Here is a 144,179-nt window from a genome sequence, read left to right as displayed (position 1 = left end):
GTTTATCCACAAGATTATCTGCATTAAGCATCAGTCTTTTGGGTTACCCATGGTCTGTTTGGAAACAGATAGTTTTCTTAACCCCAGTGTAAATCTCTGTTCATCCAGCCAGTTCCAATTCTGAAAAACCATCATCGTTTTGACACAATGCTGAACTGCTGTCCTGTGGCCCAGTATACATCTGTAAACATTGGCTAAATGAAGCCGGTAGGGTTCTCACAATGAAACACCCCCCAAAAAGCACTTCCATCCATTTCGGAAGGACTTCAGCCATCAAATGGATGTGCTAAAATCCCTGCTGTGTCTGGTCTTTTAGCAGCAGACCTGTCACAAAGCCTCACACCTCATGGCCGACTCAGCGGCCTCGTCTCTGGCTGCCATCTTTGACATCTGCTCAGGGCTGGGGTTTCATTCAAAAGGGGGGCAGAGAGAGTCAATCTGGTCTTTTAAAAGAGCCTCACAGTGCCCTGGGTGCTGATGGGGAGGAATGAGGAATCCGCATAATTTCTCTTGCTGGCACCACTGGTGTGCTATTCTCCATCCCTTCCCCATCAACGCCACCACAACTCGAAGCCGTCTTTCAAATCCTCCCACGGCTCCAGATTGACAGGCATCAGACAGTTCAGGTGATGAGGAGGAGAGGGTGTGAATGGAGACAGAGAGGTGCCATGTTTGAACACTTCCTAAAGAAGCATGCCTGATACTCTGCGAAAAAGGGCCCCGTGCTTCAAGCACTTTTTTGGCAAGTCAACCACGATGACTATTTGAGGACTTGACAGATTGTGCTGATGTGTTTATTTAGTTGAGCAAATGTGGACTGGAACTGTTTTCAAGCTTTATTTATGTTGCGTATTAACTCGGTCGCCAACAGAAATTAGGCGACATCAGTCATCCACTTGACTATATAGGAAGAGCACTGAAAAACGTATTTTGTCATCAGGTACATATCAATATCCATATGTTTTTCCTAAGCTAAAGGGATAGTTCACCCAAAAATTTAAATTTCTGTCATTTACTCTCTCAACTTGTTCAAAACCTATATGACATAATTTTCTTCTGTGGAACCAAAAAAAAGGGAGATATATTAATGTATGTCCCAATCACAGAATTTTCATTAAAAAAAAATATTTAATGTTAGAATTGCCAGATTTAATTTAGGCTCTGTATAAATGAGTTGATCAAAGATTTTAATGTTACTACTTAACATTGTCTTGGTATGTTTATCATTCAAAGTGATTGTATACTTTCAGAAGACTTGACGTATGATGCACAAATCGTATAATGAACTACATTTATGACACTTTTGCGTACTTTTTAAGATTTAAAGTGAGTCACTGCTCAGCGATCACTACATTCTTTATAATATATCCTTTTGTGTTCTGCTGACAAAAGAAAGGCATATAGATTCTGAACAACATCAGGGTGAGTAAATGATGACAGAATTTCAAGGTTTTAGGTGAACGACACCTTTAACCACTTCTTTATATTTATTTTATTTCCCACCCTTTCCAAGTGTGAAGGTTGAATAAAATCTTTTCTAATAATATGTTTGCTATATCTTTTTTAAATTCATACACACACACATTTCTACAAATGTAGGTGCAACTTGTACAAACATGTTCACAGAAATAGTATATGTTTGACTTATTGTGTAATAGCAATGATGTGTGATATTAAGGCATTCCTCAAACATTTGAATATATTTAAAAATATATATATAAAGGGCTACAGTCTTAGGCTTTTCTACAGTGCCACGGTGAGTGGAGAATCATAGACACAGAACTGGTGATTGTTTCTCCCTGTAATTCCAGTCTCTGTAACTACTTTAGCAGCTGAACACAAGTGGCATTCTTCTCCTAGATAAAAATCACCTCAGCGCATTTGTAGGACATGTGCACTTACAGCTCGTAAAGATTAAGCCTTGAAGCATGACTTTAAAAAGGTGGTGGCTATTATCACCCTGTGTATCCGACTGGGAAAGAGATGGGTTGCAAATTAATATGGTCCAGGAGATCTTAACGTTAATGAAAGTGTGTTTGTAATCTAAGTGCATGTGTATTCATTTGTTAGACTAACAGTGTAGGCTAGGTAATACTGCAGCCTGCCCAGAGCAGGTTTGAATGGACAAGCTGTGATTTAGAGCAAGTTCCAGGGCTAAAGCATTGGAGGGTTCGGGGTACATGCAAACGTATGAAGAACCCATGTAAAAAGAAAAAAATCCATTAAAGCTGTTTAATATCCTGATTATTTTCTCGATTCAATTGTTTAAGTAATAATTGAGCAAGAGCTAATAACCACATCCATTTTTGTCCTGGTTTTACTGGTTAGAACAAAAGGGCATATTGAATTAAGGCATGAATTCACACAGATTAGTTGAGAGAATATGGCAGTGGGTAATTATTAGGACCTTCTATTACAGTTCTAAAATATGAGATTGAATAAATGGTTATTAAGCAATCAATTTTCGATTGATTGGAGGTTATTAGAAAACATGGAGCTTCAACAAAGGGCTGTTATATTATTTTTTCTTTTTTGTCAGTCATTGAACTGATCATGCTGGGATTTCCAATTGATCTGCCAATTCAGCTAGACTGGTACCACCAGATTTACCACTCTGGAAGTAGTACGTTGTTCACGTAATCAAAATATACATTAATTGCTATGTGATTTTGCTAAAATGTGATTGATATTCCTCCTCTACAAAACTGACAATGAATGATTAGTGCTAGGATGTTAAATTTCCGGTGGTCGCAAGATTTATACACTCACAACAGGAACCCATTTTTCAACTGCGGTGACATTGTTGCTTTTAAATACAAATGCTATATAGCTGTGTGCCCATCACTATATAGCTATCAAATACATAACTACACCTAAAAATTTAGATTAAAGTAATAATTGAGAAAAAGAGTTAAATGTACAAATGTACATGAAACTTGAAGTGAATTTAATGTTCCATGTTTCCAAAAATGTTTTTTTTTTTTTTTTTTTTTTTTTTTTGGGACAAAAGTACAAAACAACGCACTTTAATCTTGAATCTGAAAGATCATGAGGCTCTTTCAAAGTAATTTATTCAAATTCAAAACGTATTTTCCAGAACGTATAGCTTAATTATATCTTAAGATAATATTTTTTTCTGTATGTAAGATTTTTCAATTAAAATGATATGCCAGCAGTATTTTAATGTGTGTTATGCTCTGTCTTACTCTGTTCTTACTCTGTCTTACGGCAAAATATTTTCATTTTTATTGGCTGATAACATCACAATTTTGGCTGAAAAGCTTTTGTTTTGAATTAAGAAATTCTCACAGTCACAGCAACAGCACTGCATTGAGACATTGAATGCTCCTCAGATTGTGTCCAAACTCGTGTTAGATCTCAGAACACAGAGCTGATTATAAACAAAGCCTAGCAGCATGCGTGATGGCAGAAGTATTGCAACCGAGAATGTTTTGGCTTTGGTCTCCAGTTTTGTCAAGTACATTTTTTTTTTTAAATAGTTTACAGAGACAGTTGGAAATGTTATCTATTTATGAATGTAAAAAAAAAAACAAATACTTTGTTTATCATTTAGAGTTGTTTAACGTTATTATCCACATTTGAATGATATCGAATGATAACATCATTCTTGATGCTCTCTTCTGAAAAAAAGTTAGTTTTATTTTTTCTTAAATGTTTTTCCCATATTAGCAGTTTTGTATATCATTCTGCAACACCATCAACTGTTAAGGTGTGAGACAAATAACAATACCACCCTCTGGACTGTGATTTTTGAAGACAGAGGCGATATAACGAATCACTTCCCGTTAGCAAGATTTCACACACATCAAGATTATTATAAGGGCTCACAGTTTTTCAATGAAAAAGAGAATGATTTATTTGCTCCAAATATCTATATGCTAATGTAGATCTATATATACATTGTTAATTTGGTACTAGAAAATCACTTGCCATTTTACCAAACACAGTTGAAAGGTATTTTGTTAATTAAATGAAGCTTAACATTGTCTTTGTGTTTGTTTTTGTACAGTATGTAATAGACTAGCATGTCTTAAGGTCAATATTAGGTCAAAAATGGCAAAAAAGAAACAGCTTTCTCTAGAAACTCATCAGTCAATCATTGTTTTGAGGAATGAAGGCTATGCAATGCTTGAAATTGCCAAAAAAACTGAAGATTTCATACAAAGGTGTACACTACAGTCTTCAAAGACAAAGTACTACTGGCTCTAACAAGGACAGAAAGAGATGTGGAAGACCAGGTGTACAACTAAACAAGAGGATAAGTACATCTGAGTCTCTGGTTTGAGAAATAGATGCATCGCATGTCCTCAGCTGACAGCTTCATTGAATTCTACCCGCTCAACACCAGATTCATGTACAACAGTAAAGAGAAGACTCAGGGGTGCCTTATGTGAAAAATTGTAAAGAAAAAGCCACTTTTGAAACAGAAAACAAAAAGAAAGGGTTTGAGTGGGCAAAGAAACACAGACATTGTACAACAGATAATTGGAAAAGAGTGTTATGGATCTTTACCCCATTGAGCTTTTGTGGGATCAGTTAGACTGTAAGGTGTGTGAGAAGTGCCCGACAAGACAGTCACATCTATGGCAAGTGCTACAGCAAGTGTGGGGTGAAATGGCACCTGAGTATCTGTCAAACTGAATGCTGGAATGCCAAAGATCTGCAAAGCTGTCATTGCTGCAAGTAGAGGATTTTTGATGAGAAATCTTAAATAGTTCTGAAAAAATTGAATAGCCATTTTTCACGTTATTAAAGTCCTGACTATACATTGTGATCAGTTGAATGCCACTTTGATGAATAAAAGTACCAATTTCTTTCCATAAGAGCAAAATCATCTGTACAAACTTCTGGCCGCCAGTGTATGTATGTATGTATGTATGTATGTATATATATATATATATATATATATATATATATATATATATATATATATATATATATATATATATATATATATATATATATATATATATATAATATAATATAAACTAATTTCTCTGTGGTGGTTAACACACCTTTCAATATTTAGACAGGATTTTTAAGGGTAAGTCCAATTATAGATGCCAGATAGCATGATTTACAAATTTAGCCCTTGTCACATTAGGGGCAAATAAATGTGTTGCCTGGTGTTGGTTGACTGAGTGGGCTATGGAACCATTGCCCTCTAGAGGCCAATTGCCACCTAATAACCCAGTCTCATTAATGATGGATCATACACCCACACCTGTTTCACAAGGTCCTGGCTTGTCCAAAATAAAAGTATATTGTTTCAGTTTTCCAGATCAGTGATTGTGGTAATGAAAATTTTTTAATTTATAGTGCTAAAACGTTATGGGCTGATCTATCAAAAGTGAATGTAATATTAAGCAGCACTAACTTGCTGCTATGCAGCTGAATTTTAAAATCATCATGCTTTAGTGACACAGAGTGCCAGTAGAATAACTTATTATAGCCATGATTAGTATTATGTGTACTACACTTTGTCGAAACGTTTCTTTCTTTATCAGAATTACATATGTGTATACTCACATTTCCATGATATTTTAAATGTGTTTGCAGGAATTTATTTTCTGTTAGTTCTATCAAATCACAAATAAAAGGTTATGATTTGTGCCATGACATATCATTTGAACCTGCCTCGTAGATAATAGATAATAGGCAGCAGGACAGGAAGGGGATGAACAAAATGGGGTCTGTGTTTAATTATCTGTGTCTCCATCCTTCACGATTGACCAACAAGAATTTGCCTTGTTTTATGAAGAGAGATTCTGTTTTTCTAATTCTTCTCCTTTGTTTCTTAGACAGGGAACAGATCTGGCTCGTTGGGACATTAAATAGAGAGCTAATTCAAGTGGAGGGGCTCTTTCTCTGGTGCTCTGCTCACATAGCTGGGCTGGGCTCACTGGGCCCTTTTGTGTGCTGCCCATCACCGCATGTGTCCTCGCTCTCCGGGCTGGTCAGATTTTTTGTCTCTGCTGGATAATCAGCTTGGAACGTTCAAGTCAGATGTGGTGGGAACTGGGCCTGTTGAGGCTCCTCTCTGAAGGTGTTTGTTGTTAAATAGAACAATTCGTCTGTCTCTTTAGAAAGCCTGACAAAAGCAAATACTCCCTGCTGAAAATTTTCTTAGCCCGTCACACAAAGGCTCAAGTTTGTTTAAGAAATTGCTGCTAAAGAAAGCATCAACCCATTAAGGTAATTATATGGAACCTGTGTCCTATAAAGGCTTAATTGATGTTAATGTTTGTCTAATTGGGGATTCAGGGAGAGCAAAGGACTAAAGGTCTTCATAGCACTTTCAGTCGAGCCTCTGAAAAGGGTCCTTCTGGTTTTCACACTTCCCACAATGGCTGCCCGTCTTTCTCACATTACTGCCTGTTTTCAGCTTCTTCCAGCATTCTGCAGCACTACTTAGAGCACAAAATAAGGGTGAAGAGCCATTGTCTGGTGCAAGCACTTCTCAAAGAGTGTTCCTGACAGGGATTGTTAGAGGACTCATGTTGAAGACAAGGGGGTGTGAGGGTGAAAGCCACTGTCATGCACTCTTGTCATGTCTCCGGTGTACGGCAATGGGGCTCCTAATTGCTGCATCTGTTTTTTCATAGCACTGATTCATTTAAACAAATACTTCAGTCAGCACCTCCTGTTCCTTCACCGAGCCTTAGTTATCAATTGTGAGCGTCAATGCATTTGCATGTGTTTGTGTGTGCAATCGAGGGGAAGTATTTGTTTAAATAGTACATTTTCCTTGTACTACATCTAATACCAGACTCAGTCACAGGCTCCCACACAATCCCGCACAACACAGTTTCATTATCTTGAAGACACCCCCAGTTGCATCATTTTACTTTTGGTGAGACTTCATCATCAAATTTGAAAACAATGCAGAGCCTCCATATGATTGCACAGACAGGACTAACGATGGCTGAACACAAATACAGTGTTTGCCAGTCTTTAATACTTAACTGATCCGTCTTTAAAACACTCACAAGGGTCTATATGAAACTCTTTGGCGATTTCAAATATTTCTCTTTGCACTGATTGCCAAGGTCGGAGTTAACAATCAATGCCATTTTCACACATACAAGTTAAAATAGGGGCAGTGGTGAATGACAAACTGATTGCAGCTCTGTCAGCCTCCTGCATTGGCTTTCTGCAGATGGGGAGTGAGAGGGATGGAGGGGAATCGTCAGAGGCACTTCATTTAACTTACACCAAGCTGATTGGAGTGAAGGCAATTCAAAACTTGAGTGTAGTTCCAATTGCAATGCCTTTCCCCAAACCTAAGCCCATTTCCGCAGGCCTCTTGTCAGTCAAATAACACACAAGGCGACCTTGACAGATCTCTCGACGGTGCCCTCCATCTCCACACAAAAGGACAGTAAAAAACATGGCCTCCTCAGCAAAACACAGAGTATTAAGTCTATAGGAAGTCTGCGCAATTAATGCCAAGATCGCACGCTGTGTTGACGCCACTCGCAATATAGTAGGCTACCGGTAGGCAACGAGGATAAACGGAGCTCCGAAGAAAAGTTCGAGAGGAGCATGTAAAATACAGCCAATAAAGTTTAATGGCTGCTTATCACATTCTTTTAACCCTCTATTGCATAGTGTTGCTTCAGGGTAACATACCCATTTTCCCTCATATTCTCAGGCTTACCAAATCATACACCAAAAAAAAAAAAAGCTTATTTTAATCTGGAGGAAGTATGAAAAGCCAATAGAATGCTTGTATTTGATCAAATGACTTGTCCAACCCCCTTTTCAATGTCTTTTTCTCACCTGCACTCACATGCGGCAGCCATGTTTTTTCAGCTCCACAAAACTTTGAAAAAGTGACATTTTCCTTAGGATTTCCATGAAAAAAAAATATTTTCACAATTTTGGGTAAGTTCTGATTTAATTTCACTCTGTTGATTATGTTTTCATTGAATATTTCTTTTGTAAATGGGTAAAATAGCTATGTTGCCTCAAAGCAACAATATGCAACAGTGGAATGAGAATTCCCTGTTTTCATGCTAGTTAGCAATACAATATTATCAGCAATATAACATTTCACACAGATGGAAGGATACCAAGACTTATTAAAGTATTTGTCAGTATGTGCCTTGTTTTTTTTTTTTTTTAAATACTTAATAACAATAACAATATTTATGATGACAGTTTAGCTATAAGTATGCATAGGCATAGAATTTGTAACACTCCTGACAAAAACTGTTTCTTCGCCTTTCACACACAGTAACCTAAGATGAAGAAGTGGCTCATCCATGATTTGTGTAAATACTGAATGATCCACCAGTGTTGTTTGTTCTTTAGTCTGTTTTAAACAACACAAATTGGTTTTCTATCCAGTTTTTGAAAATTTAATGAGAATGAATGCATAAAAATAATACTCCTTTGTTGCGCATTGTTACTTCTAGGTAACAAACCCCACTAAGATGGTAACTGGATTTAACTGTATTAGATTTAAGCACAAATGTTTTTTTTAAAATGAAGTTGATGTTGAAGATCTTTCATAAAATGTGTTTTGTTATTAAATAAAGAGATATATATTAAATAGACTGCACTTTTTGTTTTTATTCCCATTATTGCATGTTGTTGCGCCAAAGTAACATACCTAGATCTACCCCCTATTATTATAATTTTTGTAAATTATGTGTTGAATTGTTCAATGTGCTCTATGACTGGTAATAAAATGTGTGGAAATATTTTTTTCTCTATTATTTCATATATCATGCAATATGGACACCTTTTCTGGCACTCAATTATCTTGTCCAAGAGTGGTAACTCGTAGGCCGTTTACACCGAACGCATTTTTGCGTTATAAAAATATGTTTCTATGTCAACGCGGTGAACGACAGTTTCTATGGAGTAATATTTGTGGCACAATTCTGTGTGCACAAAAAAAATAAAAATAATAATAATAATAATTTGGTGTACTCCAGATGATATTTTGAGCATGCAAAATTGTATTTTGCTCGCAGAGAAAGTTGGAGAAAGCAAAATTTAAGGATTCTGAGCAAATTCACACATTTACATACGTATATAAACTTTATTCAAGCACAACATTTATTTTCGTTTGCTCAAAATAAATGTATCTTCGCAAGAAGATGCTTTAAAAAAACTGAGTTCAAGCGTGTGCAAAATAGCTTTTTGTGCGCTCAAAATATAATTATGCGCGTGCAGAATTGTGGCACATATGTAACTCCATACTTTTCGACTGTTGCGATGGAATCGCTGTTATTAGTGTCTGGCGCAGGAGGAGCGTCGCGTTTTAAAGACAGCGTGGCAAATTAAAATGAGCTTTTAAAAACAAGATAACTTGCTGTTTGTTGCACTTTGTCTAGCTGTTTTTTTAGCGTTCAATCTGAACGGCCTCTTAGTCCCATGTGGACTTTATTGAGCATGGCCATATTTAATTTGTGATCAGAATGAAAACGTGACTGTGAGGGATAGATATAAAGTCTATAGATTTAAACAGTTGTATTCTTGTTCTAATTGTTTTTCATGTTTTGCTGACAATATATTCCAGGAGACAGAAACTTAATACCTTTATACAGCTACAGAAGCTACTGTACATGTCATTTAAGAAACTTTTCATTGAAGAAAAAAAAAAAGATGTGTTAGATTTACTTAAAATATTCAGTATATATAGCATTTTAGCATTACACTTCTTATGTAAATTCAATTCATGGTCATTTTAGGTCATTACATTCAACTTTTGTTATATAGGCCTATAGCCTACACAAATGTATCAGTTCGTTCAAATTTATTTACTTAAAAAGTATATCACAAATACGATTCATAATATTAGATTATATTGTAATGCTCAAATTAGCATTTGTATTTTTTTATTATTATTATTTAATCAAATTAGCGCATAAGAGCTAATAAGCTATGCACATTCACATGCACATGATAAAAATTATATGGATTGAACAGAATCCCATTTCACCAAAGGGAACACCATAATGGTGACTTTAAATAAAATTAATTACAATAATATTAAGTTCCCCCAATAAGTTCCTTTTGACCAAACAGACATGCTTAAATTATTTAAGTGCAATGGCTTCTGGGTATTCCCCACAACCTCAGTTCTGTGCTTGATCGTTAGTAGTACTGAAAATCTTAATTTTATGGATTATTTAGCCAAAGATCTTCAAGGAGCACACAATTAATCATATACTTTATGTATCACTCTAAGTTCAGCTTATAACTGATATTTTGTGTTGTACACATTTTAATGCACATAAAGTAAAGCTGCAAATGTTAGTTTCTGAGTAGAAGCGATTTGTTTTTATACATCGTGGCTGTTGAGCCAACAAATTAATTTGTTCCAGCATATCTCTCGCAGCCTCACTTTCATTCCCATCAAGAATTGAATAAGGTGTTCAGGAGGCTAGTTAAACCCAATTGCCATTATCACGCTTTAAAGTTGCCCATAAACAGGCCTACATTACAATGTGGAAATGGACATATGTATAATGATCATAGTGATTAAAATCCAGACAGTTCATTAAAAGTATTTGTCTTAAATACATGTCTCTATCAAAATGCTGTGCTGTCCGGGAGTAACTTAATCACAGTATTTTGTTGAGACAATTATCTAAAAACCTTGTCGACAAAGTGTCACATTACTCATCAAAGTACTTTATGGGTGAATAATGACCACAGGTTGTGACCTCTAACCCCACTAGACGACCTCTAGAGATATACGCGAGTCAATTTCACAAAGGTTTGCTGCTACACTGCTCCCAAGCCCTGCTGCTTTGGAACAGAAATTTGACTCCACAGCCATAATCACTTTAGTACTGTTTTTGCTCTTGGTAAGTGGACAAAATATTTGGATGATCTTAAGCAAGCACAATAATTGAATATGTGATTTGGTGGTAGCAGGTGTTTGGAATCTTGAGCTTGTCCTTACATAATGAAGCATTCTGTAAACAAAAGCAAGTTGTTATGTTGCTTCAGCATGCTGGGGATATACTCAAATGAAACAACTAATTTTCTTGATAGCATACTGTAATCATGCTGTTCCTCTACCACGCACTGTGCTGAGTAGTGTGATGCCTATTAATTCATTCTTCCTCTCTCCAGTGGGAGAGAGAGAGCCCTCCCCTCCTCTGGTAAACTGCTATTATTCATTACACCTCTATAAGTACAAATAATCGCTGGGGTTGGAAAGAGAGAAATAATTGTTGTTATTTGCTTTGATATGGTTGAAGTGTGGCTCACACATCTTAAATGGCTTGAACATGACTGTTTTAACATGCAGTCGTTCGTTTGTCTCATTGAAGGGAAACGGAGGCTTTGAAATCACCATTTGAGCAGGTAGGCAACACCTTGATTGAGCTGTGACAAATCATGTGCAAAAGCAATTTTTTCAAAGCCACCCACTACAACCCACCTACCAATCTAGAGAAATTTGTCTGACAATCAGTGTAAATAAGTTCATCTGTCTCTTTAGAAAGCCAGAAAAAAGCAAATACTCCTTGTTAAAAATGTTCTTAGCCCGTCACACAAAGGCTCAAGTTTATTTAAGAAATTGCTGCTAAAGAACAATCTTCCAATGTGACATTTTCCAGTTTGCAAGTGTTACCAGCCGAAAGACACAAAGAAATACCCTAAACCCAAGAATTAGTTACTGACTTGTCAGAACAAGGAACTGCACTATTACTAAGCTATCGACCTTGGAGCTGCCAAGTTACCTATATCACTTGCATCAACATGAGTAAAGAAGAAATGTTGCGGATATGAAACAAAAGTCTACCTTCTAGTGGTGACTGCGCAGTGTATGTTACATTCTTTATCATCTGTCTGTATCTTTCCATGGTCCACCATGGGGAGGGACTTTACGAATGAATAAACATAGCCTATTTGTGCGTGAGTTGGAAGTGAATGACTGGAATGCAAGTGTCACATGGAGGGCGAAAGCGGTTGCATTTTTTTTTCCTCTGTAAACACACGTTGCAGTCTTAAGACCTATGAATATACAGATAATTTATAATCCATGTATTAGTAATCAAATTGGTAGTTTAGAAACAAGAGAACTCTAAGTCTAAGCATCTTGACTCAACTGTGTGAATACATGCTCGCTTGAGTGAATGTGTAAGTGGGTGTGTGAGAGTAGGTGAATATGGTCTACGATGAAAAAAAAAAGAGTTAAGAACTGCAGAGACAAGATCCATTGATAATGGTGGAGAATAATGAGTACAGTAAAAAACAAAAGCAAACACATTAACTAAGAAGCTAACAATTGAAATTAAATCATCCCACACAATATAAAGTAAATGGGCAGTAATTATTTCCAATACAGAATTGCTGTAGAACAGTGTTTGTTTATTTCGCTTTGCTTTAGTGCGAGGGTAGTTTGCTTGGGTGTTTGCTTGGGTTTGAAATATGCGGTTTCCTCTTTGTAGTCATTCAATCTCATCGTCCTTGTTGCTCTCATGTGACATGGAACAGGGACAAAGCCCATGGGTCAGATCCCTGTTGCTCTCTGCTTGTTTGGGAGGGGCATCAATTGGTGGTCACTTGCTACTGACCTATTGGTCCTGCACCTGTGGAGAATCCCCTCTGTGAGCTAAGAAAACGGAACAAGAGTCAGGTTGGAGGTCAAGGGGTCGTGAAGAGGAAGTTGTTTTTTCAAAATGCCAAAACGGCTAGGCACTTATCACTCTCATCTGATTTGACAGCCATCTGTCAGACAAGGAATTAAGATACTTGTTTTGCCTGGATACATGTTTATCGCTGCCAACGTGATGCTATTTGAAAGAATTATCACTTGGCACTCTGCATTACTTTGTAAATGGATGAAGAGCGAAAACAGCTTGTCTTACTCTTCACTGCAATTTATCAGCATATTCAGGATTTCAGAAAGGAATTTATGATACTGAAATATGGCAATATAGATGACAGATGTACATAGACTAAGGTATGGATAAACATATTTCATGCACCTTGGTTTAATGTGCTTTTTTTAAGTTAAAGTTTACATTAATACAGTACATTTCAGGGTCAGTGTCATTTTATACCTGCTGAATAACTCTACAACATTAAGATGTCTTGTTATTTATGAGCGTAAGAAACCATGAAATTCACATAATGTAAGCAGTTGGCTCATTCACATCAATATACCACTCTATGGTGGACAGGTCTCCTGAGACCTCTAGACCCTGAGAAGTGAGTGTTTAACAGTAGCATGAGTTCATCAGACAGCTTATCCACTCAAATTAATGGCATAGTAACCTGATGAGAGATTGTCATGGGTAAACTCGTAGATATCCTGTTAGATGTGGTTGATGTGAGCTGTATTCTTAATCTCATTTGTTGAGAATAACCAAACGCGTTGGCTAGCCACTTGGTCAGACTTTATGGGGATGATCTGAAAAGTAATCACTTGTAATTTTATGGATTTTTTTGCACATTGGATGGCTGATGATGCTTTGGCTCTGCAGTTCACTCAATCATGTTTCTGAAATTCAAATCAGAACTTTCTCAGATCTTGTAAAATTAATATTTTATATTTAATGTTGGCTTAGTGTTTTACAGAAGAGCTTTAGTGAACTTTTATAAACAGCACTCAAGGGAGTGTTGGATTGGAGAAGTGAGGACCTGGGAAATACAAGCATGCCTCCCTGTCAGGTGGTGACAAAGTATGTATAGAGGCTGTTGTAAACAATGAGTGGTGACCGTGCAGGTAAACTCAGCTTTGGAACAGAAGACATTGGATTAGTGGCAGCTGCAAAACCCACGCATTTACTCAGCTGGCACATCGGTATTAAGTTTCACCTGAACAATGCCATGTGTTTGGAAACAAACATAACTCCCAAGCATCTCAAATGCATCTCTGCTATATTCTGTGAGGAACACATAGTGTAGAATCAGTTCTACTGATTTGTATAAATTAGAGGAATAGTTCACCAAAAATGAAAATCCTGAATCCCCAAAATGTAATTTTTTAAAACAATTTGACTTTCATTTTTTAAGGCCTAAAGAAAGCAATTTCTCACATGACTACGCATGCCACTGTGAACATGCTTCTCTCGTAGTGCTCATGTACACGCAGCTGATGTCAAAGTTTTCAGTGAAAAAAATGACTTACATTTCCGTGTACAGTATATTGTATATTTTCAGAATACTGAGCATATGATACATGAGTCTCATTACCTGCTTTTATGATACTTTAGGATCCTTTTTAAAGTTTTAAAATGAGTCAATATCAATATTGTTTTTAAAAGACAAACCAGGATATTATTATTTTTCTTTTCGTGTTCAGTTTGGAACGTCGTGAGGTTGAGTAAATTATGACAGAATTTTCATTTTCACTATTCCTTAAATGTTGTGCTTTTGACTGTGCATTGTGCTAACCACCTATTCTTATAGTTGATAATCAGAACTTTCAATATTTATAATGCCAACATACTGTTGATCACTAGAAGCATGTTTATTTATGTGCAATGATTATTTACAAGCACACATATCATCATTACTGGCAGTTTTCAATTGTTTTGAAATCATGTTTATGAATGAATGAATCAATCAATCAATCAATCAATGCATGTACATTTATATAGCCCTTTTCTATCACCACACTCAAAGCACTTTACATAAACTACATTTACAGTTTTTAAAAATGTTTTATGATAAAAAGACATCTGTACAAATGTGCTTTTACCCAGTAATAAGTGGGTGTGTATGTTCTGAATAAAGCAAATAATAATAATAATAAAAAAGCATGTCCGGCACCCCTCTGCCATTTATTCTAACAAAATTACCCACTCAACCAAAAAAAAACAAACAAACATGTTTAGTTTATGCTTCTTAATTACAGATTTAGCACTTAATTTGAATACAATAACAACAACAATAATAATAGTAATAATAATAATTTTAGAACATGGTCTCTTATTATACAGGAAAAGGCTTCATAATTGTATTTTAAAAGATCTTAAATTTGGTTATACCATGAAAGTCATCCCTGCCTTGGGAAACATCCTTGGGAAAAAAGCCTAATTGGTAGAGTGCCATTTAGCCCAATCTCTCCCACCAATATCAGTATCTCGAAATTGTGGGAATATAAATTCTCATGAGGGAATATGTGCGAGCAAGGCAAACACTTACCACACCATTATTCCAGTCTCTCCCAGCTCTCTCCCATCCGCTTCTGGGTTGCCTGACAGCAAATGTAAAGGGAGGGGCTTTGCTGGTGGATTCTGGGATGTGACACCTGCAGCGTCTTTGAAAGGCATGCTGTTTCTGTTCACTCTTGAGCCTGTGGATGTTGTATGGAGGTGGAGAAAGGAACCAGGCCCCTTACCTGTGCAAGACCAGGGACTCTGGCCGAGCTGGGCCTCGGATGGCAGATTGATAATGAGTGGCTGTATGTGGTGAGGCTCAGGCACAGTACTGGCTCCCTGGGGGAAATGTGGTGCTGGATAATGAGAGGGCTGAGGCTCTTAATGTGGCGGTGATTCATGGAGACCATCCGTCCGGATTACCTTTCTCACTGTGTGCACAATGTGGACAAGGATTCCCAGGGTTAGGAACAACACCACCAGATTGGCCCAGCAAGCCCTCGGGGAGATGAGCCTTTCCCAGGGTAAAAACAATGTGGTGCATGTCGGGTTAATATGAACCGTAAATACCTGTTCCAAAATGCACTTGCAGATAGGTGTGGAACACATATACAAATAAGTCTTCTGTGGGCCACTGCAAATGCCACATATCAGCCCCTCAAACATATACAAAAGTGAAATAGTAATGCATTGAGTGCCATTTTGACACCTTAGTGCTGTTTACTTATTCAGATTTATATTCTTTCAATTGGTTATTAATAAGTAATACTATGAAATTGATAACCATGGAAGGTGTGTGAGCAAAAAAAAGAAGTTTAAATTACAAATATGACAAGAGCAAAATGGCTAATGCCTGCAATAATGGCTAATATCTACTTATAGGTTTTAGTAATTTGTTTAGCAAAACATTTTACTGATTTCTGCTTAGATGCGGCTTTTGAATTTGGAATCAATCCTGCCTTTCTATCAACCTACTAGTATACTAGGACAATATGGGATAATGGAGTCTAAAAGGAATGTTGAGGCCTCGTCTTCAAAATAAACTTTTCTGACATGTCACCCTCGCTTGTGCACGCCTAAAGTTGCGCTTCAGTTACTGAGGATCTCTTTCAGCTATTTGCCCGGGATTGTTTATTTTTGTTAAGGTGCTAAAAGGACAGGATTGATTTTATACTTGTTTTGTGTTTGCATTGTGGGTTTGCTTAAAAATTCAAACCTTTCTCAAAAGGAATTTTACGACTACAGCACATAATTTAGTTAAATGTGATGAATTTCTTAGTCTTCATCTAGAGTATTATGGTAACAAGAGCCATAAATGTTATAATTATTTATAATAAAAAAATGCATTATTATGAGAGTGGTTGTAATAATTTGGCAAAAATTGTTGCAAATTTGATTTGATCTAAGTAAGACAGGAAAATTCTTCTCTCAATAAAAGGATAGTACATTTGAAAAAGACATAAGCTGTGGATTTTAAGAGAAATACATTTCACGGTTCTCTGTAAAAGGGGCAAAGATGTTAATAGTGAAGAGCAGCTGATGGGTTGATAGTGGATATGCATGTTGAGCATGGAAATGTCTCCATTTAAAACCCTAGTAATTGGTTTACATTTTTTCATAGGAGGTAAGTTGAGGTCAGCTGAGGTGCAGTTGGTGATTGTGTCCTTTTAGCATATAGAATTATGCTAAAAGATCGAATCTGTTAATTGTGAAAGTAAATGTCAAATAATTATATAGGAATGGGGGGTTGAAGAAGGCCAGCCACACTACTTTGTGGTAGTCATGGTGTATATGTTGTAGATCAGAAGTCCTTAATAGATATGTGGCTATTGTCTTTCATTCTGTATTTGAAGTTATTATGTCTTCTTTTTCTTCAAACAGAACAGTTATCAGAACAAATTATTTGTTATACAAATTTATGCCTGGACTAAAATATTTGGCAAAAAGAAAAAAGAAGAAAACAAAATCACTCCTATAGAACAGTTAGTTCCCCGTCTGTCGCTCACTTCGAAGTTGTGTCGAAGAAGTGACACAAGGTCTCTCTTGAGCGCCGAATATGCCTCTGATCTTTGAAAAAGGCCAATGAGAATTAGGCAGACAGTATTTGCATACCCTGCCCCGGACATACGGGTATAAAAGCGGGGAAATACATTGAGTTCATTCAGAAATTTTCTTCGGAGCCAATGGTCGTGTATGCAGTCAGCTGCGAGTTACACACCTGTTCCTGTTCCTCTGATGCTTGCCTGCTGTTGGATCTATGGCGCACTTCAGTGGCTTTATCCTTCTCTGCACGGCAGTGCAGTTTGCCCCTGGGCGCTTCAACAGCGCAAAACTAAAAGAGTTATTTAAAAGAGTGATTTTCTCTAAAAGAGTATTTTCCTCTAGAAGAGCAAATACACAGCTGGCGTTGAATGTCATTTTCAGGACGCGTCTTTATAAAGATGCCTCTCTGCCCCTGTGTAGTTCCTGGATGCGGTAGAGTGCTCTCCGCTTCAGATGGCCACAGGCGTTGTCTCGTGTGTCTGGGTTGCGATCACACCGAGGCAGCGTTTGTGGATGGTTCATGATCTCACTGCGAGAGCATGACCATGGCAACGTTGCGGTCGCGGCTCGCTTTCAATAGAAAGCATGCCACTCCAGCTGCCCCCCGCATTGCTCCTTCTTCCCACGGGATTGAGGACAATGCACCTGGCGATGGAGGCGATCTGGGGATGGCAGCGGGTGCAGCTCCGCCGGGTACGCCCCCCGGCACGCTCGTTGACTCCCGTCCGTGCTCGAGGCAATAGCGGCTCGCCTTACAGCCAAGCCTGCCTATCCTCTAAGAGTTCGAAGTGGATGAGCTCGTCGCTGCATCGGAGAGCGCGGCGTCTGATGCTGATGACTCCCTTGGGCTGCCACCTTCAGGCCAGCATGCCCAGGCTGAGGCTGACGCGCAGATGTCCAATATGCTTGCCCGGGCTGCCGCCAGCGTGGGGCTGGACTGGAACCCTCCGTCCTCCCCACAGCCATCGCGGTTGGATGACTGGTTCCTGGGGGCTCAAGAGAGACCCCTAGTGTCGCTTCTTCGACACAACGTCTCGTTCCCTCCATCAGGGAATGGAGGTTACATATGTAACCTATACGTTTTTAGAACAAATTTGTTTCAGTAAAAACCAGTGACTCAACTTCCCCCCGACGGTTCCGTTAATTTTGCACAATAGTGAAATTTTGGGGGGGAAAAACACAAAGATTGGAACTTCAGGGCTTGTATTGCGCTAATCAAATCATGGGGATTTATACACTAAAATCTCTTCCCAGACAGATAGAAATTATGGATACGTCCTGCTTAGGTTGTCACATGATACAAAACAAAAACAAAAAAAACAGGGAGTGGGTCAACTTACCCAGTGGCTCATCTTATCGCACTCTTCCCTATTTATAAAAATTCACAGAATGTTGAAAATACACGAGAAATACCAGTTCAGGGAATTAAAATGCTTTATAGTGTAGGCTATAAAGGCAATAACAAAGAAAGCATACAAAGTTCAATCATGTCTTCGAATTGCAGTTCAGTAAATTCCTCTTCCTTTCATTCCAATTCAAATTAAATTGAACATCATGTGGGACGTGGCCAGTTCTGTTCAAATTCTAATGAATTGATATGGAGCTAATTTTAGCATTCTGAAATCTAATGTTATTTCTATTATTTACATATCAGGACATATTTATTTGGAACACAGAGCTGAAATATTTACTTATTTATTTATTTAATCGCATTTTCATATTGAAATGGATGGATGAAAATAATTTTAAAAGATAGTTGAGCCCCCAGTATCCAACCACACATAGACACAGAAGCATTCCTTATTATGTACAGACACTAACACGCACATGCACTTGTCTCGGAAGAGTTTAATTCACTGGTCAGTCTATCTTAAGCACCACATTGATGAGCTATGATTGGATAAAACTTCAAGGACAAAGAGACAGTGAAATATTGAAAAGGGCAGTTATCCAGCTGCAATCATTCCAAATGTCTACATAGTTTATGAGAGTCTTGAAATTCCTTGCTGTTTGTTTCTTTTGTGCACTTAAAATTGAAAAAAGAACAACTTAAGCCCTTACTTTACCAAAAGTAGACAATTTCACAAATTTGATAATGTATCACGCTGTATTTCTGGCGATCCTTTTGAGTTAAACTGATTGATAATATTGTAGAGGGGTGTGAAAAAAACAGTTAAGCAGAATAATTTTAGAATGCGAAATACCCCTATACTTGCAAAGTGACCTGCGATCCCAGCGTCTTTTTATAAAGTTTCCCAAGTCTCTCTTCATTATAATGTAGTACAATGCAGTATGTTAGGAGAGACCTATATATTCACATTTTACTTAAGTGAATATTACTTAGGATTTCTATGTACTTACCTTAAAGAATTGTCAAAATATTTTTATTTTTTATTTATTTATTTTATTATTGCACTGGATAAAAGATACAGTTCATTGAAAACACATTGATCTATAGTGGTGTATATTGTTACTATATATGGGTTAAGTTGTCACAATGGAACCTGCTATTAAACACCCTGTAACAGGCTTTTTTTAATAAGTGTTTTTTTTTTTATAATAAAGTGTAAAAAATTTATACCACTCATGTGACAACTGAACCTGATTTTTTATTTAATTTTTTTCTCTCTTTTGGATACAAAGAAAAACCTTTGTTATGAAGTTTACGCTTGAATTAATGTTTACCAGTGTGTTTTTATTTTGTTTGCATGTAATGATATTGAATTTTATGGTGAAGCGAATTCACATACACACAAAAAAATCTAAATTCAGAACATACTCAGAACTGACTTTTGACCCACATATTACTTCCCTGTGAGTCAACTAGCCCAGGCCTCCCTAAAACACGGACGGGTTAAGTCATTGTGCACCGTCTCAAAGACACAAGTGGGGTCCGATTTTGGGTGGTAAGTGAGGTGGCAAAGCTCCTTTTTAAGGTGGCAGCTGCCATCCTGCGCCACCCTTCTGGTCCCGCCCCTGATCTGACAAAAGCATGAGGACATTGTATGTTTACATTTTTTATTCCCCCATACAAGCTGTCTGTTAAGATTCCTTTTAGTTACCGGAGATGAATACTGTTGGATCTCTGGTGTAAACATTGCTGAGCAAAGCAATATTAGCCATTGATATTTGTAAACAGGCAGTAACTGCATGACAGGTCACATTATGTTTGATGCCAGATATTATACAAATTGTCAGGTAAGATTTGTTTCAGGCTCAAGGATGATACAGACACATGTATAAACATTTTGAGATGCTTGTGAGTTTGCAAGCTATTAATACTATTCAGTTAAGTACACTAAAGTGTGTGTACATGTTCACCATTCATGTATTTAACCACTGAAAGCTTAAAACTGAAAGTAAATTCTAATACTGATATTCCAAAAAACAACAACAAAAACTATTTTGAGTATGTATTAAGCCTTCTAACATCTGATTCTTAGTCAAAAATATATGTGCTGTGAGACAGATATTTACTAACCAAAGAATCCCATTTATACACAGCTACTGCCATGGGCACTTCTTAGGGTTAACAGATGTCCATTTTCTGGTCACACTAAAAGAAGCCCCTTCTCACATATTTACTCAAGTGTTGTTTTAACATATACCCAAAACAAATTTCAAAGAAGTAAATGACATTAATAACATGGAAAAATAAAAATGTATAATAAAATATCTACAATGTACAGTAAGTTCAAACATTAGAGCATTAATTACATTGCTCCTTGCAAGAAAATAAGTGAGTGAAAATGAGCACCAGAATACACAAGACTTGGTCAAAATAAAGGTAGTAAATGTAACGGTTGACTGTAGAGATGAGAGTGGAGACACAGGATTGAACAACTAATTTTTAAGAAGACGCTGTAGTGGACAAATATATTATACAAGGATACAAAAAGGAGATAACTCTAGCAAATCTACAAAGGTAACAATCACAATACAATCACCTGGCACCCCAAAGACAGATGAGGAGGGTAGGGTGACACAGAATGTGTGGAAGGATCCAAGGGAGACGATCAGGAGGCCTGGAGAGGTGGCTTCAGGGCTGGGAATGGATCCACGGGCCTGGGAAGTGGCCACAGGGCTGGGAATGGATCCGGAGGCCTGGAAGGCGGCCACAGGGCAGGGATTGGGTCACAGGGTGGAGCCGTGGAAGACAGAGCAGTGAGAGGCTCGAGGGGCGGAGCTATGGAAGAAGGAGCCCGGAGAGTAGCTGAAGGCTTGAAGGGCCAGGGTGGAGCTGAAGGTTCATAGGACCAAGGTAGTGCCGGGGGCTTGGAAGACCAAGTTGGAGCTGGGGGATCTGAGGACAGAAATGGAGCCGGTGGGACTGAGGTGGAGCCGTAGGTAAGGAGGTCCCTGGTGAAGCCGAAGGCTTGGAGTGATAAAGCGAAGCTGGAGGATTGGAGAGCCAAGGTGGAGCCAGGTGACGACTGACCAAGGTGGAGCTGGATTGACAAGGGATCCAAGGCGCTTTCACTGTTCTTTTCTGCATATCGCAGCACCGTTTTGTGGTCAGTTCTGCATAACGCAGCGGCTCATTGTTGCTTATTGCGGCCCATTCGACATGTTTCACGGCCAAACCACCGGCCCGCTCGGTTCTCCCGAAGGCCATTCCACACCTGATCGGCCCAAAAGTGCGTTGGCCCACTTGAAAAATACCCGGTATGCCAGATTGCCTGTCCAGCCCTGGATGGCACAGAGGTAGGGGTCCGAGATAGCGGAGGAAGTGAGGAGTTGAAAGAAATTGGCGTATTCCGGGAGAGGAAGGTCTTGTTTGAATGAATCCATGAATAAACCCGTAAACTCCATGACTCTGGTGAAATTGGTGGGTGCTAAATCCGTTTGGAGGTCAGTTCTTCTGTAATGGCTTACTGTAAATATGAGAGTGGAGACACAGGATCAAACAACTAACTTTTAATAAGACGACGCTGGAGTGGATGAATATATTATACAAGGAAACAAAAAGGATACTCTAGCAAATCTACAAGGTAACAAATCACAATACAAGAACTGATATGAACAAAATATAAAATTAACAAAACAGGAGGCTATTTATACAAACAATGGCAGATGATGGAATGGAGGACAGGTGAGAATGATAGGGAACAGATGGAAGTGATGAGGGCAGAGAATGCTGGGAGATGAAGTCCAGGGAAACATTTCAAAATAAGAGTCCTAGGAAAACATGAGGGAGACAGAACATGACAGTAATTAAGAAAAAAAAAAAAGGTCCATGTGAGATATGCAAACAGTTAGGTAAAATAGTATTCTAATTATTAGACCACTACAATTATCAACTTTGCCTCAGTGTTTGAATTTCATTGAGACAGGCTACATTATTTAAGAGCATGATACACCACACCGTAAAAATATCCATAATTTGTTAACTTAATATTTTTTGCCAAATCAACTTGGATTCACCAATGTGTTCAGATAGCATAAGAATTTGTGTTTTTATTGAGTAAACTAATGCCACAATGGTAATGCACTGATATAATTTATATATCTTTTTGAACAGTTTTTCCTCAATCGATTTGGCACATTTACTGATTTTTTTACAATTGTCAAAACTCTATGTACAGTCCTCACATGGTACATTCCGCACACCACTCTGTGACCTGCAAAAGGAGATTACTCAAAAGAATTAACTTATGTTTCAAATGTAAATAAATCCACTGAATAAATCATTGTCATCAAAACAAAAGGTTCCTTTATCATTGCTTAGACAAAGACAGTCAAAATGCAGAGACATCTTGTCAAATGACGGTGTACTCTGAAAGTGTGATAGTTACCCACCATTTAATACTGTTCAATTGCCAACATTGTATATGTAGGCAGCTGAATAGTATCGATGTCAAAAAGTCATGGCACACACATTATACGTTCAACAAAACATTTATTCAAACATTTCTCGTCATTGTATGTACACACTTTACAGCGAAATGAAAATATAAAGAAAGATTGTACAGAAGTAAATACACACACACACACACACACACACACACACACACAGTTTGGTTTCCATGTTTTATGGGGACTTTCCATAGACATAATGGTTTTATACTGTACAAACTTTATATTCTATCTCCTAAACCTAACCCTACCCCTAAACCTAACCCACACAGAAAACTTTCTGCATTTTTACATTTTCAAAAAACATAATTTAGTATGATTTATAAGCTGTTTTCCTCATGGGGACCGACAAAATGTCCCCACAAGGTCAAAAATTTCGGGTTTTACTATCCTTATGGGGACATTTGGTCCCCACAAAGTGATAAATATACACACACACACACTTACCTGTACATACTAGTACCTCAGCTCCTTCACGCTCTCACCATTCCTCTCAAAAGTTGCTTTGTAGAGTTGCTTCGTTGCAATCGGAATTCTCTTCAGCACTCCATCTACTGTGGAGAGTCTGATGGTGTTGACGTTTTGAAAGATGCCGTCATTTTGTATGACTGCACTTTGAATGTATTTTTAGTCTAATAGCATTGTTTGCTACAACCATATTATGAATTGCAAATTCTTGTTGAGCAGTGCAGACTGACCTGCCACCACCATGGGGCAGACGCTCAATCCTAGACAGAAAATTCAGCACAGTAAATTCAGTGTATTCTACATAAATACTGAGACATGCATTGGCCAAGTTTACTGGAATACCAGTGTGAAGCAATATTGCAGTACAATATTTGATTACACACCTGTTTTCTCTCCTGAATGTCTGGACTATTGACCACACCGTGGATTAGGCTGCATTCTCCGACCAGCTTCTGTCATACTTAGGCCATGGTTGATGACATGTTCTACACTCACCTAAAGGATTATTAGGAACACCTGTTCAATTTCTCATTAATGCAGTTATCTAATCAACCAATCACATGGCAGTTGCTTCAATGCATTTAGGGGTGTGGTCCTGGTCAAGACAATCTCCTGAACTCCAAACTGAATGTCAGAATGGGAAAGAAAGGTGATTTAAGCAATTTTGAGCGTGGCATGGTTGTTGGTGCCAGACGGGCCGGTCTGAGTATTCACAATCTGCTCAGTTACTGGGATTTTCACGCACAACCATTTCTAGGGTTTACAAAGAATGGTGTGAAAAGGGAAAAACATCCAGTATGCGGCAGTCCTGTGGGCGAAAATGCCTTGTTGATGCTAGAGGTCAGAGGAGAATGGGCCGACTGATTCAAGCTGATAGAAGAGCAACTTTGCCTGAAATAACCACTCGTTACAACCGAGGTATGCAGCAAAGCATTTGTGAAGCCACAACACGCACAACCTTGAGGTGGATGGGCTACAACAGCAGAAGACCCCACCGGGTACCACTCATCTCCACTACAAATAGGAAAAAGAGGCTACAATTTGCAAGAGCTCACCAAAATTGGACAGTTGAAGACTAGAAAAATGTTGCCTGGTCGATTTCTGTTGAGACATTCAGATGGTAGAGTCAGAATTTGGCATAAACAAAATGAGAACATGGATCCATCATGCCTTGTTACCACTGTGCAGGCTGGTGGTGGTGGTGTAATGGTGTGGGGGATGTTTTCTTGGCACACTTTAGGCCCCTTAGTGCCAATTGGGCATCGTTTAAATGCCACGGCCTACCTGAGCATTGTTTCTGACCATGTCCATCCCTTTATGGCCACCATGTACCCATCTTCTGGTGGCTACTTCCAGCAGGATAATGCACCATGTCACAAAGCTCGAATCATTTCAAATTGGTTTCTTGAACATGACAATGAGTTCACAGTACTAAAATGGCCCCCACAGTCACCATCTCAACCCAATAGAGCATCTTTGGGATGTGGTGGAACGGGAGCTTTGTGCCCTGGATGTGCATCCCACAAATCTCCATCAACTGCAAGATGCTATCCTATCAATATGGGCCAACATTTCTAAAGAATGCTTTCAGCACCGTGTTGAATCAATGCCACGTAGAATTAAGGCAGTTCTGAAGGCGAAAGGGGGTCAAACACAGTATTAGTATAGTGTTCCTAATAATCCTTTAGGTGAGTGTATAATTGTTGCCTGTATCTCATTTGAGATTTCTAAGAAATCAGAGGAAGATTCTCTGGCTCTTCCTCATTCTCTGTGCCCTTCTCCCCGTCTCTCTCCTGCCTGCTCCATTTTCCACAGCTGTGAAATTCAGTCTTACCCTTGCAGTATAAATGTGTTTGAGAACTGATAGGTTATGAGTTTCACCTGTCATCTAAATTGGACAGCATTTGCGTTTGGTTGCTCTAAATTGTGTGGAAATTGAATTGTTCTGCATCTAGCCTTAGTCTATCCATCTGACAGCTATTACAACAATATCACAACTATTATGTACCTAATATATGTGTGACAGGTTGTTGTGATTGTTGGTTGTACTATTTAGCATTTAGGGTTTTACACAATTAACATGTGTATAATTGCATTTGAGAGTAATATAATTCAATAGCAAATGAATGCAAACTATTTTGATCTGCAAGGCTTACTCAATGCATTTTGTGCCAAAGCAATTATAAATGACTATAGTCATGTGAACAAATTACCTAATGTTCATATAGTTAGTCATATAGTCAGGGTTGGGGAGTAATGGAATACATGTAATGGGAATATGTATTTACATGTAAAATACAAAATATAAGTAATTGTATTCCACTAGAGTTACAATTTAAATAATTGGTAATTTACAAAGTTACATTCAAAAAGTATTTTGATTACTGAAGAGATTACTTTGCATTTTATTGTCAATTGTTTCATTTAATATTTAGTCCTTTCAGATGGAAAACATTTATACATATATATGATGCGATCCAAAGTGCATCTGAACAGCGGTGAAACACTTTCTTATGATGTGTAACATTCATACTAGCAGACAGAAAAGTAAGTTTGAAATAAGTTTGGAGCAGAAGAAATAGAAAGCTAAGCTAAAATGCTATTTCTAGCCATTTTACATGCATGCTACCAGGCACGATAATATTTTTTATCAAGAAAATTCATTTTTTTTCTAATAAGACCTTTGATATTAGGGTAAAAATTTTATTCTTGATAATAATTTTTGTATTGTTTTCCAGTGAAAATATATATAAATCCTTAAAACTAGATCAATTTGATTCATCTTGTTTTAGAAACAACACTGTATAAGATATTCAGGTTTTTCAGAGAATGTATTTTTAATGTGTGTATTTTGTCTTACTGTACTGGCAGAGTTTTTATAGTCAAAACAAGTGAAAAAATCTACCAATGCTGAAGAAGAAATCCAAAGTATTTAGAATACGTGACTAACCTTGAGTAATCTATCAGAATATGTTACAAATTACATTTTACAGCATGTATTCTGTAATCTGTAGTGGAATACATTTAAAAAGTTTGACGAAGTTTTATAGTCATTCGACGTTTGTGCCAAAGCAATTGAGAAAAACTGTAAGTAAAATGAAATTTCAATGGCCAATTGACCACTGAATGTCTCCGTTTTTCATTTCAGAAATCTGGTCACCTTACACTTCATTCAAGGCAGCAGCTGAGGAACTTGTCAAAACAGCGGTTTGAAAAGGTGTTTAATATGCTGAAATACAGGTAACCCCCCCCCCCCCCCGTAACACTGCGCAAACAGCAGCTATGTTTGAGCCATGTGACAGTGCTTAAAACTGGAAACGCAGTGGCTCACTTCATGTGACTTTCTAATTAGAGTCTTTATACCAAGACTGATGTCAAGAAGGCAAACTATTTGTGACTCATGGTGGAAAAAGAATGTGTTTCATGAAAACACTAAGCACAGCTTTACCTACCTACGTACTTAGCAATGACAGACAGACAGACAGACAGACAGAGAGAGAGAGATAGATAGATAGATAGATAGATAGATAGATAGATAGATAGATAGATAGATAGATAGATAGATAGATAGATAGATAGATAGATAGATAGAGTAGAATGAGGGTAGAAAGGTGCTTCTGAATACATTCATAGGCTGTCCATTATTTAAAGGAATAGCTCACCTATAAATGACATTTCTGTCATAATTTATTCACCTTACTCTTCTGAAGGCATACAAAAGAAGATGTTTTAATGACTCTAGCATTCTATATTTTCAAAACAGTGGCAGTTGATACGACTAAATTTAAAACTTAAAAAAAGCACCCATATGCTCACGAAAGTAGTCAAGTCAAAGCGGCTTGTGCGTCATATTAAACAATTTACATACACGTAGGTTGAAGCAAGGAAAAAACTAATTTTTTAACCATTCCACAGATTTAAAATTTTTGACAAGTCGTTTAGGACATCTACTTTGTGTGATACATGAGTACATTTTCCAACAATTGTTTACAGACAGATTTTTTCACTTTTAATTGACTATATAACAATTCCAGTGGGTTAGAAGTTTACATATCAAAAGAAATCAGCCAAGACCTCAGAAAAAAATATTGTGGTCCACCACAAGTCTGGTTCAGCCTTGGAAGCAATTTCCAAATGCCTGAAGGTACCACATGCATCTGTACAAACAATAGTATGCAAGTATAAACACCATGGGACCATGCAACCATCATACCACTCAGGAAGGTAATGCATTCTGTCTCCTAGAGATGAAAACAGTTTGGTGCGAAAAGTGCAAACCAATCCTGGAACAACAGCAAAGGACCTTGTGAAGATGCTGGAGGAAACAGGTAGACAAGTATCTATATCCACAGTAAAACGAGTCCTATTTCGACATAACCTGAAAGGCTGCTCAGCAAGGAAGAAGCCACTGATCCACAACTGCCATAAAAAAGCCAGATTACAGTTTGCAAGTGCAAATGGGGACAAAGATCTTACTTTTTGGAGAAATGTCCTCTGGTCTAATGAAACAAAAATGTAACTGTTTGGCCACAATGACCATTGTTATGTTTGGAGAAAAAAGGGTGAGGCTTGCAAGCCAAAGAACACCATCCCAACAGTGAAGCAGGAGGGTGGCAGCATCATGTTGTGGAGGAGCGTTTCTGCAGGAGGGACTGGTGCACTTCACAAAATAGATGGCATCATGAGGAAAGAAAATTATGTAAATATATTGAAGCAACATCTCAAGACATCAGCCAGGAAGTTAAATTCTGACATCACACATTCTTAAAATAAGGTAGTGATCTTAACTGACCTAAGATGGGGTATGTTTTCTACGATTAAATGTCAGGGATTGTGGAGAACTGAGTTTGAATGTATTTGGCTAATGTGTATGAAACTTCTGACTTCAACTCTAAGTCTTCTGAAGGCATACGATAAGTTTTGGTGAGAAGAAATGAAAATGTTAGTGTGTGTGTGTGTGTGTGTGTGTGTGTGTGTGTGAGCATGTATTTATCACTTTGTGGGGACCAAATGTCCCCATAAGGATAGTAAAACCCGAACTTTTTGACCTTGTGGGGACATTTTGTCGGTCCCCATGAGGAAAACAGCTTATAAATCATACTAAATTATGTTTTTTGAAAATGTAAAAATGCAGAATGTTTTCTGTGAGGGTTAGGTTTAGGGGTAGGGTTAGGTTTAGGGGATAGAATATAAAGTTTGTACAGTATAAAAACCATTATGTCTATGGAAAGTCCCCATAAAACATGGAAACACAACATATGTGTGTGTGTGTGTGTGTGTGTGTGTGTGTGTGTGTGTGTGTGTGTATACATAAATATATATATATAGTCAGAGTTGGGGAGTAAAAGAACACAATTGTGTGTGTGTGTGTGTGTGTGTGTGTGTGTGTGTGTGTGTGTGTGTGTGTGTGTGTGTGTGTGTGTGTGTGTGTGTGTGTGTGTGTGTGTGTGTGTGTGTGTGTGTGTGAAAATGCTGAAGTCCATTGTGGGTTCATGAGTGCGTAACTGTTGTATAAAGTATCCATTCATCATAATTGAGTAAAAGTTAAGATACCTTCTTGGAAATTGACTCAAGTAAAGGTTAAAGTAGCAACTAAGTTAAAATACTTAAGCTTACATACTTAAGAAAAAGTAATAATGTAACTGATATTAAATTTACCTAAGTATCAAAAGTACAAGTAAATCGCATCAATTATGGCACAGCTAATTATACCCATGGCAACTTTGCTGAGTAGTGGTGTCGTGCTGGAGTCTATATTAAGAGCAGTTACCAAATCTGCAGTTATCAAAAACTGCTCTCAACAGTTCAGTCAGCAAGTAAATGTACTACTCATCTGGCACAAAATAGAAAATTAAGCAATATGAATTACTGGAGCATTCATCCCATGAATGATTGTATTTCTTGCATGAGTGCAAATGAATGACACCATAAAGTCGTACTTACCAGTGGAGCCCCAGTTCTCAGAGTTGAGGTCATATCAATTTAAGAAGCATGGCAAGAATCAAGAATCAAATATGATACATATTTAAAACATAATTCTGTTTTACTTGTGGATATTGACTGTTTAGTTTCAATTGTATCCATTGTTGTATCATTGATGAAGAATAAAGCTTTCCAGAAAATAAGACTCATTTAGCTTGTTTATGAGGTGACAGGCTTATGCAACAAATCAACCTTTAACATCAGAATATGTGGTGGCACAAGCATGATCAAATAAGATAGATAAAGCATCAATTAAAAGCTTTAAATTATGTGAATAGTCTTGATTTTGTTATAGTGGTGCTAAAAAGTGAAAAAGATAAGTGAAAAAGAAAGAAAAAAATAGGAAATTGCAAAACAGGCCAATTATTTCCTACTAAAATTGCTTGAATGAACATTACATCGCAATTATGAACATATAAATACAAACTTCCCAGGAGGACTTGAACACAAAATAAACCACAACATAACTAAAATAGTTTTTATACTGGTTATGTGTTTGAATATATGTGGATTTGACGTATGATTAATATGAAGAAAACAAACAGTCCATAACAAATTGGAACATTGAAGGAGGGACCTGAGCCATATTAGTTACTAGAAAAGTGACTTGTTTTCATTTGGGCCTGTAAACAACCACCCAGCAACCACCCACACTAGCAACTGCACAGCAATGTTCTAAAAACATGAAGAACAACATAGCAACAACCTAGTAACCACCCAGAACAGCCTAGAAACTGCATAGCAGTGTGCTACAAACATAGAGAACAACATAGCAACAGCATAACAACATCCAGTCAACACAACCTGTCAACCACACAGAACAGCCTAGTAACTTCACAGCAATGTGCTACAAACGAAACAGTACAGTATGGTAACTGCATAGCAATGTGCTATAAACACAAATAACAACATAGCAACAGCATTGCAACAACCTAGTAACCACCCAGAACACACTAGCATACACATACTGCATATTGTTGCAATGCACTAAAACAAAGAGCAGAGCATTTTGGCAACTGCATAGCATGTCCCAGCAACCACCAAGAACACGCTAGTAATCACCCTAGTTACCACACAATAGTAAAAAGCACTGAAAACACCTTAGCAACCGGAAAATAATCAATAATTATTCTCCTGTAAGGTGTTCTCTGTGCTTTTTGCTATTGTTACTAGGGTTGTTAGGGTGGTTTTTCTAGGGTGTTCCAGGTTAAATGAGTTTCCAAATGTTGTTGTTAGACATTTTCATGAGCACAAATGGCCATTATACATATCGTTCCTTGGATAAATGTAAAAGGTAACTGCTATAGTTTACTTGAAACTTTATACAGGTCTCCTGGAAAGGTGGGAGAATGATAGCAATTAACTTCATCATTATTTTCCAACTTTCATAATGTTGAAGCCAAAGTATATCAAATGAATTCAAAGTCAAAAAACAGATTACAATTTACATTCGAGTTTTCGTCTCTTCCCCAGTGGAGATGGCACAATTTGATTCGAGTTTTGCAAAACCAATCATTCACACCACTTTTTAAATATTTATAACATATCATATGAATCAAATGTAAAAGATTCAACTCAAATTATTCTTTCATGAATCTGACATCACTATTGCTGATCCACATGCACTTAAAGGTGCACTCAGTAACTTTTTGTTCATGTCATCTTGGACTTACAGTGACACCTAGTGGTGTGGATGCAGCATAATTCAAAATCAATAGTTTTCAGATACTGATGCTATTGTAGAAATTCACTATTCATGATTATCCATGATTAATTTTATCATGGAAGTGTCCAATAGCAAGATCATTACTGAGATTAGGTGAGCAGTATTCAGATGATCATGTGATTTTTAAATGGCAGCCCTCATTAGGGCGCCCCTGCACCATGTACTGTATAATGAAACAGCTTTTATAAGGTTACTGATATCATTAGAGTCCTCATCTCATGTGATTTGTGATTCTATAGATATGTTTTAAAGTTACAATGAACTTCTTTAGGAGTAAAACTTTTGTAATGAGTGCACCTTTTACACATACGTTATTGTTTTGCAGTGTTCAGTTTTAAGTATTAATTTTCTCTATAAAATGTAGTGAACTAAATTTGAAAGTCAATAGAAATATTTATACTCAAGTAAAGTACTCAAGTACAAAGTACTAAAGCACCCTATGTGACAAGTGTTTAATGTGTGTTTATACAATGCATGGCATCGTTTTAAAATTAATTTGTTGAGAGTGACATCACTGTGTTTAACGCACTGTTCTAGCCATGAAAGCAATACCAATAATGAAAGCCTTTCTATCCGTGGATCTGTGCAGTTAACACTGTATCACTTTTTTGCCTTTGTCATGTTGCCACTTCCACTTTTGCCAACAAGTTAGACTATCTGATCTGACTTCATTAAAAAATTAGTTTGTGTTATGAATAATAAAGTTTAGGTCTACTTCTTCATTATCTCTGAGAGACGGGCTTCAAAGTTATCAGTTTTAAAGCGTTAGTTCACCCAAAAATGTTCTCATCATTTACTCACCCTCCTACCATCCCAGATGTGCATGACTTTCTTTTTTCTGCTGAACACAATCAAAGATTTTTAGAAGTATTTCTCAGCTTTTTAGGTTGTTACAATGTTAGTCAATAGGAGCCAAAAAAATAAAAATGTGAAGCTCCAAAATCCACATATGGGCAAAATAAAAGTTCTCCTAATGAGTCATGGATTACTTTTATGCTCCCTTTATGTGGATTTTGGCGTTTAAAAATTCTGGCACCCATTCATTTTCATTGTGAGGACCTACAGAGCTGAATATCTTAATTTGTGTTCTGCGGAAGAAAGAAAGTCATACACATCTGTGATGGCATGAGAGTAAGTAAATCATGAGAGAATAACAATTTTTGGGTGGACTATCCCTTAAAGGACAGTAACCTAGGTAACAACTCTTCAGCTAGCACATAAGATTGTAATTAAGAAACATGCCAAACCACGCCCATGATTAGTTTTAACCAATCATGAACGCTCTTCGAGTTCTCCCAGGTCAAGAATTTCAGAGATATGTGCGAACAGGAGAAATATCACCAAACAAACACGTTGGCAGAACAAAAACATCACTGCATTTCATCATCATTTTTAGGCGAATTAAGCAAAGCCTTTTCACCCAGTAAGTATAAATTAGCATAAAGTCATACAGTTTGGAACGACATGAGGGTGGGTTAACTCTAACTTTTTGTTTTGTTTTTTAATTTTTGGGAGAACTATTCCTTTGAACTTAAAATATTTGGTCTACAATGAAAATAATTTATTCTGTCTGCATGCCAAATTGAATCCAATACCTATGTACTTCTTATGTGAAATACAACCGTCCCCTTAAGACAAGTATATAGCTGTACAGAGGGCTATGAAGAGCTCTATTCATAGCAGAATCAGAGTTCAGTTTGTCCCTCTAACCAAATAGCACCTTTCATCTTCAGCCCTTTACAGAGCTACTGAAGTGGAAGGTAAACTTTGCTCTCTTCTCCCTCCTTTCACTCCTCACTCTTCTTTCCTGGCGAGCACTTGGCCTCACACTGCGTGGCTCGCCCATAATGCCACACAGAGAAGTATAAAGTGAGTGAATACATTGATTTGGAGACCATGATGGTTTTCAGTGGAGCTCTGGTCAAATCTTATAACTGAGAGCCCAATATGAAACCTGGATGACAGTTTCTTCATCTACTAGAGACTGGTTGGAAAGACAATTAAAGTAAGAAGGTATGGGTGCTGACAGCCATGATATTTAGTAACCAAAAATAATTTCTTCATTTCAGTTATCATTTGCTGTCATTGCATGGCTCTGTATCTGTAGGCTGTTAACCTTTATGAAATATCAAAATATGACATTCATGCTGTATTACTAGAGTTGCTAAGGACTGAGATGTGAAAAAAGTCCTTACAACACCTTTAAAGTCATAATAGAGATGATGCCATTTTCTCCTGAGGCACCTTCAGTTGGCACGTTGTCATATAGAACTTCACAAGAGATCGTATGTATGTTAAGAGCACAGATGCAAAAAGTCTAATTTTCTCACAGAGAGCAAAGATTTCTCTGCCCAACACCACCAGCATTCTCTTCTACTGCCAGAGTACTCCTCTCTGCTCAGCTGGGCAGGTGAATTACAGAATTAAATCATGTTCTATTGAATTAAATTACACTTATATCTGTTTATAATGGAGATATGGACTATATTGCATATAGCAAAGGCTAAAACCAGAGATAGGGAGGGAGAGAAAGAAAGAAAGAAAGAAAGAAAGAAAGAAAGAAAGAAAGAAAGAAAGAAAGAAAGAAAGAAAGAAAGAGAGAAACAATCAACAGACTTTATTATTTCATTTTCCTATTAAAGTTGAGCTATCCTTGAATTTCACTAATGGACAGTTATTGCGTTTCTCTCACTACCATGGAAATTATGTTCATATCTGGAAAGAGAAAGGAAAAAAGTGTCCTCTTGATTTATCCCCTTAGCACATTGGTTGATCATAAGACCCCTTATTAAAGCTTGGACTCTAATTTTCTCCTTCACACTTAGGGGGGCTTTTATGATTATGGTTACCAAGGTGATGTAATGCACAGCCGCAGCTAAACAAAGCCAGTGTCACTGGAGTGAATAACCAAGAATAAGGTGAGCACCACCATGAGAAATGTCATGCCATTTCTGTTAATATTTACTCATTAAAGCAGCCAATGTCTGGAGAGATGCTTGCACAATTACACATTTTTCCCATCAACCACTGCACATACCCTTCATTATGACCTGTTACAAAGATATGCTAAATAAAAGTAAGTGCAGTCTTGTTGATTGTAACATAAAAAGAGTTTTGCGTGTTGTACTATACTTCATACAGTATTTGTAGGGATTGAGAGGTGGATTTGATAACTGTTTACTGAATTTTATGCTATTAACTGTTTTCATGCAGCCACAACTTAAAATAATTTGAGACCAGAGAATATATTGAAAGGACCTGAGTGTACAGTACATTAAATAGAAGAACTTTGCTTGATTTGATAGTATACAATGATCCCTCAAGAACCTAAAGAATCCAGGCCAGGAGGATATTTTTTTTCCCTTTACCAGACTGTTTCTAACCTATATGAGTGCAACTATACTGTCAGGAAAGCTTTAGGTATAGAAACATTATAGTATGTGGATAAAAAACACACACTGACCAAATCATCAGATGCTAAAAATTAAGGAGGGCATTTTGAGCCTAGAAAGAAAGGCTTTTTGTCTCTGTGAAAAATTGTCCAAATTGGTCAGTGTGCCCCTCAACAACTATTGATGTCATGTCCTTTGTGCGTGTCCTTTTGCCCCTGCCCATGCTAAGGTCTGTGCATGTCACTGGTCCAAGTGGTTGGATTGCTTGTCAGGTTTGTTATTTTAACTGTGGACAGTGAATGACAAAACAATAGAGCGCTGAGAGAAAATTTCACAGAGAGCAGAAAATAAATGAAATACTGCCAACTAATTTATGTGCCAAATTATCAGATAGAGGTTTTAGATATTTTAGATCTTAGAGAAACCTGACCGAAAAAAAAAAAAAAAGACTAGCCATCAGTCATTGCAAAAAGTGTGCACATATCCAGTAACATGTAATGAGAAATGGCATTCAGGTTTTGCAACTGTCGCATGATACCTGAAAAAGCAACAGATACATTTTCTTAGAGAGGAGCACATCTGTCATATTATCATGTTGAACATTCCAGAAAATATTCACTGATGTCCATCTGTCTGCTTTTTTCAATATGCATAAAGTTATGAAAAGATTAGATTACATTGAACACCAAGCATTTATTTGTTGTGCCTATGAACAAAGGATTTGCTGTTAAATACTTGTGCAACTGGTGTAAATTACGTCACTACAGACATTTACACACGTATGCAAGTTTGCCTGCAACTTTGCTGGAGATGCTTCAGTTCTCCAACAACCCAAAATTATTTAATGAATGATTTTATGTTGTCTTAAAGCTTCTGCATTTGCATATTTAGTCTGAAAAGCTATGTCCATTTACAGATAAACTTTCTTACAAATGACCAAAATTTGCTGAGTGTTATGAAGTGTAATAATTAGTGTCAAAATACTACAAGGTTTTGAAATGTTGTTGATTTTGTATTACAAAGCTATTCCTCACTGCAATCTACACTGCAAAACATTTCAAGTTGGTTAAACTTAGAAACGAAGTTCACTTGCTGCCTTAAAAACATGAATAAACTCAGCTTGAATATAATCTTTGTTTAAACTCAAAAAGTTACATTTTCCAAGTTGTTTAACTAATGATCATTTGCTGTTTTAACTTGATACTTTGAGTTAAAACAACTTACTATGTTACATTATCAGTTCAAGAAAACTCACTTTATCTTGTCAAATAAACATACAATTCCTCACTATTTCAATTCACACTTTCAAGTTAAGATAACAAACTATATTCAAATCAATTGCCATTTTAATTTAAAGGGTTAGTTCACCCAAAAATGCATCCCATAATTTACTCACCCTCAAGCCATCCCGGGTGTGTATGACTTTCTTCTTTCAGCTAAACACAATCAGAGTTACATTATAAAATATCCTGGCTCTTCCAATTTTTTACAATGGTACCTTAGATTTTGAAGCCCAAAATAGCACATCCATCCATCAAAGCATTAATCCATATGGCTCCAGGGGGTTAATAAAGACCTTCTGATGCAATGTGTTTTTGTACGAAATATAATATTTATAACTTCATAAAGTGTGGCATGGTGGTGGCGTAGTGGGCTAAAGCACATAACTGTTAATCAGAAGGTCGCTGGTTCGATCCCCACAGCCACCACCATTGTGTCCTTGAGCAAGGCACTTCACTCCAGGTTGCTCTGGGGGGATTGTTGCTGTAATGAGTGCACTGTAAGTCGTTTTGGATAAAAGTGTCTGCCAAATGCATAAATGTAAAGGAACTGTAATCACTGGCTTCCGGTAATGGCTGTCTGCATGAGAGTCGAGATCTGGCGTATGACGTAGGTGCAGCCTTAGCTCCAGTTAGAAGTGGAAAAAGAGGATAGAGGAAGCCAGTGATTATATTTTATAAAGTTATATATATGGAATTTTTTCTTACATAAATACATAATTTCACTTCAGAAGGCCTTTACTAACCCCCTGGAACCGTATAGATTACTTTTTTGATGGATGGATACGCTTTTTTTGGGCTTCAAAATCTGAGGTACCATTCACTCTCATTATAAAGCTTGGAAGAGACAGGATATTTTTTAATATAACTCTGACTGTGTTTGGCTGAAAGAAGAATGTCATATACACCCAGAATGGCTTGAGGGTGAGTACATTTATGGGATAATTTTCATTTCTGGGTGAACTAACCCTTTAAGAGCACTAATGTTTTTTCTTAAAACATTTTTAAGAAAAAAATTGTTTCTTTTTAATCTTGAATAATTAATGGTAAGTTTGCCAATTTCCTTATTTACACTGAATGATCTTACAACTTATCTGCTCAAAAATTAAAGATTTCTTTTAACAAGAGCAATGTTACACAAGCTTTAACATTGGCTTGGGAATTCATTCCTAGTAGGACAACTTTCACCACACAAGAAAGTGGCAACGTTATTACATTTTATCAACACAAATAAAAAAATACAAACTCACTTCCTTTGTATTACTCAACAGAAATTCAGCTATTCCAGCTCACTCAACTTCTTGATTGTATTTCCCGCTTAGTAACACCCCTCCTCCCCCTTCCCCTTTTTCAACTTTTAACTTACAAACATGAGTTAAATGAGTATTGAGATCCCAGACCAAACTTACAAGTAGTCCAGACAATTAATTACTTTAAGTTAGATTTTTTTGAAAACTTATAAACTTGAGTTCAATATTCAAAACTTGTCATGACAATTGGAGTTAAAGATAAGAAATAAATTAAGATAATTGAATGGTGCTATCATGTTTTAAAGTGTACTTTAAGGTAAATTACATTCCAAAATATGCATATAAGCTTACAAAGTTTTTTTTAATAAATATTTCTCTCACTTTACTGTTTAAGAATGTTTTGCCTGTTATATGATAGTTTTTGATGATAATAAATAGCATTAATGTATCTTGTCAGGCAATTCAAATCTACTAACCATTATTGAAACTTGTCCATTGATGCATAGCTGTGCTCTGACTTTTCTATATCTAGCAAGTGTCCATCTATACAATGCAACAGGACTGGTTAATCTAAATGTCTTTCTGTGTTAATGCAAGTTGTTTACATTAATTTTCACACAGAGTTGACCAATGTTAACTACTTGCAATCTTTTGTTTTGTTTTGTTTTGTTGCAAAATGAATCATGGGTGTATAATCTATAAACTATATGTGTATTTTTTGATTACAGTTGGCTGGCAGGAAACATCCAGTCAAAACTTTATTGGTGTTATTCTGTATTTGATAAAGTTGTAGAGAACCCTTTTCAACACCAATTTTGTTTCCTCAAAATGCATCTATGTCAGATGTGAATGTTTGCTCATTCCTGTTGAACAAAAGAGAATAATATCCCTTGGGACTGAAAACTGCAGATGTGTTCAAACTTCATGTTCAGTTTTCTTGTTTATTTTGCAGAATTTGCAGACAGGAGAGGCAAATACATTTTATGAGAGAGGGTAATATCATTTTAATACCATTATCATGGCTGGTGTCATAGTTGACCAAGATTAAGACCCAACAACATTACATAATTACATGCTCACAGCTAGTCTAAGAAGCTTGTCACTAATAAGGAAAGTTTTTAAGCAAAGGAATGCATTTAAATGCTCTCAGTTTCAGCATTGCATTATTACGGTTGGTTTAGTGAAATAACCCACCATTACATACAAGTAAAATGTAACAGAATATATTTAAATTATATGGTAACCATCAATGATTGGCCTATATTTATTTACATACAGACTTGCAGAGATGCCTAGTTAGACCTTGCAAATGCTTTCTATATACCATACAAATCAGTAGTCCAGTCTAGAGGAGCAGAGCAATCATCTGCATACAGGAGATATTTCATGCTACAGTTAAGACGGACCAGCCTTGCCTGTTGAAGCTGTACTAAAACTGCCCCGCTGTGCAGAGGAAAGCTTCTAATCTCCCCACTACCACCCTCTGCCAAGCCTGTAATCCCAATAATCTCCACCACATAGCATGAAAACACGCAGAGAATCCCTGTGCATCCATTTGGACCAATCCCAGCAGAGCCTGCCCTGTCCTACAGCTTTTGCCTCCTTTATTTAGAATTTGTGGTAATTTGTTTGGGGGATGGGTTTCAGTGGGCGGAAATGGACCCGACCATCACTCCACTTCCGCTATAAGACCTTTGCGTGCAAGGCAAAAGCGTGCGCGCCAGTGCCATCTATTGAATTCCCACCACAGAGGGACTTCATTGGTCCAGGCAGCGGGATCTGTCAACCCAAAATAACCTAATTTAGCAACACGTTGGTTGGGGCGGAATAACAGGGGCTATTTTTGTTTCTTCGCTAAGATGGAGGAAACATTTTACACTGCCTGTGACTGATCTGTGCAAGAATTTGCATGAGCCTCTTATTCGCACTGTTGCCTAAACAACTCTGTCTGAAATGACAAACAAACACATGAAAGCATAAACAGGTTTTAAACGAAATCCTCACCATGTTCAAGTTTGTGTAGGAGATCCCTATATGCACTGTCTGTACAGTTATGCATGGAGTGAAAATAGTAAAGGCTTTGATGTGGTGAGGAATTAAAAGAGTGGCACATTGGGATTTGTTGGACATGAAGACCTACCCTCAGCTCCCAACACAACCCCCCCCCCCAAAAACCCCAAATTCCCCTTTACTAACTCCCTGACATCACTCTGAACCATGCACTTGAAATGTTGCAAAGTAATTGATGTTGATCCTAGCATGTGTGCAGGCTGCTCTACAAATTAGGATGGAAAAGGTTATCATAATATTTAGCTTGTATAATTTGTCAGCTGAACAACTTCCCAATGGAGAAATTCAGAACAGGAGCATATATTTTAAGTGAAAATGAATGTTTTGAGGCAAAATGATACACTTAAGTAACGGGGCTTCAACAATCAGTCCATGAGAGAGCCATGTTGATGTGGTGAATTAGTTCCCTGAAAAAAGTTTTAGAGGATTTCACCAAAAGTGTGAAATAGGGTATATGATTTAGATTAGGGTATAGGACCTCCCTTTCTGTTGCTTTACGGGATTCATCCAGTGAAATATCAGAGCATTAAATTAATCAGTTTTGATAACTAGATGAATGATGGATGCAGTTATTTTTATTGTAATTAGTATATGCTTATTTTAAGTAATGTAAATTAATAATAATAATTAAAAATATATATCTGCATCAATCATTCATTTCATGTCATCAATCATGTCATTTTGCATATTATTTTATGTCTAGTCAAAATTAGATGTAAAGAAAAAGAATTGGCCTATTAAAGTAATAAAAAAAATATATATGTTTTTCTTTATTCATTAAATGAATGTCCATATATTATTTAACCTCTTTCCATGTACTACTACTTGTCAAGCTTGTCAAATAGCCTCGATCTGATATGAAATATTTTCTGTTTTAGCGCCCCCTAGCGCCCCATTGTAAATATTGATAAGACCTGCAAAAATCTGTATTAAATAATATCTTGAAACTCAAATTGAACTGGCCACTAATATTTACTTCGTAGTATTTTACATAAAGATAAAAAATAAGATAAAAATCAATCATTACATTTGCTAGACTAAGGCTGTTTTTTTTGTTTTTTTTTTTGGCTATCATGCCATTATGTCAGTAATCATTTTATCCGTAGCCTACATCTTATGTGTCTTGTGCACCTTATTTGTGTTGATGTAAATGTAGTCTCTGTATTTAAATAAAGGTTGAGTGAGGTGAAATTATATTCTCCGATCCATTTATGAAAAAACAAAACAAATGATAGCTTTTTGTCTGTACAATCAGACTTGTTTTTTCTTTTGTAAATTACAGGATTTTAGTGTAGATACAGTAGCCTATATAAATTCCTTAGGCTACATGATTAGACCGTTAGTTTAATTTCACCAAGATTGTTGCAGGAGCAGAGGATGCTTGAGTGCTGATGTTTGTAATCGTGCGCGCGGCAGCACACAACTAACTGCACCTGTCCTCGCGCCTCTCGATGGATCGTTTAAATCAGTCCTGTAACGACACATATCTGATTCAAGGTGCAAGATATTTTATATAATACAAGCAGTAATAAATAGCATACTAAATAAGTTATTTTAAAAAACGAACAATAAATATTATACTATTAAACAGGCTACTAGGCTACAAACATTTTGTCCAAGTAGCCTATAAATGAATGTATATTTAAATTCTTAAACGGCGTATGCTATGTATTATTATTTTTTCGATGAAAAATCCACAAAGAGTGGAAGCAATAGCTGTTTCACTCTTGAACTGAAAAGTAATTTATTCGGCTTATTTTTGCACCTTCTGTAACATGTTTGCTGTTCAACACGGAAATATTTGCGTGTTTTGTCTGATAGGCTATACCAAATAATTCAAACCTGCGAAACTATTACATTTGTTTTCCTTTTGGTGAAATGGTCTGTGCCAAGGCAGCCAGAAAGAGTTACTACGGCAACAATAATGTCAGGATATATCCTCGTCTCTCTCCTTTTTTTTTTTTTTAAATATGCAATTGCAGAACATACGGTTACTCACTGTCAAAGCTGTGATTCTTCATTTGCATACTAACTATTTTCCGAGTCCACATTCCCTCGAAAACATGTGCAACTCCAGCAGTTACATCGTATATGGAGAGAGAAAAGAAAATGTGTTAATAAGAAATCTAAGGCATTGCCTACTTTTATACAATTGCGTTGCTTTTATATATTGACCATTTGTCCCAGGAAGCACATTAAATATCTTACCGCTGTGTTAATGTTGCTTTTGTTTCTGAGAAATTCATGCAATAACCAGCGCATAGACTACTTAACATTTGTTGAAGATACCAATTATTATTTCAATTATTTTGAACACAGTAACTGGATCTCAGACGACGGGTCTGTCGTCCTGTCGAAATAAAGTTCTAGACACGATTCATTTTTATGTTCGTTTAACGTTTAATGTAGTTTTAATGTGGCCTAGCCTACTGACCTTCACTTCTCGTGAATAGGACTGTAGATACATTTATTTTCATAAGCCTATTTAGGAAATACATTTTAGCCTATGGCAAGCTCGAACGGCAACAGAATAAAACTTCACAACAACCAAATAATAATAGCGTAATAATACTAATAAAAATAATAGTAATAAAATGAACAATAGTACAAGTTTAAAAAATAATCTTACCAGTATCCTGTTATTTCATTTGATATTTTATTATAAAGCATACTGTTGATTTTATTAATACTGTTGCAACTATTATTAATAATAATAACAATAATAATAATAATGTAGGCCTATTTGTTATTCAAAATATTTTGTTCAGAATAGCCTAGTTGTTTTCTATGATGATAATATTGATACAGGTTATTTAACAATGTACAGACCTTGAATTCAACCGAATTCAATTTCTTAAATCGATTTAAATTAAACATTAAACATTATTCATATAGAACTTTTCCTTTTTCTTTTTAGAATTAAAGTTCTAGTCGTGTGACACCTGCAGCATTGGCGCTATTGTCCATCTCTTGTGAGGAGGGAGTTTGGAGGAGAGAGAAAAACAGACTCAATCATGCGTAACACGACAGACAGTCCATCTGTAAGATTCTTCCCTTTCTTTCAGTACGAGCTGGTCATCTCTTCAGATCTGTCCAGGTCCAGGAATAGGCCGGTGGTGGGGTTCAAAATATCATGATACGTGTGTTGCCTGTACTGATAAACGCGTTAAGATATCAGCTAAAGTTAGTTTAATAATTCAACAACAAACAGTAGGCCTATATAGGCAACAAATAAATAGCTAAATAAATGAATATTTATGCAGGTTTCTAATCAGATCAGCGCAGTCGAAGGTTTTACTTATGAGACAAGAAACTGAAAATGATTGCAATTAAAATGAGCTTGAAAGCTTCTCACAATTGTACAAACATTTAGTAAATAAACCTTCTTCAGAGTAGCGCCATTTTAAATTTTTGACGGGAATGAAAACGAGGCTGTGAGGGATTGATATGTAGTCTCTTCAATTGGTTGTACTGAATTGTCCTGGCTCACACCTAATTTTGTTTGAGTTTTTTATTTTATTTTTGTATGTTTTATGTTTTTGAACGATGAGTTTTCAATGTTTCTTCAGCTGAATACAGCAATTTAAACAACTTTACTTATATCACCCTCATCCTCGTTTACATTCCTGTCAAAAATTGAATATTTTTCAATATATTCTCTGAATAATGCCAAATTCATGGCGTTACTTGCTTTCGTTTCGTTTTTTCCAACTTGATAGTCACTATTTTGAAGTCTGTCCATTTCCATTAGACGTCTATAAAATGTGTTTTAATTGAGAGGCATTTGTCCCAATGAACCAACTATCATGCATTTTAATGCTGCATAAGCATACAGCGCCATCTGTCGATTAGAAACCACTCATAAGGGCACGAGTGACCACACGGTAGACAACACATACTGGAGAAGATGGCAAACCAGTAGCATGCCAGATCCAGCCCTAAAGTCCACAGTATATGCTTGTGCTGATTGTTGCTTCATCACTCACCTTTGAGCTTTTGCTTTCCAAAATGCCATCCAGTGGCTTGCAATCATTCCAGCCCATAATTAAATTCCTAATTGACAAAATAGCGAGATAGTTGTGGTAAAAACATTTAATCAGCCTTTTTGTACAGAACTGCTGGTGAGCACACAGTTATATAGAGCTGTGTGTTACACTTCAGATATTCACTTAAAGGGAACATTAAAGAAACACACTGAGATCTGTCATGAGAACACAATATATGCGTGCCAGCTGTACTTTTATTCTGACATCTCTGAAGAAAGCAAAAGGAAAATGTCTTCAGTCCACAGGCATTGTTGCTTTGCTGGCTTGCAATTGCACTGAACACTAACATAACCAACCCCCAAAGCAACACACACACACACACACACACACACACACACACTAGTGGCGTAGCCATGGGTGTGCCATGGTGAGTAACTGCCACCCAAAACTTAACTAAGTTAAGGGGTATGCTTTTTGGTATCTTGGGGTTTAAAATAATCAATATTATTCTTAAACTTCAATGCATCGATTACAAAATGTAATAATCAATTATAATGACTATAATTATACCCAATGTGTTATAGAGGCTGTCTAAGATTACGCACGCACTCTCACAACAGATGCCGGGTGAATGAATGAAGAAACAAACACACACTTTAAATTAAGAACGTTTATGCTAATGATTTTGGATTTATGCCTCATTATTTATAAAGACATGCATTCATAAGTGTTGTTCTTTTCTACCCCAATTATTATATATTATGAATATTGTGGAATATTTGGAGGATACGGTTAAGAATCTTCTTAAAGTTGTGCATTACCAATTTATTTCTTATCCACAATTAACTTTTTAAACCAATTAAAGTTACTATAACCTGGTGTGTTTTGTAATTTTTTTCTGTATTGTGCAAATTGTATTGTAACCATTTATATTTGTGTCTTTAGCTTATTTTGGAAAATAATGATGAATCATTCAATCCACTTTTTTTCTTTGCCGAATTATTAAGCCTTATATTTTTATATATTTAATTTTAATAAAATGTTAATTATTTATAATAGTTGTATATTTATAGTCATTTAAACTACACAGTTTAAAAAAAATAGCCAAAAAGAAATCGATGCAATGGTTGTTAATGGTCATTTTATTATATTTCACTTAATTGTGCTTTAGTTCTTGCTCACCCAGTTTTCTCTTGGCACACCCAAAGTCTTGTTTCTGGCTACGCATCTGACACACACTACATTCATAAGCCAATAAACACAAAAGCTATAAATGTGCTCTGCTTTATGTTTCAAGTTATTACCACTAATGCACTGATGTCATCGCAAACTTGTAGTGGTATTATCCAACTTTAGCAGTAAAGTTAGCATTTAGCATTATTAAATAATTTAAGTTAATTTTATAACACATTTCTCATATATTTGACATTTTAGTGAGTTATACCAACAATACTTCTACTACAGTGTATTTGCACTGTGTTATGCCTGGTAATGGCAAACATTAAATAGAAGATAATACTGATTTCAATTCTCTGGTTAAGCTCCAAAGCCAGACGGGTGCCTTAGAAACAAAAGGGGTCTGTAAATAAAATTAGTTCAGACAACAAATTTTGAGTTGAGTTTTTTTTTTTTTTTTTTTTTTTTAAATGGGTTGTTATATATTTGGGCATAATGTTTTCTCCACATCAGGTATGGCTAGGTTGGCTTTTGTGGTTTAGGCACTGTGTGTTTTGTGAAATCTGTGCTTGATCAGTGGTGTACTGCTTAATAAAATGTGTTAACCATGCATTGTGCAGTACTTTTGTTTAGGCATTTACAATTGAATGAAGTATTGATTTGGCAGTATACAGTTGGCTTGAGGTCCATTGTGCCCTTAAAGGAACAGGCAGCAATTTACAGCACACTGACTCTGTCGCTGAGCATGCTCATTAGAGCCTCCTCAGACTCCGCCTGTTCGCTTACGTCAGCATGGGGGTTGATTAAGTGCTCTGGGTATTGAAGGCCATTTTGCTCTGCAAAATGCTCCCAGCGCAAATCATCGCTTTCGTGGGTGATATATCGCTCTTGCATTTTGCACTCCAGAGTCCGCAGGTCCAGCCACATCTGGTAGTCCTGTCATAACAAAATATCTTTAGTGATCAAAAAAAGTCTTGTTTATTTTTCTTATTATAAATGTATTTAATTTAATTCTCTATTAGTAACATACAGTGTGTGAGTACAGTATCTATTGCATATGCATGTGAAATGGACTAATTAAAAGGAATAAACACCCAAAAAAGAAAATCCTTTCATCAACTACTTGCCCTAGTGGTCTTTCAAACTTGCATGACTTTCTTTTTTCCATTAAACACAAAAAGAGATGTTGGACAGAATGCCATCTCAGTTCACTTTTATTTCTTTTTTCCAGAAAATGAAAATAAATCTTGACTGAGACATTCCCTAACATTCTGCCTAACTCCTTTTGTGTGACAGATGTCATGTACCTGCAGATCTGGAATGACATGATGGTGAGTAAATCATAAGAGAATCTTTACTTATGGTTGAACTATCCCTCTAAGAAGACTTTACTCTTGACTTATCATGATGTTAATAATCCCTAACACAGATTTCAGCCCTGTTTATGCACCACCTTCCAAGAGTTGCCTTATGATTATCATTCTAACCTGTAACCAGGGATGGCTGAGAGACTTGTCCACGCTGTAGCGCTTCCTCATCTTGACTTGCAGGAGGTTATTAATGATGTCAATTGCTGGAACAACAAAACACATTGTCAGTGACCAGGCCATGGTGGAAACCTGAAGGATTTAGTGTCCATAGGAATAATGAGCAAAACCAACATCATGTTAACATTGTTTCAGGGGTCGCAGATTTCTGAGGCACTCCAAAGTTTCTTAATCTTGAGGCCCCAACGCTTTAGTTCAATGGATCGTTAGGCATTACTCACTTGAATGGGTCGCAACAAAAATTGAGCACGCTCTCACTAAATCTCTTTCTTTAACCCTTGCCCTTGCCTCTCTTTATCTTTTCTTTTCCCTCTTCCTTCTCTTTCACCTCTATCTCCCACATTAACACAGTTTACCATCAGCTTAGAAGCAGGGTAGTCATGCAAAGGTCACTACGTGTTTTTCTTCATTTAAATTTTGGGAGAAAAAAGAATAATCTTGATATAGATTACACACTGTCAGAGGGGGACAATTTTTATTCAATTATACTTAACAATTTGCAAAGTAAAAAAAATATTCTTTAAGTTTAAAACAATACAAAAACATTTACTATATATATATATATATATATATATATATATATATATATATATATATATATATATATATATATATATATACACACACACACACACACGCATATAATATATTAAATAAATGCTTATTTTTAAATGTGTATAGATATCATTGATGATATACAGTATATATAATTTGCAATGAAATGAATAATAATCTTACTTAATGTTGCCACTTCTATTTAATAAAGCACTTTCGAGGCAGGCTCACTCTTTGTTTATGGAACTTAATTATTTCCACTTCACAGTAAACAGGAACAAATTCAATTAAAACGGTTTTTAAAACAGACTGTAATTGCTAAAAATTGCTGTACTGGATATCAACCAAATTATATAAATAAATAAAAGTGGATGTGATTAATTTGTTACAACTGCCTGTGTTATTAAGTAAAGTCTGCCTGGTTCTTCGGCTAGTTTAATGAGCAAGAAAGTGGGCATTAGTAAATAAACAAGGTCGAAGGTGAGGGCATACAAAATTTTGTTAAAGTAATAAGAATGAAAGTCAATTCTATTCCTACAGATACTAAAAGACACTTAAACGTAAATATAACCTATCCTACACATAAATTCAAACCTTTAACTTAATGAGAGACATAATGAGAGACAAGAGACATATTTAGATTAGATAAGCCAAGTAGAAATTATTGTGGTGTGCTGAGTTCACCTGTGCATACAGTCACAGGAGGGAAGAAATAATTAGACCAACTGGATCTCAAATATGATCATCAAGACTAAAAGGTTTATATTACAAGAGTAGTGAGGTGCCTTCAAAATAAGCATGCTGAGGATAACTTCACTTCAATGAACTACAAGGCTGGATATTAGCAGCTGGCTTACTAGAAAAAGCATTTATTGTGCAGTGAGTTTGTATTCAAGCATATTAGCAGTGGTAGGGACATGTACTAACAAAAGTTACGTGCACATATCTAGCCTAATAAGGTTAGTTGTCAAACAGCTGGTATGGGATTCACAAAAGAGCTCAGAGTGGATTAACGCTTCATTTTTAAAGATTAACACTCACATGTTGGAGTATAAATGGTTTCCATCTTAAAGCGGTTACTACAGCTAGTTTATGACTCTTGGTTCTTGGTTGTTAACTCACAGGGGCAATATAGCAATCGCATTTGATTTGGAGAGATTATATTTTTGTAAACAATTCCCAACATACTTTGATGTTGGATTGACAAATCCTTGAAAGAAATACACAAGTTTTAAAAATTAGAATTTTGAATTTCTTACATTCGGTAAGAAAGACAGACAGACAGAAAGATATTAAAGAACAAAAAGCAAAGTAGTTAAGCAAAGCAGACTAAAGGCCTTGTGTGGGTTTAAATTTGAATTTCTGAAAGTTGGAGTTTGAATAAACGAGTATTCAATTAGCCCATTTGAACATTCCGTCAATGTAAGGGTGTTTCCAGAGACTATTTATATATGAGAGAAGGGTTATTCATTTAAACTGAATGGGAGAAATTGGAACACTCAACCAAGGTTAACCAACATTCAACAGATGTAGAAAGGAAGTCCCACCTTACTGGAAAAAAAGGGCCAAATCACCTTTTAGATATCACCTGTCAATCAACTTGAGAGCTATACAAGCCAGGGAAACTTTGGCTTTTTAGTGTAAAATTAGGTAACGAAGCACAATTTATGATACCAGTGTTGTCATATTTTACTGCTGAAATGTAAGCTTGGCAAGCAGTTTTTGAGATTTCGGTTATCCCCATTCAAGTAGATAGGAGCTGCACTGTCATGACTGGAAATAGCCTCCCGGAAGCATTCCAAAGATGGCCGACAGTGGAATGACTTGCTAAAAAGACTTAAGTGTTTCACAATGCTAAGAATGCATTCTCGGTCTTGCGTTCTTTTTAATATGAGTGTTTGCCTAACTTTGCCTAACTACCTTGAAAGAGTGAATTTGGAAAACATGAGGACATAAAACACATTAATCCAAGTTTTGAAATGTGCTTCGTTATGTAGATTCAACAACCTCAACTATTTTCTTTTTTTGGAGGCGGTCGATGAAATCAAACAAGTCCACAAGATCATAAGATAGCAATGAGAACAGACACTGAGAAACAGCATAAGCATACAGAATTTTTCCAATTATTTAATCATCCACTTTGTAAAAACCATAAATCCAATCAGTTAGAAAAGTCATAGTACACTGTGGCAGGGTGGAGGGCAGGAACGGGCACACCGGGCACGGTGGTTTAAGAGAGAGAGAGAGAGTGTTATGGGCATCTGTGCATGTTTGTCTTTTTGTTTAAGTTTATTATTTATTACCCATAACACTCTCTCTCTCTCTCTCTCTCTCTCTCTCTCTCTCTCTCTCTCGAACCGCTGTCTCCGGTCGGTCCTTTCGGGCTTGATCAGCCTGATTAGGGGCCGGGTGTGCAGAATCACAGCCCGGACCCGCCCTCCGCTCTGCCACATACACTATTTCAGGACAGCCTAAAGGCCTGTACTGAGTTTGGTGGATGTAGCTTTAAAAATCTTGGAGAAGTTAGTGTTAGAATTTTGGTTTCGGTTTAGGGATTGATGGTGGTTTTTGGTGTAGAAAGTGGACATGTGTGGATACAAAAACGGAGGGATACAGTGACGGTTTCACCTCTAAAAAACAAAATTGTGCCTAAGACAAAAAGATTAATCAAAATGGCAATTGCAAGTGGGGTGGCCAATGGGGTGGCCAGGCTTCGGTCCCCTAGCTCTGTCACTGGAAGAAACCCTAAACCAAGTGCAGAATAACAGCATTTTGGATTTTTTTAAGCTAACATGTTAAAAAGATAACCCTCATTTTACATTTATTTTCCATTATGCCACATGTGGTGCACAGTACACAGCCCTAAAGCAGTGGTTCTTAACTGGTTTTGCTACAGGATCCAGATTTGACATTGGATGCAATGAACCAATGCAGTACCAAAATTGTATATAGTGCAAAATTAAACAAAAATGTCCTTATTATCAAATATTAAAATGTATTAATATGACCATGAACTGCATAGCTCTATCTATAAGTAAAATAATGAACATGACTGAACAGAAAAATTCCAAATTTGGTAAACAACGGTAGAAGCTAACATAATCAAATCAATTGGATGTGACTTTGTTTTGCCAAGTGTATCAAAGTGGTCTTATTCATTTGATAATTTTTTTTATATTCTTTATTTTATTGTTTGCATTAAGCATTGTATTTTCCCTGCTATCCACAACCCTATTAGAACAGACTCACCAGTTGAGAACCCATGTACTAAAGCTCACACAAGATCCCGGTTCACCCCAAAACGTACCTTCTGGGGTCACTGTTTTCCAGGGGTTGGGTGGGTACATGAACGCAGCATTCTGGATTTGGTCATGGATGTCTTCATCCTCATTAAAGGGGAAAGTTCCACTGAGACTAACATAGACGATAACACCCACTGACCACATGTCCAGTGAGCGGTTGTAGCCTTTATTACGAAGCACCTCTGGAGCAAGGTATGCCGGTGTGCCTACAACCGAACGCCTGAAAGACTTCTCACCAATAATACGTGCAAAACCGAAATCACACAGCTTCACCTGCAAGACAAACCAATGAATAATGAGCGTTGCAATAAGTAGACACTCAGGAGGAAATGGCTATTTTACTCTAGGACTCAGATGCACAAAAGACCAAAAAATAACATCCTTTTTTCTCTTGCTAGCTTTGACGCTGTAATGATCAGTTGTCACAGTCTGAACAAAAGTCAAGTGAAATTATAACCCAGTTGGATGCAGTTACAATGTATCTCCTGTGGATCTACACTTTCCACTTTAAAACATTTGCTTAAGCAGAGCAACAAGCACCTGAGTGCATAAGAACCAAGCTCATACAATGACAACTCTAGATCTGTCTCCACCTTTTCATCTTTTCTGGAAAATATTTGTAAATGACACACAGTGATTTGTTTAGTATTCTTCCCAAATGTTTGCCTGTGCTCAAACAGTGAGTCATCTTTCTGCTTGAGCGCTTCCAGAGACAGCTCGAGCAGTAGACAGAAGAAACAATTGGAGGATAATTGAGAAATCCTTCATTAGAATGTAGAAACACACACAACACCCTTGTACCTCGAAAACACCACGAGAACTGTAATTACCATCTTTTATTCTTGTACATTTACAAAAAAAGATCCATTTATGTTAATTTTGGTGTGACTTTACTTCATTCAGATATTTCCTTTCTTTTGTTGTGGCTTTGTGTTCTGTAAGGATTTTACTCACTTGTGGAAAAGAGTCGGCTGAGGCTAACAAAACATTCTCAGGCTTGAGGTCACAGTGAACAATGTTTTTGAAGTGAAGGTGACGAAGTGCGACAAGAATCTGAGAAAGGAATGGGACATTATTATTATAATACAAAAAAAAGAATCCAAAAAACAACATTCAGTTAGAAATATTGATGTGTTTTTAGAGTTAAATTTGCCATCGTTAGGGGCCATTCACACTGCACGCATTTTAGCGTCTGTCTGCAATGTAAACGTGCTAGATGGATGTATTTCACCATAGAGCCGCATCTCCATGTATTTTCAGTGTCTCCTTTGGAACTGCCGCATTCCTCAGATGTTGTGTCAAGTTTAAAAAATTTTAACTTTTAAAAACGCATCTGGAGACACCTGCTTTTTTTGCTCCAGAACGTGTTCTGTCTGAACAGTCCCTTACACTGAAGTCAAGATTAAATGGCAAGATACAGTGCCTGTGAGACATACCTGCGTAACGAGAAACTTGGTGATGCGTTCTGGCAGTCTCCCCTTCTCACTTGACAGTATCATCTCCAGCATGTCACCATGGAGCTTTTCCATGACAACAAAGACACGCTCTGGTGTCTCAAACATGCACTCGAGGTTGACAATGCCAGGATGGTGGAGGTTCTGCATAATATGACATATATATTTAATATGCATTTTGATAAATATTTGTCCATTTAAAATATATATATATACATTTAAATGACCTCTCGAGGACCATAATAATATATTAAAATATAAAAAATGCAACAGTCTTTATATTGTGTATGTTATTTGTGTTTACCTGAAGAATGGCAACCTCATTGCGCAGCTGGCTCTCCTGCTTGGTGGGAAAGCGCAGCTTATCTATGATCTTGATGGCGACATCCCTGCCTGTTTTCCTGTGTTTTCCTGCATTATGTCAAAAATCATTATCTACACTGTGGTGTGCATTCTATTCCTTCATTTATTGGATCTTAATAGGGGGAAGCATACATATGGATCTCTTATAAATATGTTAAATATAGCAAAATACATATTATATCAGATTCATCAACACCAGTGCATATCCTAGTATTAACTCCACCATACAGCATTTCCTCACCAGGATGCAATGTCAGAAAGCTCCCTGAAAATAGTTACATTACCTCCATAGACAATGCCAAATTGCCCAGAGCCAAGTACTTCATCAGGGAAAATCTGATACACTGTGCTAATATCCTGTAAGAGAAACAGATATAAATATAAGAGTATGTGCCAAAATGGGTTGCTCCCAAAGCTCAGGAGAACTGTTTGAAACATCAGATTTCGCCTGATCTAGTCTTTTCATTTTGTACTGTAACAAAGCCTGAATTCAGACCAGTAGCCTAAAGAGCTATTTCCACGTCTCACTAGGACTGTGTCAGAAAGACTCAAGTAACCATGGCAACCCCATGTCCGAGCAAGTAATCAAAATAATCTCCAATAGAGGCATTGTGTATTTATATCACACTGGAACTCAAGGTTGCAGGTAAACTGTAGGCAAGCTGGATAGAACAGTGAACTCTTAAACATAGAAACAAAGCTTGATATATGAAGACTAAAGATTATCATATATTCATCTTCAAATATGAGAAATAACTGAGAAAATCTAAATATTTACCACATTCTCCTGGATCTGGCAGTTGGATACAGAGATACTAATGGAGACCTCTTCTGTTTGAGGAAAAAAAACAAGTGTGACTCATTAAGTCTCCCTCATATTGCACGCTAGGTCCTCAGATTTACACCTTTACTCATTTAATCTACCTGAATAAATTTGATCTACTTGAGGAATAAAGTATATAGAACACAATATCATCCTAAATTACTATAAGCAAATTTGACTCTGTTTGGATGAAACCACCAAGAATACCATTTATACTTATTATATATACTGTAATGATTTTCTTTTTCTTATTAATAATCATAAAATAAATGTTTTAAAAATAAACATTTCTGAAATAGTTAGTTGCCTTGCAGCTTCCTGTCAGATACAAACAACAAATCTTCACAAAGCTTTGAAATAAAACTTGAAACAGCTGTATTGCCATTGCTATTTAGTTGCTGTATCTGTTTATGTAATTTCTCTCTTAAGTTCAATCTAAGGGGCGAATTCACCAAACCGATGCGCCACTTTGTATGCTGTATTTTAAAACTACTTTTTATTAACAAACCATTCAAAATCCAGTTTGAGCAGGTGCTAAATGTGCTGAAATAGCACTGTAGTATAAGTATATAAATGATTTAACAAAAAAAAAACAAAATTTGTATTGCTTTATATATAATTTTACAAAACTGAGCACTATTTATGCAATTAATTTAGCATATTTACTGCCCACGGAAAGCAGGCATTAAAGTGATTTTTATTTCAGAGTTTATGTACATTCTTTATTGATCATGGCAGTAGTAATTCATCAAATGATAATGAAAAATTGGACATAAATCCTGGTGTGTGGTTTTTATATTATTTTTTTTAAACATTTTATTACAAATTACTCAACTTCTAAACAGAAAGAAATAATACAAGTATTTTTTTTATTTGTTTATAATGGTGTACACTCACATGAGACGAAAACTCCTATCATCATCATTCTTTAGGCTTAATCACATTTACCTTTGCACTGCAAAATTCCATCTCAATAGGAACGTGCCTGATCTCAATAGTTGCTTTCACTCACGGAATAAATTAAATATGACTCACTGCGAAAAACGCATTTTTACAATGAAATAAGTTACTGAGAACTTCTTTTTACTTTTAACTTTGTGCACCTTTAAAGAGCCAATTTAGGTACTTGAAACACTACACTAGATTGTGGTAATCTGCTGCCTCCACAACCTTGCACTCAATTGCAAACCTTGCAAAATGAGGAATTGCATAATGCATAATTCCTTTAGTGAATAAACGCAAAGCCCTAAAACAACGCAAACAGCATGTGCTAATAAATGGCGGTATCGGCGAAGTGAATTCCTTGCTTAGAGTCTTAGCATGAGCCCCTAAATGTTTCACCATGAAATTCATACTGTGGTGGCTGTGATGGCTTCCGTGAGATATGCCCTTGGCGATGACAGGCATAAGCGCATGCTGAATGGCCATCTCCCACATGCGGGCCACGTCCTGTCCCACACCGCTAACAAGCACACTGCTTCCATAGCCCAATGTTCCCCCGTCAGCTCGAGACAGATTCTCTCCCACATAGTACACCAGAGATGCTGTGGCAATCTCAAAGCAATGCGGGTTGGCACCCTCAGGGAGAAGGTTGAATGTTTTAGCCGGTTCCAAAGACAGCACCTCAGATAAGGGAATTTCCTGTTGGAGAGGATTATAATGGCTTATCTGCAAACTGAAACCTGAATTATATTGCAAAGACATGTATCTGAATATAATGTGTGCAGAGATCCATAAACCTATCAAGATGAACTATCAACATTATCAAAAAAAAGATAAGAACCATCTAAATATTTCCTAGATTAATTTGTTGATATGAGTTTCCGTTGTGTGTCATGTAGAGCATACAATATGAACTCACCTTTTGGCTCATGGATTACTCAAACTTACCTTATAGTATTTGCTTCCAGTGTCATTCTGGAAGAGGGTAATACACTTGCTGTCCAGTCGCCAGTAATGTCTCTTACGCTAGTGTGAAAAAAATAATGACAGAAATGATTGCTTACATTCTTGACATTGCCTAGAAATTTCTCAACATAATTCACATGTTAAAAGGATAGTTCACTCAAATTTATGAATTTTGTCATCACTTACTAATCTTGTCATACTTGCATATGATACTATATGACAGCATCAGTCACCATTCATGTTTAATTGTATGTTAAATAAAAAAAAAATGCAATGAATGTGAATTGTGACTGAGGTTAACATTCTGCCAAACATCTTCTTTTGTGTTCCATTTAATGTGTTTGGAATGACATAAGACTATATGATGAGTAAATGATGAAAGAATTTACATTTTTGGGTGAACTGTCCCTCTTATTAATACTGTATGTTATTGTATGGTTTCTCTGGTAGAATCTCAGATGACTTACCAATGCGTCTTTACTGTTGAAGTGCACAAGCCAGCCTTCTTTCACAACATTGCTGCTTTTCCTCTTAGTGTGCTTGACAGACTGAACCACCCGCATAAGTGGGATGTTGTTGCTGGTGGAAGGGCTTAAACACATTGACATGTCAAAACCTTCTTGGAAAATGTAAATTGCAGGTCAAATACTTGTTCAGAACATTAGAATACTCGTACTATTTATTTTCTATCTGGCATAGTTCACCTAAAATGGAAAGTCCTGTCATAATTTACAGACCCTCATGTTGGTCCAAACCCATTTGACTTTCTTTCTTCAGTGGAAACCAAAAGAAGATGTTAGGCCGAATATTATTCTAAGTCACTATTCACTGCCATTGCATCCTTTCTCCATACAGTGGAAGTGAATGGTGAATGAGTCATTCTGCCAAGCGTCATCCATTGTGTTTGGGTTTGGAACAACATAAGTGAGAATGACTGACAGAATTTTATTTTTTTGGTGAACTATTCCTCTACACTCATTGGGACATAGAATAAGTTTAATCCAAATTCTTACCAGTAGCACCAAAATACTACTAATAAATACATTTGTTTAATTGCTATTTTAGTGCTCTACTTTCTGTTTGAAGTGCACTTTATTAATTTAGTCTAAATGTCCATGTTGCCTACTAAGAATAAACCAGTCAAACTGTAGTAGTTATTTTTGTGGCTTTTACATTTGGATTACATTTGCATGGAGTCAGCAAGTAGGTGAGCTCTGATAATTTTTTGACTAATGTCAACAATTTGTGGTGTTTGTTGGTTTTGTTTATTGAACTTCTAGAAGTGATGAGGAGCTACCTGATGATTCTGTTGGATTCATCTGGGTCTTGGTCCTGGAAATCTCCAAGCTCACCATGTCCAGCTTCCAAAAGGGCAGCAGAGTCGCCCACCAGGGATTCCTCCATATCATCGATCAGTGAACTATGTCTCTCCCCGTCATGATCATCACAGCCCTCCTCCATGACCACATCTGATTCAGCACCAGGACTCAACAAATCTTTTTGGGTTCGGAGAGAAGAATGAATGAGAAAAGCAAAGCAAGTCTCCATTTGGACTATTTTATACTGGTTTATATTGGCATCAGATTTGATTCTACATTATTATATAGAAAGAATATTTCCAAATCTCTAGTATGATGACAAAATATTAAAATGAAAGAGTTTAACTATATGAACCATCAGGCAATATAGTTCATTATCCTAATGGTTGGTTATTTACAGTGGCCAAACAATGGCTACTTTGAGCATTAATATAGAATGTGCAATTAATTGTCATTTAATAACTGCTCTGTATATGGCTCATATATAGAGCATACAGAGTCGGAACAATCCGTTTTATAATAAACATTTGGCTTAACTAATTTTGAATTATATAAACAAACAGGTTCAATCTTCCAACATTAGCCTAGTGTTTTCATAGAGCACACATTATTGGGTGTACGATATTCAGGTGGCATTTCAATGCTCATTGGGATAAATATTGTTGTTTTTGTTGTGAAAATGCAGTGTTGATCATTGGTTCACAGAGAGACGCTAAAGTTAGACTTGCCTCCATTTCTTGACACCTCTCCAAGGCAGTTGTTTGGCACTTTGGGTGCACATCGTTTATGGCAGTTGAATTTGCAATCTGAGATGATGCGAGGGGAAAGAGAGTGGAGAAGGAAGACAGAAAGAGAGAAACAGGGTGAAAGAGTTAAAGGGGGAGTGAGAGAGAGAGATTACTACCAATCTGGCACATAAACATATGAGTTCCTGTTGTGCTGGTGGCTGACAGGCTCAGACCTTGCACATTGAACACATGAACATTAAAGCTGTTTGTGACAGCACAGCCAACTGCACTCTTTACTGCTTGGCACATGGCACACATATCGCTTCCACTACACCGATACATCATATACAGTATATAAAGAAAAGAAAAAAACAGCCGTTGTGTTACTTTATATCTGTGCTCTAGTTAACAAGAGAAATAATACGATCTGTTAGACTGATAGTTGTGGTATTATCAGAGTACAGCCTTAGCAATCCTAGCCCTAATAGGCCTACATTAAATATATAGGATAATGAATTAAGGGATAAGTCACCCAAGAATTGTATTTCTGTCAGCATTCACTTACCTTCATGTTATTCCAAAATTGTATGACTTGTATGACACAAAAGGGGATGATAAGCAGCATATCAGTCTAAGACACCATTCACTTTAATCACATCTTTTTCCCATACAATGAAAGTGAATGGTGACTGAGACTAACATTCTGCCTTTTTGTGTTCCACAGATTAAAAGAAAGTCATACTGGTTTGGAATAACATAAAGTTTAGTTATTGTTGACAGAATAAAAATTTTTGAGTGAAATATCCCTTGAAGATTTGCAGTATGCAGTATGTATACTATGCAGAGTACACACATTTTCTGTATGTAACGCTCCGGCATTTAACACAACCTAGCATGCTACTTTTGAAATCATTGAGCACTGCAGAGTTTACACTGTTTCACATACTGCGTTTATAAAATAGTAGGCAGTGTACAGCATACAGTAGCTATATGCAGTGAGCAGTATTCTAACCTTCCAAATGTAGTCATTCTCTCAGCATCATTCTCTGTCTAACACATTGCATTATGCAGATAATAGTAAATCAGCCTATATGCCGGATATGTTCTACTAAATATTATAGTATATTATACACAATTGTGTACTTATTGTAATGTGTGTAATTAGCTTCATGGATTATAATATTAAAAAACGGCAAAGGTTATTAGAGAAAGTAATTAGTAATCACTGTGCAACAGGGGCTGACTTGTCTCAGTACCAGTTAAGATGAGTTAATAAACATGTTTTACACAGAAACAACAGGATCAGGGGAGATTTGGAGGGGGCTCATTTAATGAGGAGCATTAAAGGAATAGTTCACCCAAAAATTACGATTTTGTCATCATTTAATCACCCTCATTTCATTCCAAACCTGTAATATTTTCTTTTTCCGTGGAACAGAAAAGGAAATCATAGGCAGAATGTCTGAGCTTCATTTGGCAAACTGTAATTGGTTGTTTATTAGTAATATTCTCCTCTGGTCGTGTATATTTAAAATTGACGTCATGATTGATCATGTGAAATATGAGAGCCAAAGGCGCTTGCCATCAAATTACACCAAATCTGATCTCATGAACATTGCGTGACCATGGCAACGTTTTTGCCAAACAAAATAATGCGACAAAAGGGAGTAAAATGGTGTCGTAACCAGACAATGATTTTAAGGTGAATATTAGATGGAGGTTTTAATGAGTAAAACATACCTCCCTAACCTAAAACATTAACCTAAACCTAACCAATAGTGTGCTAAAAGCAAATGTGACATGAAAAGAACAATTTCTGAAGCAACACGTCATAACAAATCACTTCTATTACACTTTTGTCTCAAGAATCAACTTACATGCTTGGATGGGCTTGAACCATGGCCCTTCTTTTTCAAAGTTCAACACTCTATCAGGTTAGCAATCATACCATGCAAGCTAATCATGTTGGAAAAAGTGTGTTAATGTAGGTGGGTCTTTAATATAAGCCTTAATATGTACAGTTTTTCAAATTTGAATTTTTTTAGATATCATAACATAGCAGTGTGTGAGTAATAGAGCAAAAAATAAGTGTTTAAAGTCATAATCTGCCACTGTACTCGTGATTTGTGTGGAGTGAATAATAAGTGAAGATAACACACAGTTGTAGCGCCTCTACTGTTAGTTTCACCAGGAATCTGCTGCAAAACGTAGAATGCCGCACTTAAAACTCAATTTGCAAACATTTTGTTTTAGTAACGTTCATTCTATGAGACTACGTTGGCATTGTACGAGGAGCAGACTGGAATTAAAGCTTTCGTTTGTCATTAGAAGACTTGGAATATACATTTATAATACTTTTTAGAAAAGTATTATATATCATAAAAAAACAGATTTCTTTTTTTATGTTTTTTTTTAGGTGTACTATTCCTTTCAAATATGCATATTAAAACAATTTCTGTAGGCGAAAAACAAAATCAATCATTATGCAACCATAGCTGTAAATAGTAAGTATAAGCTCCTACCTTTGCATTGCAGTCCTTGACGGAACAGGCCTTTGAGGAGCTTCTTGCAGTGCTGGCAAACTGTGGGGCGTGTGTAGGAATGGATGACAAATGTGTGTGGCACCTTCACTTTAGAGAGCAGGATCTTGTCTAACTCTATTGGCCGACCTATGTAGGAGTTGGAGCGCCCTCTTCCAGGAAAGATGTCTGATGGTGTTTTTTGCTGTGGACATTTAATGTAAAGAAAACAGTGATACACAGCTGTTGAATCCTAAACAACTGATCTCAACTTCCTTGTAAGACATGGCAAAGAAAACAACACAAAACATTCCAAAGTTTATGCGGGAAAGAGCCCAAGCCAAAGTCACTACCACAACACTCTCTATTAGGTGAAAGAAGTCTCTACGAGGTTCATGCTGCGGGAGATTGTTGTATATGCTGAGCTAAGATGAATTTGCATCAACTCAGAACAACAACTTTTTCATCAAGCTGATCTTTAATGTGCTGCTGATTGGCAAAGATGCAGATGTCTTACCACCTGTTGTGAATAGATCTGACATCACACAGGTGTGCATAATCAACTATTCAATGTGCTCTAAAGAAAGACAACGATCAATAGTTTCCTATTGTCGTGTCATACACTATACCAAATCCCTTAAGCAGATTTGTGTGGAAGGTTAGGTAATAGAGACAGAGCGCAACACGTCACAATCTGATGACCACGCCCACCGGGGGGGAAAACAATCCAATCATCTCCATTGACTTTGCATTGCGAGAGGCTGCCTCCTTGTCATTTATGGCATATAACAAAAGACAGAAAACAAGCTAAAAAACCCAGAAATAAATTTTTTTAAGCTTCCGAGCCGTAAAAGCCAGCCTTTAAGGAGACAAAAGTGGATACAGGCAATAAGACCTGAAGCATCAGCAGGAAGAGTGGGTAAATTGTGGGATCCTGACAATAAAATGTAACTTCTCAATATATCTCCTCCTCTCAGGTTCACATAGGTATAAGCAATCGACATGGTTAAAATTATGAATGTTTTTTTTTTTTTTACAATATCATGTCGCGTTCCAGTGGGCGTAGTTCTCAGAGTAGTTCGAGATCTAGTTGCGCTCTGTCTCAATTGATCCACTTTTATGTCCTGAAACAAACCGTTTTTTGGGGTCGACAGCTTATAAAAATTTATTTCGGGGTTATTTAGCTTGTTTGCTGTACACCTTGTCACACAGCAGCTTTTAGACATTGTTTTGTTTTTTGTTATAAGTCATAAATGACAAGGAGGCAGCCTCTCGCAATGCAAAGTCAATGGAGACGGTTGGATTGTTTTCCCCCGTATTTAGGGCGTGGCCTAAATACGCTCTGTCTCTGTCTTAAAGCTCATATCTCCTTGCTCATGTTCAGTTAAAATACAGATGCAGTTCATTTGCTGTAACCTGTCTTAGATGTAGAGATTAGAGAGCAGTTATGTTTGATTCTCGTCAACAGTCAATTAACAGTTTTCTTCAAACAATCTCCAGAGTGTGCCACAACATCTCTGTTAAAATGTCTCAAACTTTGGGAGAAAATAAATGTACGCCTGGCTTAATGTAATTTCAAGTGGCAACGTGCATCCAAGGATAATAATGTAATACTCTATGTAGGATACCTGGGGTAGTTGTCACACTTTTTACACCACATAACTTGTGGGTACAAAAAAAGCTAATGCAAATTTCCCCTGTTATTGGCCACACTGAAATGTTTTTTTTATTTATTTGTTTATTTATTGTTTTGAGTATTTTTATCTTGTCTTCCAATAGAAATATCCAAACATCCTTTTATTAAGAAAACAATTAGCTATTAATATAAGATATTATTAACATAATATATTAAGTCTTGTTCTAAGAGCAAGATCTAATTTGATGGGTTTTATGCTTAAAACAAGAAAAAAAACTATTTGCCAATGGGGTAAGAAAAACAAAGTTGTTTTCCCTTTTAATGAAGTTTTTTTTTTTTCTTAATCAATAGACAAATGTTTTTTCCTGTCATAAACATAAACCGTTCCAAATGTAGTTAGATTTCTCTGAATACAAGACAAAACACCTTATGTCATTTTGCTTCTCAAGTAAAAGTATAATGTTTTAAGAATGTTTAGATATTTATATTGGAAAATAAGACAACATTCTTGTAATGAAATCAATTATTTTTGCAGTACAGGACAAAAACTACAGTTCATTCAAATCAAACAGACCTTTTGTGAGAACATTACAGCATCAGCTGAAGTTAAACAATAAAATAATCAAAAAGGTAACATGGCCTACAAAAATATCATATAATTGTTTTGGCCAATAAATATAGTAAATAATGAATTGGAGGTTGCCCTAATAAATACCTGCCAACATGACCTTACATTTATGAAAAATACTCCTGTCCCGAGAACACAGTTTCAGTTGAAATCTACCTTCGTTATATAGTTGACCACTGACTGAATGTAAACCAAAGTTGTTCCATGGGGCACACATTGTTAACCCAACAGCTATGATGATAATGGAAATTTAGTTTGAAGCATATCATTCATAAAAATGACTCTAATTTAACAGGGTTTTGAAGTATTTGAATCTAACATACAAAACATGCTTGAGACATTTGAGGCATTTGTGTAATTTCACTTTGAATTCAAAATCCAAATAAGATATAGCCCTTAACACCTCCTAGTGTGACAACCAGCCCCAGCTCCCCAATATCTACACATCTCTAATGTCCCAGAGCCATATTTTGGCTAATGAACCAGAATAAAATCCTCAAGATAATCCAAATTCATTCACATCCATTACCACTACAAATTTTTTTTCAATTTTATTTTCTACCCATTGTGATAACTGTTTGTACAACGTGATCTAGAGGTGGTCTATATGAGGGAAATAATTTTATTATTTGGTGCCTACCTCCATGCTAGGACTGACAGGAGACTGGGCAGGAATGAAAGGGTGGGGAGAGTTAGGGTCAGAGAGAGAAAGACAGACAGACAATATTGTTAATAAGTTGTCATTTTTATTTGAATAGCGCTTTTCACAACACTCATCGTTTCAAAGCAGCTTCACAAAATATCTATAAAGTCTTAGTGATCATTGTCAAGTTTGATTAAATATGATTGTAAATTGAGAATAAAAATAAACAATAAAATAATGAACTGCAATATATAAGGTGAACAAGAAGGGGTATAAACCAAATCTATGATCAGTATCAATAACAAATACAATCATTAAGTCTCTGCGGTTACCTTAGGATTCCAGTGGTCTGTTTTTTATAAGTACAGTTTAATGTTTCAAGTTTTACATTTCCATAAAAAATGGACACCTGAAACTCACCAGTAAATCTAGAGTAAAGAATTAGAGACTTGTTACAACAGTTGAATGGCTTTCTGAATAAGAGTGTTACGACTGAATGAGGGAGCTTCTGACAAAATATAGTGTGAAACTGTTCCCCTTTTATAAGCAGTCATTTTTGCCAGCTTTCCTCCACGTATACTCAAACTCACCAGTAAAGCCTCATCAGATGTGCTGGGAGATGGCTCAGCAGATATAGAGCGAGTGTTTGTCAGCCCAGTGAGGGACACATTAGACAGTCGTCGTTTACGAATGCCACTGCAGTTGTTTGGGATTTTAAATGCACAGCGTTTGTGGTAGTTCAGCCCACAGCCTAACACAAAGACAGCAACAACAAAATTACATGGTGGTGTTTTATTGCCTCTAATGTAATTTTGGCAGAAGTATTGAATGTTGTGTAAAAACCTTTACCTTCACATTTCAGACCCTGCCTCACTAAACCCCACAGCATCTCTCCACAGTGATCGCAGAACGCCGGAGCTCGATATGAGTGAACAAACAAAGAATGAGGTCTGATCTGAAAATCCTCCACAGTTGCTGAGGCTGCAGGTTTCAAATAGAAAACACAAAACCAAAATGCAAAGTTTATCATCTTAGAAGCAACTTACAGCACACAAAAAGAAGTCACTCTCCAAGTTAGAGCCACAATACATTTCATAATAAGATTCATAATATTTTCTGTATTTTTAAAAATATTTAACATTTCACACAATAGAACGTACACATTTTAAAAATTGTGAACCTCTTGAGACCCAGCAAATAATAATTATTTTTTTTTTTGTCATTTTGTTTTGTTTAATGTCAAAATCATATCTGGTGCATAAGAAACATGACAACATTTTTTTAGATTTTATTTATAGTTTTTATTTGATTATACATTATACTTTGTTGCCATGGCAATGTAATGTAAACAAACTTTAAAATGACTGTAAAAATCACAATTTAAACAACTTTACAGCTCAAATAAAAAAAAACAATTTTAACAGAAGAATTAATGCAAGTGCTTTTATAAAATTATAAGCTTCACATTTCTGTATAAACCCTCCAAAAGTTGGCCCCATTCACTTCCATTGTAAGTGCCTCACTTTAACCTCGATATCTGCTTCTTCTTTTTTTTTAAAGAAAAGGCAGAACAAGTTGAAATAATTTTGTGTTGTATAATCAACATTATGCCACAAATGCTGTCGTCTGAGCTAAACTTGTATTGAACCCGGAATATTCCTTTAACACATTATCTGCAACATTACTTAAAAGAAAATAAAAATGAAATAAAAAAGAATATATAAATATATGTATATGAAAGATGCTTATATGTTGTATAATTTGAATGCTCTCTAATATACATATGAATAAGCAGTGCCTGCATTTAATCAGTGACTGTAAAAAATAAAAAGTTGAGTAAACTTAAAAAGTAAATCAACTAGCTGAAATGCATTTTTGAGTATACTTATCTTCACACAAATTAGTTGCAACTAAACAATTTAAAGGAATATTCTGGGTTCGAAACAATTTAAGCTCAGTCGATGGTATTTGTGGCATAATGTTGATTACCACAAAAAGAAGTAAAGATCACGTGTCAGCTCCACCATAGTACTTAATAGTTGGTCCAATTTAAAAGGTGGTGTAAGTAACACGTACTTCAAACATTTAGATCCTCATTCAGCCTGTAGGTTCTACCTTCACTACCAAACTTGACATTGTATGTGCTCACTGTTAAAAAAAATCAAGTTGGTCTGACTTAAAAGGCATACAATTTGACTTTATTGATTGTTTTAATTAATCTAAACTTTTTCTACATTAGATGTAAGATTGAAATTTACAGATTGACTAAAATTGAGTTTATCTGACAAAATGGAAGTTGAATTATCAGCACTCTGGAACTAAAATCTAATTTCATAGGAATATCTCATGTTTCAAAGAAATGTGGTTATTTTTTGTTTTAAACTATAAACCTGCAGTGTCATCCAAATGAAAACATATGTACTGAGCCCTGATGTCCCTTCCAAAGGACATCAAAGACATCAGTGTCTTTCTTGTAAAAGAAAATTATACACTTAAAAATGTTTATTTACAATTAAAAAAGAATCAATCAAATATTAATAATAAATGCTAAATTGTACAGCTAATGTTCATCTTTCCATAAACCTTTCTGGATTGTGATTCATATATATATATAAAAAATAGAAGGTGTCATGGCTAAACCCCAAAACATTTGGTATATCTGAAAAGCCCATGATGTCCTCTATAAAATTCTGAATCTATAAATCTATAAATGAGGCATGTGTTGTCTCAGTTAAAAATAAACTGAGTTCGAGTTAGACAAAAATTAATGGCAGGGCCTCATGAGGATGAACTAAATATAATTCTAAATATAAGTTATAATTTATTTTTTATTATTATTTTTTATTATTGTTTATGTGAGGTATTATTTCACAGAACATGGCCCAATAGGAGTTAGGAAGAATGGCTTTGACCGCCATGAATACATTGTGAATGTGCCTTGCAAGTGCACAATAATATTTAAGCAAGATTGGACTTCAAATAACCATAAACCTTAAAATGTTCTGTTGTTTTGCCAGTAAAAGAATTATCACCACAATATTCCTGTTGAAAACAAATAATCTCTTTGGTGTATTTTTTTAGCTCCCTGTCCTGTAATTAACACAATTTGTGCACTTTAACATAAGTTGCTTATCTGCTAAAACATAAATGTAAATCCTTATTATTTCATTTGACAATTTTGACAACCTCAAACTCTGAAACATCTGCTATTTGTGTGTAATTGTGGTAGGCTAAATTGAAGTGACTCATAGAAGTACTTAATGTCCAATTTACATCTTGAAATAATAATTAAGCTTGTTTTCCGATAACAGCTCACATAAATAAGCACATTTTTCGTATGCATTATTTGGACTTTCAAATTCATGAGGGAATTAACTTCTCTCTTAATCCCAGCAGCAATGAGTAAACATGTCATGATTAAAAAGGAAAACAAATGTTGCAGCGGGAGTTATCTTTTGATTTTATCAACCATCTTCTTCTGAGCTCCCACAAGTCATTTGAATGTTTGGGGCTGCAGATGGATGAGAGTGTGGGCCAAATCTAATCTATCAATGGCCAGTCTGGCACCCCGTCTCCACAGAACTGCCACAAGGCCTGGGCAGCAGGCTCTCTGGCCTTGCTTACTTTTAATCAGATGGGCAGACCATGTGTCTGTCAGCATTAATAGATTAGAGATAGTAGTCCCTCTTGAGTAGCTGGTGGCCAGTACTGATCAATTACCCATTCATTTTGGGTGTCTGAGAGCTCTGAAATTTGACAAAAAGGCATATTCAGAACAACATGACATCATTCTTTTCACTGATGTAAAAGTTTGAAGCACCTTTAAAATCAGCCTCAAACAATCAATTGATACTAAAAAATCATAATAATTGTGTATTTGGTGCATTATCACAAGGTTTTAAAAAGTATATTAATGTATAAGGGAAAGTGTACACTGTATTCCTGAGCAGTTTAACTTAGTCATTAAAATGAGGGAACTATACCCAAAACTGTTAAATAGTTAATTCAACTTAAAAAAATTGTATTTAACGATATAAAAGTTTTGACTTCAAGTAACTCAAATAAAATAAATCAAATAAGTTACATAACTAAAAAATGATAGCATTAAATAATGACGTCATCTCATTACCATATGCTCATTTTTTATCAAACATGGCAGATAATCATTTTACAGCACAAATGCAATTCATTAGACTAGTTTTAAAACATACTAATTAAAACTATGCAGTATATCATATCAGTTTATTTTACATTTTATACAAATGACTGTAAAACTTAAGACCGAAACTACAGTGTTCATTTTAGGACATTCTGAGACATCAGTGTCATTTCTCAGACATAAGACTAAAATGGTTCAGGTCTCAGGAAAAACATTGTCATGCCTAAGGTCTCTTACAATAAGGCATCATAACAAAATGCCTCAGACCAAAAGACATCAGACTAAAAGGCATCAAACTAAAAGGCATCAGACTAAAAGGCATCAGACTAAAAGGCATCAAACTAAAAGGCATCAGACTAAAAGGCATCAGACCAAAAGGCATCAAACTAAAAGGCATCAAACTAAAAGGCATCAGACTAAAAGGCATCAGACTAAAAGACATCAGACTAAAAGGCATCAGACTAAAAGACATCAGACCAAAAGGCATCAGACCAAAAGACATCAGACTAAAAGGCATCAGACTAAAAGACATCAAACTAAAAGGCATCAAACTAAAAGAAATCAGACTAAAAGGCATCAGACAAAAATACATCAGACTAAAAGGCATCAAACTAAAAGGCATCAGACTAAAAGGCATCAAACTGAAAGGCATCAGAATAAAAGACATCAGAATAAAAGGCATCAGACTAAAAGGCATCAAACGAAAAGGCATCAGACTAAAAGGCATCAAACTAAAAGACATCAGACTAAAAGGCATCAGACTAAAAGGCATCAGACAAAAATACATCAGACTAAAAGGCAACAGACTAAAAGACATCAGACTAAAAGACTAAAAGACATCAGACTAAAAGGCATCAGACTAAAAGACATCAGACTAAAAGGCATCAGACAAAAAGACATCAGACTAAAAGGCAACAGACTAAAAGGCATCAGACTAAAAGGAATCAAACTAAAAGACATATAACTAAAAGACTAAAAGACATCAGACTAAAAGGCAACAGACTAAAAGACTAAAAGACATCAGACTAAAAGGCATCAGACAAAAATACATAAGACTAAAAGGCAACAGACTAAAAGACTAAAAGACATCAGACTAAAAGGCATCAGACTAAAAGACATCAGACTAAAAGGCATCAGACAAAAATACATCAGACTAAAAGGCAACAGACTAAAAGGCATCAGACTAAAAGGCATCAGACTAAAAGGCATCAAACTAAAAGACATCAGACTAAAAGGCATCAGAATAAAAGACATCAGACTAAAAGGCATCAAACTAAAAGACATCAGACTAAAAGGCATCAGACACAAATACATCAGACTAAAAGGCAACAGACTAAAAGGCATCAAACTAAAAGACATCAGACTAAAAGGCATCAGACTAAAAGACATCAGACTAAAAGGCATCAGACAAAAATACATCAGACTAAAAGGCATCAGACTAAAAGACATCAGACTAAAAGACATCAGACTAAAAGACTAAAAGACATCAGACTAAAAGGCATCAAACTAAAAGGCATCAGACTAAAAGACATCAGACTAAAAGGCATCAGACTAAAAGGCATCAGACTAAAAGGCATCAAACTAAAAGGCATCAGACTAAAAGGCATCAAACTAAAAGACATCAGACTAAAAGGCATCAAACTAAAAGGCATCAGACTAAAAGACATCAGACTAAAAGGCATCAGACTAAAAGGCATCAGAATAAAAGGCATCAGACTAAAAGACATCAGACTAAAAGGCATCAAACTAAAAGGCATGAGACTAAAAGACATCAGACTAAAAGGCATCAGACTAAAAGGCATCAAACTAAAAGGCATCAGACTAAAAGACATCAGACTAAAAGGCATCAGACTAAAAGACTTCAGACTAAAAGGCATCAAACTAAAAGACATCAGACTCAAAGACTAAAAGACATCAGACTAAAAGGCATCAAACTAAAAGGTATCAGACTAAAAGACATCAGACTAAAAGGAATCAAACTAAAAGGCATTAGACTAAAAGGCATCAAACTAAAAGGCATCAGACTAAAAGGCATCAAACTAAAAGACATCAGACTAAAAGGCATCAGACTAAAAGGCATCAGACTAAAAGGCATCAGACCAAAAGACTAAAAGACATCAGACTAAAAGGCATCAAACTAAAAGAAATCAGACTAAAAGGCATCAAATTAAAAGACATCAGACTAAAAGGCATCAGACTAAAAGGCATCAGACTAAAAGGCATCAAACTAAAAGGCATCAGACTAAAATACATCAGAATAAAAGGCATCAGACTAAAAGACTAAAAGACATCAGACTAAAAGGCATCAAACTAAAAGGCATCAGACTAAAATACATCAAACTAAAAGACATCAGACTAATAGGCATCAGACTAAAAGGCATCAGACTAGAAGACATCAGACTAAAAGACTAAAATACATTAGACTAAAAGACATCAGACTAAAAGGCATCAAACCAAAAGGCATCAGACTAAAAGACATCAGACTAAAAGGCATCAAACTAAAAGGCAACAGACTAAAAGACTAAAAGACATCAGACTAAAAGGCATCAGACTAAAAGACATCAGACTAAAAGGCATCAGACAAAAATACATCAGACTAAAATGCAACAGACTAAAAGGCATCAGACTAAAAGGCATCAGACTAAAATGCATCAAACTAAAAGACATCAGACTAAAAGGCATCAGACTAAAAGACATCAGACTAAAAGGCATCAGACTAAAAGACATCAGACTAAAAGCATCAGACTAAAAGGCATCAAACTAAAAGACATCAGACTAAAAGACATCAGAATAAAAGGCATCAGACAAAAATACATTAGACTAAAAGGCATCAGACTAAAAGGCATCAGACTAAAAGGCATCAAACTAAAAGACATCAGACTAAAAGGCATCAGACTAAAAGACATCAGATTAAAAGGCATCAGACAAAAATACATCAGACTAAAAGGCAACAGAGTAAAAGGCATCAGACTAAAAGGCATCAGACTAAAAGACATCAAACTAAAAGACATCAGACTAAAAGGCATCAGACTAAAAGGCATCAAACTAAAAGGCATCAGACTAAAAGACATCAGACTAAAAGGCATCAAACTAAAAGGCATCAGACTAAAAGGCATTAAACTAAAAGACATCAGACTAAAAGGCATCAAACTAAAAGGCATCAGACTAAAAGGCATCAGACTAAAAGGCATCAGACTAAAAGACATCAGACCAAAAGGCATCAGACTAAAAGGCATCAGACTAAAAGGCATCAGACTAAAAGGCATCAAACTAAAAGGCATCAGACTAAAAGACATCAGACTAAAAGGCATCAGACTAAAAGGCATCAAACGAAAAGGCATCAGACTAAAAGGCATCAAACTAAAAGACATCAGACTAAAAGGCATTAGACTAAAAGGCATCAGACAAAAATACATCAGACTAAAAGGCATTAGACTAAAAGGCATCAGACAAAAATACATCAGACTAAAAGGCAACAGACTAAAAGACATCAGACTAAAAGACTAAAAGACATCAGACTAAAAGGCATCAGACTAAAAGACATCAGACGAAAAGGCATCAGACAAAAAGACATCAGACTAAAAGGCAACAGACTAAAAGGCATCAGACTAAAAGGCATCAAACTAAAAGACATATAACTAAAAGACTAAAAGACATCAGACTAAAAGGCATCAGACTAAAAGACATCAGACTAAAAGGCATCAGACAAAAATACATCAGACTAAAAGGCAACAGACTAAAAGACTAAAAGACATCAGACTAAAAGGCATCAGACTAAAAGACATCAGACTAAAAGGCATCAGACAAAAATACATCAGACTAAAAGGCATCAAACTAAAAGACATCAGACTAAAAGGCATCAGACTAAAAGACATCAGACTAAAAGGCATCAGACAAAAATACATCAGACTAAAAGGCAACAGACTAAAAGACTAAAAGACATCAGACTAAAAGGCATCAGACTAAAAGACATCAGACTAAAAGGCATCAGACAAAAATACATCAGACTAAAAGGCAACAGACTAAAAGGCATCAGACTAAAAGGCATCAGACTAAAAGGCATCAAACTAAAAGACATCAGACTAAAAGGCATCAGACTAAAAGACATCAGACTAAAAGGCATCAGACTAAAAGACATCAGACTTAAAGGCATCAGACAAAAATACATCAGACTAAAAGGCATCAGACTAAAAGGCATCAAACTAAAATACATCAGACTAAAAGGCAACAGACTAAAAGGCATCAGACTAAAAGGCATCAAACTAAAAGACATCAGAATAAAAGGCATCAGACTAAAAGACATCAGACTAAAAGGCATCAGATTAAAAGACATCAGACTAAAAGGCATCAGACAAAAATACATCAGACTAAAAGACATCAAACTAAAAGACATCAGACTAAAAGGCATCAGACTAAAAGACATCAGACTAAAAGGCATCAGACAAAAATACATCAGACTAAATGGCAACAGACTAAAAGGCATCAGACTAAAAGGCATCAGACTAGAAGGCATCAAACTAAAAGACATAAGACTAAAAGGCATCAGACTAAAAGGCATCAAATTAAAAGACATCAGACTAAAAAACTAAAAGACATCAGACTAAAAGGCATCAGACTAAAAGACATCAGACTAAAATACATCAGACTAAAAGGCATCAGACTAAAAGACTAAAAGACATCAGACTAAAAGGCATCAAACTAAAAGACATCAGACTAAAAGGCATCAGACTAAAATACATCAGACTAAAAGGCATCAGACTAAAAGACATCAGACTAAAAGACATCAGACTAAAAGGCATCAAACTAAAAGGCATCAGACTAAAAGGCATCAAACTAAAAGACATCAGACTAAAAGGCATCAAACTAAAAGGCATCAGACTAAAAGACATCAGACTAAAAGGCATCAGAATAAAAGGCATCAGACTAAAAGGCATCAAACTAAAAGGCATGAGACTAAAAGACATCAGACTAAAAGGCATCAGACTAAAAGGCATCAAACTAAAAGGCATCAGACTAAAAGACATCAGACTAAAAGGCATCAGACTAAAAGACATCAGACTAAAAGGCATCAAACTAAAAGACATCAGACTCAAAGACTAAAAGACATCAGACTAAAAGGCATCAAACTAAAAGGCATCAGACTAAAAAACATCAGACTAAAAGGAATCAAACTAAAAGGCATCAGACTAAAAGGCATCAAACTAAAAGGTATAAGACTAAAAGGCATCAAACTAAAAGACATCAGACTAAAAGGCATCAGACTAAAAGGCATCAGACCAAAAGACTAAAAGACATCAGACTAAAAGGCATCAAACTAAAAGACATCAGACTCAAAGACATCAGACTAAAAGACATCAGACTAAAAGACTAAAAGACATCAGACTAAAAGGCATCAAACTAAAAGACATCAGACTAAAAGGCATCAAATTAAAAGGCATCAGACTAAAAGACATCAAACTAAAAGGCATCAGACTAAAAGAAATCAGACTAAAAGGCATCAGACTAAATTACATCAGACTAAAAGGCATCAGACTAAATGACATCAGACTAAAAGGCATCAGACTAAAAGACATCAGACTAAAAGGCATCAAACTAAAAGGCATGAGACTAAAAGACATCAGACTAAAAGGCATCAGACTAAAAGGCATCAAACTAAAAGGCATCAGACTAAAATACATCAGAATAAAAGGCATCAGACTAAAAGACATCAGACTAAAAGACTAAAAGACATCAGACTAAAAGGCATCAAACTAAAAGGCATCAGACTAAAATACATCAAACTAAAAGACATCAGACTAATAGGCATCAGACTAAAAGACTAAAAGACATCAGACTAAAAGGCATCAAACTATAAGACATCAGACTAAAAGGCATCAGACAAAAATACATCAGACTAAAATGCAACAGACTAAAAGGCATCAGACTAAAAGGCATCAGACTAAAAGGCATCAAACTAAAAGACATCAGACTAAAAGGCATCAGACTAAAAGACATCAGACCAAAATCATCAGACAAAAATACATCAGACTAAAAGGCATCAGACTAAAAGGCATCAAACTAAAAGACATCAGACTAAAAGACATCAAACTAAAAGACATCAGACTAAAAGGCATCAGACTAAAAGACATCAGACTAAAAGGCATCAAACTAAAAGGCATCAGACTAAAAGACATCAGACTAAAAAGGCATCAGACTAAAAGACTAGAAGACATCAGACTAAAAGGCATCAAACTAAAAGGCATCAGACTAAAAGACATCAAACTAAAAGACATCAGACTAAAAGGCATCAGACTAAAATACATCAAACTAAAAGGCATCAGACTAAAAGACATCAGACTAAAAGACTAAAAGGCATCAGACTAAAATACATCAGACTAAACGGCATCAGACTAAAAGACATCAGACTAAAAGGCATCAAACTAAAAGGCGTCAGACTAAAAGGCATCAAACTAAAAGGCTTCAGACTAAAAGACATCAGACTAAAAGGCATCAAACTAAAAGGCATCAGACTAAAAGGCATCAAACTAAAAGACATCAGACTAAAAGGCATCAGACTAAAAGGCATCAGACTAAAAGGCATCAGACTAAAAGACATCAGACTAAAAGACATCAGACTAAAAGGCATCAGACTAAAAGACTAAAAGACATCAGACTAAAAGGCATCAAACTAAAAGACATCACACTAAAAGACATCAGACTAAAAGACATCAGACAAAAATACATCAGACTAAAAGGCAACAGACTAAAAGACTAAAAGACATCAGATTAAAAGGCATCAGACTAAAAGACATCAGACTAAAAGGCATCAAACTAAAAGGCATCAGACTAAAAGACATCAGACTAAAAGGCATCAAACTAAAAGGCATCAGACTAAAAGGCATCAGACTAAAAGGCATCAAACTAAAAGACTAAAAGACATCAGATTAAAAGGCATCACACTAAAAGACATCAGACTAAAAGACATCAGACAAAAATACATCAGACTAAAAGGCAACAGACTAAAAGACTAAAAGACATCAGATTAAAAGGCATCAGACTAAAAGGCATCAAACCAAAAGGCATCAGACTAAAAGACATCAGACTAAAAGGCATCAAACTAAAAGGCATCAGACTAAAAGACATCAGACTAAAAGACTAAAATACATCAGACTAAAAGACATCAGACTAAAAGGCATCAAACTAAAAGGCATCAGACTAAAAGACATCAGACTAAAAGGCATCAAACTAAAAGGCATCAGACTAAAAGACATCAGACTAAAAGGCATCAGACTAAAAGACATCAGACTAAAAGGCATCAGACTAAACGACATCAGACCAAAAGATATTTTGGTCTAATCTGTTTGGTCATCAGATCAAACAGATTTGAACTGTTTCTGTGGAGTCAATATTAGTCATTGTTCTTATTTCTGTGGTTGCTGCAGTTTGTAATCTGGTAAGTAAATATTTTTAAATTATAACTTGTTATTTGGAGCAGAATATGTAACAGTAAAATCCTCCAACTGAAACTATTTTCTTGTTGCTAATATACCTAATAAAAGTAATTTATTTGGAAAACTATACATGGTATAATATTTTATTTGGTGTGTGCAACATTTGAACTATAAATGTAAGCAATTTATACATAGAGTTGCAGTTGGTTATTGCAGTTACTTTGTCTCGAAGCTCTGCCGCTATAGAATATAAATTGAAAAAGGAAAACAACATTTTCATATGAATTTCATTCATTGTTGCATGGTTGTTTTTAGTGATGTTTACAATGAACTTAGCTATAATGTTGCCAAATTTGCCCCGTTTTGAAATTATTTGATCTCATTGACATGTCTCTGCCTTAATATTGATTTGTGCTTTTATTTTCTTTATACAGGTTAAAACTTGTTAGCATACCTAGATGTGAGTGAAATTAAAATGTGATTTTCTTTCTCTATGCATGTAAGTGTGAGGGGAAATTTGCAGAAAAACCTGTAATGAATTGGGACTAAAAGCACATTTTAAAACAGTGTAACTCCCCATTGTAATTAATTTCTGAGGTTGGCATAACGTGAAATTGTGTTCATCTGTCTGGTCATTTTCATACACTTTGGAACGATGACTCGTTGTCGTGGCCTCTGCTGAGAGAAGCTATTAATGACATATTACAGAGACATTGCAGTACTGTAAGTGAAGCTGCCCTTGATGAAATGGTTTGTGCTCATATGGACAGTACTGTTTATATCAGTGCAACTGCTAAAGGAGCAGAATTATCCTCAAATAAACAGAAAAAACTTTTATAGAGAGAAACTACCCCATGATTATCCCATTTCAGTTTGTTCTAGGGCCTGGGCACACAGCTGTATATGTCCCTATATTTCCTATGATTCAGTTGTTGTTTAAACATACTGATATACTTGACCAAATTCAGGAAGCACATTCGCCATGATCCAGTCAATACACAAGTCATCGAGATGGTTTGTATTTTCAAGAAAATTAGCTGTTGTCAGCATCAGGGGAGTTAAAATTGCCACTGCTGTTGTACATTGATGAGATAGAGGTTGGAAATCCTTTAGGTACTTCAAGGAAAATATACAAACTCTGTTCAGTGTACTGGGTTTTTGTTGATCGTCCTAGCAAATACTGATCAGCTTTGCATGTGATACAACTGGCAATGCTATGTAAAGTTCCTGATGTCCAGAAATGTGGCTATGAATGTGTGCTTGGTCCTTTTTTGTAAGACATATGTACACCAGAACAAGATGGTGTGTTCTTTGAGTCTCTTGGTCAATCTGTCAAAGCCACTGTTCTATTTGTTGCAGTAGATAATCTTGCAGCTCACATTATGGCAGGCTTTATACATTCATTTAGATCAGAATATGTGTGCAGATTCTGCCCGGCAACTCAAGACCAGTTTCAGTCCCATGATGTTACTGATGTTGAATTTAGTCTTAACAAATAAGGTAAATCATGATTTGCATGTCCTGAATGTCTTAAGGGAAATTGTGAATGTCATTGCAGAGTGAAAAGAGACTGTATCTTAAAACAAATGCTGCCTCATTTTCATGCCCATAACTGGTTTCCCCCTGATATAATTAATGACCTCCTTGAAGGTATTGTGCCTGTAGAGTTGGCTTTATGCATTCAGGAAATGATTCGTCAGAAGCAATTGATTATTTACAATCAGTGGGAATTGGCACAAAAACGCTGCATTACTTCGACTGCTTCCCTTTATGGTTGGCAATGTAGTACCAGAGGGAGTGCATGGGCATTGTGTAACAGTTAAAGGATGGGCAAGGAGGAGGAGGAAACTGGCTGAACAGTCAACATAAACTTTAATTATATAAATGAACTTAAAACAACATAAAACAAAAGGACACAGACACACATGCAGCACGGCCATGTGCATCTCTCTCTCTCTCTCTCTCTCAACTGGTGCCTCCGGCTCCCCTTTATCTTGCTCTCCTGCTGATGAGCTGATTCATGCACAATCACAGCCCGGCCACACCCTCCTCTTCGTCACACAGTGTTAATGGAATTGTAAGACATTGTGGAGTTAGTGCTGTCCTCAACATTTACTAAAGAGATAATTCAGTATCTACAGAGTAAAATTAGGGACCACAGGCAAATCTTTTCTTGAAGTCTTTCCAAGCTTTAAGCTTCAGCCCCATGATCATTATATCGAACATCACCCATAGCTGATCAGAAGTTTTGGGCCTCTTGTACACTTATGGACCATGCGTTTTGAAGGCAAACACCAATTCTTCAAACAGTTTGTGCACGACACACAGAAAAATTTGCTTAAGACACTGGCAAGCAGACACCAGCATATGATGGCTTACCGTCTATGTGCTCCAGCATTCTTCAAACCACATTTGCAGGCATCAACTATCAGAGGTTTTAGTTTCAACACTACCTGAAGTGGCTCAGCGGTTAAGGCTCTGGGTTACTATTTCAATTATGGGGACACTAGAAGTGTCCTCATAAACCACATTTATAGCATAATACCCTTGTCATTACCAGTTTGTAACCTAAAAAATTGTCCTCGTAAACCACATAAACATGCCCACACACCCACACATACACACACACAATGTGTGTTGAGCTCCCTTTTGTGCATCATCTTTGCACGTGCACTCTCTGAGGAATATTTAAAGATCTACTTATCATATAATGTTGTTTGGGCTCGTTTGAATTAGGATACTCTGCTGTAAGGTATAATAAGTCATTGTATATGTTACAGTATATGTAGGTTTCTCCTGTAAGCCACATCTTTTTATTATATTTATGTGTGTCAGTTAGAATTGCATACACTCATAGTCACTGCAGTTTGGGCACTGAGTGAAACAAATTTGCTCATTGCATTCTACTAATTGAGACCTCTCCAATGATATATAACACATGGCTATCTCATCTTTTTTATGGTTTTACAAACTCTAAATATTATTGTTGTGATAACAAATTTGCAAATGGTGAGAATGAACGTTCTTATTTGTCAGCAAATTAAAAAGCACTATTTAAGAATTGGTAGGATCAGCTATATGCAGTGTGAAGTCCAGATTTTAAGGTTTAAGATTACACCTATTTTCCTAAGATCAAGCAAGTGGTTCTTAATTTATTATGTATGCTAATTGTCATAAAAACAATGTATTATTATTATTATTCCACAGGGATTGATTCAACTAAAAAACATTTACTGTCAGCTTAACTTAACACATTGTCATTGGGACAACATGAATAAGTTTTGTTTGGTTAACTGAAACTGGGAAGATTATTTGTACTTCCCAGCATGCTTTGCATGAGACTTGACAGGGAGAGTAAATGTTTAAATTAAGTGTTATTTAATATGTCTTTGTGAAAATTTTAAATAAAGCGGGAGATATTTTAGAGTGTAATGTTTTGTTATGTGGAGATTTAGAAGAATTTCTGTTCTGTTGTAGTGTTGGGGGTTACCATCATTGTAAAAAGTGGAGTTTGAGATGTTGAGAACCAAATGTATGAGTGTTATACATAAAGCTTTATACATTGAACAACTTTAGCATAGTGACTAGCTAGCGTATCATTAAAAGAGTTTCATTTGATTTATTATGACGTTACATTTAGTTGGTTTTACTTGATTATATTAGGCTCCATTTACTTGAAGTATTTAAGTTGAAATCGCATGTTCTTTTTAAATTAAGAAAACTGATTTCAAGCATGTGGAGCCACTGTCCATGATTGAATCAAGTTCAGCCAAAGAGCTTTTTTTACAACATGTCTATTACAACATGAAGCCATTATAAGGTTGACTTTTTTTTTCTTTTTTTTTATGAATGCCACATGTCAGCAACTATTTCATGTCACCTACCGAAATGCATAAATAAATAATCTGTGCAGCAAAACATCATCTAATAGAACAAAACCAATTCAGAGATTTGGAGTAATTGGTATCTAAAATCTTCCAAAGAAACTCACCTTTATTTATATTTGCGAATTTTACTATGAATAGGAAGGCTTTTGGGGTGGTTGGAGTGTTTTGATTGGCTCTTGTTGGCTGCACATTGACAGGACCAACAGTGGCTGAGTGGCGAGCACAGCAGGAGAACTGCCTGCCTCAACACATGCATGTTGCCTGCAACATGGCTTCCCCTAGCACGCTCAAGTAGAATACATTCTGATTAGCCATTCTGCAGCAAAATTACCTCAATTCATTCAAATTATTGTTTTGCCTTTTGTTTAAAGGCCAAGATATATTTGCAAGTTGAACTACCTGTAAACTGTCATTAAATGCTTCAGAGAAATGAGTATGATTCTGAAAAGGCATCCTGAGTTGACTTGTTTCTCCCGTTGTTGTTGTTTTGTTTTTTTCTCTCATTGCTATTGAAAATTTGAATTTCTCTGTCCCTACACATTCTGGCCTGTGATTAATTTTTAAAGCATTAAATGCAACATCAACATTTTTAAGGAAGAGTTCATCATTTACTCACCCTTTTGTTGTTCCAAACCCATCTTCTACAGAACACAAAAGGAGATATTTTAAAAGATGTTCTGACAGCTGATTTGAATTCAATAGCAGTTGATAGTGACTCACTTTAAAGCTTTGAAAAACACACCCAAACGTGTCATAAAAGTAGTCCATGCAACCATAGCGTATGATTTTTGAAGGCAAATGCTTCACTCTCAAATCAAAGCAAACTATTATAAACAGAGCTCAAATTCAATAATCTCAAACTTCATTGGTCCTTGCATGTCTTGTGACCAAATGACATGATGTCATGACACAAGAACTAATGAGGTTTGAAGTTACTGAAGTGTCGTCATATTAGATTTGTGCTCTGTTGACCAACGATTTAATTTGAAAGTGAATAACAACTTAAAGTGGCCCTATTATGCTTTTGGGGATTTTACCTTTCCTTTAGTGTGTAATATAGCTGTTTGTGCATGTAAAAGGTCAGCAAAGTTACAAAGCACAAAGTCAATGCCAAAGGGAGTTACTCTCTCCCACAGATAACACTGCTCCTGAAATGCGTGGTTTGCAGTCCAGTCATTACTTCTGTGACATAGCTACGTCACTATGTAACACATTTGCATAATGTTCGCCTCAGGAATGCGCTGCTCAGGAAGCCTTGGGAGTTGAAACTCAGTTATGGTAAGGGGCATTACATTTCCGACACACGCTCTAAGGTGTTGCCCAATCACAACAGACTGGGCCAGCTGACAAATCACAGCAGACTGGGCTTTTCAGAAAGGGGGGCTTTAAAGAGACATGAGCTACAACAGAGTGTTTCAGACAGAGGGTGAAAAGAGATGCTGCATCAATATACAGTATGAGAAAAATGATGTGTTTTTTTATATTATTACATGTGAACCTATTCTAGTAGACCCCCAATATAAAATTATTAACCTGTAAATAAGCATCATATGGGCTCTTTAAATTTCAGTCTGTTCATCATACAAAGTGATTGTATGGCTTGGACTGCTCACATGGCATGAAATGGAATAGTCGCACGGAATAATTCATTACACATTTTGACTGCTATTGCATTCAAATCAGCAACCAGAACATCCTTTACAATATCTTCTGTTGTATTCCTTGAAAAAAGTCATACAGGTCTTAAATACCGTGAGGGTATGATGAAATTTTCATTTTTGGGTGAACTATTTCTTTAATGTCTAGTAGACTTATTGGACAGTAATAAGAAACATTTACATTTATGCATTTGGCAGACGCTTTTATCCAAAGCGACTTACATTGCACTTATTACAGGGACAATCCCCCCGGAGCAACCTGGAGTTAAGTGCCTTGCTCAAGGACACAATGGTGGTGGCAGTGGGGATCGAACAAGCGACCTTCTGATTAACAGTTATGTGCTTTAGCCCACTACGCCACCACCACTCCACTATACAGTAAACAAACACTAAACATACAATACAATGACATAATCAAACAATTTGAGAGAATTAAATGAATAGTCACCGATAAGCAATGTATAGCAGAATGAGATTTTTAAACAACGACAAATATAGTAAAATAAGATTATCAGTTAGGCCCTCCCTCCAGATTGGGACCATATAGAGAGGAAGTAATCACTTTCATGTTGGCCCACAAAACTTTGTGCATTGTACTTAATATTCACGTACAGTTACCACACTTCTTTCCTCTTCTGTACACTGTTTGCATTTTCATGTACTTTCTCTGTTGCTGTTATGTTGAGCTCAGCACAGCAAACATCCTGTCATTGCACTTCACTGGAGCCAACCTTTGGTAACTCTATATTTATCCAGCGGAAAACAGACTTCAAGCAGACTTTAAAGATGCAATAGAATGAGTAGAGTGTAAGTCATACTTTTACAAAATGCTGCTCTTTTTAATTATTGTACAGACACTGTCAGTGTTAAACCGAGAGATCAACATTCATTGGCATCTTTTTCATATATTCCAATTACAAAACAGACACCATGCTACCTGTGCATTAACAACCCTATAGCAAGGAAAATCATTCTTTAAGTTCTCATTTAATGGCACTCTAATACTCAGAAGTTAAGAAAGAATTAGATTTACATTTTCTGAATAAAATGTGAGTGACACGTGCAAAAGTCGCCACCTCAATTCTTGTTGTGGGTTACAGCTTGGTATTGCTGCAGCAGTTGCTAGGGTGTTCAAGGAGGTTAAAATAGCATTGCTATATGGTTGCTAGGGTGCTCTGGGTGGTTGATATTTTGTTCTGGGTGGTTCCTACAGTGTTGCTTGGGTGTTCAGGGTGGATGCTAGAGCTTTACTAGTTGATTGAGATAATGTTTTTTGTGGTTTCTATGGCATGTGGTTTCTGGAGTGCTCTGGGTGGACGCTTATATGATCTTTTTCACAGACTATTATGATGCGTTTATATATATATATATATATATATATATATATTTGTACGTTTATGTATACAGTTTGTGTTATATAACACTAGAATCAGTTTCAAAAAATATTTATAACAGCTGCTGAAGAAGTGACAGTAAATTTGGCATCTTCGCTCTTCTGACTGTCATAATCCAGCACTCTATATTTTTTTTCCTCTAGTGGAAAGTCTTGAACATAACAGTTAATTTTTATTTTGCTGTTGGAGCAAATGGGTAGGCAAAAATATAATTTGCTGTGGTCTCACATGGGTTATCTTCCTCGTGGTCACAATAAGGTGATTCTCGCTCACAGTGGGGCACATGGTGAGTTGTGCGTGAGCCTACACAAGTGCTAAGTCTCCACGGTAACCATATGTAAAGATGCACTCAGAAGTGGAGGCAAATGAGATTCATCCTCCGCCACATGGATTGAGAGCACTGAAAACTGGGCACACCAAACTGGGGATAAAAGGGGAGAACCTCCCCCCAAAAAAAAAGTAATAGCACACTCTCCTCAAAAAGCCGAGTGATTTGAGGTATCCTGTCCACAAATTATGTAGAACAAATTAGCGCTTGTCACCGAATCACCGAAGCGTCCATACACAACTCACCACGCAACTCATATCATGACCATGAGGAAGATAACCCATGTGACTCTAGGCCAGCTGTTTACGTTCCATTGTAAAATAATAAGAGGTTAGGGGGTTCCTTCAAATCTCTAAACCTAAGTATAAGTATTAGTTATTCCATTGATTGCCTTAACAAGCATCACTAATTAATTTGAGTTTTAAAAGTATACTTCATAATATTTTAATTGTTGGAAGAGCCTTTACATGTACTCAGATGCACAGGTAAATGACTAAACCTGCTGGGCATTACTGCCTACTGCACCTCTGCCGGTGCCTTCAGTTGTCCAGCTATGGGGTCATCAGCCGGGTGCCACCTATCATGGACGTTTTGCCACATTAAACCCGGAACATCTCCTGGTGGTGGGGCAGTGGTCAGGGATGTCTCCCTGCAACCCAGTAAGACTGTGTCAGCCGTCCCTTCAAAGCTTAGCCTGGTTTTGCTCCCCAACTCAATCAGAAACCCCCGGAAAAGGACCATGTGGTTCAGCGGAAATTATTCCACCCCTTTCCTTTCTTCATGCTACCTCACCACATATAATTGTTCCCTATTCCTATTTTCTCACTTCTGCACACCCCACTTTTCATTCTTCCTTCTTAGCCATAGCCAGGAGCTCCCTTTTTCTGCTTCTTCTACAATTTCCTTCAGAGACTTCTTCAATGCTGATCCAAAGATACAGTACCAATGTTTTTCAACATGTGCTACATTGATGTTCCAATAATCCCTCAACACCCAACCTCCACAGGGTAAGTGGCAGACCTGGTTCCATTTTCCCAGCACTTGGCATATTTTAGCTTCTTCCTCTCACAGGCTGCCTCTAGTCCCTCTTCCCATAGGACAGTAAGTTCAATCATTATGACTTTAACTGATGCAGATCAAAACACTATGCCCGGCTTCAAGGAGTTAATGGAGATCTCAGAAAAGAATTTTAGCTGCTGGCCAAGGTCAACCACTGAGGAGCACAATGGCCTTTGTTGGCTTTTATTCTACACACATCAAGAATCTCTGCCAGCTTTCGCAGAACCTGATCAGGCCACTACCTATACTGTCCTTGTGCCAAGGCGATCTTGTTCCCAGCCAACATGTGCTGCAGATTTGCTCCTGGGGCCTCGCAGAGGTCTCATAGGTGGATATTATTAGAAAACTTAGCCAGCCCTGGGGTATCTTCCACAGGTCAGCACATCCTAAAACTCTATTAAATGCACCTTCCCATATTGTCCAGTGCCTATGACTGCTGGCTGACTGCAGGAATCATATGCTCTTCCTCTTCCATCAGGTTCAGGTTCAGGTTCAGGTTCCTTTTATTTGTACCCATAGGTAGATTTGTTTTGCAGTGTCAGAGTTATCCACACAATTTTTACGACAAACACAGACAATACACATTTGACAACAAAAAAAAATTAAATACATAAAATACATAAAAATAAATAAACATAGCTTCTGTGTCATCTGTGCATTTTGTTCCTCTGATTGATGGCTGCTGGAACAAAGCTATTTTTATACCGCTTTGTTCTGCACTTTGGGACTATATACCTTCGTCTGGATGGAAGAAGCTGAAATTCCCTGTGCAGAGGATGGGCATCATCATTTAAAATTGAGCCAGTTATCCGCTGTAACTGTCTAGTGTACAGGGACACTGGACTAAACTGTGACACACCAATCAGCTTACTAGACCATTTAACAATTTGATTTAGGGAGTTTCTATTCTTTAAGGATAGATTTCCAAACCATGACACTAGAGAAAAAGATAAAATTGATTCAATAAAAGCAGGATAGAATAAGACCATCATGGTTTTGTCAATGTTAAAAACAGACAGTTTCCTCAAACAAAACAACCGCTGGTGCCCCTTTTTGCACACAGCGTCACAATTTGCTTCAAAGTTCATTTTTGAGTCTATAATTGTCCCAAGGTATTTGTAGAATTGGGTACATTCCACAGTCTGACCTTTGATGGATGTGACTTCATGCATATGGGCATTTCTTCTAAAATCAATAATCATATCTTTTGTCTTAGATATGTTTAATTGAAGGTAGGACTCCTCACACCACGTGACAAAGTCATCAATGACCGGGCCGTGACAGGTCTCATTGCCCTGAAGCCTACTAACAATAACAGAATCATCTGCATATTTTAAAATAGTCCTATTTTCATACCTACTCTGACACATATTTGTGTAGAGGATAAACAATAGGGGTGAAAGCACACATCCTTGAGGGATCCAGTTGAGGAGGAGACTTGGTCTGACAGTGTTCCATTTACCCTAACTCTTTGTGTCCTGTCAGTTAAAAAGTCGAGAACCCAACCCACAAGATTGTTACTCAGGTTGAATTGATCTACTAATCTACTGATTAAAATATGTGGTTGGATTGTATTAAAAGCAGACGAGAAATCAACAAACAAAAGTCTAGCGTGAGACCCAATTCCTTCCAAATGTTTAACAAGTATGTTAAGCAAGGTAACTGTGGCATCTTCTACTCCTCTATGTGGCCTATAAGCAAACTGCATGGGATCAAGTGTTTGCTCAGTTTTCTGTAGGATTTCTGACCTTACCAATTTTTCTAAAATTTTCATTAAAATCGACGTGAGAGCAATCGGTCTAAAATCATTACAGGTTTTGGGGCAACTGGTTTTGGGGACCGGAACTACCACAGCATCCTTCCAGACCTTGGGTACATGCTGTGTCTGTAAGGACTTATTCAAAATGAAGTGGAACACAGGACTCAGTTCTTTTGCACAGGATTTAAGTAAGCGACCACATATTTTGTCAGGTCCATGACTCTTATTTACTTTTACTGAGCGGAATGCTTTTCCCACTCTTTTTTGGTCTATTACAAAGTGCTGGTTATCTTCAAGTTTATTTCTCAGTTGCTGAGTTTCATTACTAAAATCAAATGTATCAAAGCGGTTATAAAATTGGTTGAGAGCATTGGCAAGCTCAGTATCAGAGTTAAAACCATCTAGGTTGACCCGACTGCTGGTCTTTGGATTCCGTAGGCCTGCTATAGTTTTCATACTAGACCAGACTGAGCCAAGATTATTTGCAGCCATCTTGCTCTCTAATTCGGATTTATAATTCTGCTTTGCTTTTAATATTTCTATTTTCAGTTCTTTGGTAGCTATATGCATGTCTATGGCTATTCCCTGTTTAAAAGCAAGTTTCATTTTCTGTATGCTGAGCTTAACAGATTTGGTCACCCATGGTTTATTATTAGGGTAGATTTTAACTTGCTTGCAGGAAATGATCATATCCCTACAAAAGGCAGCATATGAGCATGTTACATCAGCGAGTTTATCCAAGTCATCACCACATGACTGTTTAAACATATCCCAATTAGTGCGGTCATAACATTCCTGCAGGCAGAGCACAGATTCATCATTCCAGTCCTTTATGTCCTTTGTCTTTGCTTTCTCTCTCTTCAAAACCGTTTTATAAGTAGGGAGTAAATGTACACAGTTATGGTCAGCAGAGCCCAATGGGGGTAGTGGGAGTGATTTATAAGCATCCTTTACCGACCCATAACATAGATCTAATGTCTTATCCCGCCTGGTTGGACAGGAGACATATTGTTGGAAATTTATGAGAGTCTTTTTAAGGGAAACATGATTAAAATCACCCAATATGAAGTTTGGTGCATCAGGTGAAATTGACTGTAGTTTTTGCACTACATCAAAGATAGTGCTAGAGGCAGAGACGGCATTTGCCTTCGGATGAATGTACACTGTAGTTATAAAAAGTTGTGGAAACTCGCGGGGCAGGTAAAAGGGACGCAATGATACCGACAAAAGTTCAACATCTGGCGTACAAATGCGTTCTCTGACAGCCACAGAGCTACAATAACGTTTATACAGATATAAACATACCCCACCACCTTGAGTTTTCCTCGTCACTTCGGCCTTCCGATCCAGACGGAATGGCGCTCCAAAACCCACGATGAACAGGTCGTTATCCTGGTCGTGCTCAGTAAGCCATGTCTCAGTGAAAGCCATGATGCAGCAGTCTCTGAAGTCCTTCTGAAAACGAACGTTCCCCTGGAGTTCGTCCGCTTTGTTCCTCAGGGACTGAACATTCCCCATAATAATTGAGGGCAGGGGAGTCCGGATGAGCCACTGTTTCCTTACGCGTAGCCTGACGCTACCTCGTTTACCCCTCTTTCTCTTCTTATCCCTCGTTGTCCTGCGGATTGTATGGGAAACTCTCAGAGGGAAATCCGGTGACTGTAGCATACTATCTGTTGCGCGAGCTAAACTCGCAAAGTTCAATTGCAGCAGTGCATCTCTGGAGTACTGTATCCTAGCGCCGTTGACGTCGCATACCAGCAGTAGATAGAACAAAATCCACAGAGCGGTTGTGTAGAGAACATCCATTTCTATATTAGCAGCACTGGAAGCAGTCTCTCAAGACACATAAAAATAAATAAATAAACAAATAACAGAAGACTTTAAAACCAGTAACACGAGGATGCCAAAAACTCTCACTGCCGGTCGCCGCGTGCGCATGCGCCCAAGTCATAGTTACTTCTGTCACAACCATCACTTTCTTCTGTTTTTTTAAAGGCTGCTGACCATTTTAAGGGAACCATCCCCCATCCAAGGCCTACTCTTCCTGATTGGGTTCTTCCAACAATCTCTTTTTGCTTCAGTCTTGAATCTGCCCTGTTTACAACCTCCTCTGCTTTCCAGGCATGGCCTGTTCGGACCTGGGCTTGACAAGCTCTTACTGACTGGTCTGTTAATTCCCTTAGTTCCAAGAACAGCCTGGTCTTCTCCATGGGCTTTAATGTCAGCTGTAAGGTATTTATTTCAAAAAATGCTACGTCTGAAAGGCAACTGCCTTGATCCCACACAACTTTAGCGGCCACATCAAGCGACGATACAATGTAAATTGGTAACACCTTGTATTTATCTTATCCTATCTTATCCAACCCCTCTTTCAGCTGTCTCAGAACCAATCCTGCCATGTGTTTATCTGACAGATCTGCTGTGTATTCTCTCCCTAAACTTCACATGTGCTACTCTGCCAGCATCGGGATTCTTTCAACATCCAATTAAAAATGATATGTGGTTTACGACTAGAATGGCTAAGCAACTTTGCTGGCTTGATCTTCATCCTGTCCCATGTCAAAAGCTCTTTCACCCTTTTTAAGAGTAAACCATGAGCTGGACCATTTATTTGCAACACAAAGCTAAGACTTATTTTAAGCTAAATTTACTTTTGCACCACTAAGTGTTTAACTTATTACCTCAGAGAAAAAATAATTGATAACCATTGACCTTTCTTTTGTGACAACTCTTCTTTGTTAGTTTACAGCTAAATCAGCTGTCGAGTGTATCATCGTAAAGTGTTACTCTAGGCTCCCAAAGGCTTGTCTATGAGAAAGTGTGCATCTGGGTGTGCTAATCACCTTATTCATCATGTCACACATACACACTTGTACATAGAAACACACCAGACATGGAATAGAGGCTGGGGGGAGGTAGAGGAGGTGTCAGCCCCAGTGAAGAAAGGGGGAGAAAGGGAGTGGAAGGCCTGTCAAGTGTTTGGAGAAACACTTTAGCAGTGTCAAATGCGATACCTCCATCGCATCCTCAGCAAAGCAACTCCGGTTTTCACACCGGGTGCAGCATCAAAACTTGGATACACATCAACTTTTCCAGAGTGGGAAATGTGAGGACTAAGAGACAGAAAAACAGACAAATATGGCTCAGGAATCGCACTCTGGTGTGTGGCAGACTGCAAAAACTTCACAATGCATTGCAACAAAGTCACAGAGTCTTATCTAACTCAAGTGTTTCTCAATTTTTGTCAGGCAGGACCCCAGCACTGCACATTTTGGAAGTTTTCTGCATCTGACACCCATTTCTGGTCTTTGAATAAGAATCAGAATATCTCACCAGTACATGTGAGGTACCAGAATTTACCTTCAACATGCAACAATAGACAGTTATAATATGTAGCCGGTGGGTTGAAAATAATCACCACAGGATACAAAAATATATTTTGGGCTCTCTTGCACAATGCATATTCTCACATCTCTATTTTTGCATTTACATACTTTCTTATGATGATTACATTGCAATTCAAATAATCATTATTGATGTATTATACAACTTTACTTACAGTAATACAATTTTAATGTGGGAAGGAACATATTAGCAATTATATATTATGGTACAGATTGTGTTGTTTTTCTTATTAAGGTGAAAATGACAAAGATTAGAAATTAAATATGACATGTTATGACTTTTTCTTAGGAGTACCAACCCTACTGGCAAGTGACCATGGTATAAGCAGGATAATCCACAGCTAGGTGTGCTTTAATTTATTTAAATGTCGCTTCACTTCATGTCGTTTGGGTCTTTGCCTCCACAACATGCATTAAAATCGTTACATGCACACCCAGTCCTGGATTATCCCTTACTAATAATGAGTTAAAGTGTCCAATAAAAGGGTGGTTAATGAGATTAAGTAAGTAGTATTTGGCTGTTTGTGTTCATTACTGGCAGCTGACCCTGACCCTCTTCATGTAAAATAAAACAGCTTTTGTAAGGTTATTGATATGATGGAAGTCTTTATGTGATTGCTCATTTTTCTTTTCTACATATGTTTAAAATTACAATTGATTTCTTTCAAGTGAAACTTTTGCAATGAGCAACAAATTACTGAGTGTACATTTAAGAAAAACGTTGTGTTTTGGGGGCTTTCAGCACCTGCAACAAGGGTTCATTGACAGCTATTGAAAAACATTTAATTTATCACCTTAAACAAAACTAAAATGACAAAAAAGCATTTTGTCTCAAAATATATGATAAATGTTCTGCCATGCAACACTATATGGCACAAGCTGATATGTTCTTTGAACTTGTTATCTCATATGTGACATGTTAGCCAATCGGTTCACGTGGTGTAAGATGATTGTTTCTTAGACATGTAATTGGGTAGCCAATCAACTTGCGTCTCTCTTAGTCAGCTTTAAATAAGCTCTGGGCCCTTCTAGTTTAGGTATACTTTATGAGTCAGATTACAAGCCACTTTAGATTTGCCCAACACGTGAGACTGAGGCACACTTATAAGTTTAGTTCATTAGTGTTGCACCCCGTTCACATCGCCAGCGACACAGAGCAAAAAAGAGACACGTTCCAATTCATTTTCAATAAGAGCAGAATGACTTCCAGCGACAGTGACCATTAGCACAAGATGTGGGCGTGGCGAGGGACCTGACAAAGTTGAGAAAACGTAACTTAACATTTGCAAATGAAGAGTGACATTTGGGAGCGACTACCAATGAGAGAGAAGGCAGTGAAGCTCACATCACCCGTCTCCTATGAGTGTGAGATACTGGAGACAAATGCAGGCAAGAAGGAAGAGAGGTTAAAAGTTTCTATAAGCGATTTCAGTGTTCTAAATCATTTATCTGTAACCACATACATAGTGTGGAAAACTGTGTAGGCATTCTGAGTGAGTTTGATTCTCATTTTAATAGATTGTTCCTCTTGTTCATGAAATGATGCATTGAGCACTGCTGCAGGTTATGTAAAACGCTTTTTTAGAGGCAAGGGAATGGATTCCTTGTCAAAATATAATGATATCTTGATTTTACTGGCAGTATCATCTGTAATCAGCATTTCAAAAGCTACTTTGGCCACACGTACAGGTCTCCGTACTTTCTATGCAGCAGCAGCATAGTAGATCTAGTCCACCAAGACCAATATCCTATCAATATGTCATACCCACAGATGGGGAAAGTGCTGTGGCTGTTTTCGTTGCTATTTAGTGTCTTGGGAGAAAAAAATCAAAAGAGTCTTTTACCCTGGGGGGCCTTTAGCCTTAAGTACCCTAAAATCTACAATGCTGTTTAATGATTCAATGAGTTAAATCAGGTGTGTTAAATCAGGGAGACATCTAAAATCTCCTTCACTAATGGTTCCTCCAGAACCAAGATTAGAAACCCTCTAACTGACCTATAAATCAATTTGTTACACCACAATTAAAAGGATGATGGGTATGGGGCATGTTTACATATAAGCATGACTGCACATTGAGCAAGACATATTGGGTGCAACACTTACCTGACAGGACAACTTCCACCAGGTCCCCCTCCATAATGTCTGCTGCGCACCTCACCAACTGCAGAATGTTCTCAGAGTTTGGATCATGGCGGAAAAGAAGAATCTTCTCATACATCCCATAGAAGCCACATTCTGGGAACTGTGACGAATAAAAAAATTAAATAAAAATACAATTCTGTCAGGTGTCAGTGAATGTAGGAAATACTGGGCGTGTGCTGTTTAGTTCACAATGTTATCTTCCATGAAGGGACTGCTTGTCTAGTCACGACAGATATATAATACTTCTAAAAGCCCTGCCCACATATTCAACTGACATAAAACATCTCTTATCTAAAGCATATTAAAGCATATACTATAGCAGCTTCCATTAAAGCAACTCGCACACAGCATTATAATCGCTCTTGGTGACAAACCTTACTGATAAAAGAATTTATAGTATTAAATACTTTTTTTGTTCTTTTTTTTTTTTTGACTGCTCTTAAACAGTTTTTCAAACAGCAGCCTCACAATCAATTCAATGTCAAAAGAGGAGAGCAACATATTGACTGACCCATGTAGACCGCTGGGGAAATGGCTCACTAGCCTCATTCCCTATTGATCCCTGCTGGGTTGAGTTGCAGCAACACTGCAGAGAAGGCCTGCATGTAATGGCAATTCAAACCTACACAATTCACAAAGGGATCTCGCATCTAAACTATTTGGACTTTATTACACCACAAATAAAAGAGAAAGCAAATAAAAGCTACTCTGTCTGCCACAATGAAATTGTATTTGAACTTTTATTTGCATTGAAATGATTATTGGAGATCTCAGTTATATTTCATTTAAGTAAACTTTGTATCTGATTTTTTTCTCCTCAAATTCCTTAAAAAAAAATACAATTATTGTAACAATTGTTGACGTGCCGTAATTGATATTATATCAGCTATTAAAAAAATAATAATGTTGATAGCATACTATAGCTCAGATCATTTGGTCTTGGAAGTAGTAGATGATGAGAAATATATGAGTTCAGACAGAAGTCATTAAAAACTAACTTTTGATTGCACACGTTAGTATCTTGGTAAATCTGAACATAGTTTGAGACACTTGTTGAGATGAGAAAAATCTAAAAAGCAGGGGATGTAAGCAGAAGTCTCTATTTATTTAATCTCTTGGATGTCTATGAGAAACTAATGAGGTATTAATGAGATCTCATTTGTTGGGGGAACACCACAGCTTTTTAGGTTAGTACTATAGATTTAATTAAATGAATGCATGACTTGATATAATATGATCCGCCACTAAAAAGCATTCAGTTAATTTAAGTTATAGTAATGAATGAACATGCTCACTCTGCATTTTAACAAATTGGTGCACACATACATCTGTTCTCTGAGACATCTATTATGTTCCTGAATGAATTTTCTTCACATTTCATAAATGTTCTGCTCTGGTTTTGCAACCATGCAGCTGACAGCATGTACTGTATGAAGCATTCTGATATTTCTTTATGCATTGAAAATGACAAAGATTCAGGAAGCCTCTGCAAATTAGTTTTCTGAAGAGGCAGTCACAGAGAAGAATGTATGGCACAAATCTCAATAGGAAATGAAAGAATATGGAGAGAATCCAATTTCTAAATAGAGACACTGAACAGCACTGACTAACAAAAGATCTGTGTGTTTAGAAAGCAATTGTGGGTTTATAAAATGTATCCATCCAAGATATCTGGATGCTAACAGACTGTGAAAGCATTTGATGATTATAAGGCTACAGGTTAACAGATTTGCTTTGTTCCCAATCCAGTCGTACTATATAGCCATGTCACATTTATTCACAAGTCTGAGCTTCTCATTGAAAAATGTGCAATTTCAAGTCTGAACCTCTAAAGAGCAGCTGCTTCTAACCAGAGCACTGGTTTGGTGAAAATAAAGATGACTGTTATTGTTAATCAACCCAGCAGAAGCGCTCACCTCTGAACGCCTACACAAGATATACACTGCACCAAAATGTGTTGTTGCCGAATCATTCAGTTACTGACTAAACTTCAAGGTGATGTTTTAAAAGCATACCACTGCAAGCACAGATTCATAAGCCATGCCAAAATGCTCCAACCTCAAATGCAGGGTTATTTTAGTAAATGAAAATCAAGACAAAAATGTTATTGTGAACTGAAATAAAATAATTAAAGGGATAGATCACCCATATGAAAAGTATGTCTTTATTTACTTACTGTACCTTAATTTCAACTAATGTTAGGCAGAATGTTAGTCTCAGTCACCATTCAATTTCATTGCATCTTTTTTCCATACAATTAAAGCGTAATGACCCCTATTGTTTTCCACGTATGAAAGAAAGTCATTAGGGTTTGGAACAACATGAGGTGAGTAAATGACACAACTTTAATTTTGGTTAACTATCCCTTTACAATAAGGTAAACAAAAACTAGAATAATTTGAAACAAATAACTGTGGTTGAATAAATAACATAAAATATCATTTTAGTTAACAAGCACTCAAAATGACAACAGTTTGTGAATGACAGCTACAGTAATCTTCATTTAAATTTCGGGCAATGATTTCATAGGTCCTTTGTACGTAGGGCCTTCTCATTTCAGACCATTTTAAACAAGGGCTGTCATCCATCCATCCATCCATCCATCGTCAACCGCTTATCCTGTGTACAGGGTCGGGGGCGCTGGAGCCTAACCCAGCTAACATTGGGCGAAAGGCGGGGGACACCCTGGACAGGTCGCCAGTACAAGGGCTGTCAATTGTTTAAAAAATTTTAACGAATTAATTACATGGTGTCCCGATTAATTAATCACAATTAATCACATTTAATCGCATATACAAATATTTGCAGAGATAGCCCCTCATATATATATATATACACTCACCTAAAGGCACGAAGCTCCCATTCCACCACATCCCAAAGATGCTCTATTGGGTTGAGATCTGGTGACTGTGGGGGCCATTTTAGTACACTGAACTCATTGTCATGTTCAAGAAACCAATTTGAAATGATTCGAGCTTTGTGACATGGTGCATTATCCTGCTGGAAGTAGCCATCAGAGGATGGGTACATGGTGGCCATAAAGGGATGGACATGGTCAGAAACAATGCTCAGGTAGGCCGTGGCATTTAAACGATGCCCAATTGGCACTAAGGGGCCTAAAGTGTGCCAAGAAAACATCCCCCACACCATTACACCACCACCACCAGCCTGCACAGTGGTAACAAGGCATGATGGATCCATGTTCTCATTCTGTTTACGCCAAATTCTGACTCTAATATCCGAATGTCTCAACAGAAATCGAGACTCATCAGACCAGGCAACATTTTTCCAGTCTTCAACTGTCCAATTTTGGTGAGCTCTTGCAAATTGTAGCCTCTTTTTCCTATTTGTAGTGGAGATGAGTGGTAACCGGTGGGGTCTTCTGCTGTTGTAGCCCATCCGCCTCAAGGTTGTGCATGTTGTGGCTTCACAAATGCTTTGCTGCATACCTCGGTTGTAACGAGTGGTTATTTCAGGCAAAGTTGCTCTTCTATCAGCTTGAATCAGTCGGCCCATTCTCCTCTGACCGCTAACATCAACAAGGCATTTTCGCCCACAGGACTGCCGCATACTGGATGTTTTTCCCTTTTCACACCATTCTTTGTAAACCCTAGAAATGGTTGTGCGTGAAAATCCCAGTAACTGAGCAGATTGTGAAATACTCAGACCGGCCCGTCTGGCACCAACAACCATGCCACGCTCAAAATTGCTTAAATCACCTTTCTTTCCCATTCTGACATTCAGTTTGGAGTTCAGGAGATTGTCTTGACCAGGACCACACCCCAAAATGCATTGAAGCAACTGCCATATGATTGGTTGATTAGATAATTGGATTAATGAGAAATTGAACAGGTGCTCCTAATAATCCTTTAGGTGAGTGTATATACATATATAAAAATATTCAGGTAATTAAAATGCATTACATTCTTGTGGCAGAAGAGTTAATCAGTGATAAGACAATACAAAAAGCGGCATTAGAATACAATGTATTGTTTACTACCATATTATTGATCATAAGTCAATCATTGGCATACAGTTCACAGCAATCCATTTCACAAGTGAATTTATCAATCAGTTTGAGATTTATTATGAGGGCTTGTTTAAGGACACATCAATGTACACCTGCATCAGACAAGCTTGTGTTGCGTCTCGGGTGCGTTGCGTCATAAACATAAAATTTTTAGGACACTGTGTCAAGTTAAATATAGTTTAATATTTAGAACACATCTTGAGAACCCTCAGTTCTAATTTGCACTCCATCAAGTGTTCTGAACACAAGAACGTAAAGCTTGTTTGTGTTGTGCTGCCTGCTGAAGGGTTGTTTTCTTTACTGTATAAACTGCGTGTTGCCCATACAGCTGAAGTTTCACTTACTGCCCTCTGAAGTAAACAGGTGGTACTACAAGCTTGCATTTCTCAGGAATCTTCCTTATTACGGTCCGGGGGCATTGCGATTAATTGCGTTGATTTTTTAACGCGTTATTTTTAATCAGATTAATCACACTGAATTAACGTGTTAAATCTACAGCCCTATTTGAAACATTACAGTGAATGCACAAGCATGCATTCATGTAAACACAAAATTGTTTCCTCTTGCTTTTGTGTATTTAGAAAATCTGACTATAAGGCGCCTTTGGTTCTTTGTAAATGAAATGCCACCTCAGTGCCTTAAACTTAACCATTGTGATGACATTTATCTTATCTTTATCTTTCTGCTGTACAAGAGAAGCAACAAGTAGCAGGTACACTATTAAGCAAATATGTTGTTTCCTACTGTTCCTGTGTGAATACAGATGCAGCATATTTCCTAAAAAGCCTTGCTTAATTAAGATGGAAATCCAAACTCTGGAAATATTCTGTTGGTTCCTCAACGGATTAAGTAAACTTAATAAAACCAAAATATATAAAAACTAAATAGAAATATGTCTATTGGGGACACCACTAAACTGTAACTATCAAAACCTTCTGAAACTAAGACTAAATTGAAATGTCAATTTGAAAATAGCTATTAAAATAAAAGAAAAAATGCAAAATGATACTAACTTTGGTCATATCAAACCAATGCATTGAAATTAGATTTAAGTAAAAAGCACAAATAAAGATTTCCTCACATTAATCAAATCCCATTTTGGCTGATCACCAATGCTAACATATTTATCAGATTCAAATCGACTCTTGCGGGATAAAGTATGTTTTTGCATTTTCTTTCACCCCATTTTCTTGCTGTTTAATTGTACAGATTCTTTCCCCTCTTGTCTAGCTTTAATAATTTCTACACAATGAAGATACACAGAGGCAAATGTGCTTTTGAGGTCACCATGACAGCAGCCTCACTGTAACAGTGTGGGTTGTCATGGCAGCGGACACCCAAGGCTCTTTCCTGATTGAGCACTATTCATTTGTTTGGCACAAATGGATGCGCATATATCTGCTGCATGTCTGAGCCATCAAAGCTGGAGACACACCGATCCTTGTCATCAACCCCTTGGGAGATGTATGGCTCTGATCGGTGGAATCCTCTGACAATAACTCCACGTTATTGCCTCTGAGAGAGCTGCCCGTACCACCTCGCTTGATGGTCTTTTATGACTGTCATTTCTCGCCATCTCTCTGTATGTGTTTTATAGATGACAGGCTAGCTGGTAAGAAGAACATCAATTTGGTTGTCGTCTTCCCTTTAAACAACTGGTTGCTGAAGCTGGTTGTCAGGGTGGAGCAAGCACTTGTGTGTGTGGAAAGAGGCAGGTATGTTGGGAGAAAAGGGAAGGAGGCAGATAGATAGGCAGAGAGAAAGAGAGCGAGAGAGCACTCTGAAAGCTTGTGAGGAGTGAATCATCTGTTCTGTCAACCCCCTCTCGCCCACGCCATACCAGGCTCAATGCCCTGCTCTTAGCGTTATGCCATGGTTCCTTCCTCCCAGCACCATTTTGACATGCTAAAGAACCTTAGCCCTTTAATTACTCAAACTAATGATATCAACCAGTTGTCATATTGTTATACATGCATTATATTAGTTCTATGCATAATTTATAATGTATTACATATTGTTCCTTACTACAAATAGCTTGCACTTTTTATCTAAATGGGATAAAATATATAACCAACTATAACTTATCCCAACTATAATTATTGTTATATAGAATTATTATTATCATTATTTAAAAAATATTGTTATGTGCATTGCAGCATGATCTGAGAGCATAAGCCTATATGCCATATGCACAGGTAGATAATAACATTTTATGTGCAACAATTTTATGTTCATATGCATACAAAAAAGAACATTTGTACTCAATTATTAGTGAATGCTTCACACTCTGCACACACTGTAATGCGTAGTAGGGCTGCCCTTTGGCATCAGATCCATGCATCACATATTTTTCCTCATACATAGCTGATTTACAGTAAGAGAGGTGATTTGAAAACAAAAGACAATATCAACTCCATATGTGGTGGTGGTGTAGTGGCTAAAGCACAGGGTTATTAATCAGAAGGTTGCTGGTTCTAACCCCACGGCCACCACCATTGTGTCCTTGAGCAAGGCACTTAACTCCAGGTTGTTCCGGGGGGATTGTCCCTGTAATAAGTGCACTGTAAGTCCCTTTGGATAAAAGCCTCTGCCAAATGCATAAATGTAAATGTAAATATGAAATTAAGGTACCCTTTCACTTGCTGTCCTGCAGTTTATGTGACACCTCACAAAACAAAAAGAACTGTTCACATGGTACCAAAGTTTGCAGAGCTGGGTGGTTTATTTCTTCACAATGTAAGAAGCCATTCAGTGCGGAACATGAGTGAAATGTTGCACCTCAAGTGAAACAGATTTTGTCCAAACTGAATCCATCAGCATTCTCACATAATAATCAATTATTTCAAAACAAATGCATTTTTTTCTTCTTTTTTTATACAAGACATCTCACAGCCCAAAATAATGTGTGAGTGGAAATGCATTCTATTATGCACAGAGCTCTTAAAAGTAGCAGTAACTATATACTGTGCATGGCTTTGCACACCTACAATACACAATACACACTACATTTCAGTGTGAGCCAGTCAATGTCCCTAGACAGCATGAACCATAACCACCATCAGTCAATCAGTCTGTTCAAGCGATGTGTAGTCTGCAGGTTAGTAGCCACTGGCTGTGCTGTAACAACCACTGATCAATACTATTGGAGCATTGCTCCTCCATTTATAAACCCCATCCACACACAAGAGAAAACAACAGCCAGCATGCTTTCAAGATGATATGGCTTTCTATTTTTTATTTTTTTTAGGTTTGATCATCAAATTGTATGGGTAGGGAAGAACGTTTTAAAATCAGGAAAAACAGAAACCTTTAAAGAAACCTTTATCTGGAACAACACATCATATTGAGATCTGAAAACAGGTTCCTTCGATTAGTAACATTAAGCTGTGATTAGGGTTGCCAAACCTCCCGAATAATACGGAATCGCCCCATATTTAATGGAATAACATTTCCGTATGAAATACATGCCATTTGTCCCTTATTGTAGCATCTCACACCCAAACTGCTGAGAATGTTTCACAAACTGAGAGAAATGGACCTGAAACACACACCTTTCACATGAGATGTGTGAGATATTGGCTGTTGCTAAGTTACACGGATACCACACTTGACAGAAGTGGGGGAAAGATCAATGACAATCAGTGCGGGTTTTTGTTGTGTTTTCTGTCAGAAGCAGGAGAATTTTGTCAAACATATACAGTTGTAGCACTCAAGTGCATGATAATTGTTTCTCACCATTGTGATTCCAAAACACCAGTAAACATACCTATTCATGACATGACATTGAATTGGACTGCATATGTCAGTGCTCCTTCTGGAAGAGGGACTCCAAGAATTTGAGAAATGCATCAATGTTTGTGCAAAAGTACAGTATAGGCTTAGTTAATGTTATTTTTGTTGTTGTTGTTGGTTTGGTAATGCATAGGCCTACTTGTTAATACATTAGCTGTAGTCATATACAGTCTACAAACTGGTGAGCCCATTTTTATACAGAAAGCCAGTTCATTGGGTTTTATAAATAAAAAAGGCTTAAGCTTAATTATGGGGAAGAAAACGCTTGACAGAAAAATATATAATTTTTCTCCACTGATTGCAGCCGATTGATATAAATTTGGCTCCTCCTGGACATCGGATTAAACATAGAATTGTATACGTAAAGTCTTGAATATGTTTTTACGCCCATCAGCACTGTTTGTTAATTGTTTTCCGATGTAAGCATGCTCTATGTGGACATTTTCATCCGTTGCGCAGCATCTCGCACAAGAACCTTTCTGAAAAAAAGTTTAGAGCTGCAATGTCCCGTATTTGGCTGGAAGAAAGTTGGCAAACCTAACCGTTTTGTTCCTTCAGAAACTCAAGAGTAGAGTTCCTGTTGCTCAACTGGTAGAGCATGGTGCAAGTAAAGGTCAAGGGTTGAATTCCCAGGAAATGCATATTCTGATCAAATGTATAGTTGTATGCACTGTAAGTTGCTTTGGATAAAAGTAGTTTTGCTGGTAGAGCATGGTGCAAGCATCGGCATGGGTCTCTAGATCATGGTTTCAACTCCCAGGAAATGTGCATATGTAACCCGCACACACACACACACACACAAGATGAGACAGTCACAATGTATATCAAAACTGCGTTTATTTGCAGGCAAACAAAAGTACAGCACGGAAAATCCAGAGGGAGAATGGTCAGGGTAGCGTAGGGTCAAAAGCCGGGGAATCAAAGAGAGTAAAGGGGGCAAATCCGGGAGAGTAGTCGAGGGGAGCGAGGGTCAAAGCCGGGGTAAACAGGATCGAGAGGCGGGTAAACTTACAAAGGGAGTAATCAGGGGTACTAGGGGAACGAGGAGCTGGCAAGCTAAGGGGGTAATCAAGAGGAGTTCAAGAGGGAATCAAAACTAGACGAGACTAGCGGGGGCAAAGACACGGGAAACTAAATACAATAACCAACACCCGTGAAACGGATGTGCTGTGGTATTTATAGGGGAAGGTGCAGGTGTAAACAATGAAAGGTGATGAGACGAGTGCAGGTGAAACTAATGTGCAGGAGTGCAGATGACGCGAGTGCAGGTGGTCATAATGTTCTGGGGGATTGGAAACACGTGAGAAACTCGAGGAAGGGAGATTGCCTACGAGCATGTGAGCGAGTAGGAGCAAAGTGGGCGTGAGGGCTCGAGCGAGCAAAAAGAGCGTGACAAGCTCGGGGGGGGGCGGAACGAGCGTGCGAGCTCGAGGGGGCGGAACGAGCGTGCGAGCTTGAGGAGTGAGTGTTTGTGCGACGAAGCGGGGATGGGGCAGAGGAGCGGGGTTCGTGACAGTACTCCCCCCTCTAAAACGGACGGCTCCTGACGGCCGCGCTCGGTTGCGAGGAAGTGGTGCTGGACGATCCCAACAAACAAAAAAACCCTGAACAGATAACCCACAAAACACACAAACAAAATTGAGGGCAGTCCAAGGGGCACAGAGGGAAATGAGACAGTCCATGGGGGTCAATGGGCAGTTTCAAGGCAAGGTTAGGGGGAACATAGCGGACAGGCGGGTGGTCGGGAGATCTAGGGGGCAGCCGTAGGGCAGAGACAGGGTCAGGGGGTCTGGAAGGCGACTGGAGGACAGGGACTGGGTCCGGGGGTCTGGAAGGTGACCACCGGACAGGAACAGGGTCAGGAGGCCAGGGAAGAGGCCACAGGACAGGGAGGGGGCCACCGGACAGGGTCAGGGGGCCAGGGAAGAGCCGTGAAAGGCAGTGCCGTCAGACGCGGCACTGTAGGCGGCTCTGGAGGTGGGGTTCTGGAAGGCTCTGGAGGTGGAGCCAAGGGAGGCTTTAGGGGCGAAGGCCTGAAAGGCTCAGGAGGTGGAGCCAATGGAGGTGGCGCCGTGGGAGGTCCCCGAGGCGACGACCTGTCAGGCTCTGTAGTCTCGGGGGGTAGAGCCGTAGGAGGCCCGAGAGGCGGAGCCATAGAAAGCTCTGGAGTCTGTAGGAGCAGAGCCGTGAGGGGCTCGGGAGGTGGAGCCGTGGGAGGCTCTGGAGGGGGAGCCGTAGGAGGCTCGGGAGGCGGAGCCGTAGGAGGCTCTGGAGTCTCTGGGAGTAGAGCCGTGAGAGGCTCGGGGAAAAAGGTCATGGAAGACTCGAGAGGCTCTAGAGGTGGGGCCCTGGAAGGCTTGAGAGGCTCGAGGGGGAGAGCCATGAAAGACTCGAGAGACGAAGCCCTGAGAGGCTTGAGGGGAGGAGGAGCCCTGAGAGACTCGAGAGGGGAAGCCCTGAGAGGCTTGAGAGGGGGAGGAGCCCTGAGAGACTCGAGAGGCGAAGCCGTGAGAGGCTTGAGGGGTGGAGCCATGAAAGACTCGAGGGACAGAGCCCTGAGAGGCTCGAGGGGAGGAGGAGCCCTGAAAGACTCGAGAGGGGAAGCCCTGAGAGGCTTGAGGGGGAGAGGAGCCCTGAGAGACTCGAGAGGCGAAGCCATGAGAAGCTTGAGGGGTGGAGCCCTGAAAGACTCGAGAGGAGAAGCCCTGAGAGGCTTGGGAGGGGGAGCCCTGAAAGACTCGAGAGGAGAAGCCCTGAGAGGCTCGAGAGGAGGAGCCCTGGGAGGCTTGGGAGGAGGAGCCTTGGGAGGCTCGTGAGGCGGAGCCCTGGGAGGCTCGAGAGGAGGAGCCCTGGGAGGCTTGGGAGGAGGAGCCTTGAAAGACTCGGGAGGAGAAGCCCTGAGAGGCTTGAGAGGCGGAGCTCTGGGAGGCTCGAGGGGTAGAGCTCTGGGAGGCTCGAGAGACTTGAAAGGCAGAACCCTGGGGGGCTTGGGAGGTAGAGCTCTGGGAGGCTCGAGAGGAGGAGCCATAGGAGGCTCGAGAGGAAGAGCCCTGGGAGGCTTAGGAGGAGGAGCGAGGGCTCTGAGGGGCGAGCAGAGGCTGGCAGAGCCGTGGAAGACTCTGGGGGCGGAGCAGAACCCGGCAGAGCCGTGGAAGACTCTGGCGGTCGAGGCTACAGGCGCTGGCTCGCTGACCGTGGCAGACATGGGCGCTGGCTCGCCGGCCGTGGCGGGCATGGGCACTGGCTCGTTGGCTGTGGCAGGCATGGGCGTTGACTCGCTGGCCGTGCCAGGCTTCGAGACTGGGGCCGTGACAGGCCTCGGGACTGGGGCCGTGACAGGCCTCGGGACTGGGGCCGTGTCAGGCTTCGGGACTGGGGCCGTGTCAGGCTTCGGGACTGGGGCCGTGTCAGGCTTCGGGGCTAGGGCCGTGTCAGGCTTCGGGGCTAGGGCCGTGTCAGGCTTCGAGACTGGGGCCGTGACAGGCTTCGAGACTGGGGCCGTGACAGGCCTCGGGACTGGGGCCGTGTCAGGCTTCGGGACTAGGGCCGTGTAAGGCTTCAAGACGGGGGCCGTGGTAGGCTTCAAGACGGGGGCCGTGGTAGGCTTCAAGACGAGGGCCGTGGTAGGCTTCAAGACGGGGGCCGTGGTAGGCTTCAAGACGGGGGCCATGGTATGGAGCGCTGGTTCAGTGTCTGCCTCCCCCACAGTAAACGAGGAACCAGCGCACAGTAGGGCGAGGTCAATAAATACTGAGCACATACTGTAGCTTGTATGCAATGTAAATCGCTTTGGATACAAGTGTAGTGTTCCTGTATCTCATGGTACAAGCAATGTAAATGTCATGGGTTCAATTCCCAGGAAATGTGCATACTAATAAAAAAAGTTCTATGTTGTATGCACTGTTAGTCGCTCTGGATAAAAGTGTCTGTCAAATGCTTATATGTAAAATCCATACTCATTATTTGTAATACAATAATTATAAATTGAATCAAATTTACAAGATTTTGAATTGGAATGCTAAGGAATGGGCCAAAAAGAACCAGGAAATATTCTGCCATCTATACAAATAACCCCACTAATCATATAGATAGTAAAGGCCTTTATGTTCCATTCAGAGCTATACATTAAACTCTCACTCACATTCATTTAAATATGCTTAATCTTGTGGAGGATCATCTGAGTGAGCGACACTATAAGACAAGACTACACACTGTATCTAATTACAGCTCCCTTTTAGTACTGCTAAGATTCTCATTGTCACCTTAATAGCTGTATGTTCACACTTTATTAGTGAGTATTTTACAGCTCTCTTTCTCAGTGCCGGCATGCCCACTAACTAACCCTTGGCAAAGTGCACTCGGCTGGAGGCTGCGCAAGTTCTGTTGGGCTTTGAGGTGCTACAGCAGATCATTAAAATAACATGACAGGCTTAGCAGGAGGTAGCCCTCTAAGTTGACTTTATAATTTCGATATTTTGCCTAAGATAAGGTGAACTGGACTCCCTCGCACAGCATGCGGTGCAACAATCACGAAACAATGTGTAAGCAATGATTTTGTGTGCTTCTGCATTCGCTGTACCGCTTTCAGTTGTTTAATACAAGATTAAAGAACATTCAGAAACATTTACATTTCATTAGCCTGTTAAAGAGTGACTTCAATGTGTTCATTTTGTGGTTGGTTTATTAAATATGCATGTTTAATTTCACAAAGGGTGTTAACAAACTTTAATAACTTGATTATGTCAAAGACTGTTTAGTCTGTATGTATCAGTAAGACAAAGTGCAACAAGTGATAAATTCTTTATCATGAAGCGGATAGATTATGATTGGATGAGCCGTGTTTGAAGTCATTGTAAAACTTTTCTTTCTCTACTAATGCATTGCTTGGAAACTGTAAACAGTTTACAGTTCGGATAATGAACTATATTTCTTAACAGAAGTATAATAATTATTAATAATAATACATGTAACTGTTTATTGAACATTGATGTCTTTAATCCTATTGCATGTTGTGAGACACTTGATCTGTAAAATACTTTAAAATATTTTGTGGATCAAAATCAATGACTCCCGAATGACACAAATGAAGTAGACTAGAATGGTCCTTTGGTAAACTGGTAAACTAAATCTATTGTGTTTTCTCATGCAAGTGCACAAAAGGCATTATAATGGAAAGCTATGTTTTGTACATGGTGAGACCTTGGCAATGTTTTCCTGAGAAGACAACTGCATGAACACCAATTAAAATGATGTAACCTCCCAGCAAACGGCATTGAAATAAACACAACATATTTGTAGTCATTTCAACTACTGCAACATGCAGTGTTTACTTCAATACTGACAGCAATTAACAAGCTTCTTGGTTAACTCTCTCCAGTCCTATTTCCACATTGAGTCCATTTCTCAAGCCCCATTATGCCGAGTTACTGACAAGCAACATCTCCCATTAGACATGTTTGCATCGATTCAAGTGTGTTTAGTTTCTTCTTTCGCGCAACCGGAAGTGCACTGTCTCAGCTGCGTGGGAGGCCTGGGTTCCCGTCCTGTGTTGAAAACAGGAAGTAATTGTGTTTGCATAAACAGTAAAGAGCACGATTCTGAGGTTACATTTTCCCTTGAAGACTATTTTTTTACTCGACTGGTGGATAGATTTAGGGTTGGGGTTAGGCCCTTTCATCCAGAAACTGGAGTTCACACATGCCCTTACACTCAAAACACTTCCTGATTCAGCCACTGGGGGCAGTGCTTCAAATTCTAGGAAGCACAGAAGGAGTTCAGCTAAAAAAAAAAAGTAAATCCACTGTTTCAGAATTCATTGTGAGATCATAAATTTGCACAGTTCACATGTATCCACCTTGCAAGCTGATTTGATGATATACCAAAGAGTGCACAGAGGTGCCGCTTCTAAGCTTATATATCTTCATAGACTTTCATTCATCTAAATTTTTCAACAATGTGTGATTGTTGAAATATTCAGATTAATGAAAGTCTATGAAGCTATAGTCCTCAAAAGAAGACAGACACGTGCACAAACATGCAGGCACACCATCATGTCTCTCGTGATAATGAAAGCAGCTCTTTGAATACTCTCCAGAACAGCTGCTTGACAATGGGCTATGTGCTGCTCTCATCTCTTACCCCAGTGTAGGTGTGTGTGTGTGTGTGTGTGTGTGTGTGTGTGTGTGTGTGTGTGTGTGTGTGTGTGTGTGTGTGTGACCCCACCACACGTGGCTCTCGTCATCATAATGGCACTCAGATAAGTACTTCACAGGCAATCATAATCAGTTGCCAAGTAACTAGATAGACTCACACAGAAAGACCAGTACTGGAGAGATGACCATATAAGCTAATATCAATAATTCACATATAATATCTTGGCCAGTGTGAATGTATAATTGTGTTAAAATCTACATCTTTCGGAGTACTGCGCAAATTAGGGCCCACTTCATTTTAACACCATGAATACAGCTGTCTTTTATGTTAGTTTATGGGGAGACTCCATTGTTAACCAAGCAAAAGCAAACCTGTGTCATTAAGCCCTGCTCTACAACAACGAGAATACTTTTTAACTTGTTTCAAACCTGTGATGGACGATTTAGGCTGACAGGCAATCACTCGTCAAGCTCCAGTAGCTGTTCCACACAGCCATCATCAGCTATGCTCATCTGGCAGTCATGTCTATGGACTGAGCAATGGTTAGCGCTTAGCATGAAGACTAGTCCCGCTGATTAATATGAACACTTTGAGGAGCGGTAATGCAAAAAGGTGCAAACTTCAAAACAAAGGTGCTATCACTTTAATTAAGCCTGATAATCCAGAGCACTAATGGATTCACAGTCTATTAGGCAGCCCCTTGATGGCAATAAGGGCTTTTGTCAATGTGAGAAAGAAGATGTGGTAAAGAGAATTTTCCTTTCTTTTTTCACCTCTTAAGGTCAGGTCAAAATGTTGTCCTTTTGTAGCTGGTTTTGTTTTATGTGTCTTACAGTAAACTTGTGGACTGATTAAGTTGTGTGTTGAAATATACAATGCATTTGCTTTCAACATGTGTCAAGGTGTGTCTCTGGGATCTTAATACAGTTCATTTTAGAATAATATATTTAATAATTCATATAAAATAGCAGAGAAATTCATGCCTTCTCGTTTATAGAATGAAAAAGAAGCAATGAAAGGGATGGTTGACTGAGATTAACATACTGCCTAAAGCCCATTCACACTGCCGGCACACAAAACAACACAATCCCATTTATTTTCAATGAGAGCAGAGCAACTTCCGGTGAGACAAGCTGCAGTGACCATTGGCGAAAGAGTTCACTGTGTCGAGCGACAAGACAAAGTTGAGAAAATGTCAACTTTTGCACATGACATGCGACATTTGCGAGCGACTACCAATGAGAGTCATTCATAAAATGTGATTCAGAAGTATCAGTGCATATTTTCATGTATTGAAGACATTCTTGAATCTTTCCCTTACTCAAGTAGGCTAACACTAGGGTCTCTGTAACCACTTTCTCCAAATTGATTAACCTGTTTCCAGCAAAAGAGTCCTGTTCTGCCATAAAAAGTCCAATAAATACTGACAGACTAATAATCATCACATTGGCCTGTTAGAGAACTGTGAACTCTGTATTATGAAATTCTACCACACCTTTAACGAGTGAGTCCTGAGTGAGTTTGGTCCTTGATACTTGATCCTGAAAAGACATTTGTTGTCCTCCTCTGCTGTACTTCAGCCAGTACTCTCTGGCTCAGACATTAACTTATCGCCAACTTATTTCCATCGCCAACCTAAGTATAGGAACAGCTACAGGCAATTTTAAAGACCCCATGAAAATGCTTCATTAGAAGTTTTCTTTCATGTATTGATATTGACAAAAAACAAAATCAAAAAAGGAAGTTTGGGTGGGACATATCGAAGGGATTGTCACTTTCTGGAAAACTGAAAAAATTGGCTTTAGTTAGGTAGGTAGCATTATGTGGGACATTCTCATTCTACAGAGCATATGTATCTACAGAGCATATAGCTCTCATTTACTCACCTTTAGGTTGTCCAGATGTGTATGACTTTCTTTCTTCTGCTGAATACAAACAAATATTTTTTTAAGAATATCTCAGCAATGTAGGTCAATGCAATACAAGTGAATGGTGACCAGAACTTTGAAACTCCATAAAACATGTAAAGGCAGCATAAACTCCAGTGGTTAAATTAATGTCTTCAAAAGTGATATAATAGGTGTGAATGAGAAACAGATCAATATTTAATTCCTTTTTTACTATAAATCTCCACTTCCACATTCTTCTTTTGTTTTTTGTTTTTTGTATTCCTCATGCACATTGCCACCTACTGGTTGGAGCTGGTCAAAGGTGAAGATTTATAGTAAAAACAAATGACTTAAATATTGATCTGTTTCTCTCTCACATCTATCATATCACATCTGAGGACATGGATTTAACCAATGGAGTCATATGGATTACCTTTATGCTGCGGCCTTTATGTGCTTTTTGGCGCTTTAAAGTTCTGGCCACTATTCAATTGCATTGTATAGACCTACAGATCTAAAATGTTCTAAAAATCTTTGTTTGTTTTCTGCAGATGAAAGGAAGTTATACACATCTGGGATGGTAAGAGGGTGAGAAAATGATAAGAGAATTTTCATTTTTGGTTGAACTATCCCTTTAATTGTCACACTGGGCCATATTTAACTCATTTCTGACAATTCCATTGCTTTACCCAACACTACATTTTTATATGACAATATTTTAAAATTATGTAATCATTAACACATTGCTTTATTTATTAACTGCTTATCTGCAAATTGTTTTGTTTGCCATGGGACACAAAGGGAGTATCAAAATGTCTGAATTGCAGCTCAAAAAATTAGAATAGCACCATAAAAACGATCAAATAACATCAAATATAATCCATGCTATTTCTGCGCTGTATTCCAGGTCTTCCAATGCCGTAATTGCTTTGTTTGAAGAACAGATCCAACTTTCAGTCTTTCAGCATTGCCATCCACCATAACAGTCAAATCCCGAGCAGCGCTCATTTAGACATTCAAAACTGGTGCCTCAACAAGCGTTACAACAGATTTTACATCAGTGAGGTCAAATGCCATTGTTCTCACGTGTCATGTGACCGATTGCGACGTTCTAATGTTTGGATGTATATTTTTTAATAAGATGTGACTGCCTTCACGGACAGGAAGAAACCTCCAGTTTCACTCTGTTCTTCACATGGAAATTTTGTGTGACTTTTAATGTGACATGAATCATTAGGAATATAGTGCATTCATGTAATTTGTTGGAATAAATTATTGTGACTTTACTGATATTTGCTTGCTATGTCTGTTTTGTTGTTGGTTGGTTATATTGTTGTTACTGTTAATTATTGGTTTTGGTGTTGGGGAAGGAGGTTAGGTATGATTGGACGAGAGACTTTCTATGAGCACTGATGGTCTGACACCATCAGTACTCCAACGCCTCACTGTGTGTATCACTCCGCTTGTGCTTCTGCCATTCTAAACTAAAGTGTAAGAGCTGTGCAGATCTGTTGAGACCTTCTGTTTGTCTTTTTTTTACATTACATATGTTAGCCAGCAGGTGTTGGCAAAAGATAATTTTTGTGTGTAATAGGAGCCAGTTAGGTGATGTGAAGTGAATCCGCGTCAGCTGTTTACACACAACAGCTCTTCGTGATCGCTTACTACACTTACTACACTACACTACACTACATTACTAAAGCAAGGAAATAGCTTTAAACGAACAACTTCAGCATTACGGCTCATCAGCGCTGAGAGACACAACAGACAGATTAATTACACAATGGGTGGTGTTTAAAATGGCGGAGGACATTGTGGTATCTATAGTGATCGCCTCTTGCGATAGACGTTCCATGTGTACTGATGGTCTCACACCATCAGCACTTGGAAGCTTCACTGTGTGTGTATCACTCCGCTTGTTTTTGTGCCAATGTAAACTAAAGTGTAAAATGTAAACTAAAGTGTAAGTGCAGTGCAGATGTGTTATGAGCCATCTGTCTCTTTACATTTAATTTTGTGACATTACATAATCTAGCCAGCAGGTGGAGGCAAAAGACCATTTTTGTATGTAATACGAGCCAGTTGGTAACGTGAAGGGAGTCAGCGTCACTCAGAGTTTACATTCAACAGCGCTCCATGACTGCTCATGTTACGACTACACTACTAAAGCTAGGAAATAGATTTAAACGGCTTTAAACTAACAACTTCAGCATTATGGCTCATCACAGCTGAGAGATACAAAAGACTGATTAATTACAAAAACTCAAGACCTCTTACCACATTGGAGAGGACAAAATGGTGGAGGACATTTAGGTTTCTATAGTGAAAGACTCTTGCGCACCAGCTACCATGAAATAAAGAAGAATAAATCCGCTTTGGCATTTCATCAAAATGACATTATCTTCAGAAAGCTGACTAACAGTCTACAGCATCATCAACAGGTGATCGATCTCTCTCTCTCTCTCTCTCTCTCTCTCTCTCTCTCTCTCTCTCTCTCTCTCTCTCTCTCTCACACACACACACACACACACACACACACACACACACACACATCCTTGTTTCTCCAATAACATGTTAGAAACAGCCCAAGCTGTGATATTAGTAGTTCTGGAGTGATGTTTTTGAGAGGCTTGGACGCATCATTTGGTTTGAACCAGCAATGGCAGATTCTGATCCGTCACATAAGAAAGTTATTCCATGCACAAATGTGTTTTTGTGACTGTACTCAGTTTTTCCAATTATTTTTTAATTTACTTGTTCATTGAACTGTTGTATATAGGCAATATCACACTCGCAATCGTGCGATAAGGCCCTAAATCAGCACTGCTGTGATTCGGCCGCAGGCACGAGGCCACAAGCCGTAGTACAGTCAATAATTTAGGGCCATATCACACTCTTGCTTGTGTGATATTGCTTAAATATTATAGTGCAATTAAACAATATATATATATTATCACGTATATAATATGTAACAAATGTCATATTTATAAGTATACGTATTATATAAGTATAATAAAACATATTGCGGTTAAACATGCAGGATAAATCCGTAGATTGCCAAGCCTGTGACACAATCATTCAAACTGAGGAGAAGATGGCATAATAATGACATTTTGATGATAAAGGCAAAAAGTTCCAACAAGGATGTCTGCCTCATGAGACTGACCTGGTATAATTGCAAAAGGTTACTTTTGGCAAAATACTCTAGCATTCTAATGGGTTCAAAGCTAATTGACATGGACTATAACCATACATTTGCTAACATACATTTGATTTCATAGGTTTTTAACTGTCCATGCTTTAGTGTTGCTTTCTCAAGCTGCCAAATAAGATGAAGCCTGCTATTAGATGGGGAATTTGAAAGTTGACACAAAACTGAACAAGTTCTGTTGTTAGTATTATATTCATTCATTTGTTCTCACACGGTTGTTGTCACACATAAAATTTGCCCTACCCCCCTGATATTTAACAATAAAGCAGATATGAAAGGAAGTGTAATGTAACCTCAAGTGACATCTCTGGGTTGTTTTTTTTTTTTTATCTATTTTGTCTTCAGTGTGTGTATAGCATCTCTGACTACCTGTCCAACAACACCACTAACACATTCCAGCTCATGCAACCAAACAATATAAGTAGAGCATTGTTTGAAACTGTCTGCACAGTAATGTCATGTCACCTTCATCTCATATACACGTATTCAACTTCTCACATCGGACTATTTAAAGTGATAAATGCTCTCAGTGCTTATGCTCAAGAGAGCTTCTCTATCTGAGAACATGTATACAAGGTGTTGAAGGAGCTCAGATTTGATCTGTTGTTCTCGTTCTCATTTTTTCCTTCTAAATTTATTTAACTACATAATTCTATTTTCCAAAACACATACTGACAACCTCTTGCCTATATAAAAGGTGTTTCTGGTTAAGCATCACATGATGCTTGTTATGTGCATATCAAAATACTGCTTTGTATTTTAACACCTATATCTCTTAAAACACTACAGACTGCAACCTCTGCACTTTGTGTCACTTTGTGTAAACTAGGTAGCTGCAAGGGAAAGAAAAAAAATTGGAAAGGGGGAAAAGACATTTGATAATGGTGGGAAATTATTTTGTTGTCAACACCTCGTGGCTCATCACAAACTTTTAAGGTGCACATGTAATATTTATGGAAAATAACTACTATCGTTCTGGTGATGTGTCATAGCAGGTGCTTACAAAACAAAAAATGCATTGGGCAAAAATATATTTATAACCGTGTGCGGATGTCATCTTATGTGCATTTTAAAGGGTGATGACAGTGTGTCTGTAGTGTTATCACGGAATATGCATCTTTAAAGAACTTGTAAATCTTGTACGACTTTATTACGTGCTTGTGACACATGCTCACTTATTGCATTAGAGAGAGATATGGAAAGGTAGTCATGTACACTGTAAAAAAGTTGTAACATGCAATTGTTATTAATGCTCTATTTCTACATGATCTAATCCTAAAATGACTTTTGTTGGTGTAATCTAATGTAGTTAGGTATATTTAGCCATGTAGAATTTAAATTTTGATTTGAATAATTCCAATTAACCAGATGATTTTTTTACAGTGTACCTAAAGCAATGTGATTAGAGTACTATATGCATTGTTTCCCATTAATTACCTAGACTGTGTATACTTTAATAAGTATATAACAATATACATTATAATAATATTAACACTAAGACATTAATAAATTACACACAATGAATACATATTATCTATCTTTAATATGCATATCTGTTTTTAATATAAAACATAACTGATTTAGCGGCAAGGTTCTCTCATTATCTCAAGATTATCTCAAGATATCAGTTAATATGAAATAACAATAAACACCACTTTTATATAATTTATTAACCTTGGTTCATTTTAATTCCAACATATGGTATATTAACACATTTTCATACATTAAAATAAAAAGTTGGATATGTTAACATTAGTTCATGCACTATGAACTAGCAATGAACAATTATATATAATTTTTTTTTAATAACAAACATTATGATTGATAAATGCTGTAAAATATTGTTTATTGTTAGTTCATCACAGCTAATGCATTATCTAATGTTAATGAATGGAACCTTATTGAAAAGTGTTACTAATAATTCTGTCATAATTACTCACCTTCATGTTGTTTTTAACCTGTCTGACTTTTTATCTTCTGTGGACCTCAAAAGGAGATGTTAGGGAGTATGTTAAGATGCAGTCACAGTGAAGAGTGACTATGACTAATATTCTGCCAAAAATCTCATTTTATTTTCCTAAGAAGAGAGAAATTCATACAGGCTTGAGGGTTAGTAATGATTTACAGTCTTTCTGCACTGTGTTCTTAATCCCTATTATGTGTAAATGATGAAGAGGCTTTTCTTTGACTTTTTTCTTATGTCCTTTCTTTTGTCTTTGTCTCCGTACAAGTTTTTACTCGGACTAGTGAAGGACCAATCTACTTGTCCGAAGGACAAGAACATGACAATGGCATGCCTCCAGACCCCCCTAGAGGGTCAGAGGTCCACCCCCATGGTCTCACAAAATCCTGAGGAAACACTGCTGTGAGAACATGTTTCTCCTAAACTTCTGTCAAGAACTCCATTTAAAGCTACATTTTGATGGCATCTTGCATGGCTGAATGGCTGATCACTGGTAGAAAATTCTGCCAAAACAGTAGAAGCCATCAAAAATCTTAAAAGATCTTATATCTTAAATTAAAAAGAAAAATAATTGTACAAGTATTTTATTTTAAATTTGTGGTACTCAATATAATCCTCTGTAGATCCACTCAATGCAAGTTAACTGTGACCAGAACTTTGGATCTCCAAAAAACACATAAACGCAGCATAAATGTAATCCATATGACCACAGGGGTTTAATCCATGTCTTCTGAAGCGATCTGATCGGTGTTGAGTGAGAACAAAACTAAATATAACTTCACTATACATCTTGACATTCTACAGACAGTCTACTTGGTGATCATGATTGCAAGCTTGATTACGCTTCCTAGCAGCATCTAGCGCTTTGTGTCAAGCACTAGGAAGTGTATTCAAGCTTAAAATCATGATCGTGCCTTGAGACTGCAATGGCAAGGTTTATAGTGAAAAAGGAGTTATATTTTGGACTGTTCTCATCCAAAACTGATGTATCGCATAAAAAGACATGGATTAAACAATTACAGTCTTATGGATAACTTTTATGCTGCCTTTATCTGTAATTTGGAGCATCAATGTTTTGATTACTATTCACTTGCATTGTATGGACCAAAAGAGCTGAGATAAAAAGAAAATCTTTATTTCTGTTCAGTACAAAAAAGAAAGCGATAAACATCTGGGATGGCATGAGGATGATTAAATGAGAATTTTCATTTTTGGGTGAAATATTCCTTTAAAGCATGTATTTTAAAATGTCTGAATTTGTTTATTATTTGTATTGTTATGTCTGCCCATTCATGTATATGGTATCATTTTGCCACAGTAGTACATTGGTCAATTTTACATCATAATACCATAGTGCAACTCTATTGCAACAATACAGGTCAAATTGTGTTTTTAAGCAAATCCTATTTAATTAATCAATTTATTCAAACTGGTCTTAGGATGTCAATAATCAAAATGACATGTCATTTATTATGATGTCTACAATCAGGCCACTTTAAACATCTATGTGACATTTTTATCAAGTGAAAGGGTGGGGGGGGTTGCAAATGATTCCTTGCTTGATAGCATGTGAATTTGTACTGTGATATGATATTCTTATTATCAACAAACAAAATAAAAACTACAGGACATGATCCACTGGGTATTTTTTTTTTTTAAATACAGCTGAGTAAGAGAGACTAACTGTGCTAATGCTAATGTGTGCTGTACAAGCCATTCCTGGGTTCAATAAGTACCCAACGTCACCATGTGTCGTCATCACTGTCAATGGAAAATACAATGCAGAACGCTTAATGCCAGTACACATCTAGTGTGTTTCTATTGCTTGAGGTTATTGAGTAATTTCATAGTCTTGACAATGATTCAATTTTACTACAAATTAAATTAAATCATGATATGCTCTCAATGCAAATGTCTCTTGAAAGTTTAAGGATCATTTCAGAATATTTCTAAGCCTAAATACTTTGTGATCACATTGGCCAAACAGACTTTCTTGAAGAACCAGTAAGTGGATTATCCAACAACAACATAACACAAAACAGATAATGTTTGGGATTATATAAATAATTTCATAAACAGGTTCTGCATATTAAGAAATATACACCAATTAAAATAAATCTTCATGATAAAGGTTATAAACATAATACATACATTTTGTGAGGCAGGAGAGATATGAGGAACAGTTCACACAAAAATGAAAAGTTTGTGTTTAATGGAAGAAACAGTCATGTGGGTTTGAAATAATATGAAAGTGAGTGAATGATGGCAGAATTTATTTTTGGAGTGCGCTATCCCTTTAAGTGTTTCATCATCACCCTGTTGATGGAGAAGTAACAAGTCAAACTTACTCCTAACTCCGAACCTTTACTTCTTGCATTATTTAAGATCATTACAACCACGGCGTTTGAATGGCAATGAATTAAAAACAAGATGAATATGGAAACTGTTACCTTTTGGTCCACGATGGAGCATGCCATCTCTCGGACCTGCGCCAGGCTGAACTCGCCGGAGTCCAGCAGGACGGGTTCCCGGCTTAACCCGATCTGGATTTGGAAGGAAATGCCTTGCGACCCCGGGATGGGGCTCGGCGGTCGGATCACCGGAGGCACGCTCATATGAATCCCTTGGTGTTAACACAATCACGTTTGGACAGCGATCGGATCGTGCTGTTTTAACGGTCAGTTCACACACCGGTTGCGCAAACTGAGCCAAACTTCAGATCCCTAAAGACGCTAAGCGGGTTAACTGACGAAAAACGCGGATTGAAGGGGGGAAACCAAAGCATAAAGAGGCACAGAAATGCAAAGAGTTATTAGGACATTGAGATGCGATGATGATGGAGATATAGACGTCAGATATGTTTAATGTTGTGCTCTGATTAGAGACCGCCTCCTGGTTGTTTTCTTCATCGCCGAAGCACAAATGATGCCGCAATGGCGTACAAGGATGTGGATGTGAAACTTTCAATGATATTGTTAAAGTGTATCCACTCTGACACATAGATTAATTCATTTTATTTATGGAATATTGTCCGTGCCGGAATACCATTGTGTACAGTACCAATGTAAAACCATATGATACGTTGAAAGGGAATCTCCATCGAGCAGTGTAAGGGGCCGTTCACATCGAACACGTCCTTGCACTAAACCCAGCGACAGAAAACCCAGATGTAGTATATTCGCGAACAGGCCCGGCCTCTGACAGCTATGCTAGAGAGAGCTGGGGGATATCATAGGTGGGCATTTTGGATGGGGAGGGGTTACTCAGACTTCTACTTTAATGTCTTAAATTGGCGTAATATGGCATAATTGTCAAGATCATAAGACCCAATAAAACTATTTTACACATTTTCCCCATATTTAAAAAATATATTGAAATAAATAAACTGATAAACATTGTATATTTACTAATTTTAACCACTAATGGTTCTAAACATAACTAATATTAGCATTATATTCATTCAATTTCTGTTATAGCATCATTGTACAGCTGTTATGAAAAGAATTATACAAATACATTTGACTTGACTCATAAGATTGAAGTAATGGTAGTATACTACCTCCATTACTAAGAAACAAAATAAAGCAATACACTTTTAGATAAATTAGATTTGCTGCCTTAAAGCATATTACAAAGACAAATCAGAGTCCCCACATACGCAAGGAAGGAGTGGAGAGAAATAGGCTAATATCAAGGAGGAATATAAGGTTGGAGGGAAAATAAATATATTAGATCGAGAGATCAATAATATATAAGATTAAGAACCTAAAATTTGACACAGATGGGAAGTGCTTAAAGAAGTCATTAAAAAGAATATTAAATTATGAAAATTCTTTCTGTTTGACAGAAATGTAATAAGCAATGATACTGCCCTCAAAGGCAAAATATTTAAAATTGAGTTCTGAATGAAACAGGTCTCTTATGATTTGTCTGGTGACTGATGAGTTTGTCTCCTATGCTGAAATTGAGAGAAACCATTGTGTGAAAATGCATTAACAACAAAATCCACATCAAAATAATTCAAGCCATTTTTCTCAGTTTCAGTGTCTGTTAATGAGTATGGCCTTTGTAGGATAGCAAAGGGTATTGACATTTTTACCAGTGAAACTATATGTGTAAAGTAATTTAGGGAATACAGGAATTTGGAAGGATGGATGGATGAATGAATGGATGGATGGACGGATGGACGTTTGGATGGATGGAAAGTAATGCCATGTAAGCACCAAAGGTTATTTTGACAAAAATATAGTAGTTTAAAAAGCAATGACAAACAATAAACAAAAAACTATTACAGCACTGTAAAAAAAATGATAAGAGATATAAGACACATGGACACAGACAGAATCGCTCATCGACTCTGAATTATCAACAGGGAAAACAGAAGCACGTGTCCCCCAACAGTGCGATGCGGGACAAGTTTTGATTGCTGAGTGTTGGCGGGATGATGTGTGCGGGAACGGGAGAAAGACATGGCCAGTGTGACTCCCACAAAATATAAATATACATAATATAATATAAAAATGTATTTATTTAATGTATATAAGGTAGGCCTAGATTATTTGTGTTACCGTCTATTGTACAAGAGCAACAAAAAATTTACGATTTACAGGTGCCGGGTTGATTCATACACATTCTTCCTTGCGCCCCATGCATCGGAATGTCCATTAGTGCTATGGATGTAGAAAGGTACAAACAAAACTTTGAAAGCAACCAAAGGTCAATCAGATATTTGGCAATGTTAGTGTTAACAAAACGTGTTTTTTTCTCTCTACCCATTATTTTTTATTGATTTTTTTTCTGGTTGGAAATTGTTAAAAATAGCCTATGATAGAATGGGCAGACCACTACCTGTGGGATTTTGTGAGGGAGCGGGACAAAACATGAAAGTTGCAGGCAAGAGCGGGACAAAATATTACATAGTTTTTTGCGGGAGTGGGACAGAATCTCTCGGGAGCTGGTCTGAAAAATCCATCCCGCACAGACCTCTACTTTATAATTTAGGTTCAGAATTTAGTTTTTTTTGTTTTGATGTGGGAGAGAGCAGAGGCATTTCCAGCATTGAATGACATCCGGGGCTTAGCCCAGACAATTTTATTTTCACACTAGCAACCACTTCCCTGTAGTCCAAAGCTGGTGAGAGGGTATTCTTTGAGTTTTGCTCTGGCTGGGCCTGTTTCTACAGTTCCTAAATCTTCCACTCTAGTACTATCCTCGACTAACTTATCCTCTCTCCTCCCTGAATCATCTGTGATGCAAAAGAACAGATACAGCACATAACTTATTGCAAATCAGCTTCAAACAACTAATTCATCAAGTGCTACATATTTCAAATTGTAGACCAATACCATTGAAGAAAATGTATTGGGAAGAGCAGATCAGTGGGATTGCCCTAAGATCTATCATGATTCTTGAATTATCATGTACATTACCATAAAGTCATCACAAAAGAGTTATATTATAGTGAGTAAAGTGAGGTAAAAAAATATTGAATATAAATAATGTATATTTTTTGACATAAATAGTCAAAATGATGCATAAGATCCTAAGTTAAAGCAATACATGTATAACTTTAGTCTAAGTTCATTGACACACCATGGCATCGAACTGTATATAATTCTCCATGTTCATCTGTTAAAATCCTTTCATTAGGATCATTGGGATAAACAATGCTTCACTTTTAACTTTCTCTAAAGTAAAGTGACTGATTAATTGTTAGCAGTTTCCATGCCTGATTCTGGCACAGCTGCTGCTGCTGCTCCTCAGTCTGTTGCTCATCTTTGCTACACTCTACAAAACCATTTAATCAAATCAAAGTGTATATTTCCTACAAACTAATATCACAAAACAAGTCACACATACATTTTATGCAAATGCTTATTGGTTATCCTTAGAGAAAACAACACCTGATAAACAAGAAAAGTACACTCCGAACGGGACTCGAACCGACATCTCCTGCGTGAGAGGCGGCTGCGCTAACAAGGAGGCTAGCGTCAGTCGCTAGTGCACGTCTTGAGGTCAGGAGAGTGAGGTTTACACACTGCACAGCTATCTACCTGCTGGCTGTCCTTACAAGTGCCGTGTGATAAAACTAGTGTTCCTGGTTACCCACTGACTTCTTTCGGAAAAATCCCCAAAGCCTCATTTACTTCATTTTTGCTGTCTTTCCTGCTAACTGCTGTTAACTCACCAATAAGAAACATTAGTTGATGTCAACTCCTCCCCTACCTGCTGCATATTCAACAGAGAGGAAGAAACGGAGTAGCCCATAGGCTACCGACAGCAAATAAACTTATTCTATAGGCTAGATTATTTTTAAGACCAATGTCTATTTTTACTGGCTGTATGCAGTGTGTGCAAAGCCAAAGCACAATGAAATAAGCCAACTTATGATTTCAGGGGTTTACATAGGCTATTGTCCGGTTTCATATTTGTCATTCAAAATACATTTGGCGCAACACTCAAAACATTCTGGGCTGAAGCCCCGGCAAAATCGGCTGACGCCGCGTCTGGGAGAGAGAGGTAAGAGATCATCTCGTCAATGGCACGAACGGTATAAAGGTGTAAAAAGCTCCTAGATCACATCTGATTTTCCACAACTCGATGTTCTTGACCAGATTATCAATGTTTTGTCAGCATAACGATCCAAATACACCTTAAACTGCAGTACAGCCCATTGAAGAAACTGAAAGTCTGAAAGCCCTCACAACCTCGTTGCCATTCCCATTAAAAATCAAAGATGGCACTAGCATGAATAAGGTATCTAGGCCTATATCTATATTCCGAGAACACAGGTGTCTCGAAACACGCTTTTAAAAGTTAAAGTTGTTTTTAACCTGACTTGCCGTCAAAAAATGCAGTGCTCGAGCGTGTAATGCTGAAAAAACGGTGAAATGCAGCAGAACTTCTAAAATAATTTAAAAAACAATGGGAAGAGCACAAATGTACTCAAAACATGTCCCTTAGAAGCTTTCACAATCTGTCTGTCATATTGTTTAAAGACAGTGTGGCTAATACCAAGCAACACATATAATAACAACTGTTTTCCTTTTCTTTTTTGTTTTATTACATTTCATTGTAATAATAATTTGAGTGGCATAACTACTGGGAGGACAGGGTCAGCAGTCACCCTAGGGGCTGGGGTGAGAGGAGGCCCGCGATGGCTGGACAAAATGGAATGGTAAAATTAAAATGTAGAATTGTTGGCCTACCTTCATGTTGTCATTCTTACATCTAGATTCTGTTTATGAATAGTGTATGTATATATATTTTTTATAAGAACTTAAACTTGAACTTAAATTCTAAATAAAGTATAAGATTACTCTGTTGTTTTTTATGTGTTAATGTACTCAAAAACAAACTTACTCAAAATTCCATTACTTACTGGCTTAAGCTAAATGTATTAGCACACCCTCCTCATTAAGCCAGCGAAATTTGAGGTATGCTATCGTTCATGTCCATAGCACAATCATAGCGGAACGAATTACACATCAATATCTGCTGTAGGGGTTTGTTAAAATCCCTAACCCTACCGGTATGTCAATATTAGTGATGCTTGCCTTAGCAGGCACTGCTACTGTAGTAACTAGTAAATTTTAGAGGAAACTGTAGTTGCTATGGTGATTATTTGCAAGGGTTAAATTTGTCTGAAAATAAATCAGTCAGGTATTGCTGTAGGTGACAAAGTAGGTAGCTTGTCTATCTTAGCTAAACTAGAGAACATTTGTGTGTAAAATCTTACTCTGCGTCCTGTGTCACAAGTAAAGCCCAGTGTTCACATTAATAAGAGCACGCTGGTTGACGCTTTTTCCAGTTGAATTCAGTGGCTCATTAAATGCCTTTTATTTAGATTGAAACTTACACACTAGAATGCAAATAACTCTGACCAGGCTTGAGTGGCCCAAATGTGTTCATGCACCTCTGTGTGTGCCGGCATTTTGTAAACAGAAGGGCTCAAGGACTTGTAGTTGCTAGGAGAGAGGCCAGCTAATGCTCGCCTCCCACGCATAGTGCGATTGTGTGTGTTCATCACTGCTGTAGTAAGATACAGAAGGCCACTAATATCACTCTATTCAATTAGAGCGATCACTAATAGGATTGCTTGTTTTGGGTCACATTAGGACCACACAGGCCTACTGCTTTTGCCAGAGAGCAGGAAAATGTCCCCAAACAAATGAATTGTTGACTGTGGCAGCATTCATCTAACTGCATTTTATTGGCTCTGTACTTGTATTTTGCACAATGACAATAAAGTTGAATCTAATCTAATCTAAAAAAAAAAATCGTTATAGTCAGCTTTTATCAAAACAGCAAAAAAAAAAAAATTAAGCTATGTAGGTCCGTATAGTTTTTAGCCCTAAAACCATTTAGAGAATAGCATTTTCGAGCTTCCATTGGGATTTTAGAATGGCGGTTTTCCGTTTCATGAGTAAAATATGGTCTGTAGTTAAAGGTAGTTAAAGTGCAGTATGTAAGATTCAGAAACCCTTGTTATTAATGACACTTTTCACGTTTAATGAATTGCAGCCAGCTACCTGTTGCCCGTGCTTGTGCACACACTCCATAGGGACGCAAGCGAGCATCGACCAAAACAATGATGTAACGTACAAAGAGACAGATGAGGTAGCATTATTTAAATTACACAGTTATGATTATTTTACTACCAACTTTGAGACTAAACTAAAACTACTTATCAGCTAACATAGCATACTGATACACACATACATCTACATACTACCGAACTATACCAGACAGTTTACTGTTGCACTACAGTTATGTTGCACTAATGTATGTTTTGTATGTCATATTGTAAAGTGATCAATGGAAAGGAGGAGACGAGAACCGGCTTTTCAATATAAATAATAGTTTAATGATAAACTTAAAAGACAACATAAACACACACATGACGGACATGTCCGTAAACGATCTCTCTCTCCCGCACGATCTCCAGATTGCTCCAGATTGGGCCTGCAGTCGACCTTTATCCCTCACGGAGGCTTAATTAGCCTAATATGTGTGTAGGATCACGACCCGGCCCCGCCCTCCGCCCTGCCACATTCCTCCCTCGTTCTCTCAGGCTGGGGAGCCCCGCCCTGACGTACATCCTCCCCCTTTCCCTGGGGGAGGGCGTGCTTTAAGTCTAGTCTGCCAGCAGGTCATCCCCATCTACCTGGACAAGGGAGGGGACAAGGGGAGGGAAACAGAAATAATTAAAATGGGGGGGTACCTGTAACAGTGTAGTACCCCCCAAAAAAACACTGTAAAATTTAAAAGAGGGAAAAGGCCAACGCAGAGCGACAGTGAGAGAGAGATGGAAAAAAAAAAACTTTTACTCGCCAGTTCTCCGATACGCCTCTATCGGACGACAGCCGCGCCTCTCTGGGCGAATCAGAGAGGCGTGGCTGTCGTCCGATAGAGGCGTATCGGAGAACTGGCGAGGTTTTTTTTCAGGGTGGATCAGAGGCAGTTTTTCAGGGCGGATCAGAGGCAGTCCTCCAGCCCCTGGCGGACGGAACGCTCCGCTGCGTTCTCGGGGAACAGAAGGGGTCTCCCTCGCCCCTGGCAGAGGTTCTCCCGCTCCAGGTGGTCGGCAGTGAGTTCTTCTTCTTTTATCTTTATCCCTCACTGAGGCTTAATTAGCCTAATATGGGACCGGGTGTTTAGGATCACGAAATGGCCCCGCCCTCCGCCCTGCCACACATATGTTGTACTACGAATAAGAAACCAGCGTATTTGCTTACATTTATCCTGTATACCTGACTTTTAGTATAAAGTATAAATATCATTGAAATTATTTGAAAGTTACAAAGCAAGGTAGCTTGCAATTCGTCAATGTTAGCAGGCAAGATCAAGTTAGTTATAATTACACAGATCAATCCTTATGGCACTATATTTCGCATGCATTGCAGTTATGTAAGCTTACCTGTCCAATAAGAAGAATGCTCTCTTTGCATGAAAATCAGTCAACAGGCTTTAATAGGCAACCTAGGAAGTCCAGGAATGACTTATTTTTTAAGTTGCATTACAAGTCCTTCACACATTGGCAAAAAAAAAAGGTGAATATTACATGAAAATTGTTACATACTGCACCTTTAACATTCCTTGAAAAGACTTTTACATTTTGTTCTACAGCATACACACAGTACATTCATACCTTAAACGTGACTTTTTTAGCCAGTGTGTTTTTGAAAAATGTAAGTTACTTGCAAAATAAGGTCTACAACAACCACAAAGATGTGAGTATATGTTCTTGACAAATTAGAGAACTATTGTAGTCCTTGGAACATGCGTTTTCAAAATTAATGTTTAAGGCATGACTGTATCATTTATCTTGTAGAATAAAAAGTATCTTCAAGAATTGTTAACCACAGACCTTATTTTACACATAAACCGATAACCTCTTAGGAGGGGTGATTCTAAGGTCAGTGAATATTCAGGGCTTATCCCAGACCCTTGTGGATACATATGGGATAATCCATTGATGAAATATCAGAATATAATCTCCTGAGACCAGATCGTGACTGCTGTGTGCATTTTCCATTTCCTTTATTGATTTGTTTATTGAACTAGTAGCGCGTAGTAAACATGCAAATAATAATAAGAAGAATAACTTATCTTGAACATATAGTTTTCTTAAAGATTTATGTCCACATATTTGGACAGTGTGACTAAATTTTGATATTTGTAATAATACCAAGCTATAGATATTCCGATTTTTTTAATCAAACTGTATTGATTATTTTTCCAGGAGTGTTGGATGTTTATGTTTTTGAAACGTTACAGACATTACGGCTGATTTTCTGTAAAGCTGCTTTGGTGAATTGGGAAAAGCACATTTAAAAAACTATAAAAATAAAAATGATTTTACTTGATTTTATTTTAATGTTACATATGTTTTTCTACTTTGGCAACAAAATCTCAATGTTTTCTTTTTGCACTGTCAAAAAAACAAGTGAATCAGAAATTTGCATAATTAAATCTGTCCAGCGTCATCCAATCACAGTTAAAATGTTAAAAATAAATGTTAAAAATAAAATTATACATTAAAAATTCTGAAGTCTGAAACTGAACGTTTGTTTGGATTTTAGGAATGAATGCACATGGCTGCATAGTAAATCTATAGGATGCTCCCTTGCTCCCTATTTAGTGTAGAACTTAACCTCCAGTGTGCTGTCTGTCTGCTCTGGTCTCAGAACAGTTTGATTTGAACCTTATTTTCATCCTAACTACAAATAAAGCCTCTTAAAGCAATTTTTTTCTCAATGTGATAATGCAGACTAAATATAGGATTTTTAATGAAAAACTAGCGCTATTGTCCAGTATTGTGTAGGCTACATTGTGTTTAACAGCGTTCCGCTTTGCGATAAATTGCATAAATGTTAAAAATGGCTGAAAGATGAAACTAGAGGAGTTAAGTCTTTTACTTAAACAAGTTGCAATGTAAAAACGTAATTAGGTTTCTTACCAAATGCTGTTTTGTTGGCATTTTTCCCAAAGATATAGTGCAAAAGAAGACATAGTGCATTATTGGCATTGTAGTTCTATGTGTGAGGCCAGACATTTAGCTGGAAGAGATGAGTCACTTCTATTTAAAGGAATGGGAGAAATTGGAACGCCAACCAAGAAGCTCTAGCACCCAACAGTTAATAGATGTAGAAAGGAAGTCCCACCTTTCAGGTAAAAGAGCCAATCACCTTTTAGATATAAACATTGCCTTTCAATCACCTCGCTTACATGCATGCGCATTTAGCGTTTTTACCTTAATATTAGGTCAGCATTGAGTGAAACGCGATTGATTCATGTGTTAATAAACACAGCATTAAAAGAAATCAGCAAAGTTCTACATCGATTATGTATGCAGAGAAAATGTCTTGGTTTCTAAATATATTCAAAATTTTTGTTTTATAATAAACAAGTAGTTTGATTCATGAAACAAACTGTTTTTATGACATTTTGGTAGCATTAAAAAATATTTTTTAAGAAGGCAATATTCTAATGAGTTACTTTTAAAAGTAACATTACCCAATATTGTTACTGACAGCCCAGAGTCTTCCAAAGTGAAATCAGTCTGTTGAGATTAATTTAAATGTGTTTAAATTATGCAAAATCAAAATACAACGTCCACGCAGAAGGACAAGGGGTCGAACATAGTTTAATACACTTTATGGGGGTATTTACAGTTAGTCACTTCATGTGTTTTTGCTGATCGATTTGCTATCCGATCATGAAAAGATCAAGTGTAAATGCAACTCCAAGAGGGATTCGAGACAGATTGAAGAGACAAACACAAGACAGACACATTCCATTAAAAACTCTGTCAAGTGTAAATGCATCCGGCTGTTCAAGTCACATATTTAAACTTTGCTCCTCCCAAATAGCACTACGTCAGCATAGGGAAAATGTGAAATATAACAGCAGGTACCGAGTATTTGGTGCAATAAATAATACCAAATTAAGAAATTAAGAAATGGATGCACGTTGTAGGATGCATTTGAAGCAGATCGCTGATGAAACACTGAAAATGAGCGCAGTTGATACGCATAGACATCTTAAAACAGAGGGGAAAAATAGAGGGCACGCACAGGGTTCATGGGGCAAAGTCACTTGAAATAAAATAATAATATTTTTTTTAATGATATTTTTATCAAAATAAAATACTTTGTTTATTTACATATACCATAGGCCTAGCATGGGAATTGGCAGAGACACATTGATTTGGCCAAGTGTAAATGGAATGTGCTCATTTAATCAGATAGCATGAAGTGACCAAGTGTAAATATATAATACAATTTACACACAAAAAATAAAAGTTTAAAAAATTGCATCTGTGAGATGTTAGTGATATAGTAAATATTTAAATATTAGCTCTTTGTCTGCTTCGGCGGACAGCGGAAACTGAACACTGTCTCCAAACTGAGGCTGCCCGCTGGGTCGTCAACGCTATTTCCTTGGCCTTCCAGAAACAATGTCAAGTGAGTTACAGAAGGGGAACATCATGTTTACTGTTGTAACCTCTGTTCACTGATGGAGGGAATGAGACGTTGTGTTCCCCTTGCCACGACACTAGACCTACCACTGTAAACGGCCGTACCTTATTCTCGGCTCCTCAGTCCAAAAACCTGACTGACAGATGCACGCCCGCTTCCCTTTATATTCATATTCTGTCTGCCAATTTCTCATTGGCCTTTTCTCAAGTTTAGAGGTATGCAAGGCGCTCAAGAAAGACCCCTTGTGTCACATTCCCCTACATTCGACACAACGTCTCATTCCCACTATCAGGGAATGGAGGTTACAACAGTAACCATGACGTTTGTAAATTACAAACAAGTTACATATCTAAATATTTGGTACTTATTGTATCTGGATGGACAAACTAAACTCAAGTTTCCAAAAGAGAGTAAGTTGCCTAGAGACACAGCACTCTTCTTGCGTACGTGCACAAACATATGATAAAAAAAGGAAAGCAGCTGCCAATAAGACTGTACTGCAGAAAGACAGGTAGCCTAACATTAATTTATATAACTTCATATTAAAATATTTTGTTTAAATATTTAAAAATAATATGTTTTAGTATCAACATGAGACCAAAGCACTGGGATCTGACATCACTACAAGATGATAAAAACATTCAGGCTTTACTGAAAACATTAGTGGCTTAAGCCCTGGTAGCCCAGCCCTATTGCTGTCCACGGTTAATAGAAGTGCTGTTAGTTTGGGTAACAACTTTTTTTCACAGAGAAAATCAAAACAGTGCACACTAGTCATTTTCACTAACACGTTTTCATTTGAAAATGCACAAATGAACCACAGTGGAATGCCATTTTCTTTTTCTTTTTTCTTTCTTTTTTTCCCTCACATTTTCTCATCAATTTGGAATGCCCAATTCCAACTGTGCTCTAAGTCCTCGTGGTGGCATAGTGACTCGCCTCAATCCGGGTAACAGAGGAGGAATTTCAGTTGCCTCCTCATCTGAGACCATCAATCCACTTATCTTATCATGTGGCTTGTTTCGTGTGTTATCACAGAGACGTAGCATGTGTGGAGGCTTCACACTATTCACCGCAGAATCCACCCTCAACTCACCACACGCCCCACCGAGAGCGAACCACATTATAGCAACCACGAGGAGGTTAACCCAACATGACTATACCCACCCTAGCAACCGTGCCAATTTGGTTGCTTGGGAGACCTGGCTGGAGTCACTCAGCACGCCCTGGATTTGAACTTGCGACTCCAGGGGTGGTAGTCAGCGTCAGTACTCTCTGAGCCTCCCAGGCCCCCTGGAACACCATTTTCCTAGAGAAACATAGTATTTTGATAATGCTCTCCATAATCTCTTACTTTGGAAAAACAATGACATTCAGAAACAGAAAACTGAGTTTTCATACTTAGATGGATTTGTGTGGATATGGCCTAATACACTCTGAACCAAATTTTGGCAGATTCGTCAGGGTCGCTTTGCAATGGATAAAAAAACGATGAAAAGATAACTAGCAGCCAGAACACTAATTATTTTTATTATATTTTTTTTTTGCCAGAGTTAATTACATATGATTAAATTAAAGTTAGTTGTCCTGTTTGCAATGTGTCATTGTTCTTCATTATCTATTTTTGCGTCACAAAAAGGCAATTGCTTTCTCTCACTTTGTGTGTTGGTTGTGAATTTCTGGTTGATTCTGCCCTCTTTGCTTCTCTGTGAAATACAAATACGGATCAACTGCAATGCGGCATTTTGTTTAGGTGACACAAACATCATGCTTACTGCTTCTATTCCAGGTGGCTAACCTTCCCAAGCACTTCGATTTGTGTTTGACTCTGTAAATTCTTCATGACACGCAATTTCTCATTTGAAAAAAGGAACTAAAAATTATTCCACTCATAACCCTGTAAAATAATCTTCCTCAAATAAATCTAAATTACAGAAGACAGGAAGTCAAAAGATTAACTGAGCATGTCATGCTGAAAGTGGGAGAAAATCCTGCCAGTCATTGGCATATGCCAAAGCACCTCTTGACAGATAATAAGGTGTCTCTGTGTTAGGAGTCATTAAAGGTCAGGACCCCCAGCAGCATGTCATGAGGACTTCGAATTGCAATTTATGTAATAAGTGGGAAAGAGTTTTAGTAACATGGTTGAAAACGGAGAATAAATGATTAGGGCTTGGAAGAAATGACAGTTTTCAGTTTGATACACCGCTCACTCTCTCTCTCACGCTTTCTCTTGCTGTGGCTCTCTCAGCAATTAACTCATCGCCCATTACATCCTCAGTGCTGACCTGACTGACATGGAAAATGTCTATATTTATAATTTTGGAGAGTGAAGTGACTGCTCCATCAAGCTTTTTTGTGACATAAAGGTTTTGACTGATATTGTTGATGTCAGGTATAGCATTTTGGGGCATTTGATGTTGTGCTTTGGTTGTTGCTTGGTTTGGTTAAATATTAACATACAAAATCACATAATGAATTAATAAATTAGAATAGATTTCCAGTAGACAGATTTTCTTTATGTTGAATAGAAAAAAAAAAATATTATCACCTTGATTTCTGATGGTGTTAAAGGGACCGTTCACTCAAAAATAAAAATTCTGTAATAATTTACTCACCCCCATTGTTGTTTCAAACCTGCATTAATTGTTATCTTCTGTTAATTTTTAATACATGTTTAAATAATTATAAGTAGTTTATAAATGTTTTTAAATATTTTACTATTTGGTAAAATTTTGGTCTGTTACAATTTGATGCATGCTTTTGTCATTTTTGGACATTATCATCAACAAAAATATGTTACTTTTATAGACTAAAATTACAGTATATGCAATGTTAGTCAGAGTATAATTGACTAAAATGAACAAATGACTACATTTAAAGGATATTTTCGTCAAAAGACAAAAATGATGACTATTATAAAAACTGTTAAAACTAACATTGTGGTAGGCAAAAGGACAGCCTAAGTCACCAATCACTTTCATTGTATGGACAAAAGATGCAATGAAAGTGAATGGTGACTGAAACTTACATAATGCCTAAAATCTCCTTTTGTGTTCCAAGGAAATGCATTTATCATATGGAAATATTCAGTTCATATCAGGCCATGCACAAACCTTAAAAAACATAAGCATCTGATTCCTTTTATAAGCAGGTTTAATCTTGTTGCTTTAATCACATGGCCAGGCTGTCTGTCAAATGTGTATCTCCATAACGTACAATGGAAAATCACCAGCCATCTAATACCCTGTCGAAATATGGTGCATGCAGATGTGAGATAAACTCGTTACGGCAATCAAAGGGTTAAAGTGGGTGCATCAAAGTAAAATAAGCATGTCTGATGTGAATCTATTGTTTCACAAGAGCCACTCATCCACCTTTTGTGGGTCTCTCCAACCAGTGCGCCCTCTCTGCATGCTAGACCTCATTCAGTCGTTCATTCACTGACCTTTTGTTACCATTCAATGTCTTCATGCAGACATCCTCAAAGCTAACAAAACTCTTACATTTCAAACAATTTTGCAATTTGGTGTATGCTTTCCCATGAAACTGTGCACTCTTTGCTGGGTAATGCAAAATGTTAATTTCCTATAAATATGATTGGCAACGAAACTTGGCCAAAATGAACTTTCTTGCGCAGAGCTTGTTTATTTCGTATGTGGTCAACAGGGAAACATATTAAATATCTGGAGAGCCTACTTGAGCAAAAAGTCTTCATTTTTTGGCTAATTCTGTTTGTTTTATATTCATTGTGATTGTGACTTTGGCAGTGATTTTAAATCCCCACAGCGAAGACGCTTTTTCTGTAATGACACTTCTGAGGACTCTGCAAAAAGGTCCTGCTTAGAATGTTGTAGTTTTTCTGGGTGAAATTCAAATAACAATAGGAAGCATATATAACAGGGTGTGTAAATGCCAATACCCTGATAGATGTGTGAAGTAAAGTGTTTTGGGATGGGCCTGCACTTATTCACTCTATTGTTTATTGTGTCTGCAGCATGTACAGTAACTGAATCATATTGATTGGTGAAGAGGATATTCAGGTGCCAGAAATTTGTGGCTTTGCTTTGATGATATTATTTTTCTGTTTGGTTGACCACTTTGCATTAGAAATCGGTAACCATTATCTGGTTTATTACAATAACTGTCAAGTTGCTTGTGGTGACAAAAATGCAAGAACAGTTTCTTTCTTTAAAGGTGCACTCTGTCATTTTTTGTTGTTGCACTTGGCAATATGGCAGTCGTCTCTGATTTATACTAACACCTAGTGGCGTGGATGCTGCATCATTCAAAAGCAATCATTTATTTATTTTGTTACGTAAGATGTCCTTTAATGGGGAGAAACTGAGTTAAAATAAGTAGTATTTGGGTGGTCATGTGATCTCAACATAGACATCAGCCCAGCTCTTTGTAAAATAAAACAGCTTTTGTCAGGCTACTGATATGGCTGGAGTCCTTATGTGATCTTATGTGAGTATGCATGATTTTAAACATATTTTTCTGAAGTTGTGTTTATTTATATTGGGATAACTTTTGAATGAGGTAAAAAAAAAAAAAAAACTGTATAACTTATTGTACTGTTTATAACACCTCCACTAGCTTTGCATTTCATTCTTGATTGTGTAATTGTTGTTTAAGAGTGTAGATGTCTTCATTGTGGTACATTGATATACAGTATGTTTATGATGTGTGTAAATTCATATGCATGTTTGTTTTTGTTTGTGCATATGTGTTTTGAATCTTTTTCTTTCTTTGTCTCATGTCTACATGTGGAACATACAGTAAGGGACATTTCATTTGAGGCTCTAGGAATACTAGGTGAAAATGTGCTCACAAAAAAGTTCACTGTGAAAAACAGATGTAGAGTCACAGAGCCCTCTGCAGAGCACTCATAAATCTTTAAGAACGAGTGATATGCACAACGGAACTCAAATGGTGCATTGAGGACGTGTATTTGAAATTGAAGGTATATTCTGTGCCTTTGAGCAAAATATTTACCTGCAAAACTCTGGTATATGGAGGGCTGGAATGGTGTTATTTCAAAAGCCACGTTAAAAATGTCAGAAAGGGGTTTCGAAAAATATTATATTATATTTCACTACAATAAAAACATTTTTATTAGCGTTTACTAATAAAATACTAGCTCTTCTTCTTTTTATTATTTTAGTCAGGTCAAAAACTTCATATAAATATTGCAATGATGTGTTTGTCATGAACGTAATGCAAGCATGTACCTACATTGAAGCATGTTGCATGTATCATTATAAAAGATGAAATAAATATATATACTGTATCAGTTTGAGATTTATTATGAGGGCTTATTTAAGGACACGTCAATGTACACCTGCGTCAGACAAGCTTGTGTTGCGTCTCGGGTGCGTTGCATTACAAACATAAATGTTTTAGGTATCTGTGTCAAGTTAAATATTGTTTAATACTTTGAAAACATCTTGAGATTTGCACTCCATCAATTGTTTTGAACACAAGAACGTAACGCTTGTTTGTGTTGTGTTGCTGCCGGATGGTTGTTTTCTTCACTGTATAAACTGCGCGTTACCACACAGCTGAAGTTTCACTTACTACACTCTGGTGTAAACAGGTGGTACTACAAGCTTGCATTTCTCAGGAATATTCCCTATTACAGTCCGGGGGCATGCGATTAATTGCGTAAATTTTTTTAATGCATTCTTTTTCTAAAAATATACATATATATATATATATATATATATATATATATATATATATATATATATATATATATATATAGACATTATACAGTGTGTGCGTGTGTGTGTGTGTGTGTGTGCATGTAGCGTGCAGTGCATGTGTGTGTGTGTGTGTGTGTGTGTGTGTGTGTGAGTGTTTATACTACATTTATAGTTATACTGTACATATTACTCCCTACAACAGGATAGTAAAGCCTGAGATAACCTACATTGTGGGTCCCAGCCAGCGGCCCCCATGAGGGAAACAAGTCTCTGTGAGGGTTAGGTTTAGGGGTAGGGTTAGGGTTAGGGTTAGGGTTAGGTTTAGAAGTGGGGTTAGGGGATATAAATTATTGTTAGATCAGAATAAAATCCATGGAGACTCTATGGAGAGTCCCCACAATTATATAATGATATAAAATGTATTATCTAAAACAGGTGTATGTGTGTGTGTATGTGTGTGTGTGTGTGTGTGTGTGTATACTTATCTATAGACATTTATCTTTTGTATAAGATTAAATGTTCCATTGAGAAGTCCCCAAGAATATACACTGCATATATATACATATATATATATATATATATATATATATATATATATATATATATATATATATATATATATATATGTAATGTGAAACATTGAGACAAATATCGCAATATTTCGCAGTTTTGAATAGTAATACACCCAAAAGAAATTATAATCACAATAATATCATATCATGGCCTAAGTATTGATATTATATCGTATCACCATTTATCTTGTGATTCCCACCCCTAATTTGTACTACAACTACACACACTGATGTCTACTCTCAGTGGATTAATCTATGCATTTTTGTTTAGAGAGAAAGAGCAGACAGAACATATTTCTACACCTCCTTTTCACAAGGCTATTAATCAATCACAATCACATGTTTAGTTTTTATAATGTCATGACGAAACATGAGTGTGACAGAATGTAAATAGATTATATGATTACAACACCCTCGCATGAGAAATTGCTTCTTCGTTATGCCGGCCAGGGCTTATTTTTGATACTTAAGTGGGAAATTGAAAAGCAAACATCAGAAAACATATTGCAACACTGCCAGGGGCGGTCCCTCTGCACCCCAAATAAAAAACAACAAAGTGCACCTTTAATTATTTTTATGTCTCCCAATAACAACTTTAATTGGCTTGTGGAGGCAGGCAGGGACTGTGGAAGCATAGCCTGTGTTCAGTTGGGACTTGAAGGGGATGGAGACTGTCCCCTAATGGCTCACATCACTAGTTCAGCAGTCACAGCCTGCTAATGACTTCGCTTGTCACCCATCTCGTTAGCACAGGTCCGACCTCAGCAGGCCCTCCCTTTTGCCCAGTCGCCAGGGACAGGCCTAATTGGGTACAGGGTGTGGCTGGATTTAGGGTGGATGGCGGTCACTGTTTCATGTATGAGTACACTTGATAATAGACTCCCCGGAGACTGCATTAATCTACAGTTTCAAACCTGTAAATTGGACACCCATGCTCTGGCCTTTCTCTAGGCGGACACCTAATAAACTGTGCGCTTTAGTGCAAATGTATGGAGTTGGATACAAGTTGGGCATTCTTTGAGTTGGCATTACACAACAACTCTGTTAACTGTATTGAACTTTTAGGCTGTAGCTTTTATAAATATACAGTACCTTGAAAAATTATTCAGACCCTTATCCAACACATCAACTTAGGTTGTAGTTGACACAGCCATTGACCGGGAAAATAAAAAATGACACTTAGAATTAGCACGCTCACAGAAATTGGATAAGACGTAGTGCACGGCTGTTGCGTGTAGTGCTGCTCTTTGCAGACTCACAAAAATAGACCCAATGGTGGAAAATTAACATAGATTACTAAATGATGACTGAATGTATTGGTGCAAAAAAACATTAGTAACTTTACTAACATTATCAGTGGACCTAAGGATATTTTTTTTATTATATAAAAGTGTATGTCATGACCCCTTTAACATTTTATAAACACACCTTCTGTGATATTAATATCTTTAAGTCTGGATATGTAGTAGATATAAACCTTGTTTGTATTTTTGCCCATTCTTCCAGTCAGTTGTGCTACAGAGTTAATGGGATGAGGCTTGAACTAGAGATCAACCAATATTGGTTTTTAATGACCGATACAATACTGATTATTTTTGTGTTTAAGCGGTGTGCATAACCAAGTTTTTATTCTTGTATTTCTGCTTTTTGGCATGTTAACACCTAAATCTTTTATCACTAACCTATGATTTACTGCTTTAGGAAACTAATATTGCATACAGTCTTTAAAGAATGAATTTGACTAGTTTTAGTTGCAAATATATTTGTTCAAAGCCCCTCAGTTAATTAATATTTTAAATGTAATATCTTTTGTCCTCAGTTATATCGGAAAACTTGATATTAAAGAACCGGTAACCTATTAAGAGGAAAAGTGCAAATATCGGTCAAACCGATTACTGGTCTATCACTATCTTGCATACTGTGATTTTTAAATAGTGCACCGATTTTTAATGGATTGAAATCAGTCTATTGACTGGCTATTGTAGGACATTTACCTTTTCATTCATAATTTGATGTTAATTTGGCACTGTTTGTAGGGTCATACTCTTGCAAAAGGTAGAAACATTATTCTTCAAAGCATCAGTTTTTTACCAGACTAAAACAGGTTCTCTTGTTGTTTCTTCCTGTATTTTGCACCTTTGATTCTTCCTTGTATTAAGATGTCCAGTCACTACTATAGAAAAGTAGCCCCACAGCATCATGCTACTGCCAGCAGGCTTTGCTGTAGATAAGATGTTTTTAGAGGTGTGTGCAGCAGTGTTAGATTTGCACCACAGTTGTCGATTTTGTCTTGGTCTCATCTAACCAAAAAATCTTTTCCCACTTCTCAACATTATGCATTTTTTATTTTACTTGGGACTTTTTAATGAAATGGTGTCTTTTGTGGCACCCATTTACATCCCTTAATTTCCAATGCAGAGCCCTTGATATTGTTGACTGGTGCACCTTTAGTCTGTACTGTCAGCTACTGAATTCTGTAGCTCCTTCAAGTCCTCGCTGGACTGTCTGTGGCTTCTCTCACAAGTCTCCTATGTATAGAGGTTCCAGGACTACCTTTCTACACAATATCTGGGTTTCTTTAGTCAAAGTTGCTTTCAAGGAAAGTCAGTCCACTTGTTGGCCATCTTGGGAACTGGTAGCTAATTTAGTGGATAAGTGGAACATGAAAGTACAGCTCCTACTTGAACGGGTAGAGACCGAAATTTCCAAAACAGTTGTTCAATATTGCAATTGGAAAGCATATTTCAAATCAGCAGGGAAATATGACAACAATGGTATCATAAATGGTGTTTCTTCAGCTCAGATCATGCAAATAAAATGCTATTTGTCAGGCTGGTCTTGCCAATCCTTATACTTGTTCTCAAGATGACTGATGAGGCAAAGTCATTATCTTAAAGGTGATTGGCTCTTTTATCTCTAAGGCAGGACTTCCTTTTCTACATCCACCATATCGGGCATTTCAATTTCTCACGTTAATTTTAATACAAGTGCTCCGTCTCAGGATAAATAGTCTCTGGTTTAATATAGTTTGCAGTTCCTGATTATTAAACCAAGTGTGCTTACTGGGACGAACGTAACATTAACCTCTATAGAATGTCCTCTTGTCTTTAATGATTTCTAAATGGTGTGGTTTTTGTCCAGAAAAAAATAATACAAATAGTTTTTATTTCTATTGCATAGGAATGAAAAATAACAACATTTCAAACTATGTAGAACTGGTCTGAATACTTCTACAGGGTGCCGTATGGGTATGACAATAATTCCTCTAGTGCGCTGGTTTAAATGATACATTAAAATTTGAAGAGAAGTTGCCAATATTGATTCCAAGAGTTCCACCACCCTGGTATCAGCCACATTATGCCGACACACTGACAAGTGCTGGATCCCTTTACCCTCGAGTGCCACACTCTTAAATTAAAAATTTCCACTATTATGCGTGAAAATCCCAGGAGATCAGCAGTTACAGAAATAGTCAAACCAGCACTTCTGGCACCAACAATCATGCCACGATCCAAATCACTGAGATAACATTTTTCCCCATTGTAATGGTTGAAATGAACATTAACTGAATCTCCTAGCCCATATTTGAATGATTTATGCACTGCTGCCACACGATTGGCTGATAAGATAATCGCATGGATGATTGTTGGTGCCAGACGGGCTGGGGTTTTGTTTTTTTTCTGTAGTTGCTGATCTCCTGGGATTTTCATGCACAACAGTCTCTAGAATTTACCCCGAATAGTGCCAAAAACAAAAATTATCCAGTGAGGGGCAGTTCTGTGGATGGAAACACCTTGTTGATGAGAGAGGTCAACAGAGAATGGCGTGACTAGTTCGACAAAGTCTACGGTAACTCAGATATCCGCTCTGTACAATTGTGGTGAGAAGAATATCATCAGATAGGCTCAGAATGCTATTCTGAGATGCAGGTTGGTGCTGTTGGTGGCACAAGAGGGACCTACACAATATTAGGCAGGTGGTTTTAAAATTGTGGCTGATCGGTATAGATTTAACCACTCTATTCATCTGGATTTTATGCTGCCTTTGTGTGCTTTTTGGAGCTTCAAAGTTCTGGCCACCATTCACATGCATTGTATGGACCAACAGAACTGAGATTTTTCTTCTAAAAATTCTTCATGTATGTTCTGCAGAAAAAAGAAAGTCATACACATCTGGGATGGCATGAAGGTGAGTAAATTAAGAGAGAAATTTCATTTTTGTGTAATTTCAGTAATTATTTTAAACATAAAGTTGGATTTTCTGATATGGAACAGTTCAGTTGTCACTGTGATTTTCCACTAACAAACACAATGAGTGCTCAACTTCCCATCCACCAGAGATATGTTCAAAAACAAGAGCTATATATCTAAAATTAGCAACAAAATACTTCGTGACAAGTCATAAAGATTTGTTCACCCCCTTAGCTTTTTGCGCCAAAGTAGATCACTATAAAGCATTTACGTGAAGGCGTCACAACACCGTCACTTCGGGAAATTGTTTTGTTTTTTTCTTCCTGTAAATGCTGTTGTCATGACGAGGACATATCTCTGATGAGCTGTTCAAGATATTGGACAGATTTGCTCCGTGTTGAGTAACTCTCAATTGAGATTGTGAGCTCAGGCGCGCATGTTTGATTGACAGACCGCGCCTGAGCGCACATGTACTGTGCATGAACGCGCGCATCAGCCATGCTCAGATATTATATGTTGTTTTTTATTTATTTATTTGTAACACGTCCTCTTGCAGTTGAATTCCCTCTCTAACGTGATTGTAGAGAACTAGCATATATCCTCATGAAAATGGACACCTCACAGTCACAATTCATACAAATTTCAGAGGCTGCTGATAAATATATTAATAATGATGATGTTGAGTAGCGCTGCCGTATACATACATGACACAATCCGCAAGTTTGACTTTCTGCTCTGCTCTGCACCCAGCAGGCAAATAAACAGCAATGTGTTTTCAGTCAAAAACTGGTATATAATCATTATTAGCATTTATGGTGATACTGTTATACAGTACAGTACATTTTTCCCAATTTACTGTACATATGTAGGTGCCACATAGTTTAAAAAAATTGATTTCTGACCTTAATGTAATATTCCTCTCAGTGTCTGCAAGCTCCTGGGCTATATATAAGTGAGGAAATATGTATAATGTAGGAAAAGCTAATTCTAATTAAAAAAAAAAAAAGTGAATGAATAATTAAACGTTCTGAGATCAGATCACAGCAGATTGTGGTATAAAGATGACAATGACAATCTGCTGTGTGCCTCAACGATATGTAGCAACACAGAAAATATGTTGCATACTTGTAGTTACATACAGTAAACACATGGTAGATAAATGTAAATCTCTGCACACTAGAGATGGTGGTCTTTGAAATGATATATTTCTGCTTTATTTTTCCAAATATGTGCATGCTTTAAGGTTTAAACTTTAGCAGCTAAAATGTGTCAACATTGCTGCTATCCTGTAGTGTGGCAACAATTAAATAATCCCCACACACATACACACAAGCCATCAAACACATACATAGCCATCTGGCGTGTCTGTCAGAGGACCTGACAGTCTTACCAGATATCACAGAGGGTGCTGTATGATGTCACACAAGAAACAGCCTCCAAAGTGATTTCCAGCCCCCTCCTATGCACGGCACTATTATAAACCGTGAACACACTGGCTCTCTTTACATATATGCCCCTTGTATAGGAGACTGAATACATCTCCATGTTTTATCACTGAGCAAATTGCCTTCGAATATGACTGCATAAGAGTACACATAATAGCCATTGAAAATATGTGCCGCCACTCTCCCACAGAAAAAGTATAGTGTTATTATCTAACCCCATTGGAGACATTTGCCTTGATACTGAAATATTGCTATTATAATGCCCCAACTATAAGAACTGGATTATTAGTGCTTGATACAACATAACACAATCCTGTTCTCAGAGCTATAGTCCAATATTGTTATATCTTCGTAGCCTTTACATTGCAATAAAACTACTTATTTGTCTCTGAAACAGACCATTATGCCAATTAAAATAATGTAAAGCTGAATAAAGAAGGAGGGGCCTAATCCCCTCAAACACAGGTCTCCCATGAGGAATAGGTGTGAATATTCACTACCATCTCGTCTTCTGCCCCGTTCATCCAGCTTTCTCCTCTGCCAATCGACCCCTCCCAACAAACACACACCAAAAGCGCCTAGCGCACTCCTGGCATAGTGTATATAATATGTAGCTAGCTAATTGCAAATCATCTGTGATGTACACGACTGCTTCACTAATTGCCGTTGGAAGCTGTGCTCATTAACTGTTCTCATCTGGCTCGGTACACAAGCTAAACAACCTGCAAACGATCCAGCAATTACTGTTATTTTACTTTGACGACGCCAGGCGCGCATGAAAATAGGTGCTGTAAATAACAAAAGACATTTGGCTGCAAATGTCTGGAAATGCATCACCGCCAAAAAAAAGAGGCTCATTAAAGAGTAGTTATTTATTGAAGAATGTCTTGAACAAAAGACGCAAAAGCAGCAGGGCACTCCTGAGGGACTCGCTGCGGCTTTCCTGAGTTCAGTGGTACACCCACGGATCATTTATTGACCAAACTGAGCTTTGTTGTTTACCAATAAAATGGTGGTACACTGACAATGTTTGTGTAACATATGCCTCACGCATACTGTATGTCACCAGAAGCGCTCTCTTACAATTGGGTGAGACAGTGTTTGTGTGTGTGATTGAGAGAGGCGGAATCAAATGAAACACACTGAACAATTTTCTTCTTTCGAGTTCTCACAGACACCCCTATGCTACTTAAACACTTTTCACGCATATATTCTCGGCTGCTCCAGATGCCTTTACATATATACATGTATACAAATGCACAGACCCAATCAGGGAGGAGTCGAGTTTCACTGCGGCTGTATTTTGAGTGTTTATTATTGGGGCACTCCTTTAGACATATCTCTGGAAAGGCAAATTTGTCAATTAGTGACATTTTTGTGACCCCACCCATAAAGACATTCTGGTCTAGTGCTAGGATGTTTGGTCCAATTAGCAATCAGCAGAAATTGTTTTAAAGAATGTGACATTTACCTTAAAGGAATATTCAACACACTCTCATGGTGAAATCATAAGAATTCATACTGGGGGGTCTGGGTTGCTCATCGAGTATTGACTCTGACTACCACCACTGGTGTCGCCAGTTCGAATCCAGGGTGTGCTGAGTGATTCCAGCCAGGTCTCCCAAGCAACCAAATTGCTAGAAAGGGGTAGAGTCACATGGGTCAACCTCATTAAGTTCGCAATTATTGGTTCTTGCTCTCAATGGGGCATGCACTAAGTTGTGCGTGGCTCGTGGAGAGTAGCATGAGCCTCCATATGCTGTGAGTCTCCGCAGTGTCATGCACAACGAGCCACATTATAAGATGCGCGGATTGACTGTCTCAGAAGCGGAGGCAACTGAGACTTGTCCTCCGCCACTTGGATTGAGGTGAGTAACCGTGCCACCACGAGGACCTACTAAGTAGTGGGAATTGGGCATTCCAAATTGGGAGAAAAAGGGCAAAAAAATATTTTTTTAAAGAATTCATACGATTTCTCTAAATTTGCCAAATTCGCATGTGATCGCACGACTTCTCTCGTATGAATTCATACAACTTTACGCAACTATTTCTTACTACTGTCACACACAACTGCTTCTTATCATGTTGACACACTCTACTGATCGGTTAGGTTTAGATGAAGTAAGGGCATAATACTAATAAGCATATCCTGAATGCCTCGCACACGGAACTCACGCTTACTTACGCATTACATATCCGGGCATTTGCACATGACCAAATCATACAAATTCATACTAAAAACATCGTACAACATCGTACGATTCAAACGTGAAGCTTTTAATTTTATATTATTAAAATTATTTTAGTTGTAAAGTTGTTTAAATTGTCATTTTATTTAGGGTTTAGTCTGTTACATCGTCACGGCAAAGTTGTAAAATTGGATATAACTTTACAAAAACAAGGTTAAGTGATTTTATCAAAACTATTATAATTTTTACATGCATGGCATTTTGTTTACCTCTTGTGGCTATACATTTGAAACAGTGAGTATTTTAATGTTAATGGATTGATCCCCTTCACTTTCAATGCAAGTTTGTTACTGTAAAAAGAGGTTTTTATTAATAATTTATATTTCATAAATTTTTTATGGTAATTTTTTTTTGCAATCAACATTGTGCCACAAATTCTGTTGATTGATCTTAACTTGTATTGAAAGTATATTCCTTCACTCAAGGATGTACCCAATAATTCAAGTTTGGGGATTGTTCATTTAACAACCAATACTTATTGACCACTATTCTAAACATGAATTTCAGGCTTCACCTCAATGTCTTTTATCTAAAAATGAAATTTGTATAACCAGAATATATTAATACTGTTTAAATGAACAAACTACTAAAAGTTAAAAATGTTGCAAGAAACTGTTCAAACTGTTCTTTGTCTTTGTGTTGGTTTTGGGGTTTACAAGGACATTTTAGGTTACACATTAGTAAATGTGGTTTATGAGGACACCTCTAGTGTCCCTGTAATTCAAACAGCTTTAAAAACATACTAAACAATGTTTTTTTGAAAATGTAAAAATGCCAAAAGGTTTCTGTGAGGGTTAGTGTTAGGGGATAGAATATATAGTCTGTACAGTATAAAAATCATTAAGTCTAAGGAGAGTCACTGTAAAAATAGGAGTACCCCCAGACTATTGTAAACTACATAATGGTTTATATAAAAGCAAATAAGCATAACATTTGATTAATTTGTATACAATTTGTTGATTGACATTAGCTCCATCACATTCTAAGCTTGTGGTTTCCTGAGACAAAGTAGAGCAAAACATATTAGTGGAGAACAAAATCTTTATGGCTGCATCACAGTCAGTTATCTCTCATTTCATCAGCATGTAACATGATATAACATTATTACATTAATTTACTGAGTCCTATATAGTGTTTAGCCCATTATGTGCATGTTGTTTCCCACCACTGAAGCTATTGATGATGCAATAATGGTGTTATTATGTAGCAAATTAAGTGCGAAGAAATGCATTGAGAGAAATAATTGTAAGAGAAAGTGAAAGTGCTTTGTGAAAGTGCTGAAATATCTTGAAATGTAATCAGAAAATGATGAGACTACCTTATATTTCCTGATATAATCATACAGAAATGGAATCATGCTCTGAAGCATCAGTGTTATTACGGCGTGCCATAAAATGATTGGGAAAAAAAATCTGATTGGCAAAACGTTGGAACAGTTTTGCTTTTGAAAACATAAACCTTAATAATTCACTCAGAAACAAAGTAACTCAGTTTGCTGTCCCTCCCTCTCACCCTCTCTATTTTCTGTTTTACATACCCTTTCGACACATTTCCCCATACAGACACAGACACGTGCACAAAGAGAACTCATTTTAATGTGTTTATGGAATTTAAAGCCATTCATTTTCGAAATCCTTTCTCTTATTCATTATCTCTCATTGTAACACATAAGGGCGGGGACGGGAGGTTTTGTGTGTGGGTGTACAGCAGGCTTCTCTGAGCAATCATCTAAGAGGGAGAACGAGAAAGAATGGTGATCTGAAATTAATCCAAAAAAGGTAGAGACACTAGAGGAGGGAAATAGAGGCCATTAATGCAGACACTGCTGGTAGACAGAAGGGCACTCTCTACCACAGATCTGGATAATTATTCTAGGAGAGAGGGAGAGAGAGAGAGAGAGAGAGAGAGAGGAGGGATGATAAAATTTCTTGATTAAGAAAGAGAGGGAAAAAGAGAGGGAAAAGTAAGAGGGGGATGGGTAAATATCCAGCTAACCATATAATTTTCTGCCTTGAAAATCAAACAGTAACAAAATCATGCAGATGTGATCAGGAGCTTGACTTAAAGGGATACCTCACCCAAAAATGAAAAATCTGTCATCATTTACTTACCCTCACGTTGATCCAAACTTGTGAAACACGTGAAAGTGTCAGTCACCATTCATTTTCATTGCATTTTCTTCCATAGACTGAGAGTGAATGGTTACTGAGTCATTCTGCACAACATCTCCTTTTGTTTTCCACAGAGGAAAGAAAGTTATACAGGTTTTGAACAACATTCTAGTTTTGGGTGCACTATCCTTTTAAAAACCAGAGGGCATCTTTGGAATTATTTTTTCATTTCCATCAATCCATCATTTTCACGACAGAAAAAGAAAATCCCCTTTCCAAAAATAATCTTTAGGTTTCACCAAATTGTTCATTGATACTCAAGTAACAAATCGTATTCTGACCACCTGCTGATAGTAATCTCCTTTTTTATGTGACTATATTAAGGACAAAGATTAGCATGTATTTTGGCTTTTACCGCAAAGGAGGGGAAAATGTAATTTGCCTCAATAAGGCCTGATTTAATACACTTCTCTGCATGTAATTCATTATGGAATCTTTTATGATCTCATTGGTTGGAACATATTGAAAAGACATCTGACAAATCTGTTCCACCAGCATAATGCTCCTAGGTTACACATTATGTGATTTCGGTTATCTTTGTCAAAAGTAACTCCCTAATTCAAAGCACTTGCCATCACTTTAACCAGAATATCAGCACTGCCACTTAATCCTCTGAGCAGTGTCTCTATACAACGTTGCATCACCCAGCACAAACATATAAGCAAGGCAGAGAGCTCAACAGGAGTAGTGGCAGGCCGTGTGGGCTGTGAGCTGAACTAATGAAGCTCAGGTTGGAGCATCATCGTCCTGTGCTTTCCCACCTTTCACATACGCTACCAGGGGAATCAGTTTGAACAAATACAGAACATATTGTGGCTGGGTTCATTGCAGTGTTAATTAATGTAGCAGACGCTGAAGAAACTCTGAGTACAGTGAGTCCCAATTATCCAGGGAGCAGCCAGAAGCTGAATTTGCCATTTGTTATATTAAGTATTTGGAATTAGACGAGTCCAGGTATAATTAAAAATTGTGCCACTTTCACATGCAACATGTGGAAACTTGTTAATTCCCAACTTTTCCCCCCTTTCCCCCATGATTTAACAGATGGTGAGAGAGGAAGAAAGGGTAGTGCATCAAAGAAACATGTTGCTGTTTAATGTAGATGTGGAACGTAGCTTAAGAAAGAGAATTTGGCAACATTATTCTGTTTGAGGGGACAAAGAATTTCTGATGTTGTGTGTTTATCCAGGTTTTTTGTCATTGAGGATTAACCAGTCACATGACTCATTTCTCACTCAGAGGCTCTTTGGAACGCTAATCTTTTTTCACTTTTGCTGTTTGTTTGTTTGGAGTCCGCCTTCACTTTCAGTACCAATAAAACAAAACAATGGAGGCGAGACACAAAATAGTAATCATTTCGATCAACACGTTGCAGGGCTTCTTCCTAAGGCGTCTGTGCTGAAATGTTATTGTGCAGTATGCATTGAGGGAAATGTCTGCAAGCTAAATCTTAGAATCACAATATTTCTGATATGTGTGTGTAGGTGTGTGTGTGTGTGTTTGCTTTTATAGGCCGGGTTATGGCATCAGTAGGAAGCCGACTTCATTTGAGCATGTGTGTGCATGGTGATGTGGAGGCTCAGTGTGAATCATAGGGTTGACATGGAGGACTTCAGACACAGGTCATTTAGCACAGTGGGAATTCTGTTCCACCACAGCACAAACACACAGAGCTACACAATTATACACACAAATACACATGTGCTGCTGTAAGTACACTGTGTCTTACATGAATCTTTCTGAACCTACCTCAAAAGTGAAGTTTGAAAGAAACTTCACAACATGTAGTCTTCAGAAATCAGTTCTTACTGTTAAAATGTGCAGTTGTTACCTTAAGGAGTTTTTAATTTTTCTACTTCATCTAACCCTTAAAAATGATTTTGGTGTAACCCAATGAAGTCAGGTTGATTCAGTATTTTTAAATAACAATTTTGACTTTAATAAAACCAGTTCATTTAGATGTTACCACATGACATAAAGCAAATTTCTCTAACGATCATTTCACCCAAAACTTTAAATTCTTTCATTATTTACTCACATTATTTACTCACCATAATGCTGCTTCAAAGCCATTCTTACTTTCCATAAAAACCACCATAAAAATATTGGTCCCACTTTTTATTAGGTGTCTTTAACTACTATGTACATAATCATTGGATACAATTTACTTATTATGTATATACATGTTGTTTCATTGAACTTATATTTAAAGTACCTCCATTTAAATACATCTGTAGTTATAAAGTTAACCTTACCCCTAAACCTACACCAAACCTTACCCTAAACCAAGGGCGTAGCCAGGAAATTATTTTTTGGTGGGCCTCAATAAAAAAAGGCCAACCCCGGCCCACCCTTGGCTATGCCACTGCGCTAAACCCTAACCTGATTCCTAAACCTAGCCGTACCTCAACCACAGTACGACAATTGCAACAAATGGGAATCTTGTGAGAATTTTGCAGAACAACAGAGTTATACAAGAATCTCGATAACATCAAACCTCATCGGTAAACTGGTACAAAACAGCTCGGACAAAAACTTTCAACTTTTACTCCCACATAAAGAAAAAAATAAAGGAACCATGAATTATGTAATGTAATGATTTCCTAAATTGAACCACTCCTAGTCCTAACCATAATTTCAAGGAAAATAACTTTTATGTACCACTGAAGAAAGGTAGCATCTGGCTTTGAACGAGAAGAGTTGAGTGTATTTCAGGTTATTGATATACATCAAGGCAAGGCAAGTTTATTTATATAGCACATTTCATACACAATGGTAATTCAAAGTGCTTTACATAGAAGAGATTAAAATAAGAATAAAAAATAAGAATAATTGAAACAGTTTAGAATAAAATAAAATAAAATACAGTACAAACAGTCGGACACACAGTGGCACAGTGCTCATTCAGTAAATGCACAGCTAAACAGATGTGTTTTGAGTCTGGATTTGAATGTGACTAATGTAGGAGCACATCTGATCTCTTCTGGAAGCTGGTTCCAGCTGCGGCTGGCATAATAGCTAAAAGCAGACTCTCCTTGCTTAGAGTGAACCCTTGGTATTTCTAGCTGTGATCTGTTGGGTTTATATTCAGTGAGCATATCTGCAATGTATTGAGGTCCTAGCCCACTGAGTGATTTATATACAGTAATAATACTTTAAAATCAATCCTAAATGTAACTGGGAGCCAGTGTAAAGACCTGAGGACTGGTGTGATATGTTCATATTTTCTGGTTCTGCTCAGAATCCTGGCAGCAGCGTTCTGTATGAGCTGCAACTGTCTTATGGTCTTTTTGGGAAGGCCAGTGAGGAGTCCATTACAATAATCCACCCTGCTGGTGATGAAAGCATGCACTAGGTCTTGACTGGAAACAAAGCATCTAATTCTTGCAATATTTTTCAGATGATAGTATGCTGATTTAGTTATTGCTTTGAAATGACTACTGAAACTAAGGTCTGACTCTAGAGACACACCAAGATTCCTGACTTGATTTTTAGTTGTTTGACCCCTATAGCGTCAAGGTATGCATTCACCTTGAGAACGTCATCTTTGTTTCCAAACACAATAACTTCAGTTTTGTCTTTGTTTAACTGAAGAAAGTTTTGGCACATCCAACTGTTTAATTCATCAATGCATTGGCACAGGGAGTCAATGGGGCTGTAATCGTTAGGTGATAGGGCTAAGTAGATCTGTGTGTTGTCTGCATAGCTGTGGTAAGCAATTTGGTTCTTTCTCATTATTCATCAGCATCAGCAGTTTGTATTGCTCAAATAAATATGGAATGAGTAACTTAATTTGATAACAGATGTTTCTTAAAATAAATTGTTGGATGGGAGGCTCGCTAGAATCTATTGAATCAAATTGAAATTGTTTTTGTTGTTTGGTTGGTCTCTACACTGTTAACCCTCGGGTCTTGCACCCGCACGGCTCCAGATAGCTAGCTAGCTGTAACCTCTCCTCACAACCTTCACTAACATCCCTTGGGGTAAGATTATCTTTGTATAAATACATTTATCAATGATTGACCACTCAACTTAGTTTGTTCATTTTATTGGTCTGTCAAAATTAGCCACATACAATGTAAATATCCAAATCTTTGACTTGCCTTTCCGCCAACTAAAAGTTTTTTGCACAAATTTTTAATTTGCACATGGAATACAGCAGTGCCATTACACGTTCGAGAAATTCTCCACATTTAGGTCACATACGATCCTTTTCTTTTTGAGCAGTAAAGCAAATAGCTGTGGTGGCTCTCTTAATAGTGTTACAAAATTGCGAAAAATTATAATGAAAATTGTCATCATTCAATTGTCAACTCACCCTCATGACATTCCATCCAAGCCCGTGTGACTTTTGTTTATCTTCTGAACACAAATTAAGATATTTTAAGAAAGTTTTCAGCTGTTTGTGTCCAAGTTGTGTGAAGAGTAAAGGGGAGTCAAACTTTGATACTCCAAAAAAGATACAAAGGCATCGTCAGTGTAATCCATGTGACTCGTGTGGTTTATTCCAAGTATTCTGAAGCAATGTAATTCCTTTAGGTTCAATAAAAAACAATAATGTTGTGTTTATTAGCTAAATATAATAACTCCCACTCTGCTCTCTAATGCATGGTTCAAACTTTAATTATTGTTTTTTATTGCAATTGAATTGCTTAAGAAGACTAGAAATAAACCACACGAGTCACATGGATTACACTGACACTATCATTATAGGGACACAAACGGCTGAAAACTTTATTCAAATATCTTCATTTGTGCTCTGAAGATGAAAAAAAGTCATGGGTTTGTAACAACATGAGGGAGAGTAAATAATGCCCTTATTTTAATAAAAGACAGTAATCTTAAAG

General features: G+C 37.4%; 1 protein-coding gene across 1 annotated transcript; it reads right to left on the bottom strand.

Moving 5' to 3' along the window:
- Window positions 1-43,261: 43,261 nt before the first annotated feature.
- LOC127662553 (serine/threonine-protein kinase D1-like) lies at window positions 43,262-112,892 on the bottom strand. The gene is made up of 19 exons (XM_052153792.1): window positions 112,465-112,892; window positions 88,938-89,076; window positions 62,602-62,733; window positions 62,343-62,503; window positions 61,750-61,773; window positions 58,849-59,050; window positions 56,327-56,404; window positions 55,577-55,775; window positions 54,747-54,870; window positions 54,262-54,339; window positions 53,727-54,012; window positions 52,327-52,379; window positions 51,833-51,905; window positions 51,490-51,596; window positions 51,168-51,329; window positions 50,686-50,784; window positions 49,737-50,004; window positions 45,815-45,900; window positions 43,262-45,263 (listed from the first exon to the last, which is right to left on the bottom strand). Exons 1-19 carry the CDS (start codon window positions 112,627-112,629, stop codon window positions 45,045-45,047), a joined length of 2,655 nt encoding a protein of 884 aa, XP_052009752.1. The 5' UTR covers window positions 112,630-112,892; the 3' UTR covers window positions 43,262-45,044.
- Between the last annotated feature and the right edge of the window lie 31,287 nt (window positions 112,893-144,179).

This window comes from Xyrauchen texanus, chromosome 22 (assembly GCF_025860055.1).
Source record: "Xyrauchen texanus isolate HMW12.3.18 chromosome 22, RBS_HiC_50CHRs, whole genome shotgun sequence".
NCBI lineage: Eukaryota > Metazoa > Chordata > Actinopteri > Cypriniformes > Catostomidae > Xyrauchen > Xyrauchen texanus.
This window is presented reverse-complemented; position numbering and strand designations above follow the sequence as displayed.

What these genes read in the sequence shown, in the direction of transcription:
- LOC127662553 (XM_052153792.1), bottom strand. Translation starts at nt 112,629, where the DNA reads ATGAGCGTGCCTCCGGTGATCCGACCGCCGAGCCCCATCCCGGGGTCG. An exon ending in CCAAGTTTCTCGTTACGCAG is followed by an intron (nt 50,785 to 51,167) that starts GTATGTCTCACA and finishes TTCCTTTCTCAG; the next exon opens with ATTCTTGTCGCACTTCGTCA. An exon ending in CAGCCGACTCTTTTCCACAA is followed by an intron (nt 50,005 to 50,685) that starts GTGAGTAAAATC and finishes TTTGTCTTGCAG; the next exon opens with GTGAAGCTGTGTGATTTCGG.